The sequence below is a fragment of the Amphiura filiformis genome, chromosome 3, assembly GCF_039555335.1.
Source record: "Amphiura filiformis chromosome 3, Afil_fr2py, whole genome shotgun sequence".
NCBI lineage: Eukaryota > Metazoa > Echinodermata > Ophiuroidea > Amphilepidida > Amphiuridae > Amphiura > Amphiura filiformis.
In genome coordinates this window covers 39,224,460-39,328,485 of record NC_092630.1, presented here as the reverse complement: position 1 = coordinate 39,328,485, position 104,026 = coordinate 39,224,460, and the positions used below count along the sequence as shown (strand labels likewise).

General features: G+C 38.1%; 6 protein-coding genes and 1 non-coding gene across 9 annotated transcripts; 4 read left to right on the top strand and 3 right to left on the bottom strand.

The window, feature by feature from the left end:
* Positions 1-498: 498 nt before the first annotated feature.
* LOC140148483 (crt homolog 1-like) lies at positions 499-14,316 on the bottom strand. 3 transcript variants are annotated; one of them, XM_072170464.1, is made up of 7 exons: positions 14,177-14,310; positions 7,180-7,228; positions 5,598-5,953; positions 4,487-4,795; positions 3,141-3,367; positions 2,374-2,469; positions 499-1,803 (listed from the first exon to the last, which is right to left on the bottom strand). In XM_072170464.1, the coding sequence occupies exons 3-7, from the start codon at positions 5,854-5,856 to the stop codon at positions 1,411-1,413; spliced, it is 1,284 nt and encodes a 427-aa protein (XP_072026565.1). In that variant the 5' UTR covers positions 5,857-5,953; positions 7,180-7,228; positions 14,177-14,310; the 3' UTR covers positions 499-1,410. The 3 variants fall into 3 exon arrangements, with proteins under 3 accessions (XP_072026565.1, XP_072026566.1, XP_072026564.1); XM_072170465.1 differs by lacking the exon at positions 7,180-7,228 and having other exon boundaries at positions 14,177-14,316; XM_072170463.1 differs by lacking the exon at positions 14,177-14,310 and having other exon boundaries at positions 7,180-8,822.
* A 372-nt stretch (positions 14,317-14,688) lies between these two features.
* On the top strand, positions 14,689-39,677 carry LOC140148482 (coatomer subunit gamma-2-like). The gene is made up of 20 exons (XM_072170462.1): positions 14,689-14,854; positions 17,374-17,426; positions 18,076-18,156; positions 18,874-18,945; positions 19,391-19,546; positions 20,096-20,188; positions 20,692-20,895; positions 21,436-21,476; positions 21,702-21,756; positions 22,611-22,757; positions 30,710-30,994; positions 31,556-31,799; positions 32,260-32,335; positions 33,564-33,667; positions 34,159-34,356; positions 34,754-34,902; positions 35,888-36,056; positions 36,681-36,778; positions 38,456-38,591; positions 39,249-39,677. The coding sequence occupies exons 1-20, from the start codon at positions 14,815-14,817 to the stop codon at positions 39,476-39,478; spliced, it is 2,631 nt and encodes an 876-aa protein (XP_072026563.1). The 5' UTR covers positions 14,689-14,814; the 3' UTR covers positions 39,479-39,677.
* Positions 35,188-35,261, top strand: Trnat-ggu (transfer RNA threonine (anticodon GGU)). The gene has a single exon. It is a non-coding gene; the product is annotated as a tRNA-Thr (tRNA).
* Positions 39,678-42,923: 3,246 nt separating the features above from the next.
* Positions 42,924-58,851, bottom strand: LOC140147688 (glucose-6-phosphate exchanger SLC37A2-like). The gene is made up of 13 exons (XM_072169454.1): positions 58,744-58,851; positions 54,165-54,294; positions 52,087-52,179; positions 50,870-50,950; positions 49,434-49,502; positions 48,992-49,117; positions 48,292-48,351; positions 47,890-47,965; positions 47,284-47,353; positions 46,518-46,608; positions 45,713-45,807; positions 44,597-44,832; positions 42,924-43,203 (listed from the first exon to the last, which is right to left on the bottom strand). Exons 2-13 carry the CDS (start codon positions 54,252-54,254, stop codon positions 43,028-43,030), a joined length of 1,263 nt encoding a protein of 420 aa, XP_072025555.1. The 5' UTR covers positions 54,255-54,294; positions 58,744-58,851; the 3' UTR covers positions 42,924-43,027.
* Positions 58,852-63,731: 4,880 nt separating this feature from the next.
* LOC140147254 (patched domain-containing protein 3-like) lies at positions 63,732-72,179 on the top strand. The gene is made up of 4 exons (XM_072169034.1): positions 63,732-64,722; positions 70,281-70,689; positions 70,887-71,019; positions 71,067-72,179. Exons 1-4 carry the CDS (start codon positions 63,732-63,734, stop codon positions 72,177-72,179), a joined length of 2,646 nt encoding a protein of 881 aa, XP_072025135.1.
* A 2,579-nt stretch (positions 72,180-74,758) lies between these two features.
* On the bottom strand, positions 74,759-75,841 carry LOC140147253 (uncharacterized). Its single transcript, XM_072169033.1, has one exon. It carries the CDS (start codon positions 75,839-75,841, stop codon positions 74,759-74,761), a length of 1,083 nt encoding a protein of 360 aa, XP_072025134.1.
* Positions 75,842-83,800: 7,959 nt separating this feature from the next.
* On the top strand, positions 83,801-98,497 carry LOC140148480 (patched domain-containing protein 3-like). Its single transcript, XM_072170459.1, has 3 exons — positions 83,801-83,995; positions 90,803-91,896; positions 96,517-98,497. The coding sequence occupies exons 2-3, from the start codon at positions 90,903-90,905 to the stop codon at positions 98,433-98,435; spliced, it is 2,913 nt and encodes a 970-aa protein (XP_072026560.1). The 5' UTR covers positions 83,801-83,995; positions 90,803-90,902; the 3' UTR covers positions 98,436-98,497.
* Positions 98,498-104,026: the final 5,529 nt, after the last annotated feature.

Genomic DNA, 104,026 nt, shown 5'->3' with positions numbered 1-104,026 from the left:
GTTACATACATGGAAGATGGTAGGTTGAAATTTAATAATTGCCATTATCTCAACATGGAGATGGAGGAATGGACATCTCCCCCATCATTGTTCTCTCCCCCTCACATTCTCTTCTTACTCCCTCTCTTCTGGCCATCTCACCCTTTCATTCCCTCTCTGTCTCTCTCCGATCTCCTCTCTCTCTCTCTTCCTGTCTCTATCCATCTGCCCGACTGCATGGGGCTACTTCAACGTACCTCCTGACACGTTTGTGCAGTGAGAATAAAAATCCGTGCAATGAAAATTAATAATCCGTGTTTAAAATATTGATATCCAATCCAATCCAAACATTTTGATTATAGTTGGAAAATACGGTAGGTCAATAAAATGAGGACTTGCCATATATTGCCAAATTCCTGACGGTAAATAAAAGTGCGGAAATTTTGAATTGATAAAAAAGGGAATTCTGGCAAAAAAGTAATCCTTGGTTGTTGTATTAGTCATTCTCTTTATTTCAATGTACACTCTACTTGAAACGGACCACCACACAAAGCAATCCTTGGTGGTATTAAACATTCTTTGAATATCAACGTAGATTTTCAATTCAATTCAGTAAAATTTATTTGTCTCCCTCTCACATAACAATAATATAATATATAAATTTTAACAAAACTATAATCAGTCGGACGCACGTAATGTGCATGGGCTAAAAATTATACTATTTTGCATCACTCTTCAAAGTCTATTTTAAAACTATTTTGATTGATATTTAATATTTCAGTTAAATTCATTAACGGGAATGTGACGCCATCAAGTCCTTTTGTCAAATTGAATTTGAGATATAGCTAAAAGAAGTAGGCTTATTCAATTTATTTTGTATTGCAAATCCAATAACCTATAGTATGCAAATAAATGTTGATTATTTAGAAATTGAAACTTGACCACTTACTTTGCCTAATCTATAATCAGGAAACTCAAATTCAGAAGTGCCGACTCAATGTCGACTGGCTTCAATGACACGTCTTACATCTTGAAAGTGTCTTGCATGAAGACATGTCATGGTTGGACATGTCTTTTATTGCATAGATACGTGACTTTACACTTGCAGACATGTCTTCTGCAGTCATGTCTCAAAAAAATAGTCCAGATCCAGTTTAAAAATAATACATACACTGATTCTCCGATAGGAACAGTTTCTTCGCCCTTCGACTGATACACTGACTCCTCCAAAAGACCTCGCCGCTTCTTTTTGGTTTCTGGATGGAAGGGGTAGGTATATACTCTAAGTCCTGATTGTAGTTTGTCATCAGTGGGTTAAGATGGAATGATTCTCGAGTAAATATACTGCAAATTCAACTACAGTTTTCAAAACCTTAAATTGATACCAAACAGCGCGCATCATTTCCTTAGCTAGCTACGTAATAATTAGTATTAATTCACAGAAGCTGCTAATCTTGCTGCTCGTCGCCTTTCTAGCTCTCCAAAGTAGTTATAAAACACCACAGCTGGTACAATAATGCAAAGACCTGCTAACCTAAACGCTACGGTAATATTAAACTCTGGATGCCATCGGAAAGGTTCTGGCTTGAATAATGTGAAGAACAACGATCCCAGTGGCGTAGTAATGGCCTGAACTACCACCAGGTAGACTGCACCTTCTGCGAAACGGACTAATACAAAAACCATAAGATTTGCTAGGCAGTATGATATCACAAACACCCAATGGGCAGCCACAGCATTGACACAGGTACCGGTTTCGTCTTGACCATACATGCACTTGGCTCCGTATTTCATGTTTTCTGTAAACTGGTCCCAGGTACCAGCCTAAACAAAATTCAAAACACGACAGTAAGTTACAATGGTTTCTAATTTTCTATCTTCAACAGTCATCACATGATATGATAATAAAATTAAAAGTAATGAATAATAATAATTCTAGATCTTTGAATTCATCGATCAATGTACGACATTGTTTTAAACACAAATGTAGGGTGACTGTCAAAATTTGATGCAATGATCAATATCAGTCGAAGGTCTCTGTCTAGTAATTACATAATTGCATAAGGTGATCTAATGTAACTAACTGGCCCTTGGCATGTATTGTCTATGATGGCTACATGGTGTCCTATGTATTTGGGCACCAGTGATGGATAGACAATCTTAGGAGAGCTGAAGTTATGAAGTGAAAATGCAAACTTAGTTTCAGGCAGAAGTAACGTTAAGCTGAATTTATACTCCATCGCTATTGGTATTGGACCAATGTGGTAGCGGGCTTTTCCCAACGCAACAATAACCCAGCCATCTCAGTGGCTAGAAAGCAATCGCTATCGCTCAGCGATGTAGTATAAATTCAGCGTTATGGTAACTATCCAGAATCGAATCATAAAATCTTACCGCTCCAAAGCCAGGAATGAAATCGGTAAAGAAAAACAGCCCAATGCAGATAGCGCTGAAAAACTGTACCCATGACAGAAACACTAACGATTCGGTCTGCGAGGAAAAGAAATGAAAATAAGAATATTAGCAATAAAACTTACCACATTTTAGACATATTCAATAAAGGTAACTTTAGTAGAACATGTAGAGCCAAACATCATGAATAAAATACGAATAATGCCTACCAACCACTTCCCAATCGTGGAAGTATAGACCTATATCTTTATCTTTAAAGGAAGTCTCCAGCAATCACGACTTTATGCCTTATATGTTAGAAAAATAATTATCAAGCACGAATTACATAGTTTTATTTTAAACAAACTAATAATGACCATAAAAACGAGTGAAAACAGTCGTCTCTCAACACGCGATATTCAACATTCCCGCGCCGAAATTGTCTAGGGCAATGACGCCATGGTTATTTGTGCTCAACTGTTGTCAGCCTTCATTGTATTACTGGGACGTCATTGCTCCAGACAATTTCGGCGCCCGGGAATTTTGAATATCGTGTGTTAAGACACGGCTGTTTTGTTCGTTTTCATGGCAAATATGAGCTTGTTTAAAACATGTGATTCGTGCTTGTTAATAATTTTTTCCTAATATACAAGACATATAATGTTGTGATTGCCGGAGACTTCCTTTAAAACATTATTATAACATTTGCTGAGGAGGATGCCCTCATTATTTTTCAAAATTCTGGTGTTTTTTACATGATTGTTATGTACCTCATCCTTTTTCAACTGTTTCTCGATGAAAGCGTTTAATATTCCCAACGGTAGAAAACCAAGAACAAATATAAATGGCCACACAGATGACGATATTTCAGCGTCACTTTTCTCCAGATCCACGCCAGATGAATCATCAGTTTTTATGTTAAAAATTTCTGGTTCCAACGAAATGAAGAGACCTATGAGAACAATTCCAGTACACGTCAGACGTGCCACGCTAACTCCTATAAATATGAAATGAAAAATCAATCATTAATACAAATGAAATAGAAATAAAACGAAATTAAACCAACAAACAAAAACAAACAAAAACAATGTATACAAAACTAGCTAAAACTTTTTAAAAGCGCCAAAACCGATGAATGCGCGAAGTACACACGCTTAGAAAAAACGTGCAACTTAGAACCTTTTTTGTCCTTCATACACCACCCTAAGCAATGTTAAGGTTCTATAAAGAACCTTAAAAAGTTCTATAAAAAACCTTAAAGATTTAGATAGATCCAGGGACTTTCTAATTAATTAATCCAGGGACTCATCAGAAAGTTAAGAAAAGTGAAAAGTAGTGTTAACCCTTTTTGGTATAAAAAAATCATTCCCTTTGAGGGTTCTTTCTTAATGGTTCTTTAAAGGTTTTTCAAGCTCAAGGTTCTACAAACAGCCACTTTTGGCTAAAAAAGTTCTTTTAGTGCCCCTAAAAGCACCCACTTAGGGCAAATGTTGGTGCTTTAGGGTGTTTTTTGTGAACAAATGGTATTAAGATGGGTGGCAAAAACAGCAAAAAGTAGGTATAGAGAAAATCAGCATCCAAAAGTCTGATTGGCACATCCACGTACAAAATTTGTCGTTTCGAAGACCCCTCCGCCCGGGACTAAAATAGGTTCTACAAAGGCCAGAAAGAACCATTACAGACATGAAAAATATTCTTTAAAGGCCATGAAAGAACCATGTTGGAGACGTTGCCATTGCCTATGTGTCTCTTGTTCTAAGGGTGTATGGGCATGATGGGTCCTTACATAAACAGTAAAGATTCGCGTAATCATGATATGGCGCACATCCTTTGCCTTGGGTAAATTTCACCGTACATAGAGAGATTCCTCCTCTGAAAACAACCAGAATTTAGGGTCTGTATGCTACCCTTATTTGCTGGTATGGTGGGATTTTTACAGGAGGGCACATGTAAGCTCTTGTACATGCATTTCAGGGAGCCCACAATGTGCCATTGCGCGAATCTTCTGGTTCTGGTTCTGGTTGAGTTACTCCAACAAAGCGGGATCTCGCATCAACGTCAGAGGAGGAACGTCAGAATCTTGTATAGATGTAGATATTGTTGTTACACGACTTACCTTTTCGAAGAAATATATACCGGCATATCACGGTAAATGGGATGACTGAAGTGCTGAGCAAGGCTTGCAAAGCCGGTGATGTACGACTTGGATCACTAGCATACACTACCAGTATACCGTTGATGCAATTCAAAAATCCAACAAAGAGATTAATACTTTGACTGTGAAAATTTCCCGCCATTGAGCGCCATTTTATCGAGGATGGAGATATAAATTTTTGTAAGAGAACCAGTCCGAAGAAGAAGGCTGGAAACCATATTGCGGTGAAGAAAATGACAGGATATTCATCGTTATGCTCATCCACAGTTCCTATAGTGTAAAAAGGTTTTATTATAATATTTACATAAAACAAACTTTTGACAAATCAGAAAGAATAGACTAAGAATGTTGGAAAAAAAGAAGCAACATCAAAACAAAATCAGTATGTTAACTGATTAACAGATATGTTATAAAAATTGGTTGCAGAAAAAACTAAAAGACGTATCAATATATTGTTTCACAAAATTCGCACATTCCCCCCATAAGGTAAGTTCAAGGTCTTGGGTTCGAATCCCTGCACCGACAACTTGTTGGGCAGAAGGCGATTTATACGTCACTTCTCTCATCCAGGGATATAGGGCTACAATCTAGTGAGAATGCTGAATTATGTTAGAGTTACGATTAGTTTGGACTAGTCCTGAAGAAGGAATCTCACATTACATAGCGAGGCCGGTATTCGGTAGGGGCCTACGCCGAGCACCCCCCTAGCCGAGGTCCTTCTCGAAGGACTAGTTTGGATGGGGTTAAAGATCTAAGTTTGGTTGTAATTGGTAGTGAACTGCAATATTCGCTGCTATTCATGATAGAAGAGCTTAGAAGCATTCACTGGAACAAATCATAATATCCTAATTTCGAGAAAGCCATTTTGTTTTGTTTTGTTTTATTTCTTCTTCAACCTGGGACACTCAATCAGTTGAAAACACAATTAATCATCTGTTCTTCCTTGAGGCCCAAGTTGCATTCAACTAAACAATCCTAACCCCGGTCTAACAGACTGCATAGGCCCTACGTATATATTTTTTCCTAAACAGCAACTTTACAACATTAACAAATTAAGTAATATGTAACATACCGGAGAAGAGTGGAAGAGACACAACCATCATGACATTGGTGAGAACCGTTATCACGCTCAGAAAAATGTTGAATTTTGTGCGTCCAAACGTCAAAATTCTCCCTCCACGTAGATGAAACACAAAGTTGGTTCGATCATCGATAGGAATTTGGTGGTGAATATGTCTGTGTTCTCCTACAGATGATGCAATAGAATAGTAGTTCTCATCATCTGCTTTCAGCAAGGACTGTTTCTCTGAATCTGAAGACTCGGAAGCCATTTTTATGGACACCAATGTCAGTTACTGTCACAAGTGACAAACGAGACACACCGTTGACGCGTCGTCAAAACCGCGACATAAACCAAGTTTCTGTAGGCTATAACGTACAATATTAAAAGCATCTTTAAAATGTCAAAATAATAAGATGTAGGCCTACAATGTGTAAAATAACCTACAGCCAAAAAGCAACTAGTCCGCAGGACAGTCCTGCACCTAGGGTAACCTATCGGCCTGAAAGTATATATATCAGTCCATATAGTTTACGTATGTCACTTTGGTTTTCATGTAATGGTAGTCTTGTTATCAGTGGACAAAATGTCCAACGTGGGTTAAATTGCAAAATCCAACCGACCCGCTATAACCAATGACTTTAACACGACGTGTGCGCGCGAAGCTCGCGTAAATTCGCATATTTAGTGCTGGACCGAAATATGGATAATTGTGAACGGATGATATGATCACAATATGTCAATTTTTTCCTGGTATCTCGGCGGTCGGTACGTAACTATCCTATATAGTTATAGTGGCAACATTTCAGGCCGTCCGTCAACGGGTTGGTAAAGAAAATAGCACGTCCGAAAATACAAAGTAGCCCGTCTCGGACATGCGGACGGGCTTTCACACTGCTATACCATTTCCCGGATATGAATGAACAGTAGGCCTATATGGCGTTTTTGTATGTTTAGTGCTATTTATCATAGATTGAAATTAATCTAAACGCGATTACATGCTTCTCTTAATATTTGGTTGCGATGTGCAGCGCAGTTCATATGATTGCTCTTATTCGGTGCTCTTATTATTCATTTAATGTAGGCCTATACACGAATTAAGTCTACGCTTTCCATTCCCATAGTAGGCTATATTGTAGAAACAGTGTTTAGTAATAAATATAATACGGGATATAATATCACTGAGAACAAATCTTTCATTGTTGTACTTACATTATAGGTCTTGACTGTACTAGCTTACCCTGACGATCGGCGACCATGAATGATAGACTTATATTATACTAAAAAGACCTTTGATTTGTTTGCATAGACCTATACGACAAAACACGGTCAAGGCAATAATCTATTTATTTATTTGTAGGCAGTGTATAATCACTGCTCTATTAATAATAAATTCAAAATTAATTAAAATTGATCCCTTTTATTTTCACTTCAGCTTTAGGCAAATAATTAAGTAAAATTGATAGAACATGGAACAATTAACAAACAAAAAATTGAAATACCGTTCATATTATTAGAATTATTAGAATCTATTATTGATACTGATATCATATAAATGGATGTGCAATACAGCTTAAAAGGATTGTAGGCTTACAATGAGTCCAGCTGCAGGCGGAGTGAATTTTAAGAACGCATGATGGGAGCTGTGAGCAAAAAAAGGAAAAAGAAAAGAAAAGCAGAAGTCATTTAGGCTTTAAAAACAGTCAAATTCAAAATCCCCAATCCCTTCAGAATATGAACCAAGCTGAACCAAACCAAAAGCTATTACCAAACATGAAAGAAATGAAGAAGATTTAGAATACAGTCCTGTCAGTTGTTTAATAATATGGAGGTTTGTATTTGTCCAAAGTTCGACTGATACGTAGACATTTAGGTGTCGGTATTATCTGTCAAAGGATCAACATGTTCAAGGGTCGTCTTTAAGTTCCACGTTGTCCAGTTGCCCAATATTCACGCAATGTATCATTAGGCCCTATACATGTTATATGCTTTATAATTAGGCGCTATATATTTAGCTATATTTCATCAAAAGTTGGCACTACGTCGGAGCTAAAATCGTTCACCTTTACAAATAGGCTACTTTTTACCGGGCTGTTAACTGAATTCATGTGATTTTGCCAAAATGTCGAAAACTATGAGTGGTTGGTCGACAGGCTTCTTGTCGGGATACGGGCCGGGATTTCAAGATACACACAGGGAAGATGGTAGGTTGAAAATTAATAATTCCCATTATCATATCATGATCATATAGTAGGCCTAATGGAGGAATGGACATCTCTCCCATCTTTTTCTCTCATTTTCTCTTCTTCCTCCATCTCTTTCTGTCCATTATTTCCTCTCTGTCTTTCCCGATCTCCAGGGCCGGATTTACCTTTTTGGGGGCCCTGGGCCAGGCCAAAATTTGGAGGCCCTGGGCCAGGCCAAAATTTGGAGGCCCCAAGCGCACCGTGAGGAAGGCATATCCATGTGCACTCAAGTGGTCATGTTTTCAGATTTGACAATGACATTTGCGCGCGAAGCGTGCGAAAAATTTCAATTTTAGACTATTTTAGCCTAAATTCAAGCTGAATTTTGCTACATATCACACCAGTGCGCGCAAAGCGCGTAAAATTTTGCACATTTTGGCCCAAAACATGACGTTTTTCAGCTAAAATGGAACATGCACACTGCACAGGGCAATTTTGGAGGCCCCAAAAATTTGGGGCCCTGGGCCCGGGCCCATCTGGCCCTATGGTAAATCCGGCCCTGCCGATCTCCACTCTCTTCCTGTCTCTCTTCATTAGATGTCTGCCCGGACTGTCGGGCTGTCTGCCACTTGTCGTTTGTCCGAACACGCTTTTCTATGGAATAATAAACCCGAGAGGTTTTTGCTCCGAAGGATCATTTGTCCGAAATCGTCGGCCAAAGTGACGGAACATAGTTGTGGCACCAACTGCTCTTCGGTGGGCCGAAGGAATGACTGAGGAGGGTTCTTCGGATGATTCTTCCCCAGGAAGATCTATGATGCGAATGACATTCATCTGGACTGCATCAGGGTAACATCGTCAGCATACAAGATGGAAGTATATTTGTCAGCCTCTGAGATATGTCATTATTGAATATTATAAACAGGAGGGGACTAAGGATGGATTCTTGTTGGACACCATGCACCAGCCTGAGCATGAATGGTGATCACAATTCTGTTGCAATTAGTGGAGCTTAGTGGTACGTTAACCCCTTATTCTTCTTAATTTGACTAGCCTATAACTCCAAATTTTTAATTTTTAGCTAATGTGTTAATAACATATATTTTTGGTTTCTTTTTAGGGCATGAAGGGGGAATCAAAGAATTTTATACCATCAAAAAAAAAAAAGGGGGGGGGGTAAAAACACGTTTTTAGGGGGAATCAATTTTTTTTCATGTCCGAGGTTCCAACTTTTCAACCCCCCACCAAAGTATTTATGAACACTCCCTAACTACACAATTGAAATACTTAATATTTATACTTAACATTTATCCAATTAGTGGAGCATAGCTATCCCATTATTTTTCTTAATTTGACTAGCCTATAACTCCAAACGGTATTTTTTAGCTAATGAGTTAATAACATATATTTTTGGTTTCATTTTGAAAAGGGGATCAAACAATTTTAGATCATAAAAAAAGGGTGGTGTAAAAAACCACCCTTTTTAGGGGGATCAAAACTTTTTTGATGTCCGAGGTTCCAACTTTTCCAACCCCCACCAAAGTATTTATGAACACTCCCTAACTGATTTGCCAACCCAGTAGGCCTAAATTCAACTTGCCCATTGCCCAAAAGTGCCCACCCAGTATTTTACCCACAAAAAATTGGGCACCAAATAGTAATTATTATAACACTAGTACCAAGCAAACACAAAACGTTTTCGACATCATTCGCAAAAGGCTATAAAAGGTTGTCAGAAAACGTTTAAATGTCGGGTTATATAAAGGGTACATTAATGGTATAAAACGTTTTCATAACATTAAATAACATTTGTTGGTAATTTACTGCACAGCAAACACAAATGTTTTATAGAAAACATTTAAATGTCGGGTTATATAAAGGGTATATAAACGTTTTAATAACATTCCAAAAACATTTTTGAAAACTTGGTACAAATCATTCTAAACAGAATGTTATTTTGGGGTTGAAAACATATTTTGCAAAAAATGTTTGCCCAAAATGTTTACAATAACGTTTTTAAAATGTTTCCACGACCTTTATATAACCCGACATTTAAATGTTATTAAAACGTTTTGTAAAAAACATTTTAAGAACATTTCTGTGTTTGCTGGGTGCAAATATTTTAACATAATGTTATTTAAGTGTTGACAAAATATTTGGCCAAAAATGTTTGCAAAAATAGTTTACAATGACATATCGAACAAATTTTAAAAATATTGTTGTAGTGTGTTTTCATACAAAACGTTTTAAAACGATTTCATGACCTTTATATAACCCGACATTTTAATGTTATTAAAACGTTTTTACCTAAACCAAAACCCAAAATATAACTTATTCAAAACGTTTTAAAAACGTTTTTGTGTTTGCTGGGTACCTAGTGCGTCAACTTGCATTTTAAAAGTGCTGTTCATGAAAGTGATGTATCTTTTCTTAATACCTGCCAATTTATTCATTTACCATGTTTACAACGTCGGAGTAGGAATAAATATCACACAATGCAGTGCACAATGGTATAGGAAGCTAAAAATTAATATTATTTTGAGAAATTTCCACACAAAACCTGAACAAATTATTACTCATTTTGTTGATTTGAAGCTTGAGAGCCTACAATTGAAATACTTAACATTCATGTGCGCGGAGCGCTCAAAAATTTTGGAACGTGCATGCCGTCGTACATGTTAGCCCGGACTTTTACCCTCTAATTTTTTATCCTAGCATCCACTTTTTATGACATTTTTCGGTAGATATGCACGAAAAAAGCTTATTCCCAAAATGTTAGTTGATTATGATTTTGCGTTAGCGAGTTATGCATGATTATGTGTCCATACACATTGTGTTGTATAATATAATTTCGTTCTACCAGAACGAACGAGGGGCGGTCAAAAAGTTCGTAGAACAAGGTATGCTACTTTGTCGTACCATGCGCGTTGGGGGCGCCAGGCCCCCGGGGTCAAAGTAGGGGGGGCAAAAACGAAGGGGCGGCAAAACGAATTAGCAAAGAAAAAAGGGCGCCAAAAATTGAAAAAGCATAAAATGCTTTTGCGACGCTAGCGCCTAAAATCCTTTTTTTTTTTCTTTTTTTTTTGGTCTTTACTTTTTCAAACGACCGTGAAAAACATTGGGTCAACCTTTTCGGGCTGTTAAGGAAAGGGCGGCAAAATTGTTTCTTCTTCAGCCCCCCCGGGGTTGGGCGGCCACGGTACGCCACTGCGTACGGTAATGAATTTGGTCTCATTTGAAAGCTTGTTCCTTCAAAACATGATTGCAAAAATATTCGATTTTTTACATCACTGTATATGGTTAGGACACCCTGCAGTAAAAGCCTATACCCTTGAATTCACAGGTAGGCCTACTACAAGAAGTGTATAAATGTTCATCATGTTGCTCCCGACGGAGGTTAAAACCCAAATGAAATTTAATAATGTACAGTTGCTGTAAATGGTGATGCAGTCCTTGCTTTTCAACAGCAAAGAAATAGTCCTTCGAGTTCAAGGATGGAATGAGCGTCCCTGAAGATCATCCAAGGTCCATAAGACTTGATGATGTCACCACTCTTTAATATATATGCGTGATGGTACAGTGGCATTGATAATGAATAAAGAACCAAACAAGAAAGATAAGACAGCCATAAAATATAACAACTCTGATGAAAGTGTTTTCAATATAAATCCATTAAAAATTGGGTATTCCAGGGTGTCTTATAGATGGGGGTCCCATAATCTTCATGCTAATACCAGTTGACATAATCAGGTCCACACCTCCTATATACTTATAATAAGGACCGAGACAAGTTTCATCTATATTTTGCAAAAGGTGATAAGACATACATTAATCACTGGAATTTTGAGTCCACAGTGGAAGCACCTGAATCCCCCACCCCCAAGAAGATCATCACTCGGTCCACGGTCAAGGTCTTCATCGCTGTTTTCTGAGATCAGGGAAAGTCTTGATGACAGATCATTTATTTTGTCAAATGAAAGTAGGCCTACCATCATAGGCATATATCATTCAATTTTGATAACAAAATTGTGGCAAGCCATCAAGTGAAGAAGGTTGGTGGTAGGAATGGGACTGTTCTCGGATTTAGTCCTGCAGTACCGTTCTCAGTTTGTCAAGCTGCCATTTACGACAGACGGGTCAGATAAACCAATCAAAAGCAACCAGATTGTGGTCCAGGCATGGCCTCCAGTTAGCGAGACCTATTTTATAATTTTAAGCCCTACCTTCATAATATCAGGTTTGCTGGTGATCAATGCTGGTGAGCCTTCACTAAAAAGAGGCTCATGGAGCAATCGGAAGACTTCCATTTTGTTGACATAGAAGGTGTCAAGAAAAATTGAGACGGGTGCATTGCAGTCCCGGTCCCCGCACTCCGTGCATCCGCGGGTATTCATGCTTGTCGGTGAACTTTATCACCCCCTTTTGCATCTCATTTCGCGAAGTTTTTAGGGGAAAAACACCCCTTTTTTTAGCGATTTCGCGAATTATTTGCCCTTCCGCAATACCCCTATTTTCGCTAAAACGCGAACGATATTTCTAACATACCCTTTTCTGACAGAAACACGTAGGCTGCTCCATGAAAATACCCTTTTTTTCAATTTCGTGAACACGTGGTTTGAAAAACACCCCTTTTTTGTGTGTTTCGCGAATCGCATTTCTTCATCTGAAAACACCCCCTACTTCGCGAAATTTTCGACGAGCATGAATACCCATTCGGGTGCGGGGGCCGGGATTGCAGTGACCATGCTCAAGAGTGAGATAGAAAGAATTTTGCTAGTAGTAGCACTAGTCTTTCAAGTAGGCTGCCCTGTTCTACGAACTTATTGACCGCCGGCTTCGTAATTCAAATTTCACGACATTTTTCCTAAATGAATTAATCTGCAAGAAAATTTTTTGTACATATTAACATTATGTAGCCAGAGGTTTCCAGTGGTACAAAAATCTCAACTTTTGTTGTTGAGAAAAGTGGCAGATGATACTGTGGATCGGAAATGCCCTTTAGGACTGATTTTTAGTAATATATCCCCCCTTTTAGGACCCAAAATTTGTATGACCCCCCCATATTTTCCAACCCCACCGAATTATTTATGAACAATCCCTTAAAATGTTATTACCTCAGCCCCGTAATTATTGCACGGCTGCCATGCCACTCTGCCCTTTAATACCGTATACTACAACTCTAGTAGGCCCCCGGACGCGTAATTCATTTCTGCAACCATAATGGACCCCCGGGGGAGGCACTCCCTATCTGAAATGGCAGGGATGTGCCTCGGTCATGTTAAAAGTAGGGGGCATTCAGGTCAAATGTACAATTACAAAAATATGGGGTCATTCAGTACACAACCTGAATAAAAATGGGGTCATTCGGTATGAAACTTTGAAAAAGGATGGTCATTGGGGTAACAAAAGTAAAATGGGAGTCATTGAGTACAGGATTGCCAAAAGAGTATCATTAAGTACACATAAATAAGTGCCAAACTGCGTAAAAACAACTTGGCCACCTTGGAAATGTGAAAAATCTCATTATTTCTGGAGGAGAACACAAATACCACCTAAATTTAGGAATTAAAAGGGGGGTCATTGGGTATAGCAGGAAATTGAAAAAGGGAGTCATTCAGTAGGGGGGGGGCCTACATGAATATTTTTAAAGGGGGTCATTGGGTAATAGGTAGGACCATAACACAAAAAGGGGGTCATTGGGTACAAGCCGGTTTGAAAAAGGGGGTCTATCTCGAGGCACATGATGCATATCTGCCATGGAAGTGCCCCCCCCCCCCGGGAATGGACCGCAATGCGATAACACATAGTACACACATGTAATTATAGGCCTATGAGGCTAGATATAACACGAATTTATTACCATTATTATTTCCTCTTACTTAATAAAATAAAAAGAAATTCTACAACGGTTTACCTGCACGGGGTTCGAACCCACAATTTATGTACCCATAGTTACTTATTGATTACGGAATAAAGTGCATACACACAATATACTATATATTACTAGTATATTAGTACTAATAAATACGAATATAATCCTAACCCTAACCCTAATCCCTTACCCTAACACTAACCCTAAACCCTAACCCTAAACCCTAACCCTAAACCCTATAAACCCTAACCCATAACCCTAATCCCTAACCCTTACCCTAACCATAACCATAAGACCCTAACCCTAAGAACCTAACCCTGACAATAATGAACCTTGCCTCGGACTATGCGAGCTTATGCGGTTAGTGATATATTGTGGCCCATTATGGTTGCAGAAAGAAATTAAGCCCCCCCGGACTAGGCCTATGGCTGAGAGCATAGTTTTCATGGTCCCGCAGCAAAAAAACATCGCCCATTACATTACAAACATCACTACACCTAGAGAACTACATTTAATCATAAACATATTCCTACCTTAAAGGGGAATTCCGTTAGTGACCACTGATGAGTTTCATTTCACTTTCACATGTGTCCCGTATTAATACCATCGATATGAACTCAGTTGACTACAGTCTACATGGAGTAGCTGGAATGATAATGCAACTCGTGATTCACTCACATGATTCTCACCATGTGTGGCAATCAATACAACCGCAATGTTTGTGTTGTGGGAACTTCCCACTCAGCATGCAAATCATACGAGCCCGCATACGAGGTTCAGTTCCGGGTTCCGGCGTTGATAACAAATTTAACTTTGATGAAAAGAAAGTTGCTGTGTAAAAATGGTGTCAATATTTGGTTGTTACTTTATTGCATATGGTGAAAACTTTCAAAATATTTCATACTTCATTATAATAAAGTGCGGTAAAATTTATTTAATCTTTCATAAGAATAAAGTTTATTATTTTTTCTTTCTAATATACGTTTTTAATGTCAAAACTATCTTGAAATTTATTTTATTTTCATAACAACGCGTACTGAATACATTTAAGTATACGGGGTGCGCTGGACGAAGCTGACGTGGAAGAAGTGTACATCGTAGAAAACAGCTTTTCGATTAACCTATCAGCCTTTTTCATCCGGTTTTTTGGTTTTTTAAGAACCCACCAGACATGATGATGCTAAGAAGGGACAAAAAGGACGAAGAAGATGGTAATGACATAAGAAAGCCGTGTTAATGTAAAGATACAGCTGCCCTGGATGTGTATTATTTTTGGGAGGTTACGAATTCGGCAGTTTGGTTTTCGACATGTTATGATTTTAGACTGCACTGATTTTCCCGAGAAAACCGTCTGAAATTACAGTTTTTCATTAATAATATGATATAAATTTGAATTTAGATATGATTTGCTTACAATAAGACAACAATTACATATTTGCTCACTGTATGTTGATCCTTTTTCTTTTTGTTTTTGATGCCATTTCATTAGCCCAGCCAAGCACTCACACCTCCGTCACTACGATGGCCATTGTCCTTCTCCTGAGCATATCTGGTCCAGGGTACACATAAAATACCACTTTTTCTCATAAATACCACTTCCTACCATTCCTCACGTGAAGATGAGACTTAAAACAAAACATATTTGATTTTGGTGCATGTTCGTAAATTTTGAGCACATTTGAGGATGTAAAAGACCAAACTTGTGACTGTTATCGTCGCCGTGTTTTGAATTCTTCCTATAAATAGATGCCGTCAGTGTGACGTCATCACCGCGACGTGAGTTCACGGTGCCCCGTTTTTACGTACGTCCGTACGTAGGGCATTCATGGGCATGGCCCTAGTTAGGCATGTTCACAAAATTTTCAAGTAGGATATTTCACATTATTATTTTGTTTAAAAAGGTGATTATTTAACTTAAAAAATGAGGGGTCAACCAGGTACGACTGTAGGTCAAAAATTAGCGAAGATATGGGCAAATGTCTGTTTTTAAAAAACTGCACTTTTCTGCGGCCATCATTGACAATACCTTACAATGACTTGCTGTACAAAACAAGCATTTAATGCATAATTTTTTACCATGATGATCCATTTTACACAAAGGCAATTTTATTTTATGAAATCTAACTTTCACTGCATGCTGACTTCTGTATCAAGGATAAAGTACCAGCACATTTTAGACTACGTCTCCAAGTTTCTGGTGTCCAAATTTCAAATTTTTGTATTTCCCTATGGGGATTACACAGTTAAGCCATTGACTGTGAGCTATTGTGGACACAACTTTTTGGATTGAATGTCGCCCTCTATAATAAGCAATGTGGACATGTCTACCCTAGTGAGGAAGGAACAGGGCCATGATATTTCGGGCTACCATTTCATTTGTGATGCGATCAAAGCAAAATCGGTCGGAACTCGGAAATATTGATTTTGAGATATAGGCCTATATAGCCAAACAAATGAAATATTTCCTTTTGTTTTGGAAACTCTTTTATTGCTCATATCTTTGGAACTGGTTGTTCAATGTTAATGGGGTTTTCTGTAAAATCCAGCTTTAAGTTAACGCTTTGTAAATGCTTTTTCCTAAACTGAAATTTAAATTTTTCCGAGTTCCGACTGATTTTGCTTGATCACATCACATTTCTGATCATACCCTAGATAGACATGATCACAAAATTTTCAAGTAGGTTTTTCACATGGAAATTATTTTGTTTAAGAAGTGATTATTTAACTTAAAAAATGAGAAATGTATGTAGCTCAAATATCAGAAAAGTTATGGGCAAATGTCCATTTTTAAAATTCTGCAGTTTTCTGTGGCCATCATTGACAATGACTTACTGTACAAAAAATGCAAGTACCGTAATGCATCATTTTTCACCAAGGCGATCCGTTTTACACAAAGGCAATTTTATTTTATGAAATCTAACTATCACTGCATGATGACTTGTATTCAAGGCAGGGTTCGATTTAGAAAATAAAATTTACATGCACAACTCTGATTTTTTCCTCACAATGGGCTAAATAACACAAAATTTTGCATGCACAGGCAAAATTGTACATGCACAGAGCCAAAGTTACATGCATTTGTGCATGTAAAACCCCTCTAAATCGAACCCTGATTCAAGGATAAAGTACTGGATAAAGGTAGGCCTACTGTTGACAAAATTTGTAAATTGAAAAATGTGAATATATGGTGAATGCTCAGTCTAAACCACACCACAGTGACACATGCACAGCTCTTCAGCCTTCTTCATGTTTTTGGAACTCCTAACATTTAGGGTACTACACCCCTCGATAAATTTGTGTCTATTTTTTGCATTTTTCTCAAAAAATAATTACACACTGGTAACAAAAGTTATGTATATTATTGGGGCAAGGAATCCAATTACTACACTGGAATTTCAGTGACCCAAGACAAGTGGTTTGTTATTTATGATAAGAAATAAGGTACCGCTAGCATGTACCTCGCTTCCTATCATATATACTGAACCGCTTGTCTTGAGTCACTGAAATTTCAGTGTAGTAATTGGATTCCTTGCCCTAATAATATACATAATTTTATTACCAGTGTGTTATTATTTTTGAGAAAAATGCAAAAATAGTCACAAATTTACCACAGGGGTGTAGTACCCCTTAAACAAACACATCATCTCACATCTCTGTTTTGGAGCGCAATTTTTTGTTTGTTTATAAATGTGTTAACCTAATCCTCTACTGTTTCTTAAATTTATTTCAGGTGGAGCTTCTAATCCATTTCAAGGACTGGAGAAGAGCTCTGTGTTGCAGGAAGTGAGTAACTTGCTTATTACTTGCTGAAAAATATGGCATAACTTCAAAGTGCAAAGACAAACTTGGATTTGGAATGTGCCGTTGATGCACTCTAGCAATAGTTAAATTTCAAAAATACTTATTTCACAGTACACACTTTATAATTGAACAGGTATTTTGCTGGTAGTAAGTAACCTGTGAGTTTTTTTTACAAAAGTAAGAATACATGGAAAATTTGAGGAATTGAAAATTAGACAGATTCAAGGGTGAAAATAAGAGAACTTGAACCAGGGGCCAATTTGGCAAAAACGTGGCCCCTGGTTCACCGAGTTTGGAAGAACCAGGGGCCATTTCCAATTACCAAGGAGCCCAATAAAAATAAAGATGTGCTGGATGAGTTAAATTTAAGCACTAGTTGCTTTGAATTTGATATTTTTGGTTCACTATCCTGGGGCCAGTTTTGTGAGAAAAGTGTCCCCTGGTCAACTAAAATTGAGTTGGAACCAGGGGCCATTTCAGAGTTTCTAGGGGCCAAACGGCTCCCGTCTCCCACTAAATTTCACCCCTGGACAGATATTAAACCTTGATAGGCTATTAAATTTGATTTCTTGTATATGTATATTTTTTTTGTAGTTATCATATGTTGCTATTTTATTTTCCATCAAATTAGGCTCGAACCTTCAATGAAACTCCAATCAATCCAAGGAAATGTTGCCACATTTTGACCAAGATCATGTACATCCTGAACCAGGTGAGCAAGTTATAGTCATGTTGTATTGTGTTTATTATTTATCTAGTAATAATAATTTTGTTAATGTTGGTACTAAGAAATATTGCAAAGCTCTACACAACACTCGCTAATTGCTGTTGCAATTAGTGAGTTCTGTATAGAGCTTGTGGTAGCAATATCAATTATCACAGTACTGGTTTTTTTAGATTGAAAGGCATAGTACGTATACTTAGCACATTTATAATTAACCATATTGTGTTATTATGTTGGTATCAACTTCATCCCTAGTTCAGACATTCTAACAACGCTAAATAAGAAAAGAATGTAACTTAATCATGAGATTGTGATCAATTTTGAGTACCGTAGGTAAAAGGATGGGCATTTGGAGCATATAATTTGATAAACGAATGCACTGTTACATTCTTTGGGATAGAATTTGGATTCAAAGGTACTGGCTGCTATAACTGCAAAGTGACAGTCATTAGGTAATGATTTTGCTATCAGGTTGGTAAAATTGGAAAATTACATGGTACTGGTAGGTGATAATTTAGCATGCTCAATATAATAGTACTATTTAGGCAAGTATTACTGAATGTTGCTGTCAGGCTGGTAACTTTTAACTACGCAACTAGCTAGTGCAAAAAATGAAGAAGTTGAGGTACACCTGCATGTATTGACCTACTTGTTACTATAAAACTCTTCTAATGGATCATGCTACCATGTCTGTTTTGTTTTTAGGGTGAGCATGTTGGTACCACAGAGGCCACTGAAGCTTTCTTTGCTATGACCAAACTGTTTCAGTCCAATGATGTAAGTATGGCAGCATTAATTTTTTTATTTGAAGGTGCTCTATTTGACCTGATGCTTTGCAAGCTAGCCACAGGTTTCAGCATAAATAGTTTTGAGATATCTTCTCAAAATATCACAACCTATCTTAAGAACCACTTGAGCCAATACTAAGCTTGTTTGGACTTGCTGAATTCATTTTTCATGCTGATTTCAAATATGGTCATGAAAATTTACAATTCTGAAATTTTTGAATTGAAAAAAAAATTGATAGAAACTTGATGTCAGCATTCAACACTTGTGTAGAGAGGGTTTCAAGTAGCAGGGTCAAGTTTTTAATCACAAGTTATCTAATTCTAGCAAAATATCAATACATTGGTTTTGGGTATCAAAATGAAACAAGTGTATATCCCTTTAAAGTCACAAAACCATGACTAACATATAGTCCATATTTGGTTTGATCTTTTAGTTATTTTTGCGTCGAATGGTGTACTTGGCAATCAAGGAGATGGCAAATATTTCTGAAGATGTGATCATTGTTACCAGCAGTCTCACCAAGGATATGACAGGCAAAGAAGATATGTACAGAGCATCTGCTATACGTACTCTGTGTAAGATAACTGATGTAAGTAATTATATGTACCAGACTATAATTGTTTTGGTGGAAGTTGTAATGTGGTAATCAGTGGTAATCACACATGCTGTTAAATATTGATGATGAACTTGTGTTAATTTCATAGCAATATTGGTTGTCTTTTGCAAATATGAGTTTTGTTATTCCCGCCATACACTATAACATATTGGATCTCCTGCAAAATTCAAAGCATTTAATTGCCTGTGATATTGTATGGAATGGTATGGCATCAAGAATTTTTTTTAGTGGACAAGAGACATATGGATCTAGACTACATAGCAAAGTTGTGATTGTGTTGGATTATATCTTGTGTTAGAAGTTTGTCAATATGAGGCTTCCACTAGTACTGTTGGCCAATGGCATATGAAGAAAGTGGTGCCAGCTCTGTCAAGACTTTTTCTTCCACTGCTGTAACAACACATAATTAGCTGTTTTGGTTGTAGATCTAAGTAACCTGTAGATGTGGATTGTAGAATATCTATTGAAAGATAACTTTAGTGTGTTATTAATCAATGTGTATATATTGTTTGTTTATTTTAGGGTACAATGCTTCAGAGTATAGAGCGTTACATGAAGCAGGCTATTGTTGACAAGGTGCATAGTGTGTCCAGTGCTGCACTGTCATCATCTCTGGTAAGTTGCATATTCTTCAATAACTGAAAATTAATACAAATTACAATTCGATCAAATGTGGCATTGCAAGAGTTCTGTAAAAGGGTTACCTCTCTTCTCCATGTCCCTCTTCTCCATGAATCAATCAGTCAGCATGACATTAATGTAGTATTAAAACACCATCTGCTTAAATAAATATTATGTCATTCGCAAGTTCCAAGACATTTTAATTTTGTTGCAGTGTCACACTAGTATTCAGCTTCCCCAAAGATGTTCAGAAAACTAACAGATGTGACTAGTTTTCCTGCAATTGCAGGATTTCAGTTTTTGGGTATTCTGATCATGATTCAGGCAATTTCCTGCAAAGTGGTTACATATGTGAGACCCAACTTTGAGTTACGAGCATTTTACCTGAAATCCACTGACATCCTTGACCTGATCATCATACTATATGGCTAGAATAAATCATAGGCTTACATAAAGAGTTGTTGCATAAAGGCTTGTTAAATATATTCTTGTTACAGCACCTGTACAGGCAAAACCCAGAAGTTGTCAAACGGTGGGTGAATGAAGCCCAGGAGGCAGCCTCTAGTGACAATGTCATGGTACAATACCATGCCCTAGGACTTCTCTATCATATACGTAAACGTGATCGTCTTGCCGTTACCAAGCTGGTCAATAAGTATACCCGTGGTGGACTCAAGTCTCCTTATGCCACTTGTATGTTGGTGAGTACTGAATGGATTCCTTGTAGCGTTTCACTCTGATGAAGTGTAGAAATGAATTTCCAAACAGACCACATTTTTCATATTCTGTGCATAATAATTGATTATTGTACAGTACAGATGAGTTGCCTGGCAGTATGCATGCACATCATCACAATTCCCATTTTTCCTTGCCTGGCAGTTTATGCGAGTATCATATTTTGTTTAGGGCCCATACTTTTAAACTTGCAGCACATCACAATAAGGCTATTGAACAGTGCAGTTGTTGTATGCAGTTTGCTCAAGCATATCGATATACCAGTCCCTTGCCTTTGTTGATAAACATTGAGGTCAACTCATCTATATGTTTGTACTGTACAATTATTAGTTGTACAATACATGTTTGTAGCAAGAAGACCTTTTCATTTAAGTATATTAGTCACTTAAATTGTGATTGATTCTTCTCAAATTTGTGTTTGAATAACTTATGGTACTACATGAACTATAAAAATCTATTATTAAGTGAACTTATCTAGCAAATGGTTGTATTTCTCATTTGAACAGATCCGCATCGCTTCTAAGCTACTTGAAGAAGAGGATTCTGGGTAAGTGTAAAATGTATTGCCTATAAAGCCTATGATTTGTTTGTTTTCATCTTTAAATGTAAACCTCAGTTGTGTTTGCAGTGTGTTCAATTTAAATTCAGACAATCCCCATCTTAAAACCAATGAAACCTTTAAAACCTGTATAATATGCTGTTAGTTCGGTCTATTTCACAAAATGTTTCCAGTTACTAATCAAAATTGTGTACCATTATGTTTTCTCTTCAGACATGATAGTCCATTGTTTGATTTCATTGAGAGTTGCCTGAGGCATAAGAGTGAGGTAAGCAAATACATAGGTAACAGAGTTCAGGTGTAACATGTAATATATACATCAGTGCTGCCTCATGTATTTTTGTTTTTATCTATTTTGCTATTGATAGTGTTCTTCGGTATTCATTTGTTGTTTTTGTAATGATCGTAACCTGTCAATAACATACACTAATTAGTGCTAATTAGCAATTACAAAGTATCTCAATAAACTAACATAATAGTAATACAAATATGGAGCGATTACCGTATAGGGTGCAACTCTACTAATCTTATATATGCCCTACCCCAACCCTAACCCTAAACTCCGTAAACGAGAACTGGACTTAAGTCTAGCAAGTTGCACCCTATTTAGTAATTGTACCACAACTATACACAATGCAGCCTTTGGACATATTGTAATTTACACCTGAACTCTTCCCATTCTCTACCAACATCATTGCCATTAGCCTGTAGTGGCTACTTCCTGAAAAATGCTGACCAGATAGAATTCTGACATAATTGGTTTAAAGCCATCACAGGGGGAAACAGGTGTGGAATTAAGTGAGGGTCAAACTGACATGTATACTTGTATTGTCCTACAAGGAAAGGCATGGTGTGTGGTCTGTTAATTAGATCATATTGCCCATAAAAGGTTGAAACAAATTAAGCCAGGAGGCAGCCATGCCTGGTCATGATTTCAACTTGAAATGTGTGTATGAGTGTATTTACAAATATTTACAAATATGCTAATATGTTGTATTACATTAATTTGTTCACAACATTTTCAATGTTAACTATATTTTAGTTGGACTTAGTTCCAATTTAAGTGTTTAATTGACTCATTGTATTTAGATGTATTAAACGATAATTAACTTCATATTTCAGATGGTAATCTACGAGGCTGCCCATGCTATTGTGAACATGAAGAATACCACAGCCCGGGAGCTTGCCCCAGCTGTCTCAGTACTCCAGTTATTCCTCAGTTCACCCAAACCAACGTTGAGATTTGCTGCCACCAAAACCTTGAACAGGGTAAGACATTTTTGACAGAAACATTTTGTTCAAAGAATTCTATAAGATTATGAAATAGATCATTGTTAAAGTCATGTTGACATTCAATTACTGAATATAATACATATACCGTAATCACCCGGGTATAAGCCCACCTTCGGCTATAAGACCACCCCCTATTTTTCAAAACATTCTGGGAACAAGGGTGCACTCAGGTATAAGCCCAGTACTAAATTTTGGCGAAGTTCTTAAATCAAATCAATGCTTTGCTCTCATATTTAAGAACAAATATAAAAAATATCAGTTGATAATTAACATTCCCACTTATAATTTTAAGAAATTGACATAGATGATAGTAATTACTGGTACATTGGGCATATACAAATGAGGGATAATTGTTCTTATTTTTAAATTAAAGCACAAGCCCTTCCCCGGTTATAAGCCCACCCCCATTTTTGAAGTGAAATCTTCCATCTAGGGGGGTGGGCTTATATAGTAAGCAAACTGTAGTGGGATTTTCCAGGTGAAATCCATACACCCCAAATGGAAGACATGTCCTTTATCTTCCAAGGGGTGTAGATTTCTAATGGAGTCATCCATTTAGATAACACCATTTGAAATCCACACTCCTGTGTGGAAGATTAAGGTCATGTCTTCCATAGGGGTGTATGGATTTAAACTGGAATAGTCCATTACAGTGTTTAAAATGAAGAGACTCAGTACACGGTCGATCTTACCGTTTCGATGTTGATTAAGATACTTCTTGCATCGATCCCGAGATGCGGAAAAAACCAATAGTCATTTTGTCCCACATAAATGAATAAATAACAAAAACCCCGATCCCCGGTGGACTCACCCAAAAGGTGACGTCACACCATATGATAAATCCCTTATCCTCCTTGGTCTCCGACTGACACAGACGTGCCTATCGATTGTTCATAGCACTGTGTATCAATTTCTCGACCAAAGGCGAGATATCTGGTTGTAGTTTCACACCTTAGGTAAAACCAAACCGGTATTGTTCGGCTGAGGATAGTTTTGACGGCATTTTCTGGCGAAAAAGTGACAAAAAACGATCCAAAACTTAGCTACATATCGTGCCTCCGTTTATATATGGGACACACGAGCAATTCAAAATGGCCGCTCGTTGGACGCCATTCATTTTGTTCCCACGTAAAACAACCATTGCAGCCTGTAAGTTACAATAGATGTTTGTACATACACATTGTATTTCATGTACGGTAGGTTATTGTTGCTATGTTAGGGTGATTACTCTATCGTTATGTCTTCATTACCGTCCAATAAAGACGAGTTAATCAGATATTCATACGGTGGGGATTGGTAGGGACCCGTCTGACATTTTAGTAATAAAGTTAGCCAGTCCTTACTTTACCTCTAACGTTAGCGACCAGCCTCCGTGCTCAGGTTTGCTTACTGGGCTTGAGTCGCGTGTTGGGGGGGTAGCCCCCTCCCTTTTCTCCTCGCTTCGCCTCGGCCCTGTCGGGCTTGCCCTTCCCTGGTGACGGAGCGGGACCCACACCGCTCTGTTTCACCCACAGGGAGTGCTCACGATCTTCTAGATGTCTTTCTTTTGCTTAGGACTCTCCGAGTTCCAGCTTGACGATTGGGATAGGCTCCGTCATCGCCATAAGACGAAGAAGAAATCTACCAAGGGCACTGGTAAGGTCGATACGGTGGATTCTGCTGTGACAGCCCCTATGTGTCATGGCAGGTCTGCTTAGGGGGCTCCGGTCCCCGGACAAGCAGGCGGTTCCTTCGGGACTGCTAAGCGTCCAAAGGCTCAGCAGCCAGCGAAAGCACTGACTATACGGCGGAGCAAAGTAGCAGGCAGCAGAGCGGTAACCACCAGCGGAAACCCTAGCGGGTTTTGCAGCAGGAGGATACCAGTCGATACGGTAGATTCTGCTGTGACAGCCCCTATGGGTCATGGCAGGTCTGCTTAAGGGGCTCCGGTCCCCGGACAAGCAGGCGGTTCCTTCGGGACTGCTAAGCGCGTCCAAAGGCTCAGCAGCCAGCGAAAGCACTGACTATACGTCGGAGCAAAGTAGCAGGCAGCAGAGCGGTAACCACCAGCGAAAACCCTAGCGGGTTTTGTAGCAGGAGGATACCAGCCCTCTAGCGAAAATCCTCACGGGTTTTTAGCAGGAGGACACCCGTCTGTTGCAGGCATGTCTTCGGGCTCAAACAGCCAAAGTAGTAGCCAGCGACGGGCAGCATGCCAGGGTCCCCCGGGCTTGCCTGGGTTGAACCCTAGCATGCATGGGTTCAGCAGAGTCGCTACCGCGGCTAACGCTGTGGGTGTAGTCTTAGCAGAACCAACTGGGGTTGTCACACGGCAGCGTTCCATGGCGGGACCGCCGAGTGATACCCTGGGCCCTAGAATAGCTGCTGGCTGTCCACAGGGACTGGCTGGCGATTATTCAGGGGTTGGCCTCGCAGCTCTCACGGGACAGCGACCCAGGTGCATCCGGTGGCAGCTACAAAGACGAGCCACGGCTTGACTTCAGTGGTAGCCGCTATGCACCCGCCCATAGCTGCCGTGAGTGGTCCGCCACACACAGCGACCTTGGGCGAAGCTCTAGAGGGTACAGTAAGTAGCTTGAACAGCCTAGCTGATCAACAACCCACTTATGTCCTCGAGAGCCAGCGGAGCGTGGGTTATCCATTACCGTCAATGGGTCAATTACCCTCTCTTGATCGATCACTGTCAAATCAACAGGGCATAGCTCCATTGATTGACGCTGCCTATTCAGGTGGCGAGGTGATTGATCGGGGTATCTGCACGCTCAGCTACCCGTGGTACTAGGCAAGCTCCCTCTAGCCAAGGGACAGCCGGTATAGCGGGTACCCATACACACGGCTTGATCCCTTGCGGGGAACGCAGTGAGGCATGGGTACAGTGGTACACAGCCGGAGCCCTCACGGGCACCTACGCTTAGTACCGCGCCGGTACCACGCCAGCACACAGCTTGATCCCCCAAACAGGGAACGCAGTGTGGCGAGGGTACAGCGGTCCACAGTTGGGAACCCTCACGGGTACCCACGCTGATACCGCACCGGTACCGCAGCACTCGCCTTAGTCGCCACAGTCTCTGTGGCAACAAGGGGGAGGCGGTGCTGGTACTGCAGTACCATGGGGTTACCCTGGTGGCGGATCCTTTCAGGGTCAGCTGCCGGCGGGTATGCCCGTGGTACCCGCCGCAGGGTGTTTCTTCCACGGCCTAGCACCGTGGCAAGTGTCGCCAGCGATGGCCACGCAGTACCATCATCAGCTGTTGACCAGGCCAGCCGGCATGGGGCTAACCCAGATCTTGATCAGGGTAGGCCCGTGCTGCTAGCGCTAGGACGACGGTTGCTGAGAGCATGCGGACCCAGTGGTGCCATGGCGGATACCTCAGGGTCTTGCGGGAGTACTCCCTCTTCTGCTGGCAGGTAGTCGGCGAGCCACACAGTGGTTATGCCTTCTTACCGCTTTCAGATGCCCGTCCTCAGTTACCGTCATCATCAGAGCATGATACGGATACTGTGGGCGAGGGAAAGGAGTCGGAAGCTGAGTCCGGTAGTGACATCACTACAGTCTCCTTCCCCGCTGCCCTTGAGGGGAGCAACACACTGATCTTCCTCCGGACACCCCCTAAGGGGGAGTCCATGGAGGAGGACCCGGGGATCCTTTCAGTAGGATGCTCAGCTGCTGCTTCCTCACAGGGGACGCCTGCACTCTCATTCCCGGCAAACCTCACGGGTAGATATCGTAGGGCTGTCGAGCTCAGTAGAGCTATGACGCCGCGTGCTTGCACGCTTCCTCTGCGTGTAACGCGGGAGGACCACGAGACCTACCTGAGGGGATCCGAGAGGGACCCAGATGTCGTCAAGCGTATCACGCTCAGACAACATCTGAGCTCTTCCGCGAGGTGAGCCTATTAGCGGTGCTAACAGCTAGCCTCAACGAGAGCTCCATGGGCCTAGCCCATAGGGTGTCCACTCAGCGCCCGGGGAGGGCCTGCCACTCCAATCGCTCAACGCGATGGAAAGGCAGGGTCCCTTTTCTCTTTGGATGCTTCTGCGCACGGTGGAGGACCGTGCAAAGAAGCTACCAAGGAGCACTCTGAAGAGGTCGGAAACTGCCCTTACCATGGGTAGGAGCTCCGACTTCAGCAGGCCGTGCACCACCAACAGTACCCGAGCCCACTACCTCTGCAGCACCCATTTCTGGGAGGCGCAAGGGTAGCACAGGAACAGCTGGCAAGCCCGAAGAAGAGCAAGCGCTCTTCCAAGGGAAGCTAGGCAGAGCATTCCTGGGGGCTCAGCGGTTTTCCACAGGGGATCTCCCAGTGGGCGACCGCTTATGGCTTTCACCCAGAGGTGGGAAACCATCTCTTTGAGCGCCTGGGTATGGTCAGTGGTGAGTGGGGGTTACAGACTGGCAACCCAGTCTCCCCACATTCGTCTGCACATTTCAGAGTAGTCCACAGCGTCGGGCACTACTGACAGGGATCACACAGCTTCTCACGAAGCGGGCGATTGTCCCGGTCTACCCCCCGTTCTACGGGTGATCTTGGAGCCATTGGCTCCAAGGAAGACCGGCGACGGGAGCCCCATCCGGAACCGCAGGCCGTTGAACACGTTCTTCAGGCCCAAGAGGTTCAGAATGGGGACTCTCGCCTCGGTGCTAGCCTGCCCCATCAGGGGCATGGGAACAACATCGCTAGATCTCTCGGACGCGCCTATCTGCATATGCCAATCGCCTCTCAAGATCGGAGGCATCTGCGCTTCTAGGTACAGGATCAAAATTACCAGTTTTGATACCGGCCATCCGGCCTGTCCATCTCTCCCAGGGTGTTTAACACTCTTGGTCAGAGCGGTGGCAGCGTACCTGAAGCACAGGGGTGTCAACATCAGTTGCTACCTGGACGTTTGGCTCATATCGGACGCACTCCACTGAAGACTACGGGTCTCATGGGGTTGATAGTCCGTAGGGTGCGGGACCCTGGATTTTTGATCAGCTCAAAAAGTCCAGCGTGGTCCCGACGCTTGAACACCACTATTTGTAGGGGCCCAGATCACCCTCACGGAGGGGTTCGCGGTGCTCTCACCCGAGCGGGTGGCGAACATGGTGCGGTGTGCCTGACTCTTGGCGAGTCTCGGGCAAAACCCGCTGTGGCATGGATGAAGGTGGTAGGCCTAATGGCCAGTATGGTAGACCTCGTACTGTACTGCCGTTTCTACGTTAGGCTTACCCAACTACACCTTCTAGCCTGCTTGCAGGCCCAGTCGTCACCAATATCCCTCGCGGTTCCGTTGTCGGAGATCGCGAGAGGAACTCTGGTGGTGGACCCATCAGCCCAATTTGACCCAGGGTGTCAGGTTCCTGCACCCCGGTATGTCACGTAGTGAGCGACCATAGCGTCAAACGGGGCTGGGGGTCCACATCCACGGAGACTCCGTCTCGGGCCTATGGGGGCCATAGAGACAGAGTTTCACATCAACCTCCCTCGCTTACGAGGAGGTGATCGTGGAATCACATACCGTTGTCCTGACGGATAACACAACCGTGGTAGCCTACCCCAACAGACAAGGGACTCCGGCCACCACGATTGAGCCTGCATGCACGACACCTGATAGGGTGGTGCAAGTTCAGGCAGATTACGATGAGAGCGATACACATCGCGGGCGTCACCAGCATCCTCGCGCACAATCTGTCACGAGGAAGGGTGGCGGGACCAGCAGAATGGTCCCTTGCTCCGCGAGGTCGCTCAGACGATCTTCAGGGGATGTACCACCCTCGAAAGATCTGTTCGCATCTCATCGCAATCATCCACTGCCGGTGTACTGCTCAAGGGTCGCGGACCCCAAGCATTCACCGTGGACGCTCTGTCCATAGACTGGGGAGGGCTGACAGCTTATGCAGTCCCTCCGATCTCACTACTCATGAGGGTGGTGGCCAAGATCGGGTGGGAAGACTGCATGGTCATTCTGCTAGCGGCAAGGCCGCTGGCACTCCCAGGTACCAGATCTACTCCGGATGCCCGGAGCGGAGGTACCCAGTCTATCACTAGAGCACCTGCAGTTAGCTGCATGGCCCTTACCAGGAACACGCAGCGGAGGGATACTTTTCATCGGAAGCTGTTTTGCTCATCGCCGGGGCTAGACGGAAGTCTCCCCGCCGTACGTATAGCCAGAGGCTGGCTCCATACTCCGCTTGGTGCAATGAGACAAATAGCTCTCCCGCTAGAAACCTCTGTGCTGCTAGTTCGGAGTTTCTGACAGAAAAGTTCCAAGCAAGACTTCAGCGGGCCACTGGGGCCAGCTATAAGTCAGCTGTCCTCTCCATTCACCGAGGTTTCGAGGCGGTCGACTATCATAGCCGATGGTTACCTTATTAGTCTCACGCTCGACGGTATGTTCAGCGAGTGTCTACTAAAACGGAAAGTGATCCTCCTAGGGATCCCAACACAGTCTTAGATTACTTTAAGGGTCACCCTTTTGACCTTCCGTCAAAGGCGTGGCTTAAATACGTAACTCTCAAGATGGCTTTCGGTTTGGCGTTGGCTTCGGGACGGCGGTGCTGAGTTGCACACGGTCTCGAGGTTAGCTTCGTGTTCACAAACACTGGAGCGACACTGTTTCGGGCGCTCTGTTCTCGTGACTACTGAACGGGCGCGGTGCATACCGACATTCGTCCCTCTCCAATCCCCAGGGTTGGGCAAGGTTGGCTGAAGCCAAAGATAGGCTGGGGTGTCCGATAAGGCGCTGCAGCACTATTTCTTCGAACACAAGCCTTGCGAGGGACTCACGACCGCATTCATCACCCTTACAGAGTTTTTCGGTCCAGCCGCTGTCGCAATGGCTGGTCCAGGTGTTGGTGGGGTCCGGGGATCGCGAAGGTTTCGCGTCCCCGACCCACTCGACACGAGCTATCTCATCATCTTGGGTATACCGTTCGGTTGTCCCTTGAGGAGATCTAGCAGGCGGTGTCCCGGAAGCCACCTTCGCCCTTCTCTACGATACTTCCGCTTACGTTAGTAATCAGAGACGGGCGGGAGGTTTACCGGACATTGTTCGGGCGATCATAATACGGTGGTGTACGGGTACCAGGTTTTCAGACTATACAGAATACTCAGCATGGTAAGAACCAGTGTCGCTATTCTTAACCACCAAACTTATTAAGTAAGGAGGTTTATGTCTGTGATCGCGTGGTCTTTTTGTTTCCCGACCGTTGGGGAAAATATTTTCTGACCTCGCGAAAACCATCGTTACCGCTCCCGATCCCTGATCAGATGCTGACCAATCTTGTACCTCCATCCGCCGGTTACTTGCTAGATCGATCTTTCAGATGTTGATGCAAGAAGTATCTTAATCAACATCGAAACGGTAAGATCGACCGGTGTACTGAGTCTAGTCCCAAACAAAAATGTTTGGTAGACTCATAACCGGTGCGATCTTACCTTTCCGATGTTGATTATCCCGTACCCCGGCCACCCCCTACAAGTTTGGTCCGAGTAGGGGATCCCAAGTCGGATAAGGGCGATCATATGGTGTGACGTCACCTTTTGGGTGAGTCCACCGGGGATCGGGGGTTTTGTTATTTATTCATTTATGTGGGACAAAATGACTATTGGTTTTTTCCGCATCTCGGGATCGATGCAAGAAGTATCTTAATCAACATCGGAAAGGTAAGATCGCACCGGTTATGAGTCTACCAAACATTTTTGTTTGGGACTAATATTTACTAACAGCATACATTTGCAAAATGCATTTAAATATTTACTCAATCTCCCAGTTTTTAATATGCCATTTTACTTGCATAGAATCAGCAATATAAAGTTAATATTTTATTTCATTCATATTGAACCCAAAGTCAATTTTGATGATCACTGAAAAACAATCATAAACTCAACAAGAGCACAATTAAGTTTGATTATTTAAACTGATTCTGTAATGTTTGAAAACAGGTTGCAATGAGTCATCCTGCTGCAGTGACGGCATGTAATCTAGACTTGGAAAATCTGATTACAGATGTGAATCGTAGCATAGCAACCCTAGCCATAACAACCCTGCTGAAGACAGGCAGTGAAAGCAGTGTGGACCGACTCATGAAGCAGATTGGTACCTTTATGTCGGAGATCTCGGATGAGTTCAAAGTGGTGGTGGTTGAAGCGGTCAGAGCCCTGTGTGTCAAGTTCCCACGTAAACATGTGGTCATGATGAATTTCCTGTCCAGCATGCTGAGAGATGAGGTATGTAAAATGTATCTATCTAGTTTGTTGGAATATTGTACACATCTTGATGGTAAAATATGTACACACCATAATTGCTCCATTTGCGGTTAGCCCCACACTTGAGCTACTACCAGTAGTACCCCTGCTGTACCTTGGTAACATACCATGTAATTACTAATAAGCCAGAGCATCGAAATAGGCTTGCAGTGTGAGATGTCATACTTGTGTGAGTTAGGGCCCATTCAGTCTGTTAAGTGCTCTTTTATCATCTAGAATAACACAAGTATTGACGGATGAAAACACACACACACTCCTACAGGTATTTGCTGGCAAACAAGGACCCAGTAGTTAACTAACCAAACATGGACATGATTTTCTGCGCCTAACCTGGGACATTGACCGAATTTACACAAATTATACACAATTAAAACACACTAAAGTTTTGATAAAAAAAATTGTAAATTGTAAATCAATAAATTTTTGTTGTTTAGTACATGTGGTAAATGAAGGCCTTTAAATTATAGCTACATCATCAGGTGGAAACAAAAGTTGACACATTTATAATATTCATTGATACAGGGAGGTTTTGAATACAAGAAATCCATCGTTGACTGCATCATCTCCATCATAGAGGAGACACCAGATGCTAAAGATGCCGGTTTAGCTCACTTGTGTGAATTCATTGAAGATTGCGAGCATACATCTCTGGCAACCCGTATCCTTCATCTCCTGGGTCGCGAGGGACCACGCACACCGTCTCCCTCCAAGTATATTCGCTTCATCTACAACAGGGTCATCTTGGAGAATGCTGCTATTAGAGCAGGTATGATTACTTATTGTATGGTATCAATTATAGACACCTGTTTTGTACAGTGTGATATACTGATAAATGTGATGTAAACATTGATTTAGCAATAGAAAAGTGTGTTCCCCCTACATATTGAAACATCTCTAATAAAGGTAACAGTGTGAAAATGAAATTTTTGTAAACTAGCATTATATTAGCTTCTTGTCTTTTTTTCACACTACATAATATTTGACACGATATTTAAGCAAGAGTTAATAACATGAACAAGTTGGTGTCTTTTTTATGCTTTGAAATTAACAATGGACAGATAAATTTGAATATTCTCAATGGACAGAGCATAAAAAGGGGCTCTGTTTTGCCTAAAATGTTGAGAACATGAACTGTTTTCACTTGTATTTAATGTTCCATTTGTGAACTTGGTTATTTATTTGAACAAATTTTAATCTTATAAACTTGGTTATTGATTTGTTTGCAGCTGCTGTGAGTTCATTGGCTAAATTTGGTGCACACTGTGAACAATTACTCCCAAGTATTGTTGTCCTACTGGAGAGGTAAGTAAAGGTGTAACAAATTGCAAGTCAAGATCACAGGGTCAAGGATATTATGTGTCAGAAATGCACCAGAAGCTGGAATTGAAGTGCCTTCAATCTAGGAGAAAATGTGAAAGATTAATCGCAATCCAGAATGCAATCACCAGTATCTATCCTCTATACCTGTTGGAAACCTATACAGCCAGCCCCATATGCCTCTTTCTCTAGCTTTATAACACAACCAAAGACTGATACAAAAATTCATACTTTCTCAAAACGGTTATAGATGGGAACACTACCCCAGACAAAATAGCCAGCATGCAAGACCTCAACTTTTCAAGACATCAGTAACTAGTCACCTGGGGACTGTACAAACAAGCCTAGTTTACACAATTTGCATGTGTACACTTTCCTGATAGCTTACTAAGAACCGTTGATATATTGATAGTAATCAATAAATCGAATATCCAATCACTTTCTGAAGAAAATCAATATATATCCAAGTTGCCGATAATGAAAAAAGTAGTGAAAAATTGGGACAAAATGACTTAAATTGAGCTCCATAAGTTGCTGGAAGGTGGCTGGCGCATTTGTGAGTCCAAATGGCATAGTGCTCCATAAGACACTGGAAGGTGGCTGGTGCCTTTGCGAGTCCAAATGGCATAGTGCTCCATAAGACATTGGAAAGTGGCTGGCGCATTTGTGAGTCCAAATGGCATAGTGCTCCATAAGTCGCTGGAAGGTGGCTGGGCGCATTTGTGAGTCCAAATGGCATAGCGCTCCATAAGTCGCTGGAAGGTGGCTGGCGCATTTGTGAGTCCAAATGGCATAGTGCTCCATAAGACACTGGAAGGTGGCTGGTGCATTTGTGAGTCCAAATGGCATAGTGCTCCATAAGTCGCTGAAAGGTGGCTGGCGCATTTGCGAGTCCAAATGGCATGATGCATGCTGTTACATCGGTATGTAGAAGATATGAGTAAAATCGGGAAAAAAAATCGATTTATCAAGTGGCCAATATATTGATTTTTTTTTAATCAATATTTCAAGTCAGTATTAATTTCAGTTTAACAATAGGGCTATAATAGACGGTGGATGCATGCATATTTATGATACATGCACATTTATGAAATTGTGTGGACCTTTTGCAATATAAGGTTGCAAATTTGAGATTTTTCTAATGCTTGCTGTTACCAATTTCTTCTAGTATTGCTATTCTAAAGTGAGTGAGTTTTTTTTCTTGCATTTTCAGGTGTTTACTGGATGATGATGATGAAGTACGGGACAGAGCCACATTTTATTTGACTGTACTCAAGCAACAACAGAAAGCACTCAATTCTGCTTATATACTTAATGGTAAGGCAAGACAACATAAAAAATTTGTCAAGCACATTTGTCAAGTATACAATACATGCTGGAATTCAGCCTATAATGTGTTAATAGTAAGTGGAGATTTGAACATTATAAACCTGTTATGTGTTACACATGAATTAAAAATCTGCATTGCAGGTGAAATATTTTTAGAAAGCGTAATTGTTCACTTTTTCATCCGTGGTAAACCAATGCCCCAAAGTGGTTATCAAAATTTCCCAGCTAATATGAGCTGATAGTTAAGTGAGGCTGGCACCAAAACCTGGTAGTTTAACCATCATAACTAACTGCTATCTGTGTTTTCTCCTTTACAAAGCTGTGTTGCATAGGGCAATGGAATTACAATTGCTATACACAAAGTGTATGGCTGCTTATAGGAGTTGTAACCCTTTCAATGACTAGTGTTTAGTGATGGCATGTTGTCTTGTAGCATTCTTTGGTGTTGTTACTGACACAAACCTTTACATTGTTTGCAGGTTTGACTGTATCCATTATTGGATTGGAGAGAGCCTTACACAACTACACCTTAGACCCAACTGAGGATGCCTTTGACATGAAGACTGTTCCTCTGGACACCACACCATTGGCAGAACAGAAGACTCATCAAGACACAGCTCCCACTGCTGCCAAACAAGCAGAAAAAATGGTGGCTTCAACACAAGAAATATATGCTGGTAAGCTGGATGGTTGTTGACAGTGGCGGCGGGAGCTTGCATTAAAATTGGCGGGGTCAGGGGACGAGCATATTTTGGTCCTGTTTTACAGGGATTTGTTTTAAGCGCAAAAAAATACTATTTTAACCACAAATTAAAGTGTTTTCTGCTATTTGATGTGTCAATAGGTGCAAAGCATGCAAAAGTTTGCATTTGTACGCTATTTGCTCCCAAAACATAGTGTTTTTCGTGCTAAAAAGTCAAGTCAATTGCTTATTTTTTTCTTGTTTAGTAGATAATACTGCAATTGAATTCTAAAAGCTTAAGCTTGCTGAGTAAATCTTAACAGTTTCATACAAGAAGCATATTGGACATTTTGTGAAATTTTTTTTTTTTAAATTTATTTATTTGATTACAGAACAACTTGCAGCTGTACCAGAGTTGGCAACAATGGGCTTGGGTCCCTTATTTAAATCATCCAATCTACCGTCAGAACTTACTGAATCGGAAACAGAGTACATGGTGCGGTGCATCAAGCATACCTTCAAAGATTATTTGGTGTTCCAGGTAAGCTAATATAGATAATACAAAGAGACAGGTGATACAAGCCACAGACAGTTTACATGGTACATTATGTGACCTATCAAACTGCTTACAGCATAGCACAGATGTATGCCCACTTGAACTCAGGGCATCATGAGCTTTTGCTGGTGTTTGCATCCAAGTACTTAGATCCTGAATGTGTGGAGACGATGCATATTGTTAATAGCAAAGAATTTTTTTTTTTTTTAGATAGAGGGCGGGTATTGAACTGAAGGCCTATAGATAATAACATCACTGCTCTTCTCCATCTGACTCATTAGCTCAGTTGGTAGAGCATCGGTCCGGTGATCCGAAGGTCCCAGGTTCAAATCCTGGATGGTCAATGAAATTTTTTCACTGGCTGTCATTTATGTATGTGGAGACTTGTGTTAAAAACCTTTCTCATAAATAATTTTGTAGTTATCTTAAAACTGCCAATTTCACTGGCTCCAATCAAAATTGGCTCTCGTTTCTAAATAACCTGGGATTATTTAGTCACAAAGAGTATGTGTCATCTTTAATAATGCAAATCATATTGCTGGTTCTTTTATTGTAGAGGCTTTTATCCACAAGGATAACCATTCTAAAACAAAACAATGGAGAGGTTTTGTTTGTAAAAAATAGCAGGGTTTATCTCGAATCAAACTAAGTCATATAAATAAAACATATTAGGGATATGCTGCAGTTGGTGTTTTGGATGATAATCACAAGAGTCAGAGCACACTTCCTTTGTTTAACTAAACCATTTTCCACCATGATATGGCAGTGATGTCAGTGCGCATTTCATTGGGCGCAGCTTCAAATCGCTAACTTTTGCTCAAAGTGCCAGTGTACACAGGCACGCACTTAAAAAGACACTGCATAGATGCACGCCCGAAATAGCTGCCTCAATGCGTGACGCGTCACTGCAAGGTGAAAAATGGTATGATTCTGTTAACTAAATCTTCATGAATATTGATTCTTGTTGCAGTTTGATTGTACCAACACATTAAATGACCAACAGTTAGAAAACGTTACAGTACAAATGGAGTCATCTGAAGGCTTTGAGGTGACATGTTATGTACCAGCTCCTTGCCTCAAATACAACCAACCAGGAATAACCTATACATGTGTACAATTACCAGATGACCCTACTGCAGGTGAGAACATTTTTTAGTAGAAAAATCTTTCTGGTATCTCCGGTTAATGAAATAGTGTCATGCATTCTGAAACCAGTATTGCTTGTTAGGGGACTGAACGATCCAAATCCTCTGTTTAATACTTCTTCAGTAAGGATTTGTTTGAAATATACTGAAAGTGCCAGTTTTTATTTGGACCATAATAACTGCGCTATCTGGTTTGAAGTCATTGCGGGAAACCGGAGGGGTTTGTTTTGGGTTGAGGTATTTTCCAAGGGAGCGCGAAGGAAAAATACCAAGGTCCAACACAAACCCCAACAATTTCATGCAATGACCGTAAAACAGAACACGGGAGGCCAGATCAATGCGCATTAATGTACATGCACTTCCGGAATCCGTGTCAATAATAGCAACTGTCTACACGACACTTGGGATCCATATCTGGGAAATTTGCAGAATGAGTGCATTCTTGTAAGTGTGTTACAGTGCATGTGTGTAGGGCGCTCATGGTGTGATGGTGTGTGCATGTAGGAAGTGCGCATTGATGTGGATCTGGCCTGCCATATAAAGTCGTCCAGTATCGGCTCATGTTTAGTCATTTTTAGCAGGCATATTATCTTTACATGGTTGGCTTTTTTGTTGCAGTGACATCAACCTTCAGCAACACTCTGAAATTTACGGTTAAAGATTGTGATCCCAACACAGGAGAAGCTGATGAGGAGGGTTATGAAGATGAATATGTGGTAAGCTTTCCTCACATTTATTACTTCAGTTTTCTACTAAATGAAGACCAAGCAGTGTGTATACGGCACATGTGATGTATACTGCGCCAATAAAGTATCCTTACACTTGGAAAAATAATCACAATTTCAAAACTGAACAATATCGGGGTAAATTTGTCTTTTTAATAGATGCACTATCTAATCCTGCACATTATGACACCACATTGAATCCAATGTGACTTCAAGAGCAAAGTTACAAGCATTTGATTAGACGAAGGTCCCGTTTTAAAAGTGACAAACTGGCCTATTCAAAACTCCACAGACTAGACATCTGGTTTGAGAGTGATGAATGGATAATTTATGCGTTTGGCTTTAATTTAAAACAAAAGGAACAAAAGAATACTGAAACAAAAGAACTGACAATTAAAATGAAAGTTTAAATAACGCTTCATTGAAGAAACTGTGTTTTCTCTTTGTTGCGCTTGTTGGATTCTTTTTGCGCCTTGTATAGGCCAGTTTGTCATTTTTAAAACTGGACCTTCGTCTATTCCATCGCTATAACTTTACTTCTTGAGGTCACATTGGATTCAATGTGGTGTCATAATGTGCAGGATTAGATAGTGCATCTATTAAAAAAACAAATTTTCCCCAATATTATTCAGTTTTGAAATTGTGATTATTTTTCCAAGTGTAAGGAAACTTTATTGGCGCAGTATAGTTGAAGAGTGTAGGACTCATAATTATAAGATTGTAGTTTTAAGCCTGGGTTCAACTCTGTGTGTTGTGCCCTTGAGAAAGATATTATATCCTCAATTGCTCCTCTCCATCCTAGTGTATAAATAGGTACCGCTTTATGATGGGAATGTAAGAGGCTTGCTGTGCAGAGGACTAATGACCTTTCCACAACAACATTTCACAGCGTAATCGGGCCCATATACACTACTAGATACTCCTGGCAGCATGCAAAAATTGTGACCCACAGACTACTACAGACTATCCATCAACAGTCAAAGTCCACTCGCTTTGTATGCTGTGAATTCTGGCATATTCATATTTGATCGTACATATTTGACAATTAACGCCAGTGTTGCATGTCAAACCGTAAAAATATGCGGTATATGCATAGTAGTTTCGTCTGACACTTTATGGCACATATTTCACGTCTCTCATTATCGGGTGATGCTGGGATGTTGACTGTTTGTGGTTTTTAGTAGGTCTGTGATGTGGCCACCCAATTTGAGCTTTTACCTACTGTGTCTAAGAAAGCCCATATTGGAATGAGTCACACCAATTCTCAGTTAAAAATTAATATGCCATTGCTATTTCTAATATTCATTAGTCAAAGTATATGTGACATGATCAAGGGAATGAGTTGGATGTCGCTAATATTGTTTTTGAGATATTGGCAAAAACAGTGTTCAAATTCTTTTGTTTTATATTGTTTTCAGCCATTGATAAATTACTCATAACTCAGTAACCAGATGTCCAATTTTGATGTGGTTTGCATTAAAATGTAGCATTTGTAAAATGATGTAAAAAAAACACTAATTGAAAATTGCCGACATGTGACTTATTCCCCTTGATCATGTCACATATGTGAAGGATTTTGGATGAGGAAGTTTCACAAGAGACATGATTTAATGCACATTGTTTATTGGTGTAATTAATGGTAACAAATAATAACAATTTTGTTTTCAGCTTGAAGATATTGATGTAACGGTAGCAGACCACATGCAGAAAGTATTGAAACCCAATTTCTTAGCTTCTTGGGAGGAAGTAGGAGATGAAAATGAAGTAGAAGAAACATATGCATTGGGTTCAAAATCTATATCTGGTAAGTACAATCTGTAGTGTACATGGAAAGCATCTTAGATTAATTCATCATCATTAGTTGGCTGTGGAGACCAGGAAAACCGAATGTGTCATCTTAGGTACAAAACAAAAACTAAACAAGGTAACACATTTTAAAGTGGACTGTCCTTGGTGTACAATATCAGCTCAATAATGTGTCAAGTAGAATTGATATTGACCAACATGTTTTATGGAGAGCATATTTTGAATAATGTTATGCAGAAAGCAAATGATAGGTTCAAATTCTTTGTACATATAAGCTGTCTGCCTTCATCAGCATTGTCACAAGCTTTTGTGTTCTGTACTAATCCAGTGCCTTTTTGATGATTCATCTTCCTCATGGTATTTGGATCACAGTTCAAAATTATAAAAGAAACTTCGGGCTACTCAAAATAAAATGATAAACTTTGTTACAAATCTTTATCATATGTAATTTAACAAGAAGATTTCCAGAATAGCTTCTTGCGTGTGTCACTGTGTGCCCCCAAATTCATCCGTCTTACGAAAAATTAAAATTCAAAGGTTCAAGTTAGTCTCAGTAAACTGGTATTTAGTGACAACAGTTATGCTCTGAACCATAATTTAGAAGATCTTTTATATTATAAATTAACTTGATTTTTTCTTCTTTCTTGATGTGCAGATGCAGTAAAAGATATCATTGGTTTCCTTGGCATGCAGCCCTGTGAGCGTTCTGACAAGATTCCAGAAGGGAAGACGTCTCATTCGTTATATTTAGCTGGTGTATTCCGAGGTGGTCATGACACACTAGTACGGTCCAAACTTATACTCCAAGACACCGTCACCATGCAGATCACCGTCCGTAGCAGCGATTTGACCGTTAGCGAGATCATATCTGCTGCTGTGGGTTAAGACATTTTACGTTTCAAATAGTCAAAAAATATTTTGTGGATTTATCAACTAGTCATTAACTGTCTAGATATATTATTATAATGGGCTTCAAAACTTGATAGCATATATTAAGTGGTTCACACTAAACATTCATTTGAAAAATACTATTTTAAACTGCTCTATCGTAAGTATTAAACAACAACCATGTTTGCTCCTATATATATAATACTGTGACACTGCTTTAAAACATTTTGCTCAGTGGAAAATGGCCTTGTTGAAAATTGATTTGTGAATGAACATTCCAAAATAGATGTTAGGGGACAGAGCTAATATATTTGACTCGTCTTACAAGAACTGTTTAACCTTTGGTGTGACAATATCAAATTTTAGGCATCTTACAGTAAAATGCATTAATTCTGTCCTGAAGCTACATGTACACAATTCAACATAAACGAATTTGTGACTGACAACAAGTGATAAGCATAACTGCAAGTGATAGCATGTATGAATATCTGTGGTAACTAACTTACTTCTCTGATAAAGCATTACCACTGTCAGTAAAAAAAAAACCCTGGGAAACGGTGAAGAAAATAATGGAATAGATATCATGTTGCTATGATATTTGAAAGGAAGATAAGCACAAGAAATCGGATCTATGAACATAATTGTTACATTGTGAAGGAAAAAGGGTACAATTACACAATACCCTCTGTACTGAGAACTGTAAGGTTGTGATGCCTCGATGTAACCAAGGTATAAATTGTACACACAGGATACTCTGTGTAGGGTATGAAGTAATAATTCTAAAAAATGGCCTAAAAAACTGGAAATATCAGGTGAAATACATCACTGAATTTTATCATTTTTTTCATCGAAATAAGAAAAAAATCATGAAATGTTCATTTTCCTGGAGACACAAGAAGTGTAATGATCAGCATTGAATACGAAGTTTCTTCAAGTCTTACGATTGTATGACACTGTGCTCTGTCAGTAAATGTGTCAAGAAGTGATCACAAGAGCTGCTGCATATAGAAATGTTCCCAAAATGGGAATGGGCTGGTTAGAGCAATCAGTGTGCCATGTAAGACTAACAAACATGTAGGGTAACAAAAAAAACCCGATTTCTGAAGAGAAAATTCTGGGAATTGATCCTTGGTCCTCTGTATTCAAAGTGAGAGTTCTAGCCACTAGACCATGGAGGGATGTACTGCCAAGGCTGTTGTGTAACCATTATATTTATGAAATACATGCTATTATGATGCTATGTTTAGTGAAGGATATATAATATTTAATACATGACAGCTATAACATGGTGTCTCCTATTTGCATGCATATCATAGCCTTACACGACTCATTTACCGTTAGAGAACTGAAAAAGTAGCTCAATACTACAAAGCTAGCCGGCTTCAATTGTGAGACATACAATACACAAGCAATTAGCAAGTGTGCACCAGCATGTGATGACTCCATCTTGGTGTAACAGGATCACATCATTGTCTGTGAATGAATTGCTCAGTTATAACATGGTCATGTGGCAGTTGGAACTACACCCTTGTTAAACAAACTTAAAGAGCATGAATGTATTATGTGGCAGGCATGTTTACACAGGTGACTCATGCACAAGTTGGACAACACTGTGTATTCATTCACAAGAAAGGTTGAGAGTTGCAAAGACTTATGTTTTTATTTTTGAATGGGCATTGGCAGTATGAACCGTAATAAGTGATCACAAAATATCTCTTATAAGTAACAAGTTATATTTATTACATGGCAGCCTTTTGATGTATTACATCGCATTTGAAGTCTTCACATGAGCTTTGCTATCCATTGGCATGCACATTCTGTAAATAATATAGAAACTTGTTACTGTGCTGATCTCATTCCTATTTCAATATTGATGACCTTTGTGTAAACAGGATCTATGGTTATTAAATGTCCAATCAATTAAAGGCCTATTCAGTGTCAGTGATTTGCTTATCCAGAGGATCATAAAAATCAATCAAAATTCAGAATTTGGCACCTTTGTTTGTATCACAGATGTGCTAACATAGAATTAAAGCCAAGACATTTTTCAAAAATACTAACAATTTTAATGATGTATCCCTTCACTGAAGACAATTTATACACAATTTTGTTTTTAGTCTCACTGGGATCACTGAATAGGCCTGTAAGTTGCATACATCTTTAAAATTGCCCTTGCTTTATATTTATTCGCTGTCGTAGTGCACGTTATAATATGACCGTTGCTAGGCCAACTGGATCACGCTTTCTTTGTTACGAACCACTGATCGAAATGATCACAACACAAAGCCTATGGCATATCAAAATTCGGAACAGGTGTATGGGCCAAGGATTGGAGCAGTAACCAATGGTTACTAACGTGCACTACGACAGCGAATTACTCAAATCATTAAGATGTCAACCTAAGAGCATTGAACCAAAGAGTTTGAATGGGATGGATACTGTAGAGCTACTAAACAGTTACTTATGGGGTGTCTGATGCTAGTGTACTTGTGAAATAAATACAAGGTACAAAATAATTTGGATTTGTGTCTTTATTTAGTACTGTAAAGTTGTGCTGCTACCGATCTTATCATTTTCAATAGATTAAAAAGATCATTGGATATATGGACTAGTCGCCCATGTGCAGTATGTTTTGTTAAGGCAGGTCGGAGGGGAGCATGGCCTAGTAGTGTTTGCACTCAAATATAGAGGCAGAGGTTCAATAAAGGAGATCCCATGGTTTGATAACGAATGTCATTTCCACCCCATGTGCCTTTTTTTTTCAGTGCGGGGAAAATACCCAAAACTTTCGTTATGCAATATTATCAGCCTTAACTCATGAATCACAAGACACATGGAAATATAAATGTGATTACTGGCTTCCTTGCCTCATTTCCTATATGTGACATGATCAAGGGGAATGAGTCGGGTCGAAAATGAGTTTTACAATTGTTTCTAAAAAAGATATTTAGGGCTTTCAGAAACTGAAAAGCCTATGTTGATATGACTTTTCGTTGCGAAGTTATGTCAATTTATCAATCGCTGAAAACAATATAAAACAAAAGAATTTTAACACTTTCTTTGCCAATATCTCAAAATCAATATTAGCGACATCCGACTCATTTCCCTTGATCGTGTCACATATGATCAATGTATTACAGAAATATTAAGAAGTGCGCTATAGATTTTTAGTTAAAGCCAAAAATGGCAAAATATTGCACCTGCCACCCAACTCGCCTTTAACAGTACAGAAACACCTTCAATCAATCACATACGATACCAGCACAGGACCAATGATATGATTATTGCACATTCAGATACACACTATATTTGTGAAACTGGAAAATTTCCTTGAAACCCTAGCCATTCACACCAAATTCCCTCATTATAGCATCACATTTTGATGTTACATGATTTGTAAATGTAATTTTTCGATTTTGATTTTTCAAATCAACATCGAACACCGTAGCTGTCTCCCTCTCTGTCATCTGGTCAAAAGATTCATGTTAATTTTTGTCTCCAATTAATCAATTTGCCTTTAGAGAATATTGCCATCAATTCTGTCTATCAAGTTGGATGCATTTCCCACACAGTAACTGTCCTTGCATAACTTCCTTTCAATGCTGCAGCACTACCTGCCACTGATAAGGCAATCATTGTGTAAAGCATGCCAGGCCAACCATAGTTCTCTGCTATAGCACCGACTATTGGACCCTGTAGAACAGTACCAAGGCTTCCAAAACCTGTTGAGAAATGACAAAAGGTATCAGCCAAATTAACACATTTTCAATGACAGTTCATCAAGATATCAATTTGAGAGCCTGGACTCGGTCATAGTTCTGCCATATATTGGATTGTTGCATAAGAACCAAAATAAAGTACATATGGTTTTTGTCCCAAAAAAAAACCTAAAATGAGTTGCCTTCTTTAAACTTGATCAAATAGAATTGTGCATGTAGCACTTTGTTCATATTACCGGAACAACACACTACATGCAGAACACAAGATAAGCAGCGCACTCTTGAAATCAAAGTTGAACACATGGCAAAATAATCTTGAGATAGAAAAGAAAACGAGCAAAGGTACACCAATCTTGAGATTGACTATATTTTGCCCTTGATAAAAGACATGCAATCAGGGCACAGTCTACATTTCATCTACATATCCTTAAAACTTTTCAATATGCTTTTTCCAGCATTTTTAGCTTTGACAGCTAGTTGCCATGCCAATTGCCATGGGCATGAAAGTTAGTCCTAAAAACACACTGGTCAATCTGTCATCATAACCAACTGGACTTGGGTCACCATAGGCCTGCTATATGCCCTCTGGCAATTCCAGTGCTGGGACTACTTTCAACCACTATTTTTATCAATGGCATCATGTCACGTCATGCCCTGCTCAGCTGACCTCAGCACCGAGAATGTGTTGACATTCAAAAGGTCAAACATCAGCAGGTGTCGAGTTCTGTTCAGGTATAATGAGATCAAATTTAATATGATATCCAATTTTGGAAAATGAAACCAGTGGAACAAAACTTATTATTTACCCTCGCTTTTCTCAAGTTCTTTAAGGCGGCGAAATGATACTCTTGAAAAAGTCTTTTCGCTGTGATTTGAAATACTTCATTACTTCACATTTCTCAAAGAAAAAGTGGACAATCTGATAAAATATAATGAAATAACAGGTTCTTGGTTTTCTAGTTTCTAGTTTCATGCCATTTGCCTATTCGGTCAATCGGCATGACTTCAATCTCCCTGGATCTCTCCATCCCATTGGCTGTTTTTGCCAGGATTTGGCTGTTCCATCTCAAACCCTCTGACATGATGGGGATGCTTAACATTGCACTCAATGTGGGAATCACAAAGCATACATGTACCATAAAATAAATACCTCTTGGTGAAACAATTTCCTATGAGGTGAACTCCCAATAATTAAAATTGGCAAATTATTATTTTCTGCAGAGAAAATTGACTGCAATTGAAAGGCCTTGTATAAACCAATAGGGATTTCATGAGGTGTCCCCTTTGACAGATATGAGAAATGGGTTAAGTACAAGAGATGGAACAATCCAGACTTAGAGAATATACGATAAACTTCACAGTTTTACTGTTACTAAAAAGTCATGCTCTCCCTTACCATTGATAATTCCAGAAACAGATCCTTGTGCATTGTAGCCATTTCTTTCCCCTAATTCAGCTGCTAATGAGCCAGATAATATAGGATCAACACCACAGTTAAACACACCAGCTAATAACATCCAAGTCACATTGATATAATCACCCCAGGAACTTGTCAGATGAAAGAATAAGAATGCAAATGCACTGAGTAAGATGACCATGGCCGTCCCTAGCACCTGTCGTCCATGAAAATACCTGCAGAGAGGAAAGATTTAGCAGTTTAAGAAAAGGGATATCAATAAAGTTACAAATAAGAACTCAAAAGCAGAATTTTTTTCTGTATATTTCAGAGAAACACTTCTCCGTCATCAGTGGGTGGTACCTGAATAATTGGTTCATCCAAAGCCTAATCTGAACGTTGGTGGTGTCCAGTTGTGTAGATTTCTTTTTGACATGGGAGGGATGGAAAAATGTCATGAAATATAGTGAATCCGGCACCTTTTGTTGACAGAATAAGGTTATTGTACAAATGCGCGCGAAGCGCTTGAAAAATTTTGCCATTTCAAAGCTAATCTAATGAAATATTGGGCAAAAGTGGAATTAATTCGCGCATAGCGCGAAGAAAACGGCTTTGGGGGCTAAAATGGCCAAATGTGAGGTTAATTTGGCCAGAAACCCACATACATGCGTCAACATTGGGGGAATGATTGTATGGACCATCCCCCCCTGACAAAATATTGGGGGGGATTTATCCCCCATCCCCCGGGATCTACGCCTATGGTGGTGTCCTAGGTAAAACAGCGAGTAACCAGGTCTGTGAGTAACAGCTCAGCTATTGCAGAACACAACAGATATGAAGGGGGTATCAATAAGTTTTTGAAACCCCCTCGTATATCTGTAGAAAAGACAAGTTTTGTTAAGCGCAACTCCACACTCAAGAATTTATGCTTCTTTACTGGAATTACCTAGGACACCACCAACATCCAGATTGGGTAGAGGATCAGTCGGTCAACATTCAGCTACCACCCATGGATGCTGGAGAAAGGTTTCTCTGAAATAAATGGAACCAAAAAAAGGTGAGTGTTGAAAACTTGTATTAATATCTTACATAATACCCAATATATTTTGTACATACCTATTAATAGCAATGCCTAATGTAGCACTTCCCAGGACACCACCAATCTCAAAACTAGTTGATAGCATCCCAGCTTTCTGCTTGTCATAATGTAACTGAAATTGAAATTATAGAACTGTTAATTTAGAAGGTGGAAAAAAATCCCATTCTACAGGTGGACAGACTTGCCAAGTAGGGCCGGTTGGTCAAGTTTTTCTGAAAGATGCTGAATTGCTCGAAACATTACCTTCCTTTCACCTTTTTATATATGAATTGACAAGATGTGTTGAACAATAAGTATGGGAACTAACCTTATGTTTGATAACTTCCTATAAACAAAAATACTTTCATTAGAGGGTTAACCCCTCTCCTCTGAAATGTGAGTGTGAAATGTCAACAATTCCACTTTGGCCGATATTTTAATTATAGTTTTTACAAACGTAATCAAGACTTTTTGGCCCTTCATCCAAAACGAAAAAGACATTTTTTGTTGAACAAGTTCATCAGGTTTGTTGATTAAATAAACAAAAAGACATTTTAGCTTGACAAAACCAAGTGAATTTTTACTCACTACAATATTTTGTCCTTCACATCGGAATACTTCATCAGGTATGACTGGTAATTATGGTCATCTGATCCACTTTCCTGGGAGGTTGGTTTCCGATGATGAAGTCTTCAGATGTGAAGGACGAAATATTGTAGTGAGTAAAAATTTACTTGGTTTTGTCAAGCTAAAATGTCTTTTCATTTATTGAAAAGACTTATTTATAGGATTAAACTTTTGGTTGTGCCTAAATTGATTATCCTTGAAGTTGACAATACTCACTTGCTGATATAAATACATAGGCAACCACATATACATACAATAGCGCACTATCTTCACACAAAACGTTGACATGCAAACCTCTTTCAACATCCTGGAAAACAAAAGGAATCAAAAGAAACAGCTCCTTAAGGCGTGTTGGAGCGGTACTTGAGCTAGCGGAGTTTGTACTCAAATATTAAACAAAAATAAAAGCTCTCGCTCACTGGGAAAGGAATGGGCTCAATATGAGATACAAAGGCTCATTGTAATGGGCTTTATTTTTCCTGTGCACATTTTTTCCTGGGAGGTAAATGATAAAAACCTTTGTTTTGAACTAGTATTATTTGTCATAACTCAATAACTGCAATGCACATGGAAATATAAATGTGACCAGTAAGATCAATGTATTACCCTGCAGAAATAAACTGCATTATGAAGTAAAATTACCAAAAAAGGGGAAAAAATATGAAAGCTCTGACTGGCCTTAATTCAGGTGTGTTATTATCATAAAGATGCCAAACAAAATTAGGTAATCTTACTAGTTGCAAAAAGTAAGCATTTGATGGAAAATCAGCACTTTTTTTTTCATTTTTTTTTATTCAAAATTTTGGGCCCAAGCCATGGTAAATCCGGTAAACCCTGTGTGGCCATATAAACAGTAACTAAATGACTAATTATGTCACCGTTGGCCAAATCACTTGCAAAATCCTGTACATTTTGGTGTTTTAGATTTTCTGATTTCTCAAATCACTTGATATTGCTTTAACAAATTTATGTAAAAACATACGGTATAGCCCAGAGTTGTTTCCAAGTCAAGCTATCACTTTGTACAGCCTCCTTATCCTGCTTATCCTCATCTGCAAATTCAAAAAATATTCATTACAAAACAAATAAGTAATAATTTACGAAATATTACTAGAAACAAAAACTAAAGCAAACTAAGACAATGTGGGTATGTCAATAATGTTTGATTACTGTTCCTGTATATATATCCTGTTGTACATGTATGTATGTAGATCATCTTGTAGATTTGTCCACAAGTTGGTTCAATGTAGGGCAAATGATAATCCATACTACTTAGTATTTGATTTGTCATTTATTTCTGAATAGGAGTCTGCAATATCATGGAGTTTAACATGCACTTCTTGGTCTGGTATAAATTGCAGTAGTGCATGTATACAAATAATTTTGACTTTTAATTTAGATGTTAGACACCCATGGGGTTGGGTCTTACCTCTGTAGAGGCTGAAAATTTGAACACATACACATTTTCCAATTCCAAAGTATGTGGTAATACTACAATTTACATCTTTTTTGTTAAACTGATGAGGATGCAGTCATCATAATGAAGTGATCATTGATACATCACTGTGAACACCATGGGAATACTTACCTTTATTATGTGGCAATATTTGATGGTTAGTAGGTGGACTTGGTAGTGATGATAACACTAGACAACCAACAAATCCCTGTAAGTGAACATATGGAAGTATAGACACTGTAATAACAGATCGATTTCAAGGGACAAGCTACGACTTATTCTTATCTTATGTGGTTTAGCTTGTAAGCACTGAATTTCATTGGTTCTTGCTTGTCGTCTGTCACACGGTAGACTATGGTGTCTGTATCATTGCTGAAAACGCCTGTCGACATACGGGCTAGCTGTGTGTGTGTTGCGCATTCTAAGCGTAGTGCATATATACCATGCAGAACATACAACTTAATTTGTAGACAAGTTGTGTTCATCTTAGAATAATGGAAGTTTTTATAATGTTAATGCTATATTATAACTTACCACTATCATGGATGGATAGAGGAATGCAGACTGCCATCCGTATTGAGCTTGAAGATGTACCTGCATGATGAAATGAAATTGATGATCATATTGGGATTGAAATTATAATAATATTTCAGTGGTATCAGTGGTATTGTTGTAATTCAGCTGTAGGCATGTAGCCAGCCTATTGTTTACCCTGTGCATTATCACAGAGAAATTTTCATCCCATTCGTGCTCAATTATACTTGAATATTACTAGAGTTGACCACAAAGACATATTTTTCGCCATCCTGATTTTACTTTTAACATTTCCAGTCCTTGTATATATATAGTCTGCACACTTCGCACCTGGCTGGCTATGTCACTGCTCAGCTCATGATGATAACATAGTTTCAATCCTGGTCCTATGTACTATATGGGGAATGGTAAATAAATACAGGAATTTGATGACAACTGTACATGTGGCCAACGACATACCATATAACAATTTCACAGCTATCAGAGACTTGCCGCTACGAAGTGCACACCCTATATATACCACGATAAACCATCACAGCCAGAATGAGCTCCCAGAGTTCTCATACAAGTAAAGAAAGAAAATATGTCAAGGGGAGTTTTAGTTAGCTCAATATTTTACAAGAACAAACAGGGACTGCACAGAGGTATGAACCCACTTTGCCGAACACAAATGCACCACAGTCCTGAAGAAAATTCTTACCGCTAACATAGTTCCCATCACACCACCACCAAATGTGCATGTTCCCCATATACCAAATATGGATGTCCTCTCTGCTTGTGAAAACCATTTCCCTATTGCTTTCACACAACTTGGCCAGGCTTGAGACTGTGGAAAGAACAGTGTAATATATTGCACAAATCTGATCATGAAAAATGTGTAGAATTGTATGATGTAATAACTTCTGCAATGTTTTATTCAAATGCTGTTAAAAGTGAAAATCTAGTTGATTCATGACAATTTCTTTAATTAAAAATTGAAAGTAATAACAGTTACTCAAAATCAATTTTTGTCTGGAAACATCTCATTTCCCTGATCATTCCAAAATTATTCACAAGGGTGCGGTCCCTTGCTATTCCATTTTTGAGTCTTTTCAGATTACACAGAACAAACAAACATCGCTAAACAAACAATCCAACTTTACCTGTGCTGCCCCATTAATAAACAACATCATAGCCATCATATAAACACTTTGTTGAGAACCAAATTTCACCTACAGGTATAAAATAACATCAATATGTTGAGTATCATATGTGACACAATCTAGGGAAATGAGTCGGATGTCGCTAATATTGATTTTGAGATATTGGCAAAGAAAGTGTTACAATTCTTTTGTTTTCTATTGTTTTCAGCAATTGATAAATTGATGTAACTTCACAAAAAAAAGTTGTATCAACATGGGGTTTTTAGTTTCTGAAAGCTCTATATGTCCTCTTTAGAAACCTATATGTAAAACACATTTTCAACCAGGGTCGACATGTGACTCATTCCCCTTGATCATGTCACATGTAAGTACAAAAATAGGGGATGATTCCCACAAATTGGAACATATTTGATTCACCTCAAGTTCCCTAGTGACGCACAGTCATACATTCGCTAGATTCGCTAGTTCTAAGGTTCGATATCACTAATTAAAGAAAAAGGTTCTATATCAATAATTTCAAATAAGGTTCACTATCACTAATTTTTTAATTAAGATTCGCTATCTCTAATTTCAAATAAGGTTTGCTATCTCTAATTTCAAATAAGGTTTGTTATCTCTAATTTTAAATGAAGTTCTTTCAAATAGAGATAGAGAGTTTAGAGATACCAGTAAAATTTGAGATAGCGAACCATAGAACTAGAGACTCTCTACACGTATGCAGGTGTGGATCGTATGAGAGTATGCCATCGAATGCGGTCAGTGGCAGCCCTGGTCGCCTCAGTGATGCTCAGGCCTGTGATAATTTTGATGTCGTCAAGCCAGCTCGCTGCAGGTCTGCCTCTCTTGTGTTTTCCCTCAACCATTCCTTGAACAATTGTTTTCTGAAGGCAGTGATGTCTGTTGATGTGGCCAAAGTATGATAACTTTCTAGAAATGATATCGGCTCGCAAGGTCTTCTGAACTCCAAACTCTTGAAGAACCCACTCATTTGTTTTCCTCGCAGTCCATGGAATCCTCAGCATTCGTCGATAGAACCACAGCTCAAAAGAATCCAGTCTCTTCCTGTCAGATAATTTCATCGTCCAGGATTCAGATCCATATGATGCCACAGCAAATGCTGTTGATTTTAGCAAACGAACCTTGAGGGATGGTGGAAGTTTACTTTTCCACAGTTTGTTCAGAACTAGAGACAATGAACCTTATTTGAAATTTGGGACGGTGAACCTTTATTACAATTAGAGATAGTGAACCTTATTTGAAATTAGAGATAATGGACCTTATTTGAAATTAGAGATAGCGAGCCTTATATATTTCATAAATGTATACATTTTTGAAAATGACTTTAAAATATTTAGTGTTTGCTGGGTAAATATAGCTCATGAAATTGTAGACATGCAAAAAGCATCTAGATTACAAACATGGAAGTGGTAACTTACCATGGAAAGTGATGATATCAAAAGACAAATTCCAAGAGTTTTCCTAGAACCAAATCTGTCTGAACTAGAACCAGCTATCATCTGAAAGATGAACAATTTGCATAAAAGGTAGTAATATGCTGATACTATATCTTTTACCAAGACCACAAATAGTAAACAATTACCAAAATAACTTAAGATTAAAGTAAGACAATGATTTGGCAACAATATGCCACATATCATTAATATTTTTAACCAGTATGGACACAATCAAATCCTATTCAAGTTCAACCTCATAAAATTCTTGTCTATTCACATCTTCTGAAAGCCGTCTTTATGGATAGCGAGTTGTTTATTTTGTTTTATATCACTTGTACATAAATTCTAGACAGTTCATTGGTTGATTACCATTTATCATTTTTACCATCAGCCTCTCCGTGTGATAGTTTCTACCATCATAGTGCTGCGCCATAGTGCGCCTGCGCCAAGCCGTGCGCTGACTCTTAGACTTGCCGATTAAGTTGTGGGGTGGACCCCAAAATGCGAAGTATATCACGGCAAAACATGGTGTTATGTTGTTTAAAAAATGTATTTCCTAACTTAAATAGTATTTTAGTAATATAATTTATGTACGAGTGATATAAAACAAATATTAACTGTCTTAAATTCGTGCAATGGTCGAAATATAATATAATGTATTGGTCCACTCCACTCGCCGTTCTGGCTCCTGGCATGGAACAATCCATCTTTCACCTCGTGATATATTTCGACCATCACACTCATAGACAGTTAATATTTGTATACTATTCAAATGGCCCACTAGTCAGAACTTCTGGTGTAATTGCAGAATATAGTCCGCCCCTGACAGGTTTTCTGTCTAGCAGACCTTTAAAAATTCCCCATTAGTCAGAGTTCTTAGTAGCGGGTTTTCTGAACTGAACAGTGGCTTTCCGAGTAACAGGTTTTCTGACTGACAGGTGCCCCCAAATTTTCATGGGCTTTTGGCCCCAAAGACCTACCTTATTTAAACACTGGTTGTAGGAATATTGGGCTATTCCAGCTGAAATCCATACACCCCTTGTAGAAGACATGAGCCTTCCACACAGGGATTGTGAATTTTAAATAGGGTTACCTGAATGGGTGACTCCACTTGAAATTCACACTCCCTGTGTGGGAGAGTAAAGTCAGCCTTCTATAGGGGGTGTATGGATTTCAACTGGAATAGCCCAACGTCTTACCTGTAGAGTAGCATAAGGAAGCAACAAAGCTGTATCCAACCAACCTAGCTCTGTCCTAGTAAGGTGCATGGATGCTGCAAGATCTGCCTTCACCTAAAATATCACAAGAAAACTTGAATTGACTGGAAATAGGAACTACAGTTTAACAGATAATCACACTCATTGTTCTGGAATGCTCTAATAATTTATCCTTTCCTCCAAAAAGTTCAATTAAAAAATAATCTTATCTTTATACTGTAAAGGTTTGCCGAATGGCGCTATGGGCTCTCTTGATATAAGTGGAATTTGAGGCACAACTTAAATGGGCCCTCCTGTAAATATGGACACAGAACCTCAATTCTTGTTTGAATTTTATAGGAGGGTGCTTTCTATTTGCACATGAAATTTATCCTAAGGCAAAGGAACCCAAGTGCGCAATAGGCAAATCTTTATGGTATTGATTTAAAATACTGTAGACAAATGGTAGATGATTTTCTTTCTCTATGATAGTCACTTTTAAAAAAGTATGTGAGATCAACCATAATGTTGCACACAGTTAGTCTGAATAATCAGTCCTAGAACAAATTTTCATTTACTGACATGATCGACTGATCGTGTTCTGGGTCTGAACCATTTCCATTTAAAATCTGGAAGGCAAATGGGACAAAAGAAGCACATGGTCCTACTTCATAGCTTTTTAATCCCCTATTCATGGTGCGTGGATCACTCTACTGTGGGCCATCCTTCTGATACTTTGAGTGTTTGGACAACCGGAACAGTTTTGACAGGTCTTTTGTCTACCTCTCTGTTTGTAAACAGATGAGGATGTCAAAATTGTCATCCTCGTCGAATAGGAAAGTAACAGCATTAGTATGGCAACTTGCACACAGTTAGGCTTACATTTATTTACAGTATTGTATTAGTACTAAGGCATATCCTCATATCAAAACCACTATGACATTGTCAGTACAGGTGCAAAATTAAAACCACAATTAATGTATTCTATTATAAATGGATCCTAGCTGATCTAAATGTATTACACAGCCGTGACGTTAGTCACGGCTGTGTCTTTTTTCTTACAGGTTCTTTCTTCTTTCTTCTTTCTTTCTTCTTCTTTCTGCCGACCACTACATTTGCTCTAGCACTTACATGCTTACACCGATTTTGACCTAGCTTGGTCACAACCATCATTGACCATGCCCCTACATGTCATATGAAACTCGTGGGGTCAAAGGTCACGCAGGGGTCATAGGGGTCAAAAACGTGATTTCAACTCAAAATGCTTCTTCTCTCACAGATTACGTGAGGACAGTGACACCACTTGCACACATGCATTGTAATTATCCAGTGTCTATGGGGTCCTCACAGATTTGGGGTCAAAGGTCATTAAGGGGTCACTTCCGGTATAAAACGAAAAAATTTCAATTTTTTTTATTTGCTAAGAAAAACATAGGACAGTAACGGTATGTTCACACATAAATTGTAGTTACCCTGTGTATATGTGGTATTTTTTATTTAGGGTCAAAGGTCATTAAGGGCCACTTCGTACAAAACGAAATACCTTTAAAATGCTTCTTCTCCCACAAATTACGCCGGACAGTAACACCACTTGCATACATGCATTGTTATTATCCAGTGTCTATGGGGTCCTCACAGATTTGGGGTCAAAGGTCATTAAGTGCTCACTTCCGGTATAAAACGAAAAACCGTCAAAAATTTTATTTGCTAAGAAAAACATAGGACAGTAACGGTATGTTCACACATGAATTGTGGGTACCCAATTCATATGTGGTATTTTCTTATTTGGGGTCAAATGTCATTAAGGGGTCACTTCCGGTCTGAGACGAAAAACCTTCAAAATGCCCCTTCTGTCACAAGTAACATAGCAAAGTGGTGCCACATGCACCCATGCATTGACATTAGCCAATGTCTATGGCCGGTTTCATATATTTTGGGGTCAAAGGTCATTAGGGGTAACAACACGGCTGTGTTCGTGGGTTAGACCACAGCTTAGTCTAGTTTAGTTTTTGTTCTAATTAACTATATGGGATGTTTTTGAGACATTTTCAATTTCCAATATTGTATGTATGACCACTTACCACTCCAAGAGGTTTCCTCAACAAGTAGGTTGATGCATATGCTATCCATGTGAGGAAGAAAACCCAGCCTTGAAGGTAACTGCTACACATCTTCAATGCTTCAAAATACCACCTGATGTTGAAAGAATGCCTAGGTAGAGAATTTTGAAAAAAAGGTAAATTATATTCATCACACATATGCACATTATTTTATTGTAGAGGATTTACCTGATCAAAATAGAGGTTATCCACTTTACTCATGTGTGACTTCTAACGAAAGGCACTGGTTCCCGTAGTACTCCTCATTCAAACCAATTCAATGCATGACCTCGGAGTTACCTGCATGACTTTCGCAGGCATTTTGAAGCAGTTATGGTTGCACATGCAGGTACTTCTTTGAAAGTCCTAAACAAGGTATAGCAGTCGCTGGTAGGATATGCAGCTTATAGAACACGGATAACCTCTATTGAGATTTTGACATCTGAACAGGCCTCCATAAAACATTCAGGCTTTCTGTGATCTTAAAGTAGGCCTGAAAAGTCCTCACAACTGGGGGTTTAGATGCTTTATGGCACAATCTGAGCCTTATTTGGGGTTGATCTCTTGCATAAAATTAATAACAAATATTTCAATTTCAGAAAAATAGAGCCAAAAATGTTCAAAATATATGTATCAAAATAATTTCAATTTAGCATATGCAAAGGGCAACATTAAAATTTGTATAAATTAACTTCTGCTTCACTGCTTCAGTACAGTGAAATGGTAGAAATACACACAAAATAACAGGACCTAAATTGAGTCTTTGTCAATTACTTTACCTCCCTCCCAACCGTGATGAAGGGATATACTCAATCATGTATTTGCTCGAGAAGTCTAGCCAAGAATTTGCTCACCGATAGCTTCACATTCTAGGCTAGAGACCATTGCATTCAAAATCTAGTCGGATTCACTAAAGCATGACGCCGTGTAACGCAATGGAAGTTCAGAAGTAAACACAGCCGATCACGAGTGAGCAATGTATGAATATATGGAGAGTTCAAACAGGTTGTTAATTATTGTCAACATTAATATTTTGCAACATATATAATGAAAACAATTAACACTGAACTTGACTGAAGACACCCTATGGCACAACTTGAGAACAAGTCCTCAAACATTCGAAATTTGTAGTTAGTACGGTACAACTACTCCACGCTAGTCCATACAGGACCAACGGAATATTTAGCACCATAATCAACGCCGTCAGGCGTTGGTCCTTACACATTGGGTCGCTACCCCCAGCAGTGCACCCTCATTATAATAAACAGTGACCAAAACCAAACCAGTCGATGAGTTACGCCATGAATCCAAATATGGAAAATAGCCCCGCCCACCATTCGTGCCATCATTCAACCGCATCTATTACATAACTGGGACTCTCAAGTCATCTCTAGTACTTGGTATCTCAATCGATTGATTTTGATAATGCAATAAAAGCAATACAAACTTTTGAGGTCGCTTACCAGTGCATAGTAGATATCTACTATTTCCATGACCAGTGTAAATCGGGCTAGTATGAATTAAATGAAAGTTTTTTGTTGCTATATCAGTGCAGAGATAATGTAGGCATAATCAGTGTTAACAAAAAGTCATTTATATGATTCTAGGTTTGTTTTCTTTTTTATTTAAAATTGTCACATTTGTCGATAGGCCTAACCGTGATACAATTAAAAAAGCTAAAAGAACATTAATTCTACACACCGTTTATTTGGAACTGAACTTTGATTTATTAAAGTCTGAAGTCATAATGTACGATCTTATATAAATATGAATTTGGTTATTTTTTTTTCAAACCTTATTTTTTTGGCATATTTGTAATGTATACACATGTCACAACTTCCACCTGAATGGAATCAGCAAAATTTGTTGTGTTTGTATGTAAACAGAGCAAAGTTTGACATAAAGTCATAATTCAAGAATTATGACTTTATGTCCTCCTATAGAACTGCGTGTTAAGCGGCCAAAATAACAAGCAGTGTTTACCTCGTTATTTCAGCTCAAAATGGACAGAAACCATTCCCGATAATTAGGGCCTATTAGTATTACTGGTATTATTTCAGCATTTTGAATATATAATGACAAATTTAAAATTTGAAGGAAATCGTACATTAAGCCTTTAACACCTAACTGGAAATAATAGAGTGAGTAAAATAAAACAAAAGGCGATACAACTCGCAAGTACTGTTGATATTTCAAATGCATGTGAAGAAAAAAAGGAACGGAAAAATTACAGTATATTTCTAATCATGAAAGGGCCTGTGATTACTATTTGAATTTAGGGTTTTGATTTAAACTATTTTAATATCAACTCTTTAAAACAACATGGTCCTCTCGTTTTAACCGAGGGCATGGGATTCACCACTTTTAATTGATCAATCGAAAAATGAATTGATGATTTAATAAAATAATATAAATTTAATGTAAATAAATAAATATTTTCTTTCTATAAATAAATGGATAAATAAATCAACAAATAATACGAATAAAATAAATAACAACCATAAGCCTGATAAATGGCAATATATAAATCAATAAATGAATAGAAAATAAATAAATGAATAATAAAACCAATACTGATGAATAGAAATAAATATATATATTAACGAATAATTAATGAATACACATTAGGTTAATTCCTTTTCTTGAAAATAATAAGTTCAGCAAGTTCTTTCTTTCTTTCCTTCTTTCTTTCTTTCTTTCTTTCTTTCCTTCCTTCCTTCCTTCCTTCCTTCCTTCCTTCCTTCCTTCCTTCCTTCCTTCCTTCCTTCCTTCCTTCCTTCCTTCCTTCCTTCCTTCCTTCCTTCTTTCTTTCTTTCTTTCTTTCTTTCTTTCCTTCTTTCCTTCTTTCTTTCTTTCTTTCTTTCTTTCTTTCTTTCTTTCTTTCTTTCTTTCTTTCTTTCTTTCTTTCTGTCTTTCTTTCTTTCTTTCTTTCTTTCCTTTCTTCCTTTCTTTCTTTCTTTCTTTCTTTCTTTTATGAGTGAAACCCAAAGTTTTTATGAAGCGTGTGTCCTCCAATTCTATATTTTTCTTAAGGGGGTACTACACCCCTGTGGTAAATTTGTGACTATTTTTGCATTTTTCTCAAAAACTAAAAACACACTGGTAACAAAAGTTATGTTTATTATTGGGGCAAGGAATCCAATTACTACACTGAAATTTCAGTGAATCAAGACAAGCGGTTCAGTAAATATGATAGGAAATGAGGTACATCCTAGCGGGACCTCATTTTCTATCACAATTGTCGAACCGCTTGTCTTGGGTCACTGAAATTCCAGTGTAGTAATCGGATTCCTTGCCCCTATAATATACATAACTTTTTTACCAGGGTGTTATTAGTTTTGAGAAAAATGAAAAATAGTCAAAATTTATTGAGGGGTGTAGTACCCCTCTAAACATGTTAAACGAATAGGCCAACTATCACAGTTAATAGAGGTTGTGCATATGACGTATCATATACCGTAAATATGGCGGACTACTCAAATCAATTCAACAAAAGCATGAGTGCAATCTACCGAGACAGTTCGTCTCACATACATAACAAATGCACTACGATCAAATAGGTTGATTACAACATTTGATTAAATGGACTGCACTGGCCCATGATTACGGTGAAGGACACCGGTTCAAATCCTTTGTTTGTAGCCAATCACTAATTTCAAGCACAATCTCTATACAAAAATAGTAACGAATCGTGGTTAACCAGGACAATATTAAATGTAGTGATGACAAACAAAAGGAATTGATTGTGTGCAACCTACAGGTCAGTGAACTGAGGGTAAGAAGAAAACCGAGTATTATAATATCATTAACACATATCAACTGAAGAGGATTAATAATCAATTTAGTTATTTAATACTTGTGTCAATCCCAAGCTAGAAGCTAGTGTTCTGGTAGCAGGTAGGCAAGCCACACCTACTGACAGCTATTGATGATATTCAGTCAATCGGATTGGCTGAATATCACTAGTAGCTGTCAGTAGGCGTGGTTAATCAGTTTGACATTTCCCCCGACTTTCCGGGAAGGATATGTCTAATGTAGAAGGACCCACGCCTGACGGCGTGGACTATCGTACTAAATGGAGCGTGGTCCTCCTTGAAGGACTACTCCACGCCGGTCTCTGATTGCCGACTTCCGTATCTATACTGCGTGATCCGCAACTCGATTCAATTGAGTGGCGCGTTGAATGACATTTATCTTCAACGTAAAGATACACCCATATAAAAAAATCTGCTACTATACTAAAATGCAGCAAACCTTTGACGAGCGCGTATTGTAAGCATACATCGCGTATTTACTGCGCTTACGCGACTTGTCTCTGATTGGCTGCTAAGGGCTTATATGTTGTTGCTGAGTGGAAATTTATGAATGAACTGTGCGCCGTACGCGTTGTTAGCGCCGAATTTGCAACATCACGGTAGTCGCGCTCGTCAAAGGTTTGCTGCATTACAGTATAGTACTTTGTCATTGACATTTTTAAGCTTTACTGTTGACTGTTTTCATGTTCAGACTAGTGTCACACTACAGTACATGGTCTACATCCAATACCGAACTATTCCATTACCTTGAATCGACGTTCTCGTTGACATATTATGTTAGAAACATTATGGACACTCACAAATGTGTTTTCGCTCTCCTTTTATGCATTTAATTTTAACACGTAGTTCAAATTAATTAGCATCAGCTGTTGTTGTTTCGTATCCCTGCCCTTAGTGACAGCTCGTAGCTCGGAGTTGACGGCCTGTGACACGGGCACACACCACTAAATAATCGTCCCATTGAAATACACGGGAAAATACAAGAAAGTAAGTTTATTTTTCTACCCCATGTAACAACATTTTTAATATTTTGATCAAACCAATGTCTTAAATAAAGATTAAACTTTTATTTAAATTTAATTTTTGGGACAAGTTAAGACAAACTTGAGAGATACGAACTCCTGAACAGCGCCATCCCGAATTTCAGCCGACACGCTCGCCTCCTTACCAGTTCCGGCCATGATATTGTTCCGAGGGCCTATTACCCATGCACATTCGATTCAGAAAATTTTCTGAACAGATATGTAATGTTGGGGTCCTATTCTATCTTTTTTATCAAAACAACCAAGAGTCACTCAAATTTGGTTCCCTCGGGACGCCGATATATTTCGCATAGGTGCTATTTTTACCGGAACTTTGAAAGGTTACACCAAATGCGGAAGGATTTAGTGTAGTGCACCCACACTGTTGAATTGCTAATGACGTAAGATGACGTCAAAAAAGTTTTTAAAGACCCATTCTCATCCAGGCGATTGTAAAAATCATCAAAATACAGATTTTGGTACCTTTGTCATTGTCATAGATGTGCTAACATAGCCTGCTAGTGGTTCAGCAGAAAGCCGTGTATTTAAGACAAAATAAGGCAAATTAAGGGATTTGTAATATTATACGGTATGCCCCTGTGATGACAGCTAGTAGACCTAGGCCTATATAAATTTATAGCTAGGCCTAGTTTGAATGTGGCTTCAACTTTGTTAATAGGCCTACTGTTGTTTTCTTCGGGGTTTTTTGCCCATTTTTTCATTTCAAAATACCAATGACAATTTGAACGACTTCACATTTAAAAGGGCATTTCGTGATCCACAACCTCATCCCCCACTTTTCTCAAAAAAAGTTACCACTGGAAACCTCTGGCTACATAACGTTTATGTACCAAAAATTTCTTGCAGATTAGTTCGTTTAGCAAAAATATCGTCAAATTTGAATTTCGTTCTGGTATACCAGAACGAAATTACAACAGTTGCCTATGGAGCAGTGTAGGCCTACTACACATAAGTATGCGTAACTCGTAAACGCAAAATCGGAATCAACTGAAATTTTGGGAATAAGCTTTTTTCGTGAATAGCTACTAAACATGTCATAAAAAGAGGATGCTAGGATCACGAAATCCTCCTTGAAGCAATTTAAAAACAAATTTAATTTGTTAAAACTTGCGCCTGTGATCACTGAATGGGCCTTTAAAGAACCGGACAGCACGTTTCCACAGTTAGGCCTATGGGTGTTTTTTTTTGGGGGGGGGGGGGCATGAGAGCACATGAGAGTGAGACACGTCAAATTGTATTCTGAATACGAGGAATATCCTTCTGATATTAAATAATTTTGATTTTTTGAAATTTACGATAAGGCCTTATTTATACAAATTTTATGGCAAATTATTAACAATTTATATTTTTGATATTTAACAGTCCTCGAAAGTCCTACAGTGTTTCCCCAAAAGACCTCAAATATGTAGGTCTTTTTGTGAAAAAAACCCGTATATCTATTAGAAAGGTCAAAATTTTCAAATGACGGACGGCTTTTCAAAACTAAAAACATGGCATTTTGTCAAATTTAATTAAAAATTTATAATTAAAAAAAGGAAATGAGTTATTTCAATTTTTCTTTTGATTAGTCAAGTTACAAAAAGTAGTGCAAAAATGGGCTCAAATTGGATTGCAAAGGTGGTTTCTAGAAAAGGGGTAAATTTATTTAGTTGCAAAAGACCTTACTTCCACAAATTTTTATTTATTTATTATTTGTTCGGATTTTGATAATCCTGGATAACCCAAGAAAGCCTCTATTGAAGCTTATTTCCATTGGGGTCCATTTGAACACCGGGGCGGGTTGGGAACAGTCAGGGGTTAACACCCTACTCTTTTCGAAACTGGCTGCGAAATACATGTACAGGTATGTCTCTCTGCACACGGGACCGACGGCTTAACGTCCCCTCCGAAGGACGGAGTACTTTCATGATTCATTTACCCAATTCTAAATGAACCATGGGGAGAGCGGAAGTCTGAATTTAATCTACAGATGTTGCCAATTAATTTCAGACTTTTTTTTCCAAGTCAAAAGGCGCGATATAAAATAAATAATAAAATAAATAGGAAGGCTTGAAAATTGTACCAAACCTATTCTTTTAGTATCTATTCATCAACACTTTATTCAAAACCAAAATGTTTTTCTCAAAAGTCCGAAGTAGATGTAAGGGCTTTACCAACTAAGCTCTTCATTTGATTTTGCATTTCAGCTCACGCACTTGTTTGCAGCCACGATTTCATAAATTTTCCGTCCAGCGATTTCCCTATAAATTTGCCTTGTTATGTTGAACAATCCAAAGAAATAATTATGGTAATTATTTCAAACTACGGAGCACAACATTATGCCTTAATAAACGTAAATGCAGAAATATCTACCTGATTTCACAGCCTCGTAGACTAGTATTTCTCACATGTTATTTTTGTCACTTTAAATTAAAAACAAATTCCAATTTTTTTAGGCGAAAAAGACCATCCTACATGTCCATATTCGATTTATGGTAATACAATGAACCGATTTTGAAACACGCATATTTTTTGAGCCTATTGTATATTTTCCACGGTAACGAGTTAACGAGTCAAAATTACTGAAATTATTTGACAGTTTAACTAACAAATACCTAGGATCTCAGACGAGCTAAGATCGCTAGGTTAATATACTATAGTTTTACTTACGATTCGTAGAATCAATGATTCGATAGCATCCTGCAAAATATTCCTTTTGAGGCTGAACTTGTCTCCCGGACTTGTCTTTCACACGACTCGTCATGTTTTGGAGCGTTGTTATATGCAAGTCCAAAGCAAATCGAGACACGCTAGGGCCAGTCATCCCCCAAATGTCCATTTTATTTCAGGTACAATGTAGTAAATGAGCTCTTTAATGTAAGCTAATGTATAATAGCTTATGATAGACCATGTACCATTTTAAAATAATGTTTAAAATTTTCTAGCGTGCTATGCGTGATTGTTTCTCCCCTTTGAGTTTTAATGTATACTTTAGCTATTGACATTCAATTTATAAGAGGCCCAAAGTTAATATTAACACTAAACCTAAGGAATCGGATAACAACCAGGGTTCGCAGGTTTTTGCCGCGGGTGGAAAAACCGCATTACATACCAAGAATCAATATTCCTGATATAATGTCCGCACGTTATATTCGTGCGATAGCCAAGGCCCTTTCCTGTCACATCATTTTGGTTATTATGTAGCTGGCTATTCATGTTCACTCAACCTGTACAGTCGAAGGCCGTCCACTTACATAAACAGTAAGAATCAGTGTATCAACTGTAGAAAGAATGTCCTTCTGATATCAAATAATTTTGCTTTTTTGAATTTTCGATATAATACAAATTTTATGACAAATTATATTAAAATTATATTTTGATATATAACAGTCCTCAAAATAAACTTTATAAATGATATGTACTTAAAGTGTATGTAGGTGGGATGAAAAGCCGACGATCAATTGAAAATGTTGACCTTTCATATTGAATATATACATTTTTCCCAAAAGACCTAATTTGTTTTGGTATTTTTGAGAAAAAATCCATATCTTCAATACGAAAGGTCAAAATTTTCAACCATCGTCGGCTTTCATCTCAGCTACATACACTTTAAGTAAATATCATTAGATTTATAAAGTTTACTTATAGGACTGATAAATATCAAAAATATAAATTTTAATCATTTGCCATAAATGTGTATTATATCGCGAAATTCAAAAAATCAAAATTATTTGATATCAGATGGACACTCTTCGTATTCAGAATGCAATTCGATATGTCTATGTCATGAATATGCTCTCGTGTCCCACAAAATGACAAAAAATACTGTTCAAACGCTCATTTCCTTTTCAAATGACTCGTCGTTTAATGAACTTAACAATTCCTTAGTAATACTATTCACCTACTAGATTAGGTCATTATCCAAAACTGTTTGCTCGCTAAATAGAAGATATTAAAATGTTTTTGATATGCAAACATGAGAAAATCATTGAAATCATATTTCAAATATATTTTGAATATCTTATTAATTCTTAATGTATTATTCATTTATTCCCACATTCTTCATTCATTCAGACTCACAGTCACTAGTAGCAAAACCAACAAGTACACATCAGAGAAAGAAAATAATGAATGGTAAGGTATAGCAAAATTAAAAACAACTGGCAAATATTACACCCCTAGGATAAATATATAGGCATATAGGTATTATACAAGCATTTAACAATTTACATAACGATATACCATATTTTGACGTCAATCGATCCAACAAAGGATTAACTGGCATGGCATTCACCATTGTTTACAAATAGGCAATATATAAGATTACCGAAACTGTATGGAACATAGGTGAGTTTTTTCTTGGAATATTATTGTGAAAACTTTTAGTTTAGATCTGATTTTTGAATATTCCTGATCTTTTTAATAGGCTAATAAACATAACAAATTCTGGAAAACAGGACAATTTTGTGAAAACAGATAATCCTGACAACTTTGCTGCCAACGGCCAGGTTTTTTTTGTAACAGATGTATTTCCAACGGTAAGAAGCTAAACAAAACTTTTTTGCTTTTTTCTATGCCTACTTCATGCCAACATATTAAAAACTTAACTTTCTTAATCGTAATGTTAGTAATAGTAGTAAACTCGATTTTGTTCACTATGTTCTCGGTACAGATAGGACACGGATTACAAATAGCAGCATTCTGGAATCAAGATGAAATTCGACTGCATTGAAAAATATCTTCGTGTGCTATTTTTGAGTCATGGAAAAGCTGTTGGCAAACACCCTGCACCATTCTTCATTGTTCCACTTTTACTTACTGTGATTTTGGCGATTGGAATATTTACAGCTTTCACAACAGTTAAAGATCCAGAAGTTTTGTATGGTCCAGAAGGTAGCCAATCCCGCCGAAATCGCGTCATTCTGGAAGACTTATACTCTAAAGTAGTCGACGAGAATATGTTACCCAGACATCAACTCAGAATTGGACGTTGGGTTTCTCTAATTGTAACACCCAAAACCGACGATAATATTTTGACAACACCAAATATGGAAGAAGTTTCCAGATTGCACACAACAGTAATGAATGTTACAATTCAGTTGGATGGTGGCTATTACAGATATGAAGATGTATGTTTAATGTGGAATGGAAAATGTCATGAGAATGACTTTGTGAACCTTTTTGATACAAGAATTTTTGAAAATGCTTCACTTACGTATCCTCTGGCCACGAAATCAAACGGAGAGATATTCTTAACGGGTGCTTTCATTGGAGGTGTAACGCTTTCTAATGATACAGATGTGATCGAGAAAGCAGAAGCGTTAGTTTTGACTTATAATTTACGTTCTGACACTGAAGAAGAAGAAGGCATTGGGTTGAAGTGGGAAGGAGAATTTCTCTATCAAATGAAACATTTTATTTCTGATAAGCTCCATGTTTACCGGCTTGCATCAATATCGTTTACTGAAGAACTAGACGCGTCTTCAGCTATCACTCTGGACCTAGTTGCCATTGAAGGGGTTATAGTCTTTACATTTTGCGTGCTATCTACCGCAATGCTGGATTGGATTCGTACCAAACCTATATTAGCTACATTAGGTTTGTTGACGGCTGGACTGGCCTTGGGTTCTACATTGGGATTATTTGCTTTCATCGGTATTCCCTACACCAACACAGCTGGGGCAATGCCATTTCTAATAATAGGTAAGTACTAAGTAATGTTATGTAGCCTATTCGCTCAAATAAGCCCAATCGGCATTGTAACTTCCGGTTTTTGAGAACAGTTTATCGGGACAATTGCTGTAATTACTATTCATTTGTTTATTATTGTAATAATACTATCATTAACAATAATTTAGATAATTAATTTATGAAATAACTATATAAACATAAAACATAAACAATGTGATTTATAAAGCGCCTCATTACTCGTTGACTGCCGATAAAACGCCCAATAAAGACTTAGTCACCGGACCGCGCCGGCCAGTTAAAGTACATGCCCTATCACACCACTCCACACCATACATAAATTCTCCCAGTCACATTTCCCAAATATGAAATTAAAAAAAGTCAAATTTTAATTTAGTTCTTTTAAAGTTTGGCAGAGGCGGGGTTCGAACTCACGGCGCAACGCTTAGTACTCTATGAGCCTAGCGCCTTAGACCACTCGACCACTTGTCTTGTTGTTATTCATCTGAAACTTATTTAAAAATATAATCGCAACTTCAACATTGGCCTACCACGTGACAAGCAAAGGCAGAAAACGTATTATATTTTGGAATTTTATCTGCTTAAAACATTAATGTGTATTATAATAGAGCTACCGTTATTTATATTGTTGAATTCTCAAGCGCATCATTTCGAATTGGGTTTGGAGGATACATTCTCCTAAAGCCCGATACTGACTCCACCTGTACATTTTAATTTCATCGCGCGATGCTGAGATGTTTGAAAAGCATCGCAGCATCGCATACCGCTGCGAAGTGGAGTCAGGATCGGGCTTAATTCGAACCACCAACATCCATGGTTCGATGTAGAGAGTCTTTCCTATTCAGAGGAAATACACACCTTATTGCCTTTTAACAATAACCAATGACACTAGCACGTAATTCCAGTCAAGCACCAATCTTTAATCCTATTGTTGAAGAGGATAATAAGCTTATACTTATGTATAGTATTATTAAAAAGCTTAAGTCTTTGTTTGGCTAAATCCTGTTCAAGTGTGGCTAAATCCTGTACGAATGTCAGCGGCGAATGTCAGGTTATTATTTCCCAGTCTTGAAAAAAAATTGCAGGCAGAGGTGGGAATCGATCTCGGTACCACCCGGTTAAAAAGCACTGTGCAAAACCACTAACCCAACTAAATATCTGTTGTGAGATGCTTGACATTAATCTTTGATATTGCTTAATGGAACAAATCGCGGTATTAAGGTTACACAAAGAGACGTATAAAAAACGTATAAAAGACGTATAAAGTTGTTCTCTAAAACAGAGTTTTCAGTAATCAAATATCGCAGCGAGTGAAATGTTGGTGCATTGGATGTAGCTTAACATTTTTGTGTGTGTTATATACAAATTATTAGAATAAATTTGAAAATCCTTCGTTTAAAGCATTTTTACCCACCATGTTCACAAGATCAAAAACACGTTCCATGAGGTTTTTTTCAAATGTGCGCTCCGTATAAATCCACACCGAGCGATTGTTTTCTTCTTTTTCGTATTGTATTACAAATCGATCAAAGAAATAATGTTGCCATGGGGAAGAACCAAATACAGTACCGATTAAATTTTAAAAGCCCGTTTTGGGGGAAAATTTTGGAGAATTTGCTTGAGAAAAAGCTGGTTTGTGAAATTATCGATATCTTCATTGCGAGACGTTAATTTAGACATCTGAATACCTACATTATTTCTCAACATTCTGCCAATTGCTATTCCATTTGATTTTCACTCCAAATTGAAGCTAGTTTTGCAAAAAACGAGGTTTTCCTCCATCAGTTCGTTCAAAATTTCAGCGCCGACATGCGTATTTATTCTAAGAGCCATAATGCGGACGCGATTGTAATCATGTAATTGCATCCAATTATAGAAATATCGTCCGCTTTGAGAACAGTCAATTGCGTAAGCTGATCTATGGCCGAGTGGATAGAGCTTTGGACTGGGAATCTAATATGAACTATTTTTGTGGGTTCGAGTCTCCGTGTGGCTGAATTTTCTTTTTTTTTTTTCTCTTTTCTCATTTTTACTTCCTTTCTTTCCTCTTTTCTTTCTCCCTTTCTTTTTTCATTTCTTTTTTTTTTTTTCATTTCTTTCTTTCTTTCTTTTTTAAATTCTTTCTTTTCTTTCTTTTCGTTCATTTTCTTTCTCTCTCTTTCTTTCTCTTTTCTCTATTTCTTTATTCTTTCTTGCTCAGTCCGTTCTTTTTAGTTTTATTTGATTGATTCGCTGAGTGCAGTGAATCGTGATTGATTGTTTTTCACTTTATATAATTCAGAAATTTGTAGGCCTGCTAAGTCTGTCTTGTTGATTTTCATCCCAAATTCGATTTACAAATAATTGCTTTTTGATATTGTTGTTGTTGCCTACCCTTACATTGTAATCAGGGAATAGCAGCATTGATTTCATCAAAGATATCAAGGCTATAAATTCAAAATCAACACATTTTCCAGGGCGTAGCTTGACGAAGTGCCCCAATCAATTTTAAAATTTATAAAATCCTTGTGAAAATTGCCGAAAACGGCTTGTGCCACCCCCCCGGCATCCGAGCTCCGGGCACGAGCTAAGCCAAGTTTCATAGCCTTTTCATGTCTTGACCGTGGATCGATATTCTATTGTAAGTAGGCCTACGTCCCGGTACGCTTGTTCATTTTCTGCATGGCTGTTTCTGTTATGAACTTACGCCCCTCTGAAATCAAGCGCATGAAAAACTCTCGGCTAACCTTAAATCAGGAATAAAAGAAGTAGATTCTTATTTAGCGGCCAAATTGGATAAAAGGGGAAATATTTGTCCCTGCTCTAAAGAAAACATAGGTTAGAAAATTATCAAATAAATTTAAATTAAAAATTGAGATTTTATATTTATTTATTTCACGAGGCGGCATTTTCACAGACAAACACTGTATACGCTAAAAACTCGACCCTCATTACTAGATGATGGCATAGCTCAGTGTTAGAGCATCAGACTGGTAATGTCAATATCGTTGGTTCGAATCCGCCCGTCAGCAATGGTTATTATGATTTTAATGCTACGCTACAATTTGTTCAATTTTTTTCATTTATTTATTTATTTATTTATTTATTTATTTATTTATTTATTTATTTAAATAATTTGATATATTTGAAAGGGGTATTTGAGCAATTTGAAATTTTTACCCCCGTATAATCCTATGGGGTCATTTTGAACCCACCCCTCCCAAATTGCCAAACTTAACGCACAACACCTATGAGTTTAAATCATACATAATGATCAGTACGTCCATCATGAATGAGTGGTCACTGCATTCATTTGGGAATGTGTAGGGACTGCAGCTTGATTCACCATCCACAACATGATAATGTGTGCACATGCTACATTTATACACTTGTAGGCCTATGTTGTTGTTGGTGTATAAGTAATGAGCCTTGCAATTGAAATGCCTCAAGCTTTTAATCCGATATTCAGATTATCTATTTGTTTTCATGAATTGGAAGACATTCTTTGATGTATTACTGAGCTCAATGATCTGAAATTACTGGAGTGTGAGGTCAGCATAGTATTTTATTAACAGAAAGTATAGAGGCCCTGCATGAAATTATCGATTGGCTCCAAACAAAGGATTTGAGCCGGTGTCCTTCACCGTAGTTATGGCGGAGTGCAGTCCATTCAATCAAATGTTGTCATCAACCTATTTGATTGCAATCATGCTTTTGTTGAATGCATTTGAGTAGTCCGCCATATTTACGGGATGATATGTCACATGCAAGGCCTCTATTCTCCAAATTCATTTCCTAATGTATGTGAGAATGATAGGCCTACAATAATGACATGATGAACATAGTCATTGATGCATCAGTTTTAAAATAGACTAGGCGGTTACCATATTTGGCGGTTCTCGGCTGGGCGCGATTACCAGGCTGATGGTGACATGCCCATACGACAGTTTTTACTAATTTGACCTCACATGACCCCTGGCGACCCCAAAATGACCTTCCAAAATTTGGCTCTAAATGTTGACTGTACCCACCAAGTTTCATGCCCATACGACAGTTTTAGTAATTTGACCTCAGATGACCCCTGGGTGACCTTGGATGACCCCAAAATGACCTAAACTTATAACTCTAAATGTTGACTGTACCCACCAAGTTTCATGTCCATATATGAGTTTTTACTAATTTGACCTCAGATGACCCGTGGTGACCTTGGATGACCCCAAAATGACCTTCAAAAATGTTGTTTTAAATGTTGACTGTACCTACCAAGTTTCATGCCCATATGACAGTTTTTAGTCATTTTACCTCAAATGACCCCTGGGAGTGGGCCCCGGGGTCGGATGACTTAACGAACATAAACTTCTTCTTGCCAGGACAGAACTACACCCACCCACCGAGTTTGAGCCTCGTACGACCTAGTTTCATGCCCATATGACAGTTTTTAGTCATTTGACCTCAAATGACCCCTGGGAGGGGGCCCCGGGGTCGGATGACTTAACGAACATGAACATCTTCTTGCCAGGACAGAACTACACCCACCCACCGAGTTTGAGTTCGCTCCGTAGGACCTAGTTTCATGCCCATATGACAGTTTTAGTCATTTGACCTCAAATGACCCCTTGGAGGGGGCCCCGGGGTCGGATGACTTAACGAACATAAACTTCTTCTTGCCAGGACAGAACTACACCCACCCGCCGAGTTTGAGCCCCGTACGACCTACGACGGCCTCACATTAGCAGTCACAGACAAAACCTAGCTCAAAATAAATAACTTCGAAAATTTTCTTGATGTCCTTTAACATGTTTCCATAGTTAACCATCGTTAGCCATGGATATCTATGCTGTAGAACTGACCGGTGACTAAGTCCGATTTATTGGGACGTCTATCGACCACTCGACGAGTAATGTTTTACAAAAGTAGGCAAAGCGCTAAAAGAGAGAAAGACAAGAAAGGAAAGTAAACAATATCTATTCTAGTTAAACATTTTAAATAATATTTTGTACGCACAAAAAATATGAATTTCCGATAGGTCAGAGGGCAAAGTGTCCCAAAATTTCAAAAACTGTCCCACAATGCATTGCGAATTTCAATACCGATTTGGCTTATTGTTATATAATATATTTCATAGCTCCTTTTGGCAATACTTCATTATCATTATAGGCCTATCTCACAATGATTTCATGTTCAGAACGAGAACCGCTCCCACCCGAAAACCGGGACGCTCCGAGTCGTAGGACCTTTGACATTTCACCTCTTGTGTATCACCGTATCCATATTAAGTCGTAGATAGTAAGAAACTTAACATTCTTTAAAATCCTTGTGACAAGACGGATAGGTTGACTATGCATTTTACAGACGGTAATCCAAGAATTTTCCATTTTTGACCCATGTATTATGGATCTATGGATTATTCTGGTTTCATGTTGTTTATTTAGCCATTCCTTTTCCCGTTTATTATTCCTTCTCCTCTTTGGACTCCAGATCCGGTATCTCTCCCTCTGCCTTCCCATAATAGCAATAACGACTTAACAGAAGTGTGCAATAATACGCTTCTTTTTGTTTTTCAATTTCAACAGGTATTGGTGTAGATGACATGTTCATCATGATATCTGCATGGCGACAGACAAGCGTCCATAAATCAGTGCCGGATAGAATGAGCCAAGCCATGGAGGAATCCGCCTTATCTATCACCATTACCAGCGTAACTGACGCCTTAGCATTCGGGATAGGTTGCATCACTAATTTCTATTCAATTCGTTTGTTTTGTATCTATGCTTGCGTTGCTGTCCTGTTTTGTTATCTTTATATGATAACGTTCTTTGCAGCTTGTATGGCGATGACCGGATACAGAGAAGAACAGAATCGCCACGCCCTGACTCTTCGTAAGGTTCTCCTAAACAAGATGCACCATCAAAGGCATATTCCCTATTTTGTGCTGGAGGGTCTTCAAAAATATCACCAAGCAAAGATAACCATCAACATAATGTAGATGAATCTTCAGATTCTGCTTTGATGATATTCTTTAAGAAATTTTACGGACCATTCGTCACACATCCTTTCAGCGCTGCAATTATTGTTCTCCTTTTTTTGGCCTACCTTGGATTATCGATATGGGGTTGCGTATATTTAGAAGAAGGCGGGGAAGTGAATCAAAATATCGCTTCTGATGATTCTTATCTAAGAATGTATTACAAGGAAGAGAAAAGGTACTTCAGAAATTACGGTCCTGACATGTCTGTGATAGCAATGTCAGAACTTGAGTACTGGAATTCAGATGTGCAAAATGGCTTAGAAAATATTATGGCAGAACTCGAAGCTAGTGAATATTTCCACAGCTCAATTTTTTCAATCTCTTGGCTGAGGCATTATTTGGATTTATTGGACATTCAGCAGATAGAAGTACCTTCCAGAGAGGTATTTTGAATGTTCTCCGGGAACAATTTCTTGCGTTACCTGTGTATAAACAATTTGTGCCAGACATCATCTTCGATTCGAACAATCAATCAATAATCAGTTCTCGATTTTACGTTCTTGGAAAAGATATTGACTCAACTGATAGAGAACGTGACATGTTCTTGTACATCCGACGTGTCGTTGCCAGATCTGAATTAAACCTCATTGCCTATAATCGCGCTGCTCCATGGATCTATGAACAATATATAGCAATACGTAGCAACACGATATTGACAATGAGCATTGGTGTGGCATCAATGTTTCTCATTGCACTCATTCTCATCCCTCATCCCATCTGTGCAATAACCGTGACGTTGTCCGTTGTCTCCATCCTCATTGGCGTCATCGGTTACATGTCTCACCTGTCTATCCCGCTAGATTCCATCTCAATGGTTACTCTCTTTATATCGATGGGTTTCAGCGTCGACTACTCTGCACATATTAGTTACGCATACACAGCATCTCCTTACCAACATCGTCGGAAACGATCTATTCATGCGCTGTATTCCTTAGGAACACCTACACTTCAAGGCGCTATTTCTACCTTCTTGGCCATATTCTTATTCGCTTTAAGTCCTTCCTATATATTTCGTACTTTCTTCTGGACGATGTTTCTGGTGATCATCATCGGTACCTTTCACGGACTCGTTTTCTTGCCAGTTTTTCTCATGGTTCTTGTTCCAAAGTTCCACCCATCCGAGTTTAAGAGAACAGAGCCAACCTCAAATGGAACTTTGAACTCTGGATATAAAACAGACAATGATATCGAATATATTGATGTAGAGCGACCTTCGAATGACAATGCATCATTCAAGATCACTTCGGGCATTGCCCTACAACAGAGTGGATCGTTAAATGTGTCTAAACTGTCTGATGCTCGAAGGCAAGATAAAGTGTCTGGCAATACCAACATCTCATCAAATGATGATGTGAATAGACCTAAATATTCAACTAGTATTGCTAAAATTGTTTATAACCCTAATCATATTACCCATAAGTCACTGTATCCATATTCGTCATAAAACATACAATATGTACGTGCAATAATTCCTAAATGGTTTTTGTTTTCAAATTTCTATAGCTTAAACATTAAATATAAAGTGCATATGGTTCCATGTCACTCGAATTGAATCTGACTTAAGGGCTCTGGTATGAACGTTGCACAGTATTTTTGTGGGCCCTGAGAGCACATCATACATATCGAATTGTATTCTAAATATAAAGAATGTTCTGATGATGTCATCTAATTTTTGATTTTTTGAAATTTGCGATATAATTGTCACCAAAAGGTACTGGGTTCACTGTACTTCAAGAAACGTTTTTCAACCCCCAATCCTCCCAAAGAAACCTACGCCACTGGAAAGACTTCCAGCAAAAATTTAGATTTTACAATATAGATTATCAGGAGTGTTCATGAATCCATTTCAAATAAGTATAATCTAAAATTTGATTAAAAAATGAGACTTCCACATATGTGAGTGGACACTACGAATGAGCCGTAAACTCGGCAACTGGCATTCTGAGTACAGTGTAAAATGTACGTGAAGGTCGTATTCACAGGTATCTTAAATAAGGTGCGACAAGTATCTCATCAAACACTGTTTTAACCAATCAATAATCCTATTGCTGAAAAGGATAATAAGCTTCTACCTATTTCTATAGAATAGTTTTTGTCTTTGTTTGCTTTGGCTAAATCCTGTTCAAGTGGTAGATAACAAAGCATTGTATGTATAACCAACAATTAACATTATTGAGTGGACATTTCTGGACCTCATTGACTTGGGTATGATTTGAAATAACCGCCACTGATTATGACTGTTTGATATTTATTACCAGAAATTTGGAAAAAAGAGACATATGTAGAACCGAAAGAAGCTACAATTTTGTTGAAGGAACAAAGTTCAACAAACCATAACCCCACTTCTGGATATCGTTTGAAGTCAAATGATATACCATTATAAAGCTTATGATATATATTTTCTAAACACGAAATAAAACAAAATTGACCGGACCGGCTGATTCGTGGTGTCCAGTCACATATGTATATGATGCATGTAGGAGGTGGATACTAGGCACCCAAAAAAGGTGGTGCTTTTACATTTTGCTCAATCACATTTGTCTTTTTTTCTATATTTTTTGCTAAAATCCATCATGAACTGGTTTCGGTCTTATTATTAGTCTAATGAAATAATAACAAATACAATGAAATAAATGTATTAATTAATTACAACGGCTTAATTAAGTTAATTAGTCAGGTGTGGTTTTATGTTCAAAGTATTTAATAAAATCAATTACTCACTATTTTAATTATTTCACTTTAAATTAACATGACAGTGAATTCTTCCGGTTATGCGAAGGAAGTTGTTTTGGGATTCAGGAAGCAGCAATATGAAGGTTTTCAGATAGATCTTTTAAATCATTGAAATATAAACTATATTAAGGCGAACTATTAATAAACTATATTAATTCAAATAGACCTGATTTGTTTTATTTTACAAAATATTGGCATTCTGAACACATTCATGAACATTATTTTTATGACTTTTAAATTTATATAGGCCTAAACCTGGGTTCAAAATCTTAGCATGATTAAAGGAAGTCTCTGGCAGTCATAATCGAATCTTATGCCTTGTTAGTAAAACTAGCGGGACACCCGCGCTACGCGCGGGTCCCCGCTAGGTGAGTAAATGGGAGCGTTAACTAAAACAGGAGGAATTACTGAACAGGTAGAATCATTGAAAAGGTAAATTTTAAGCCTGCATTTGACCAAATTATATCACAATAATCAACTTTAGGTAAAACAACAGATGTATACAACAATTTCAGGGTGTCAACAGCTAAAAACTTTCTGATACGGTAAAAAAGACCAATATATTTATAAAGTGACATGCAGATTTTATCAATTTGGTGTTCCCAAGTTAACCGCTGGTCAAAAACAAGATACTTAAAATGTGGGACACACTCAAGGGGCTGATCTTTGATATGAACAGTAAGAGGACCAGAGGATGCAAGTTTACGAGCAGATCTAAACAGCATAGTTTTGGTTTTATTAACATTCAATGTGAGCCTATGTTGGTGAAGCCATTTAGCAACACTTTGCATACCAGAAGTCAATACATTATTTACTTCATCAATGTTTCTACTGGCAAAGAAAATGGCAGTATCATCTGCATAAAGGTTTATTTTGCAATTCTTGACAACTGTAGGGAGATTGTTGATATATATTGTAAATAAAAGAGGCCCAAAGATTGACCCCTGTGGTACCCCAAATGTCACAGGTGCGAGTTCAGAAAGTGAATTACCCACTTTGGTAGCCTGTTTTCTTTCACCCAAGTATGAGGAGAACCAACGTAGTTCCAGTCCACAAACACCAACACTCTGAAGTCTCGAGAGCAAGATAGGGTGATTGACCGTGTCGAAGGCCTTTTTCAGGTCTAAAAAGATGGCCCCCACATAACTACCACGATCAATGTGATTTAATGTAATCTGTTACATCAACAAGAGTGGTGAGTGTTGAGTGTTTGGGTCTGAAACCACCCTGTTCAGGACATAAAATGTTATTTTGTGACAAAAAAGCATAAAATTGATCATAGACAAGTCTTTAAAAGATCTTCATGATCACCGGAATCACAGAGATGGGCCTATAGTTGCTGGAGACATTACGGGGCCCATCTTTATAGATAGGACTCACTCTACTTTGTTTCCAAACTGCAGGAACAACACCTGTCTGAAGGCTGAGATTAAAAATATGAGCAAGAGGTGTAACAAGAGCACTAGCACCAGCTTTCAGAAATTTAGTATTGACACCATCAAGGCCAGTGGCCTTTTCAGTGGGAAGTGATCTAAGAATCTTTGAAATACTTTCTTCCGTAATAATATTAAAATTAAAACTAGTTACACAATTATTTGCCCTGGTTGGTAAAGGTAAAACATTTGTGTTGATACCAAAATTATCATCCAATTTCTGCCCAATGGTAGAAAAGAACTTATTCATGACACTGGCAATTTCCATTTTATCACTGACAGTGTTGTCTCCGTCAAGCATAGAGGAGATAGTTGACTCTGTGTTCCCAGGAAGCAGTGTTTTGATGGTTTTCCACAGCTTACGAGGATTATTCTGGTTGCTGGATATTGTATTACAAAAATAGTTTCTCTTTAAGATATCAGCCATATTATTGAGTTTATTACGCAAAAACCGTGCCTGCTTCCAGTCATCAGGATGTTTAGATTTCTCTGCTTTAGTGCGAGCAGACAGGCATTTTCTACGAAATTCCAAATACTCATTGGTAATCCAATTGGGTTGATTTTGATTGATCTTAATTCTTTTGATGGGAGCATGTGTGTCACAAACAGGGCGAAGTAGACCAAGAAAAATATCCAAAGCTAAGTCAGGACAGCTTGCGCAACTAACAGCTTGCCAAGGAACATCAATGAGGTCATTCAGAAACTCGGTCTCATCAAAACGCCTGAATGATCTAGCCTCAATATAACGAGCATCACGTTTGACTCTACCAGCTTTCCTGGCAGCATAAATTATAGAATGGTCACTGAGAAAACATGGGACAACACCATTTTGATGGTACATTTCTGGTGTACTTGTCCAGATGTGGTCAATATATGTTTGACTGTGATTTGTTATTCTTGTAGGATCTTTAGTGATTAGGTTCATATTATGATTCAACATTGTGTTCTGGAGCCTGGACCACTTAGACTTCTCAGCAGATGTTTTGGCGTGCGAGTTACAATTAAAATCACCAAGGCAAATCAGCTCAGCATGATTTTTTCTGTTGTTAGAAGAGTGAATTTCTTGGAAAGCACTATCAAGAAGCTCAAAACAATTGGTCACAGTCCGGAGGCCTGTACACAATGCCAACCATAATAGGTCTTCATGTTGTTTGTACTTTTTAACACACATCTTTTTCCCGTATTTATTACGCTACGGTCGTTCACCCGTAATAAGCAGCAATGATCATTACCCGTTCATCGAGTGAACGCCGTATTATCCGTGCACCAATTGCACGCTGTGCAGCAATGTATTGCCCGTGCTTTGATAAGACATCAATCCTTGTTGACTCTTCAAACGGTACGGTCGCAATCATCTTGTCTCCAGATGTTTAGTTTAGGTGGTTCACCGTGACAACGACTATATTGTTGTCATTGCACGTGAATTATATCAGGTGGCATGAAATGCCACACTGATATATTGTTGAGCAGGCGAATCTGATTCTTCATCTGCCGATTCTTTCGTCAAACCATCTTTTAAAATGCTACTAGTGCCAGACGCTTGCATCAATCTCGACCAAACTTGGCCACAAGAAGCACTGACCCAAGCTCCTTCTAAGCTGTACACAGTTAGGGGTGAAAGGTCATGTAGGGTTCATTAGAGGTCATTATGTGAAAATCTTTAAAATGCTACTAGTGCAAGGCGCTTGACCCAATTTCGACCAAATGTGGTCATAAGAACCGCTGACCCAAGCTTGATATAAGTTGTACACAGATAGGGGTCAAAGGTCATAGAACGGATATTAGGGGTAATCACTGGCCCAAGCTTTATCCCTGGCACTTGGGTAGTATGAAACCGCAAAGGTCATCTGAGGTCAAAGGTCAGGTCAAATGTATAGTTGATCCAATCGGGCTGTAACTCGGGCAAAATGATCCCTGACACTTGGGGAGTATAAAACTCCACAGGTCATCCGAGGTCAAAGGTCAGGTCAAATTTAAAGTTGCTCTAATTGGGCTGTAACTCGAGGATAACAATCCCTAGCACTTGGGGAGTATGAAGCCTCAAAGGTCAACTAAGTATAAATTGCACAGGTCATCCAAGGTCAAAAGTCAGGTCAAATTTAAAGTTGCTCCAATTCTCGCGATTCCAAATACAGCGCGCCACCTACGATAACGCCTGGCTGATCTACTTCGCGCAGAGCATCATGGGTAAAAGTCGACATCCATGACGCGTCGACGATGAACGAACCATCGACCAAGGAAACGGAAACGAGTGTTGCTATCGATTACTCAACCAGTTTTGTTTATTTACGTTGATGATGATCAGCTGTTGATTCAACCCTCCGACGATTTTTTTTTCATTTCTGCCTCCTTTTTAAAGTGTGAATATTTAGAGTGTTAGGCCTATTCCCACACAAAATAATGGGCATCAATTAAACCCTTATTTTCAAACTTTTCCGAACTTTCCGAGGCGCTTGGGAAAATACTTTAGGCTCTCGTTTACAAGAAAAGAAAATACTTTCAGGTCTTTAATCTTTGTTGTAAGTAGGCCTATAATAGACTTGACTTAAAAAATATGATTGGGGATATAGGCCTACTTAGACCCTCATGCATATATCCTTAAAAAAAACCAATTTTTAAACCTTGTTTGTTTTAAGTAAAGTAGGCCTAATTCTCAATATTTATAATAACGAAATATTCAATACATATTTTAACAGCATGAACAGCGTAAAGCATTTTTTTAATACGATTAAAACGTTTTCGAATTTAAAATGTACTCTATTCCTATTCAACCATCTACGGTTAAAACTCGATATCAAAAATGTTGATGTCTCTGATCGACCATCTAGGCCTATAAACCCGATGTCAAAATGTCAATTTTCGAGTTTGGGTAGGCCTAATAGTAGGTATGTCACAGTGGCTGCACAATAATTCTGTCATACTGTGCACGCATACATAACAGTGAATCAAAAAGCGCGCGGATCAAAGTTGGCCAATTTTTGAAAACATACATGTCAAAAAAACGATTTCCTCGTTATGTTTCATTGATCACAATAATTTGTCTTTTCAATATATGGTAGGTGAAACATTTCCTAAATCACTATCAACTCCGCCGAAATTAAACACTGCCTAGTTTAAGAGTTAAGACCTGTTTTATGAATTTTTTTAGATCGTCCATAAATCAATAAATATAGGTCTCTCGAAATAGAGGACCTAGTACCACTGGTCTGAAATACCAGTGTTTGTTATCATGTATTTTTTTTCCTTGGACAATGAGTGAAACACTTCCCTATACCAATTGAAAACTCGGTGCACTTAGGCAATTAACTGCAGTTTCTTTATTCAACATCACAGCAGGTTCATATTTGACAAAATCATGCTGTATGAATAAAACATAAATAAAACAATGAAAAAAGTAAAAATTACATATGCCTAATTAACATAAGAATGGCATAAATATATAATTAGATGTAATTAGCTAATTTGCATAATTAATGACTTTTTGTGTATTTTTTTGTTACCAAATGAAAGAACTTTGGGTACTTATGTGTGCAAAAAAAAACCGCATCCTCATATCATGTACGGTTCTCTGTTGGCATTATTTTTGCATATTAATTAGCTGGACTTAGTCATTTTTTAAGCTTTTATTTGTCTGCAGATTGGTCAAAATGGCTAAAATTGTATATTTGGTGGATTTATTACATTTATTCGAGGAGAGATTTTTTAATCTTGTTTTCTTTAACGAAGTCCGGAAAGATATGCAATTAATCTGTGATACTTAAATCAATGCTACCTTTTCAAGTAAGTGTCCGAATAAGCATTACAGATCCCAAAAATTACCATTTTGCCATTTATAGCAATTTGTGGCAGGTTTTCACCCGATTTCCGGGTATCTTCAAGTTGACGTTACATCACTTTGCATTATCCGATTTCAATTCTGTTTTTTGTTTTTTGAAGCATTCATAACGATGATTCAATTAAAAGCGTCAAATAACATGTTTCTGCTGCGCTTATTTTTGGGGTGATATACCTACTAATAGCAAATGCTTTTGATGCAAGACAATTTCAAACAGGAAATTTAATCTCTAAATCACAAATTCGTGCCTTTGTTTGGATAACTTTTCCCATAATTATTACCATGCGTGATACATGATTAAGATCAAAGCTTTTGGTTTTCATAAAAGTTTTGAACGCTTGTCTTATTTTTATTTTTATTATTTTTTTCCTAGGCCTATAGATGTTTTACAATTATAACCTTTTTACAAACTTTAATAAATATGAATTAATTGTTTTAAAGCATTTTTCGTGTGACGTTTTGAAACGCTCTTTGTAGCATGATGTAGGCCTACTGCATGATCACGAAAGGCCGTAAATTTAGAAGCCATTTCCTTCTATATAGCCCTATAAACAAAACACTTTGGCCCCAATGTATAATGTCGGGAGAAAATATATGCTTGAACTAAACAAAATTAATAAACCTGTTAATTTTAAAAATAAACTCTCGTGGTGCAATTCTGTCAACAAAATTACATAGGCTTATGAACTGGGGCTGGGGCTCAGCCCCTCAATAAATTTGGTGCGGGGGCTCGAATAGGCCTACCCTTCTGTATGAATAGGCACGTTTTCATTTTCATTTAGGCCTATAATGGCCTCCAAACTATTTGTTAAGCATGTTAAGTTATCTTGTTTTTTTTTATAACATCAACTGCAAATTGTCCCTTATTGTACAGTATATCCTTCACCGTAAATCGGTGTGTGTGTGGGGGGGGGGGGGGTCCCGGTTCGCCCCTTCAGTCTCAAATGAAGCAGGCCTAACCTAAACAATGCGTCCATCCTCAGATTTGACCTCTTTACTTTGTAGGTTGAGTCCTTGATCCATGGGCCTGATTCATTATTTATTATGCAAGAAATGTCGACCCTCCGAATTTAAACCTTTCCAATTTGGCCAAAGTCCACAATGCCGTTGGGCTACACTACAGTTCAGTTCTTTTCACAGTGTTGACTTATAATTTCATGAAAAGAAAAAGAAAATGGGAAAGATTTTAATCTTTCTCATTTTCTTTTTCTTAAAAAAAAACATATGTATAGGCCTAGGCCTAGGTGTTTAAAATTGTCCAATTGAATATTTAGTCGAAAAGTTTTTGATTTTTCAATGTTGCCGACCGATAATATGACTAAAAAAAACCTCATTCCAACCAACGTGTGCTATTTGGGAGTAGGCCTATGCCTACATTAAGAGTAAATTTCCTTGGGTTATGAATTATTAAAGGGGAAAGATGAAATAAAGATGGTATATGACATGCAAGAAAGCGGAAGTAAAAATAAAATATGAAAAAGAAACATGAATTAATATTAAAATCGGGCATGACAATTGTCAAATTTAAACTTTAATTCTGACACGATCTGGTTCATGGGGGCCAAAGGAGGCATTTTTGACAATTGTGTTACTGTAATTATTATACATTACACGTAGGCCTACAGGCTATCATTTTAAACTGAAAACACCAACGGTTTAGCATACTTGGTTCTAAAGTTATGAAGTTTTTTCATGCATATTTTCTTGATATGCCTTAAAATAATGATCTTTTAAAATTCATGTACTCTTTTGCAGTTTGAAACTTTCTTCATCTTTATTATAATGCTAGAACTCTGAGGTATTGCTGAACTTAGGCATTAAAGTCTCAAATTGAAATATTAACAAAAAATAAATGTTATTTTTATGCGGTAGGCTATGCCTACAAAGTGTTTTTATTGCGATCGTAATTTTTTAATGTTTGATAGTAGGCCTAATATAATTAAAAAATACAAATTTAGGCTAAAAATAAAATAAGGACAAATCAAACAATTACAATAATATAATAACAAAAACGGCAAACCAATGTGATGCATGTTTATAAGTAATAAGACATTAAGAATCTTTTTAAATTTACTTGACTATTTCTTTGCTGTAGGCCTATCCCGCGCGGCGGGCCGCTATGCGTCTTCGTGCAAAAAAAAAAACATTTTTAGAAAATGTAGGCCGATTACAAAAACGCAACACCTATAGTATGGATGTTCTTAAGTAGGCCCTATGCTAGTGTTATCGTATTGAACAAACAATAAATTCAGACAGAATTAAAACAATTTATTCTAATAACCAAAATAAAACCTATGCGTTTTCCATTAAAAAAGGACAGGCCTAGGCCTACTTCGCATTGACTAGGCTCGCGCGTATCGGGCTGAAAAGCTTCGTAAAGTTTAAAAACAAAAAAGGGCGGTTTTAGAAAATGTATAACAAAAAGGAAACACCTAGTATCAACATCAAGTTTGCGGGTTTTAGAAAAGGACATCTGTGAATATCAAACTGCAATATTTCACTTCAACACAGAAAATTAAAAATTTTCAAAAAGTACTATAAAACATTGTGTTTTTAGAGTAATAATCACAAACATGGTCAGCTATGGTTGATGAAAAAGGATGTCGACCCCAGACACGGGAAATGGCAATTTTCACTGCCGTCGTTGGTGGCGCGCTGTATTTGGAATCGCGTCAATTGGGCTGTATCCCTAGCACTTGGGGAGTATGAAGCAGCAAATGTCAACTGAGGTCAAAGGTCAGGTTAAATTTAAAGTTGCTCCAATCGGGCTGTAACTTGCAGAAAATGATCCATGACACTTGGGGAGTATAAAACCACAAAGGTCACCTGAGGTCAAAGGTCAGATCAAATGTAAAGTTGCTCTGATAGGCCTGTTACTCAGGAAAAACAATCATTGACACTTCATGAGTATAAAACTGCAAAGATCATTTGAGGTCAAAGGTAAGGTCAAATTTAAAGTTGCTCCGATTGGCCTGTAACTCGGGGAAAAACAATCCCTGACACTTCAGGAGTATGAAACTGCAAAGGTCATCCGAGGTCAAAGGTCAGGTCAAATTTGAAGTTGCTCTGAAAAGCTGTAACTTGCAGAAAATGATTCCTGACATTTTAGGAGTATGAAACCATAAAGGTCATATGAGGTCAAAGGTCAGGTCAAATGTGAAGTTGCTCCCATTGGGCTGTAACTCAGGAAAATGACCTCTATAAACAAAATAAACACAAACTGTCCTTCCATTCCACATTTAATATCATCAACCATATCAGCTGCCACCTGATATTTGTGCTTCTTGAAGCACAGTAGCTCTATTTATTATTATAATTATTCAATAATTTATGCTGCAATGTGACTCGGGTAAGATTTATTAATACAAACATTATTTTGATCCGTGTCGCAATAAATTTCTTTAACGTATTTCTGTTTCATCTGGTTCATTTTGTGTTCAGCCATTCACTTTCCCGTTCATTATTCCTCCCTTTGGGACTTCAAATCCGGTATCTCGCTCTACCTTTCCTTTGAAGAATTCCCTAGTTTAGCTTCATAATACGATATTCAAAATTCCCTTGCCGAAATTTAATGACGTAATGGTTATTTGTGCTCAATTGTCGTCAGCCTTCATTATATTACTGGCACGTCATTGCACTAGACAATTTCAGTGCCCGGGAATTTGAAATATCGCGTGTTGAGAGACGGCTGTTCTTATTCATTTTATGGCCATTATGAGTACGAGTTTGTCTAAAATAAAATCACGTGATTCGTGCTTGATAATTATTTTTCTAACATAGGCAAAATGTTGTGATTTAATTACGCGGGAAAATATTTAGATTTTAAACACAATATTTAATAATTGTAATTTCACTGGTCCAAGCTTTTATCACAATATGAGCGTGTATTAATCAAAATTTTATTTAATGGCTTATTTTGTACCACAAATTATTCAATAAAACAAAGCCAAACAACATTGTCTTTTTAGTTTTATATGTTCTATTCATCTCGATCATTAACCTTTTGAACATTTCACATGCTATTTGACTTAATGTCTCTTCGGACTGTATTTATATTGGACGGTAATTAAAATCGTGAAACCGTAGAACGATCTGTTGGTCAGCGTTGATATTGAATAATATTTAATGCCATCACATCAATTCAAAGCTACGCCCTATTTTTTAAAATACCGCGACTTATGTATGTAAAAACTAACTAAACATCTCAAAAAAAGTAACTAACCCCCTTTAAATATTGACAATTTTTCAAAAACGGGTGATACAAATCTGTAAAATGCGTTGGAAGCAGAATTTATTTCAGCACATTTTGACACCTCATTTGCAGCAATTGACTAAATATTAACGTCACAGCGTACATTTAAATCAATGTAACCCAAGATTTGAAAGTTGCAGTAAATTGTATTGATTTTGTATTCAGTGTAATGGAAGGAAATCTGTGTAATCATATCTGAGTGTTTTTGTATTGTAAAAATTTGTATGTAAGTGCAACATTCAAATCTGGACCTCACGACATTAAATTGACCGGTCTTTTATTGTTTTCTGGACTATCGTATCAAACGAGGTGTCAAAATGCACAGAAATAAATTCTGCTTTCAACGCATTTTACAGATTTGTAATACAACAGCTCCTTTTTGAATAATGGCAATTATTTAAGGGGGTTAGTTACTTTTTTTGAGATGTTTATATATAATGAGTCTGATATGAGTAAGAGGGGCACAAAACCACTTGAAGTACCGGTGTTCCATATTATTGATTTATCCAGCCTTTATTGACATGAGTGTGACTGACATCAGCACCCAATTATTTATTTTATGTATTTATTTATTTTGTTATTGGAATCAAACGTAACAACGAAGTCAAATCCACTTAATCCCCTGCGTTTGAGTTTTAACAATAGATTCCTGCCCTGAAAACTGAATATATATATAAAATTTGGCATCCAGGATGACTGTCATGACAATACGCTATAACAATGCGGCATTATGCTAGATATAATTGTGGTTTCCAGGAATATAGCTGATAAGCTTATTATTTATTATTAACGCTATTATCAGTTTCTTTTCTTGATTGACCATTTGTCATGTCATAAGTCCTACGACTGAGTGATCTCCGTAAAATTTGTAGCCTACTAGATAATACTCATTTGCACGAGCCGTAATAATTTTTAGCCCGCAATTTAGTCTCATGTATGCTTCGGATCAAGTTCATGCTCATAATTTAGGAAGAAGAAGATGTCGAACAATGATATGCCACGTCACGGTAAGATGATACAAACTACCATAATAAATCTTTAAGCTTTTTTTTTTTTTTATGTCAGCATGTCTAGGCATTAACAGCTGAAATCTAGGAGATAACTACATACATCGAATGTATGGAGCCGATAAACCATCTCGTATTCATGTATTTTTAATGTACATGCGTGTGTGAGTAAGGATTGTGAAAAGCTGTAACTCACACATACGATGGGTGTAGGAGATAACGCCGCGCTGCAGACGAAACTTTGGCCAGGCACACTGACAAGTGATCTGGTGCAGGGGGTCGCCGTGGATCAGTTCGGGGGCACTCATAATTCACGGAATTATAATAACATCGAAGAACCAAAAGCATTCAAGAACCAGCTAAAAGACCACTTCACAATTTAAGCAGAACTTGCGCACACCATACCCCAATTCGTCTTTCTCCACTACATGTAGGAGTGTTGAATCGTACCCAACCAGAACCAGAACCAGAACCAGAGTCTCTAATATCAAATACTCTTGTTTGTTTGTTTGTTTGTTAGTTTGTTTACCCAGGTTGGTCCGTGACACACATGCTAATCCATGGGAAATCCATGGACCGTTCCAAGCTCATACTATCTCTTGAAGCGTCATGTCACATAACAGTATCATAATATTTCAGAGACGTCTCATAAATCACATACTCCCTAGTTTCAAAACCCAGTCGCAAACGATATTAGTAATTTTGGTGAACGTGCCAGCGCAGTGGGAATAATTTTGTGAGTAGGCTTAATAGTCAGGGTTGTAGCTAGCCCAAGTTGAGTGCCTGCTAATTTTACTATCCAATTCATGAATTAGAGCGCAGGCTCGGGTACTCTTGGGATTTGTTTTACTTCAATACATTTGATTTTGGCCATTGCAATCTAAATGTGTTCTGGGACCATTCAATAATAATAATATAATAATATTTATTTCAATTGCCATAAATTACAAACTTGAAAAAATATTAAAAGCAATTTAAATGACAATCCAGGAAAGAAGAAATAGACTAAACAGTCCAAGCACAATGTGTTCTTCTTTCCTGATTATATTAAAGTACAAACATATAATAATAATAATATAGATACAAGATACACATTAATTAAACAAGAAAAAATAAAACTAGAGCGGTTACCGCACCATAGCTGAACCATGGGGCTTTGGCAGTATATTGTGTGTGGTGCATGTATATATCACCCCTTTATGACCCCTTAATGACCTTAAATGAATATTAAATTATTTTAAACATGTTTAGAATGTCATAAGGATCAATGCATTTAAATTTCAGCTCAATTGGAGCATTTTGAAAACTTGACCTTTGACCCCTTTATGACCCCTTAATGACCTTAAATAAATATGAAAATATTTTAAACATGTTTAGAATGTCATAAGGATCATTGCATATAAATTTCAGCTTAATTGAAGCATTTTTGGTTAAAATGACCTTTTTGACCCCTGTGACCCCTTGGATGACCTCTGACATTCGAAAATAGTTTTATCATATTCTTTACTTCTTTCTCTTTCATTTGACACCACTTGGGGGGTTCATACCTTTGTGGCATTTAAAGATATGTCCATTTTAGACCAAATGGTTGGTAAGGAAGTACCCAGCAAACACAAAAACGTTTTTAAAACGTTTTAAATGAGTTATATTTTGGCTTTTGGTTTAGGTAAAAACGTTTTAATAACATTAAAATGTCGGGTTATATAAAGGTCATGAAAACGTTTTAAAACGTTTTGTATGAAAACACACTACAGCAATATTTCTAAAATGTTTTCAAAAAATGTTATTGTAAACTATTTTTGCAAACATTTTTGCCAAATATTTTGCCAACAAGTAAATAATATTATGTTAAAATATTTGGCCCCCAGCAAACACAGAAATGTTCTTAAAATGTTTTCTTCAAAACGTTTTAATAACATTTAAATGTCGGGTTATATAAAGGTCATAAAAACGTTTTTAAAACGTTATTGCAAATATTTTGGGCAAACATTTTTCGCAAAATATTTTTTCAACCCCAAAATAACATTCTGTTTAGAATGTTTTGTATCATGTTTTCAAAAATGTTTTTGGAATGTTATTAAAATGTTTTTATATCCTTTATATAACCCGACATTTAAACGTTTTCTGTAAAACATTTTGTGTTTGTTGGGCAGTAGATTATCAAAAAATGTTTTTCAATGTTATGAAAACGTTTTATACCCTTAATATACCCTTTATATAACCCGTTATTTAAACGTTTTCTGACAACATTTTATAACCTTTTCCGAATGAAGTCGAAAACGTTTTGTGTTTGCTGGGTAAGTAAGTAAGTAAGCAAGTAAGTAAGTAACATAGACTAATATAGGCTGATACCATTTCATGGTTCAGCAAAAATGAGTGAAACACTCTATGACATAACTTATGCACACAGGATGTATCAATTCAACAGTGCACAAGATAGGCAGCAAAAAAATTAAAACACGCGTGAACAAAGTTATTGCCTTAGAGTGGGCCTACATGTAACTCAAATAATAGCCAAATTTCCTAAATTTAAACAAAATGATAACTGGCAAAAAGATTTCAAAAAAAAAGAAGTAAAGATGCATATGAAAAACATAATTACATCATAAAATGTTCTTTACACATGGCATTAAACAAGGTAAGGGAGGGCGCAGAGCGTACATCAGTGGGAAGTTCATTCCACAAACGTGGAAAGGAAACAAAAACAGAGTTGAAAAAGGCATTGGTATGAGAACTACAGTGGAGATACCTAAACTCCTTAACCTTAGAAGGCTTGAAAAATTGGCAAAAAGAAGAAGAAGGACCAATTCCATTAACCAATTTAAAGCAGAAGATCAACCTCTACAAATCAAATAAGTCGCATGTTTTAAGTAATCCAAATTCATCTAATCTAGACTCATATGAAAGATCAGAAGGACACCTCTTCCTATACATCAAAACTTTAGAAATCTTTCTCTGACTCTTATCTAACCTATCAAGCAGGCCAGTCTGACAAGGATTCCAAATAACAGCACAGTAAGTAAGATGAGGGAGTATCAATGCTTTAAATAGATGCAGAAGAGCACTGAAGTGCATATGGCGAGAAGTTCTGATGACAAAACCAGTTAGGCGAGAAACCTTTTTACAGATTTTATCAACATATGAAGAGAATGATAGGGAAGAATTGAAAACAACACCAAGCAGTTTATACTCATCAACAACCTTAATTGGAATACCACCTAACTTGTATGTAAAAAGACTGCAAGCCCTAGACCTCGAAAAATGAACAACAGCACACTTAGAAGCATTCAGGGGAGTTTATTCTCAATGGTCCACTTGTGAATTGTGTCAATATCTTTCTGCAGTGCAACTTGATCCTCAAAAGTTCTAATAGAGCGTACAAGTGTATGGTCATCAGCAAATTGAAATAAGGGAGAAGACAGGTTGTCATTAATGTCATTTACAAATAAAAGAAACAAGATGGGCCCCAAAACAGAACCTTGAGGAACACCCGATGTGACTGAAGCCCAATCAGATTTAGCTCCGCCAAAGATAACTCTCTGTTTTCTACCAGAAAGAAAACTTTGAATTTGTCAGAATTTGTACAGATAGATATAATTTTTGCACAGGTAGATATTTGCTAAACATAGGAAAGCTTATTCTAATACACTCAGCTTCGTTCCCATGTACTGCATCGAATGCCCAGCTGTCAACAACGCTCGACGCACACCGACATCGCCTGGCTAATAATTACTTGGTACACCATCAGAGATGCTAAAATCAATAGCCGGGATCGATATACGTGAATGTGCTATGCACAATTTTGATATTCAGACGAAAATCTTTGGATACCGGGATAGAAAATGATGAATATCTCCGTAAATGATTTCGTCTAAAGAAACCAGATGTGGTTCCTTGCACTTGAATATATGTGTTGAACAGATATGATAGTCGTTAGCTTGCGTCTTGAGAAAGAAGCTTGCGTCTTGAACTCAAAACTGACAATAATTCTGATTTTATATGTGCCGAATTATATAGCGCAGTGTATAGGCCAATCGTGGGTAGTCTAAAAGCATATGACCTATGGCGTACCATGCTCGACTCACACACAGCGAGGTCAGTCACCGGCCTAATCGGGGCTATTGTCAGTCGCCTTAGTCAGATGTCCTTCGGCCCATTATACGTCTCAAAACTATTAAACAGGTCGGAACAAAATGGCCATGCGTGGCGGGGGATTCAATCTACCATGGCGATTTCTGCCATGAAGATATCGGGGCGATGACACTGTGCGACGTATGTGAAATCACTGACCCGTGAATTACGAGTGCCACCGAACTGAAATAGCTGGTAGGGGCATTGTTATTGTTACAGGACATGCATTGCATGTGATGTGTAGCCAACAATCGGGCTTATTACCCTAATCGGAACCGACTGTAACGAGGTCTTTTTTTATCATGGGTCATCTGCCCCGCCATTACCAGATGAACCACGGGGAGAGCGGAGATTTGTTTATTTTTTTATTTTATTTTTTTGCGAGGAATTGAACCCTGGACCTCTCGCACCAAAGACAAAGACCTTAACCAGTGTGCTACGCTGCACCAAATTATCTCGATGCTTTTACATGTGCGTTGTAACTGATGTACCATGCGTTATCACAGGTTCATGACTTCCGCAGCAGGTTTTCAAAAGTGTGGGGCAGGGGACGCGTCTATGGCAAGTATATTACACAATAGAATAAGATACCCTGTTTTTTTTGTCGATAAACCTGGTTTTTCGAATTAGGTTTATCAATTCGATTGTCAGAGTTTTTGATAAACTTGGTTTTAAACCAAGTTTATCAAAAACTATGACAATCGAAGCGAAAAACCTGGTTTTTCGATTTGATAAACCTGGTTTTTCAATCAACATGTATTCAAATTAACTTATAAACTGATTAGGGACTTTTTTGGGCGCCTGCTTCGGCGGTGCCTATATAATTGACTTGTCGTTTGCAAAGTGCTTTAAATTTCGGTCTTTCTAGATTTACCTTTCATCTGTTTTGTTAAGTACGTGCTTAGAATAAATAACACGACTAACATGGTTTTGATATTTTATTACTGTTTACTAATATGCATTGAATACAAGCAAAGTAGTTGTATATGCAGCGGGAATTAACGCTTGAAATATGCAATTATTAAACCGCTCGCTGGTATGACACGTACCAATAAAAATATTTTATGTGTATTTCCGCATGGGGAACTGCAATATTACTTATCGGTGTATTTCCGAATAAATCGGCGTATTTCCGCATAAATACATTAATATCGATGTATTTCCGCATGAGGAAATGCAATATTTTTGGTGTTGGCCTATATAACACATTTGGACGTCATGCATTCTGCAGACAGAAAAATAATTTGCCAAACTACCTGAATAAAAGTGATGGAAGCCCTGCAGAGCTAGAGATGGAGAAGCTTGAAAAAAAAATTGATATTGTATGCCTACATTTGACATTTAGTTCTGTTGTTTAGCACATATTGAGATATGTATTGGAGTTAAAAAAAATTCTGGCTTAATAGAAATGATTATGCATGTATACTTTCACGTAGACCCTGAACATGGGCTATGGGCCATTCAGTATTGAATATTTTGTGAAAAATAACTTAAATATTTATAAATAACCTTAGTGTTAACAATTTATAGTTCTTATGATCTATTTCTATAACACGTTAAGTGGTCTTATCTAGGACTAGTGTGTCTCGTATAAAGCAGTGTTATCTAAATGTTAATATATATTCATATCTGTTTAAATATCGAGTATCGACACTTCCTCAGATTGTTTGTTCTTGTCTTCTTTACCGATGCAGTCAATCGTAAGAAATAAATACCCCTGTTTGGAAAACAATCCATAAGAATAAAATATGTATACTTATATTCTGAATACAATAATTCTGCTCAAACAAGCCCCCCCCCCCCCACATGATATACAATTTCCTAACAATAGTAATCGAAATGGTAACCTGAGCTATATTCCTTTTTATTTGAAACCAATCCTCTTACATCCCATGCACCTCTGCCATATGCTTTACATCCTCAAATCTTTCTTTGCTTACTATGCTAATGTTACATTATTGTTTTAAAGAAAAAAAATATCCAAACGGTTACATTTCAGCCCATCACATCAAAGCTCTCATTGGGCGTCCATTACTTTTTTAAAGGGATTTTTATTAAATACTAGTATCCAGAATCGGAAGCAGGTTCATAATTCAAGCCACGCAATGGGCTATTGCAGAAATTAATGGCACCTCCCTAAAGAAGACATGTAAGTTTGTACCATAAATTTTTGGCAATTCCCAGACCAAAATTTTATCAAAAAAAAGAAGGAAAAAAAAAGGAATTCCCATTTTGACAATAAAATGATTAAAACAATTGGGAATTCCCAGTGTCCCTAAACAAGACAGGCACATTTTTGTCAAAATTTTTGGGAATTCCTAAGCCTAAAATAAAAAGGTGTCTTTTTCTTGGGAATTCCCATGTCTTTTTTAAGGTTGTGAAAATAATGACCATTTTTGGGGGAATTCCCAGAGCAAAAAATGATGAAAATATTTGGGAATCCCATGTCTTCTTTAGGGGTGGGGTGCCTTTAATTTCTGGAATATCCCAATATAAGTCAGGAGAGAAAAAAAAAGGAGGAAGGATGATGATGATGATGATGATGATGATGATGATGATGATGATGATGATGATGATGATGATGATGATGATGATGATGATGATGATGATGATGATGATGACGACGACGACGATATTTGAGAGTCATGACTTCATGTTTATTTTCTATTCATACAGTTAAATATCAACACACCAGACTTCGACTAGACAAGCCTCCATACATGTAGGGATACAGCAGATTTTTGAAATATTGAAAAAATTAACGCACTGAACCAAGATGAAATTTGACTGCGTTGAAAAACCCCTCCGTGTGTTATTTTTGAGTCATGGCAAACTTGTTGGTAAACATCCTGCACCATTCATTATCATTCCAATTTTGCTTACTGTGATTCTTGCGACTGGAATATTTACCTTTTTGACAACAGAAAAAGATCCCGAAGTTTTAATTGCTCCAGAAGGTAGCCAATCCCTCCGCAATCGTGTCATTCTGGAAGAAGACTTGTACTCTGAAGTAGTCGACGAGAATATGCTACCCAGACATCAACTCAGAATTGGACGTTGGGTTTTTCTAATTGTAACACCCAAAACCGACGATAATATTTTGACAATACCAAATATGGAAGAAGTTTCCAGATTGCACACAACAGTAATGAATGTTACAATTCAGCTGGATGATGGCTATTACAGATATGAAGATCTATGTTTAATGTGGAATGGAGAATGTCATGAGAATGACTTTGTGAACCTTTTTGATACAAGAATTTTTGAAAATGCTTCACTTACGTATCCTCTGGCCATGAAATCAAACGGAGAGATATTCTTAACGGGTGCTTTCATTGGAGGTGTAACGCTTTCTAATGATACAGATGTGATCGAGAAAGCAGAAGCGTTAGTTTTGACTTATAATTTACGTTCCGACACTGAAGAAGAAGAAGGCATTGGGTTGAAGTGGGAAGGAGAATTTCTCTATCAAATGAAACATTTTATTTCTGATAAGCTCAATGTCTACCGGCTTGCATCAATATCGTTTACTGAAGAACTAGACGCGTCTTCAGCTATCACTCTGGACCTAATTACGATTGTAGGCCTTATTGTCGTCACATTTTGCGTGCTATCTACCGCAATGCTGGATTGGATCCGTACCAAACCTATATTAGCTACATTAGGTTTGTTGACGGCTGGACTTGCCTTGGGTTCTACATTGGGATTATTTGCTTTCATCGGTATTCCCTACACCAATACAGCTGGGGCAATGCCATTTCTAATTATAGGTAAGTAATACTCTGACTGTAGCTTATTCGTTCAAATGTTAAATGCAGACGTTTATAGAGCCTATTCCATAGTACATTATTGATACTTTAATATCAACGCATCTCACAATGATTTCATGTTCAGATAGAACGAGAACCACTCCCACCCGAAAAAGGGCCGACACGTTTTGTATATCACCGTAACCATAAGTTATAGATAGTAATAAACTTTACAAATTATTTCAGTCATATTAAAGATGTATAGTTTGACATGCATTTTACAGCTCTCTTCAAATCTCAAGTTCCTTCATCTGCTCTCGCGGTCAAAAAAAAACACTACTTTTTAGGGATTAAAAAAGTCGTAAACTTACGTACAACAGTGGTATGTAATGCATAAATATAGGGTGTCCTAAAAAAGAGTTCCCTCATTGCGCCCTCTTTTTCGCCTATTTTTGAAAAGTTGATCAAATATATCTTGGTATGTAGAGAAACCTTTAATTGTTTGCTTTAACCCTAACCCTCCTGTATGCTACAAAATACTACTTGGTATACGCGCTGTTCGTGCATGCATCCCACGTGGTGTGATGACGCAATCGCCCTAAGTGATATATAGGCACGGTTTCGCTGGCCAGCGAAGCCCAAGACCCGTGGCAAAGTGTCGCCGACCGAGTGCTTGGCATGCGAGGGGTCTCGGGTTCGAATCCCGCCCAGAGCAAACAACTTCGTTCTTTCTTTTCTCTCTTTATTCTTTCCTTCTTTCCCTTCCCGTCGCCAAAAAGCCCTTAGGCGGTTAGGGTTAATAAACCAAAACAATTATTTCAATCGGCTCCCGACTTTTGAAGATATGCCCTTTTAAAGACAAGTACCCGTTTTTCAATCTGTCCACGGATAGCAAACAGAGTGGTTGGGATGGGTCATGCTGTGGAGTGGCCTATAAGATCACCAGACCTCACACCACTTGATTTCTTCATTTGTGGCAAATTCCAAGATCTTTGCAAACGTATTACTGCAATATTCGTAAGTATCCGGCGCACAAGGTTGGTACGCAACGCAATTGATGCAATGAGGACTAGGGCTGAAACCTGTATTCGTCAAGGAGGCAACCAGGTAGATTGCAGAGCAGCACAGTAACTCACTTCAAATGAACCAAAGTCAAACTAAACAGTCCTTTTCAGGGCTACCTTTTATTCCAAAAAGAGAAATGACTTGTCAATAAAAAGAAAGCAAGAAACAATAAAGTAAGAAAATAAGAAACATAATAAAACAAAAAGGCATAAAATAAGTTATTGCAAGTATAGCAAAAGAAATCCCATCTCACATCAATTTCGCCCAAATTAATGACACTTAACAAAATTCATAACCCATAAGCCCACCGGTAAAGCCCATTCCCTAAAATAAAGTTGTCATTTTATAAAGGTATCATCGAGGAATGTTTTATATTCATGCATGGTATATGCACTTTTCAATCTTTGAAGTAGCCAAACCTCCTCCGTGGACAGAGTGAAAAACGGGCACATTTCTTTAAAAGGGCATATCTTCAAAGGTTATGAGCCGATTGAAATAATTGTTTCGGTTTATCAAAGCTACCGGGTAAAGGCTTCTTTATATACCAACATATACTTGATCAACTTTTCTGAAATAGGAGAAAAAGAGGGCGCAATGAGTGACCTCTTTTTTTGGGATACCATGTAGATTTCTTTAGATTAAAATCTTATTTTAATAATATATACATCGCGCACAGTGTCGACTTCCTATTCGATAAATATAAATTTAATACTCCGTTGGTGAGCGACGGGCGACTGGTATTTCACCGAACGCAAGAAAAGGAGTTCTATCTGATTGGCTAGCAATCGATCGCTTAGGTCGCTTAGTAGTCAACTACAAACTCAAAACTGAGCATCGTATTCAATTCGATTGAAATCGATATTCTATTATTGCCGTAGATAAAGAGGGTGATAGTGTGTCAATAATGTACATTGTATTGCAGCTGGATTTTACATGCATTCTTTTATATACATTTTTTCTCAAAGAGTTGAATATGATCAAAATTTTTTACTCAGGATTTCAAATTTTTACCCGCAAATTGCAGTTAAACATATCCACAGCAAAATACCGGTCCTCACTAATTAGTGTATTTAATTTCCAGTTAGTGTATTTAAGATAAAACCTGACAACAAATAAAATTTTCTTGCAATAGAAATATCATATGGGATACTGATATGGTAGGCCGCAACCGCCACAACGTGGAGCTGGATATACGCGTAGCTGACTTTTTGCTCCGTGGAGCCAAATTGACCAATCATGATCATGTTAGAGTTTTCATTACTCGGAGGTAAAACTGACTAATTAAGTACCGGTACGACTTACTCATTACGTGAAGCGAATTTATTCATTAAGAATTCGCCAGACGAGCGTCACGTAGTTGCAAGATATCCTCGGTCACGAAAGTTATGATTCAAAAAGTAGTTTATGAAAAGTACGAACTGACTTATTATTAAGATGGACATGCACTCATAAGAAACTCATACAGTTTTGTACATAACTATATAGCTAGGCAGAGTGGTGGTATTAACTATGCACACAGTTCTACGATCTGCAGTGTATCGCCGGGAGCTAATTTGTATAACTTGCGCGGTGTCCCTGCGGAATTCGACCTTCAGCAAACTGCAAACCAGTTCGGATTTACTTTATATACTAGTAGTAGGCCATACATACTGTATTTACTGTCCGTTTTCCTATACACAATACTCAGTGCGCTCACCATTGACGCGTGACCTCTACAAATAGTGTATGTTAGAAGTATAGGCCATTGCCTAGTTGACGTCACTACTGTGTAAAAAATAACCGACCAATATTTAAAGTATTCTCTGAAATTCTAGAAAATATAGTTCTAAGTATATGTCCTAAATTTTTAGCTAATTTAGGTGTTTGGAAATATTGGTACTTTTGTACCAAAAAATATGAAGAAATTATTTCTAAACCGTGTTAAGTCATTAAGCTTCTCATTTTCAAGAACGCTGGTTAACAATAAGCAGACTATTGTCTCATTTCGTAAACAAAAGCCCACAGTATTTTTACCTTGCGTTCGCTTTATAATCGTTCACCCAACTGAAACTATAATACCAGCTCATTGCTCATTGCACAGGTAAAACAGACACAAGTGCAGTGTGTATTTAACCAGAGAAGATCTGATGTAACATAGTTGAGCCGTTTTCATTGAGTGTTATCTTGGTTTAATAGCTTTTAATAGGGTTTAAGTCCTTCAAAGGTCGTGGTGAGTTCTACTGTAGACATGACTGCATCATGATTATTTTTAAGTCAACAACATTCAACAATATGATCACCGTGATAGTATGAGAGTATCAGTACCGTGGGTGTCAGTGATCCTGGCCTGACACAGTAGACAAACAAACAAACAAACAAACACGCCACACACATGACACATGCATGCAAGGTAACATTGACTATACACTAATCAAACAATGGTATTGATCCTGTACAACTGGTCGTGGTTTATTTACAATCGATTCATTTAAAATCCCCATAGTAAACATTAATTTTGGCAAGAGTTTTCTCTCTCTGGAACGAGGATGCATCCACTGGCTCCGCGTAATGAAAAGATCTAACATGATTGGTCAATTTAGCTCCGCGAAGCGAAAAGTAAGCTACGCGTAGCAGCTCCACGTTGTGGCGGTTATGGCCAGCCATATATTGATCATGCGAAAATCGTAAAACATAGAATAGAAACAGTGTGGCAGGCGCTCAAAATCTCAAATTGTATGCTTAGCCTGAGTTGCACGGCCTATCTCGAATAAAATCACCATGCGTAGTTGTTGAAAAACGTGATGATTCATCGTACTATCACGGCAATTTTTAACACGAAGATATAGGGATGATGACGGTGTGTCGCGTGCTGTGTCCATTGCGTATACGACTGTCGTAAGTTTTCGACCGAGTTTCGCGAACCTGCAAACCTGATTGACAAGTAAAATAGATCAATCATAATCCTTTAGTTGTAACTAACTGGTAATGAAAGTCAACTTGTAAAATTTGACCAATTTATCATGGAAATAAGAGCCAATAAATGCATTTTGTGGAATGTTTTTGAATGGTGTGACAATCAAGCCTAAAGACTTGTACAGAGTCTAATATCAGTCCAAAAATGAGCACAAAGGATACACAATTATATGGAGCCATTTGGCTCTACTCATGCTACAGTAATAATCAGTCTTTTGTATACAGGCTTGTTCTTAGTACATAATAATTTAAAGTAGGCCTACATTTCAGTCTATAGTGCTCAATTACGTACAGTGACGTAGAAGTATAGCCTATGCAGCACCTTTTGGCGACAGAATAAGTTTATGATACAAATGCGCGCTATTTTGCTATTTTGAAGCTAACCTGATGAAATATGGTGTAAAAGTGGAATAAATGCGCGGGAAGTGCGCGAAAATATGCACTTTGGGGGCTAAAATGGGCAAATATGAGGTTAATTTGGGCAGAAACCCATTATCAGGGGGATGATTGTATGGACCACCCCCCTGGCAAAATATTGGGGGGGATAAATCCCCACCATCACCCACGGGATCTACGCCTATGATTACGTATGATATGATATGCTTCTTTTTTCATTGTGAACAGGTATTGGCGTGGATGACATGTTTATCATGATATCTGCATGGCGACGAACAAGCGTCCATAAATCAGTCCCGGATAGAATGAGTCAGGCCATGGAGGAATCCGCCTTATCTGTCACCATTACCAGCGTAACTGACGCTTTAGCATTCGGGATAGGTTGCATCACTGATTTCTATTCCATCCGTTTGTTTTGTATCTATGCTAGCGTTGCTGTCCTTTTTTGTTATTTTTACATGATAACGTTCTTTGCAGCTTGTATGGCGATAACCGGATATAGAGAAGAACAGAAGCGCCACGCCCTGACTCTTCGTAAGGTTCTGCCTAAACAAGATGCACCATCAAAGGCGTATTCCCTATTTTGTGCTGGAGGGTCTTCAGATATTTCACCAAGAAAAGATAATCATCAATATAATGTAGATGAGTCTTCAGATTCTGCTTTGATGATATTCTTTAAGAAATATTACGGACCATTCGTCACACATTCGTTCTCCGCTACAGTTATTGTTCTCCTGTACTTGGCCTACCTTGGATTTTCAATATTGGGTTGCGTCTATTTAGAAGAAGGCGGGGAAGTGGTTGAAAATATCGCTTCTGATGATTCTTATCTAAGAATGTATTACAAGGAAGAGAAAAAGTACTTCAGAAATTACGGTCCTGACATGTCTGTGATAGCTATGTCTGAACTTGAATACTGGAATTCAGATGTGCAGAATGGCTTAGAAAATATTATGGCTGAACTCGAAGCTAGTGAATATTTCCACATCTCAAATTTTTCAGTCTCATGGCTGAGGCATTATTTGGAATTTTTGGACGTACAACAGATAGAAGTACCTTCCAGAGAGGTATTTTTGAATATTCTCTGGGAACAATTTCTTGCGTTACCTGTGTATAAACAATTTGTGCCAGACATCATATTCGATTCGAACAATCAATCAATAATCAGTTCTCGATTTTACGTTCTTGGAAAAGATATTGACACAACTAAAAGAGAACGTGACATGTTCTTGTACATCCGACGTGTCGTTGCCAAATCTGAATTAAACCTCATTGCCTATCATCGTGCGGCTCCATGGATGTATGAACAATATATAGCAATACGTAGCAACACGATATTGACTTTGGGCATTGGTGTGGCATCAATGTTTCTCATTTCTCTCATTCTCATCCCTCATCCCATCTGTGCAATAACCGTCACATTATCCGTTGTCTCCACCCTCATGGGAGTCATTGGTTACATGTCTCATTTGTCTATCCCATTGGATTCCATCTCAATGGTTACTCTCTTTATATCGATGGGTTTCAGCGTCGACTACTCTGCTCATATTAGTTACGCATACACAGCATCTCCGTACCAACATCGCCGAAACCGATCTATTCATGCGCTGTACTCCCTGGGAGCACCAACACTTCAAGGCGCTATTTCTACATTCTTGGCCATATTCTTGTTCGCTTTAAGTAATTCCTATATATATCGTACTTTCTTCTGGATGATGTTTCTGGTGACCATCATCGGTATTTTTCACGGACTCGTTTTCTTGCCAGTTTTTCTCATGGTTCTTGTTCCAAAGTTCCACCCATCCGAGTTTAAGGGGACAGAGCCAACCTCAAATGGAACTTTGAACTCTGGATATAAAGCAGACAATGACATCGAATATATTGATGTATCACGACCTTCGCATAACAATGCATCATTCAAGATCAGTTCGGGTATTGCCGTACAACAGAGTGGATCGTCAACAATGTCTAACCTGTCAGCTGCTCGAAGGCAAGATAACGTATCTGGTATTGCCAATATCTCATCAAATGGCGATGTGAATAGACCTATATATTCAAATAATATTTATAAAATTGTTTATAACCCCAACCATGTCACCTTTAAGTCGCTGTATCCATATTCGTCTAAAACGTGCAATAATTCCTAAATAGTGTTTGTTTTCAAAATTCCTGTCTTAAAGGAAATCTGTACCATAAACAAATTAATGGCTATATAGTTGCAGCAATAATAAAAACGACAAACAGTAAAAGTCCCGTCCAAATAAAGGAGAAATTCTTAATTCCTTACGACGATTAGCCGTCAGTTTGCAATCCATGGTGGCTGCCATATTGATACCCGATGTATTTTTATTACGCTGTAACGGTACCCCGATTTTGAAACCAGCGAAATCCGTGCCAAGGCGCTACAAGCCTCGTCCCTCGTGAACTTTGGTGACACGAAGCGAATACTACCAAAGTTCAGATTCAACATTCGTTCAAAAGAAAACGCGACCATTTTTACCCATAAAACTACAGAAGAACATTAAAAAATGTATTTTAAGTAATATTTATGTATCAACAATGTCTTTTGAGAACGAAAAGTGTAAAAACAGCACTAAAAACCAAAATTCGCTGTGGGGTCGCGAATGCCACACAGCAACACACGCTCGCCGAAGGTAACCGAGGGTCTGTGTGAAAGGTTACACTACTATACCGGTTGTGGCAGAAAGGATTCGCAAGCAGCTATCATGGCGGCTTCCATGAATCGCAGAAACGAAGGATTAAAAGTGCTTTTTCTTTGTTAGGAATATTCCGAAATTCATATAGACCGTCTGGTATGTTTAATAGGGTATATAACTATATTAGCCATTGATTAGTTTATGGTACAGATTTCCTTTAAACATTAAACATGATAAAGTACGCGGGATTTGAGTTCCAGTTCCATGTGTAGCAAGTCATGATGTCTTTCGAACACATGCAGCACAGAACTGTAGCTAAAATCATCGCGGTTTCATCGGACATTAAATATGAATTACATCAGGAATAGTATCTTAATATTGACGGCGAAATAACAGAGAACAGGGTTATTTGTTCACGGCGGTATTGCAGAGGTTACAACATTTCCACGATAAGCTTTACCGGGAACTTTAGTCAAATCCCACAACTGTCATGACTGTGTACGTGCTGCGTGACTGCATTTGCATTCAATCAAAACAAAGCAATAGCCACTAGGCCTAGCATACATGTATACCCAGACCTCTGTCTATGAAAAAGCCTTGCGTTTCTAATACTTTAACCAATAACAAAGAATATACTAATGAATGATATAAAACAAATATTTACTGCTCTAAATTCGGAATCTGATGGGATCTATTGGTTCCCTCAGTGAACTGGAGACCGTGTGCTCGAAACAGTAGGCACGCAGTCTCCGGTTTACCTCAGGGACCAATAGATTCCACCAATGGTTTTGAATAACCCGCGTTGGGTCTCTGGTCTCACCTGTATATTCGCCGTATAATTGATGATGAATACAATTTTTGAATATATCGTCAGGCACTTCATGCAGGCTGCACTCATCACTCGTATGTCTGCAATCATAGATTGAATATAATTTGACATTAAAGTGGTTCAATGCATATGTACTGCGTGAACGTTGTAGCGCAGGGCGATATGTTCAAAAATTGTATTCCTCTATTGCAATGGTAGTTTAATACATCACACATAATACTAGTAATACATGTAGGCCTACAATAGGACGTACTCCCCGGAGCATTGTGCTCTTTAGGGCGCACACCACTAAATAATCGCCCCATTGAAATACGTGTGAAAACACCGGTTTTCTTTGCTTGTTTTTAGGCCTTTTCGACGCTTTCTGAGATATCTGATGATGGCCAGTCGATTGCAAATCGATGAAAGTTTAACATATGTTTCAATGTATGGGTAGTCTTCCGTCTCGTTTTCCCGGTAGGAGCCACTGAACAGCGCCCTCACTGTTTTTGACATGCTCTCAAGACTGCAAACCTGTTTCTGCCATTTTTTCATTCGCGGACCTATTTTTTCGATAATTATAAAAATGCGACTTTTTTGATGACTCAAATTCATGCATAGGCTTTACACTTTCATTTAAGCTACAATTCGCTACTCTGTCTGATTATTAGTCCAAACAGCAGCCCATAATACCGCAAAAACTTTCCGTATTTTACCGGAACTTAGTAGGGTTGCACAAATGGCGCATTGATTTAGTGGTGTGCCCCCTTCAAGGGTAACTGATGTTCTTAAAATCGAATTTTGTTATATTTTTCTAGAAATATAAAATGTTTTGAGTAAAACACTCAAGGTTTGAGTGCTCTGCGACATCCACATCAAGAGAAATGTCTAATCAGAGTTACATGGTCAATTCCAAAAATGTGCAAATTTTCAACATTTTGGCCATTATGCTTATTTCCCTAGATTTGCATTAAACACCCATTCTCAACATATAGTTTTTGACCGTTTATCTGCTAAAAACCGCTTTCAAATAAAAAGAAACTTATGTCTAATAATTGCAAGGGTCTGTATATTAATAATTTTGCAACAATCACCCCCCCTTATAAAAAAAATTAAGATTTGGGACGTTTAAAGACTTGTGCCGATTTGTCACCTTAAGACAATATTGCTCCAAATCTAAGAAATCTTAGTTTCCTCACAATTTTTGACAGTTTCTTTAACTTTGAAGGCCTCTGAGAGAATAAACTTAACGCGACTGGCATCTAAAACGCATTAAATATATTCATTAACATAACAACTATCTATTTAAATCGAAAAACTGCAATTTAATCAAAAGGCAACTTCAATTTTGGCTGAATCTCTCAGGAGCCCGATTTTACGCCTAGGCCCTTCGAAGGGCGCACACCACTAAATAATCGCCCCATTGAAATACGTGTGAAAACACCGGTTTTCTTTGCTTGTTTTTAGGCCTTTTCGGCGCTTTCTGAGATATCTGATGATGGCCAGTCGATTGCAAATCGATGAAAGTTTAACATATGTTTCAATGTATGGGTAGTCTTCCGTCTCGTTTTCCCGGTAGGAGCCACTGAACAGCGCCCTCACTGTTTTGACATGCTCTCAAGACTGCAAACCTGTTTCTGCCATTTTTTCATTCGCGGACCTATTTTTTTCGATAATTATAAAAATGCGACTTTTTTGATGACTCAAATTCATGCATAGGCTTTACACTTTCATTTAAGCTACAATTCGCTACTCTGTCTGATTATTAGTCCAAACAGCAGCCCATAATACCGCAAAAACTTTCCGTATTTTACCGGAACTTAGTAGGGTTGCACAAATGGCGCATTGATTTAGTGGTGTGCTCCCTTCAATAGACCTTTTTCCCTCTATCCCACAATGCACTATTCCAGGGGGGTATGACGTAGTTCATCAACCTCATAGATCGTGTGCATCCGATGGTCTTTGCCAGGCCTTTGCAATTATTTTGTCTTAATATGGGCATACTGATTCCATATATGCGGATTATCGTAAAGGCCATCGATGTTACTAATTATGTAATTATTGAATACACGAGTGATGCAGTTACGGAGCGATGCAGAACATCTGTGTAAGAGATTTATGTTTACGTCTTATTTTCATCTCCGAAAAAAAAGTGAAACGGACGCCGACAAAATATCACTGCGTGTCCCGTCGTTAGTTTTTCACCATTAGGTCTATAAAATGTATACAAAGTTAGGTTTCAATAGCAGGAAACTTTTTTGGCTGAGGACACCATGTCCATAAGGCATAAAAATGTTGTTTTTTGCCCCCGAAAGGTATTAGAGATCGCGGCGCCATTATCGTGATTATCGGGGATTCCTTTTTTGTGATGAAGGCACCAGCCGAAATGTCCGTATTCCATAATGTAATGAACTTAACTCTGTACTCCCCCGGGGAGATGATGTAGTTTGCGACACTCATACCCCCCTGGAATAGTGCATGATGGGAAAGAGGGAAAAAGGTCTATAGTGCAGCAGTGAGCAGCGCCGTGCCTTTGTTAAAACCGTGCATTTAAATGATGCTCACGAATAAGCTGTCGTGCAAAAATAATGCTCGTGCGTTTTATATGTATATTTTGGCTATGAATTTGGCTTGAGAAATTCATCGATGATCATTATTGTATAGCAAAAATAGCGACAAATATAGAAAGCAGCTCGGTAGTTGTTAAAGTAAGCATTGTGTACATCAAATAATGGTAATATTAAAAGAAGCTAAAAGAAGCCGAATAGTTCTCTCTTTTTTTTTAATAAGTCCGTGTCTCACCTTAAAATGAATGAGTGATATGTTGTAGTACCCTTGGATACAAATATGTGACGTGTCATGTCAAAAGGAGACACTTTTGGGCAGGATCGTAAATGGAGAAATGGCCAAAAATCTGCCGATGGGTGATTTTTCACAATTTGGGTTTGTTGCGACTTTGTGATGTTATTAATGTTAAAAATATTGTCTGATAGTTTCAGACCAAAATATAACTGGCATCTTGTATTTTTTGAGACATTTTTCAAGTTATTTTCTACTCTCAACATTGTCAATATTATTTTTAAAGGCCGATATCTCAATTTCCAACTTTATAATGCCATAACTTACGAACTCAATATCTTCGCTTAGGAATGTCCGATTTCAATGGGGAAAACGGCGTTGTGGAGCAAAATATCTCGATATTTAAGATATGTAAAAACCTCAAATTTCATAACCTGCCCAAAAGTGTCTCCTTTTGACATGATACGTCACATATGGTAAAAACCAGCGACTATGTCTGTATTTTACCCAATTGTTCTCATTGCATGTGTCTTTTTTACCTTTTAAACTCAAAACACTTCTATTTACAAAGCCCCCTTGTTTTTCTTTCGATCTGTCACCCAAAGACCCGAATTTTTCCATTTGAACAGCAAAGAGTAATATGTCACTGATTTTACTACTTATTTTGAAATAACAAAACCATTTTTTATGAATCATTAATTTTTTATCTGTCTTAATTAATCTCGAATATGACAATTTATATGCATCATGCTTGTGGCTATTTACGGTGATTGTGATTATTATTTTGTTTACTTAATGTTTTTATTATGTACAGTGCAACAGTTTCAGGCTAACAGCTTTTCGTTGCATCTCCTCCATCTTGTTGTTATCTTTCGTTTTGATATATATATTTTGGTGTTTTTATGTATTTTCTTTTGTCTTGATGGAAGAAATAAACTTTGAAAAAAATTAAGGTATTTAGAAATTTCGAGGTTTCTTTTGTAATTTTTGCAAAGACCCCATATTCTCAACCAATGCCTCCTTAATTTAGATCCTAATGGCCCGTTCTCAGCAAATGACCCAACATTTTGTGCATTTTGCTCTCAACTAATGCTAAAAATAATGCTCTCAACCAATGACCCCATTATTGTTATATTTTGCTCTCACCGAATGCCCCTTACTAGAGTTAAAGTGCCAGCCCTGCACCTATATCCATTTAATATTGAAAATACTAATGCACACGGGAGCTTTGAGACAAGCTTTGTTTTAAATGTGGCCTTATATCAAAGTATAATTTTTCGAAACTAATTCAATGCACGACCTCGGAGTTACCTGCATGACTTTGGCGGGCTATTTTGAAACAGTCATGGTTGCACATGCAGGTACTTCTTTAGAATGTCCTAAACAAGGTATAGCAGTCGTTGATAGGATATGCAGCTAACCTCTATAGTACTATTCATCTGCCCGGCAAATATAACAACTTTAACATGATTCG

Excerpts from the sequence above, each read along its gene's own strand:
- LOC140148483 (XM_072170465.1), bottom strand. The coding sequence starts at position 5,856 with ATGGCTTCCGAGTCTTCAGATTCAGAGAAACAGTCCTTGCTGAAAGCA. Across the intron at positions 3,368-4,486 it reads GTATATATTTCTTCGAAAAG|GAGTTAGCGTGGCACGTCTG; the intron begins GTAAGTCGTGTA and ends TCATATTTATAG. Across the intron at positions 1,804-2,373 it reads TCATTCCTGGCTTTGGAGCG|GCTGGTACCTGGGACCAGTT; the intron begins GTAAGATTTTAT and ends AATTTTGTTTAG.
- LOC140148482 (XM_072170462.1), top strand. The coding sequence starts at position 14,815 with ATGATGATGCTAAGAAGGGACAAAAAGGACGAAGAAGATG. Across the intron at positions 18,157-18,873 it reads TCATGTACATCCTGAACCAG|GGTGAGCATGTTGGTACCAC; the intron begins GTGAGCAAGTTA and ends TTTTGTTTTTAG. Across the intron at positions 20,896-21,435 it reads CTTATGCCACTTGTATGTTG|ATCCGCATCGCTTCTAAGCT; the intron begins GTGAGTACTGAA and ends TCATTTGAACAG.
- LOC140147688 (XM_072169454.1), bottom strand. The coding sequence starts at position 54,254 with ATGTGTAGCAGTTACCTTCAAGGCTGGGTTTTCTTCCTCACATGGATA. Across the intron at positions 47,354-47,889 it reads AATATTGCCACATAATAAAG|ATGAGGATAAGCAGGATAAG; the intron begins GTAAGTATTCCC and ends TTGAATTTGCAG. Across the intron at positions 45,808-46,517 it reads CTATGTATTTATATCAGCAA|TTACATTATGACAAGCAGAA; the intron begins GTGAGTATTGTC and ends TTTCAATTTCAG.
- LOC140147254 (XM_072169034.1), top strand. The coding sequence starts at position 63,732 with ATGAAATTCGACTGCATTGAAAAATATCTTCGTGTGCTATTTTTGAGT. Across the intron at positions 64,723-70,280 it reads AATGCCATTTCTAATAATAG|GTATTGGTGTAGATGACATG; the intron begins GTAAGTACTAAG and ends CAATTTCAACAG. Across the intron at positions 70,690-70,886 it reads AAGATAACCATCAACATAAT|AATGTATTACAAGGAAGAGA; the intron begins GTAGATGAATCT and ends TTCTTATCTAAG.
- LOC140147253 (XM_072169033.1), bottom strand. The coding sequence starts at position 75,841 with ATGTTGAATCATAATATGAACCTAATCACTAAAGATCCTACAAGAATA.
- LOC140148480 (XM_072170459.1), top strand. The coding sequence starts at position 90,903 with ATGAAATTTGACTGCGTTGAAAAACCCCTCCGTGTGTTATTTTTGAGT. Across the intron at positions 91,897-96,516 it reads AATGCCATTTCTAATTATAG|GTATTGGCGTGGATGACATG; the intron begins GTAAGTAATACT and ends CATTGTGAACAG.